General features: G+C 44.2%; 4 protein-coding genes, 1 long non-coding RNA gene, 2 other non-coding genes and 1 pseudogene across 23 annotated transcripts; 4 read left to right on the top strand and 4 right to left on the bottom strand.

Annotated features, from left to right (window-relative positions):
- Positions 1-544: 544 nt before the first annotated feature.
- PHOSPHO1 (phosphoethanolamine/phosphocholine phosphatase 1) lies at positions 545-10,055 on the top strand. Of its 10 annotated transcripts, none has more exons than XM_064495967.1 (4): positions 3,736-4,095; positions 4,239-5,288; positions 7,305-7,414; positions 9,216-10,055. In XM_064495967.1, the coding sequence occupies exons 3-4, from the start codon at positions 7,370-7,372 to the stop codon at positions 9,972-9,974; spliced, it is 804 nt and encodes a 267-aa protein (XP_064352037.1). In that variant the 5' UTR covers positions 3,736-4,095; positions 4,239-5,288; positions 7,305-7,369; the 3' UTR covers positions 9,975-10,055. The 10 variants fall into 10 exon arrangements, with proteins under 10 accessions (XP_064352038.1, XP_064352029.1, XP_064352037.1 ...); XM_064495966.1 differs by having other exon boundaries at positions 3,737-4,095; positions 8,254-10,055; XM_064495962.1 differs by having other exon boundaries at positions 3,737-4,095; positions 4,239-4,620; positions 5,192-5,288; positions 7,305-10,055.
- Positions 10,056-11,154: 1,099 nt separating this feature from the next.
- ABI3 (ABI family member 3) lies at positions 11,155-20,354 on the bottom strand. Of its 2 annotated transcripts, none has more exons than XM_010987950.3 (8): positions 20,091-20,354; positions 15,890-16,057; positions 14,695-14,871; positions 13,257-13,342; positions 12,989-13,075; positions 12,645-12,778; positions 11,975-12,112; positions 11,155-11,674 (listed from the first exon to the last, which is right to left on the bottom strand). In XM_010987950.3, the coding sequence occupies exons 1-8, from the start codon at positions 20,205-20,207 to the stop codon at positions 11,511-11,513; spliced, it is 1,071 nt and encodes a 356-aa protein (XP_010986252.1). In that variant the 5' UTR covers positions 20,208-20,354; the 3' UTR covers positions 11,155-11,510. The 2 variants fall into 2 exon arrangements, with proteins under 2 accessions (XP_010986252.1, XP_064352027.1); XM_064495957.1 differs by lacking the exon at positions 11,155-11,674 and adding an exon at positions 11,691-11,842.
- Positions 13,458-23,961, top strand: GNGT2 (G protein subunit gamma transducin 2). Of its 7 annotated transcripts, none has more exons than XM_064495969.1 (4): positions 13,461-14,420; positions 21,935-22,024; positions 22,745-22,850; positions 23,296-23,961. In XM_064495969.1, the coding sequence occupies exons 1-4, from the start codon at positions 14,314-14,316 to the stop codon at positions 23,419-23,421; spliced, it is 429 nt and encodes a 142-aa protein (XP_064352039.1). In that variant the 5' UTR covers positions 13,461-14,313; the 3' UTR covers positions 23,422-23,961. The 7 variants fall into 7 exon arrangements, with proteins under 7 accessions (XP_064352042.1, XP_064352039.1, XP_064352043.1 ...); XM_064495974.1 differs by lacking the exon at positions 13,461-14,420 and adding an exon at positions 20,524-21,340; XM_031469693.2 differs by lacking the exon at positions 13,461-14,420 and adding an exon at positions 20,524-21,052.
- A 7,631-nt stretch (positions 23,962-31,592) lies between these two features.
- TRNAA-UGC (transfer RNA alanine (anticodon UGC)) lies at positions 31,593-31,669 on the bottom strand. The gene has a single exon. It is a non-coding gene; the product is annotated as a tRNA-Ala (tRNA).
- Positions 31,670-33,917: 2,248 nt separating this feature from the next.
- On the top strand, positions 33,918-54,036 carry LOC116157917 (uncharacterized). The gene is made up of 5 exons (XR_010384658.1): positions 33,918-34,528; positions 46,832-46,925; positions 47,536-49,910; positions 50,389-51,048; positions 53,828-54,036. It is a non-coding gene; the product is annotated as an uncharacterized LOC116157917 (long non-coding RNA).
- Positions 34,184-34,255, bottom strand: TRNAQ-UUG (transfer RNA glutamine (anticodon UUG)). The gene has a single exon. It is a non-coding gene; the product is annotated as a tRNA-Gln (tRNA).
- Positions 47,194-96,265, bottom strand: B4GALNT2 (beta-1,4-N-acetyl-galactosaminyltransferase 2 (SID blood group)). Its single transcript, XM_010987951.3, has 11 exons — positions 96,161-96,265; positions 77,245-77,445; positions 76,414-76,551; positions 63,615-63,721; positions 62,401-62,438; positions 60,304-60,484; positions 59,221-59,307; positions 52,364-52,551; positions 51,470-51,610; positions 49,437-49,656; positions 47,194-48,871 (listed from the first exon to the last, which is right to left on the bottom strand). The coding sequence occupies exons 1-11, from the start codon at positions 96,172-96,174 to the stop codon at positions 48,666-48,668; spliced, it is 1,521 nt and encodes a 506-aa protein (XP_010986253.2). The 5' UTR covers positions 96,175-96,265; the 3' UTR covers positions 47,194-48,665.
- Positions 65,056-65,392, top strand: LOC116157908 (small ubiquitin-related modifier 2-like; annotated as a pseudogene).
- Positions 96,266-131,932: the final 35,667 nt, after the last annotated feature.

A 131,932-nucleotide genomic window follows, 5' to 3' on the forward strand; every position in this document is an offset into this window, starting at 1 on the left:
CTGTGTGACATACCACTCTGTGCCTCATTTTTCTCATCTGTAAAATGGGGGAACAAATGGATCATAGGCTTGATGTGGGAATGAAGAAAGCTGACAACAGTGCTTGGCACACAGTAAGTGCTCCATCAATGTTAGTGATTGTTGTCCAGGATGGAGATGAGAGACATGGAAAGGGATTTATTCCTTCCCCCAGGACAACACCTTAGACCCAAAGCGCCTACCACGGATCTGGCAGAGCTGCCTGAATAGGGTCACCCCTGGTGGCCTCTTCTGCTCAGTCCACCTGCATCAGTCGCCAGATCACCAAGGGCCCTCTGCCTTCTGCAGACGGAGAAGTGCCGACTGTACAACTGGGCTGACCGCCACTTGCTCCACGGCGTCATTGGGCAAGGCGCTTTCCTAATGTCCGCAAGCTTCTGCTTTCTTATTCGTTTTTTTTCCCTTTAATGGATGCACTGGAGATTGAACCTTGTGCATGCCAAGCACTCGCTCTACCACTGAGCTGTACCCTCCACCCTTGCTTTCATATGTGTAAAAATGGAAATACTAAAACCATCTGCCAGGGTTGCTGTGGGGATTAGGTGCCCTGCACCCAGAAGGGCCGGAATGCAATTGCCTCTCCAGTTATCTGCCCCTCCCTCTGGCCCAGGCCCCTCCCAGGCTCTACCACTGAGACCTGGGGCAGGAGTTACATCCTCTCTGTGAAGATCAGCTGGAGAGTTCCATCCCTGGCAGCCTGCATCAGGCTTCACCAGGGACTCCTGTCCCTGTCACCTCAGATGACTCCTGTCCCCGCAAGCTCTCTGCCAGATGGATTGACCTGAGTCCTAAGGCGAACCCCATAGGAGCGGAGTAAGTCCTGCGGTCCGAGCATACCGGGTGGAGGCCTCAAACTGCTAGGGATGGGGATGGGGCAAGGTGGGACGTGGGATTCCCATTCCATTTCTGTCCTTATCTTTAGACACAAGCTCATCATCCTACTTGCTTACTCACAGGCACAAAAAGGGGGAAAGTTGAAAGGGAGATAGGTTGGTATCCTGAAAATTTTAGTGCAGGGAGAACCAGGAGTTTCCACATTTATTCCACGAAGGTGCTTTGCATGGAATCCCCGTGAGCTGTGGGGTTCTCAGCACTGGAAGGCAGAGTCTGCAGGAGGAACTCACTGGTCGGGTGGGGGGAGGCTACAGAAAGTTCTCTGTCCATCCCACCCCGAGCCCCAGCAGTGAATCTGGAAACAAGGTTAAAAGGGCTGCTAACCACATCAAAGGGATTTAAATCTGGTGCCTCCTGAGAGCTTGTGACCCTGGACAAATCATTTGATCTCAATTTCCCTGTTGTAAAATGGTAATAATACTGCACTGACCAGTTGGTGTGAAAATTTAATGAGGGAACATAAATGGAGCACTACTGTTGAGTGAGGTGAACACAGCAGGGAACTTGTTTTATCCAACAACCAACATCTAAGGCCAACTGTGTGCCAGGGTCTATAGGCTAGGGACAAGGGGGACACTGATAAAGAAGACAAGCATGATCTCCGCCCTCACATTGCCCACGGAAGTGGGATGGCAGACACTGAATGAAAGGGATGGTGTGGGGTGATGATTAAGGCAAACAGCTTGGAAGCCCAGCTCTACCATTCACCGGTGGGGTGACTCTGCACTAGCTCAGCTCTTTGCTTTGATTTCCCAAAAGTAAACTAAGCCATGCACCCACTTCATAGAGTGGTGAGGATTACGCGAATTGACACATGGAAAAATGTTACCTGGCAACTGGGTTTCCCTCTTGGTGAGTGTCAAACGGCACAACCAAGCCCAAAGAGTGGGAGAAGAAAGGATTTGTTACTCGTAGCAGCAAAGGAGAACACCAGGCATCTTTCCCAAAGCAGTGTAGTGTCTCTCCCATCAGCAAATCTGGGGAAGTTTTAAGGTAAGGGTGCATGCATTCTCTTGAAAAGGCTTGGGCTGGTGTATGCATATTCATAAAGGGGCTTGAGCAGAGGAGGATTCAACATAGAATTGGCGCAAAGGTCCACAGAGTTCAAGCTTTAGTCCATTGAAGTCAGAAAAGATCATCCTCATCATCATTCCGTCCTCCACCTGGGTGGGGGGACTTAATTCCTGCAGAACTCAGATTCGAGACAGATTGCTATGTATATCCCTTGAGGAGGAACTAGGGCTCTGTTATATCGCTGAACTATTTTTTCTTGACTGCTTTTCCTTGGTTCCTGCATTCCCTCGCTTTCCTTGAGATCATTAATTATAACTGAGACCTGTTCAGGGACAGCATTGTGGCACGGCTTAGACCACAAAATGGTTTAGGCCAAAAATGGCCTCTCTTATGTCAAGAAAGTCATTCCTGATTCTTTTTCTCTGGGGACCCCCCTATCCTATCTGCTTACATTTACAGCCCCTACAGCTGTAAGCACACAGGTGATCAGTATAGTAAAAGGAGCGGCAGGATGTGTAACAGGGCAAGAGATGATGTTCAGGCTGAGCCTGCCCAGCAGTTGGGGTGGACATGGTCCCAAGGAGGAAAGGGCCTGGTGCAGGAGAGCAGAAAGAAAGAGTGAGGAGTGAAGAGAGGGGTGTGACTGAAGCAGAACCAGCAAACCAGTTTAAGAAGTTAGGGCATAGGGAGTTACTGGCAAGGATTTTTAAGGATCAGGTTTGCAACTTTAAAACATTCATTCCCCTTTGTATCTATGGAAACATGGCACACGTTTGTCCATTCATTAATATACCCCTTGCCCCTGGCACAGAGATTAGGGTACTCCCTGGCAGACCCTCGCTCCCTCTCTGTTTTCCAGCCCCACTGGCTTCCAGATCTCTTAGGGCCTTTGCGTTTGGTGGCTCTCTTCCAGGAGTGAAGCCAGGGGAGATTAGGGAGCACTGAAGTTAGACCCAGGCCTGGGGGTGCCCACCTCCTCCCCATCCACACAGCCCCTCTGTGACCCCAGAGTCAAGTGTGCCTCTTTTGATTTCGGCAAATAATTTCTCCTGCTGTAAACACTCAACTGTAAATGCGGCGATCTAGTACAGTGCCTGGTTGGTAGTATGTTCTCAGTCAATACAAGTTTCTTTCCTCTTAAAACAATCTTCTTACCATCGGGGTGGGAGGACATTAAGAGTGGGGTGGGTGTGGCTAGGAACGATTCAGGGAGGAGAAAGTAGGCTTTTAATTTTCTTGCAAAGGGGCAAAGAGTTTGGTCCCCAACTCAGTGTTTACGGGGTAGGCGCGTGAGAGGGTGCCTTTCCCGGCAATCCCCTGTACTCTGTAACCCGGGTAAGGGTTCCAAGTAGATGGACGCAATGACTCCGCCTGGAGGGCAGAGGGCACCTAGCTACGCGCACGTGGGAGAGGAACTGCTTTTCTTGGGCTGGATCGACTGATGCCTACCTCCGGGCTTAGGAACGCAGAACGGAATGAGGTGGGGAAGTGGGGGATACATTTCTGCAAATCTCAGGGATCAGAGCTCCCGAGGCTGCGGTGGAGAAAGTCCACAGCCCGGGCACCTCTAGGTGTATGGGCGGGACTTACGTAGAGTCCCGCAGCCGCGCTCATGAGGGTCCCCCCCACCTAAGCGCATCTGAAGGGATGCACTCCGTCTCCACCCTCCTAACCTTTCCTCCTGTGCCGAATCCCACCTTCGCTGGCTTTCGGGGATCCTCCGGGGCAGCCGAGAGGCGTGGCCCGCCGGCGGCCCGCCCCTTTGATGTCCTCCGGCACCGCTGTGATTGGACAGCCGCTTATGACGTGCGGGGACTGCGGTGGGCCCGGGTGCTGCGGCAGCCGCAGCGCCGGCCGCTGCTCCGGCTCTGGCTCCCGGGTATTTAAAGGGGACGCAGCGGCGGCCTGGGGGGATGGGGGGCAGGTGGAGAGGACGGCCCAGACGCACATCATCCAGGGCCCCTTGGGACTGGAGTGACTCGTGAGCAGGAGCCCAGAAAGCCGGGGGTGGATAAGACATCGCGTCCCCTCCAATCCTCGTAAGCACCCCTTGCTCCATCCCGCTTCCAAATACTCAGCCAGCCCCTTTCCCCACTCTTTACACATCAAACTCTGCCGGGACAGACCTTTGCCGCCGCCGTTCCCCACGTGAGTCCTGGGATCCCCGAGGTAGGGGAGGTCTGGGGTCCTAGTGTGGGGTGGGGGCTGCATGGAGTCTGAGAGTGCTCCTTCATGCGTCTATCAGTGCGGGAGTCCCTGTAGCGGAGTAATTTGTCCCCCTTTTACGCCAGGAATCGGGTGTCCGGGTATCGCTCCGTCCCCGACTTGGTCAAGGCGAAGGAATCTGGGCTCACTTGCTCCCTGCCACCCACGAGTCCCCCCTGGCTCCCGAGCTGCGCGCCCCACCTTCCCTCCGCCCCGCACTGGAGCGAAGCACCCGCCAGCTGGGGGTGTGCCAGAGTGCCTGCTTTCCAGCCACCTCTAAAAATATCTCTCCCCCCCACTCCACCAGCAGCTGCCACCTCTTTGCCCATTGAGGATCCCCTCGCAGTTTGTCCACCCAGGCAGGACAAGCCCAGAGGTGGCTCCCGGTCCCAGCTTCCTCACTGGCACCAGGGCTTCACTGGCACCAGGGCTTCAGTCAGGGCCCAAGGGATTCCCCAGGGCAATAGGGTAAGTTCTGGCTGCAGTTTTCCCAAGAGGCAGCAGAGACCCCTGTGCTCCTGATTCTGATGCTGTGTGACCTCCCAGGATATTAGTTTGACCTCTCTGAGCCTCTGTATTACCTATTTACTGCTGGTGGTGGTGAGGAAGGAAGAGACCATGGTAAAGTTGGGAGTGCTGTCTGGAGAGGGAGAGAATTTCAGTCTAGTGGTGGAATCTGATTTCTAGTGATTGATACAAAGAAACCTGGTCTTGGGCAGAGGACTTGTTACTGTAGGTCTTTGCTCCCCTGCCCCTCATCCCTAACTCGCACATTTTCTGGGGAAAACTGTCCTCAAACTGTCCTGTGGACTCCACCCATCAAGAGGGGAATTTCAAACTTAGGGCCTATGCAAAAGACAGGACTGTTTCCCTTCCCTATCCCCAGGGGCCCTCCCACTCCATCCCCATAGATGTAATACAACAGCATTGTGTAAAAGGTGCCGGGTGTGGGGCTGGGAGAGGCAGTCACTGCTTAGGTGGCACTGAAATCTGGGCCCCCTGCCCACACGATGAAACCCTTCTCTCCTCTCTGCTCTAGCCTGGGAGAAGCTCAGAGGTCTTGTCCCCTTTTCCTCTGAGGGACTCTTTCTGGTGTCCACAAAAGGATTTGATCACTCAGGACAAAGCTGCCAGAGGTGAGTAATGTCACAGAAGCCAGACTCCAGTGGAACCTAGGGTCTCTCTGACTACTGTGGGGTAGTGTCAAAGTCTGGCTTTCTCAGTTTCGAAGAGAAACCCAGAATGCCTGGTTTTCAGCTCTGGGGATTAAAAGAAACAAGGACAACTCACCAAACAATAAATGTTTAACTGATTTCCCTAAATACTGTTACTAGATGCAAAAAATAAAAAAATCACTGTGTTTTGCTATGAGAAGTTTCATGATTAAAAACCAGTAGACTATTCTACCAAATTTTTAAAAAGAAAAGAGAAAGAACCAAGGGTGAAGCAGTGAAAGTTGACCTCTGGATGGTTCCTGGAGACCCTTTTTTATCTTTGTATCTGCCCTGCACGTGTCTATCCATATTTGCTTTTACAAGGGGAGTGGCATCCCCTGACCTTTTCTCTTTGGACTCACCTGGCCCTGAGGGGACAGTGTGGTAACAGCCAGGATTATGGAAGGCTGAAACTCCTTCCAGATGGGGCCTGGGGACAGCCCTCCCACCTCTCTTCTCCCAAATATGCCCTTCCTTCACCTCATTCACTTCCTTCCTCTTCCCTCCCATCTTCTTGACCTGTGTCTCCCCTCCCTCCCTCCGTCTTTTTGTCCACTGCCCCATTCAGCTTTGACCACTGCTCTCAATTCCTAGATTACAAGTTCTTAAGAAAAAGGCTGAGACCCACATCCCATCTCTAGTGAAAGGGTTTAATGCATGTGTGGTTAGGGAGTGGGGAGGGATGGGGTACCTCAAAACAGAGGGTGGCAGAGCCCCTCCCTCTGACTGCTGCCCTGCTCCTGGGATGTCCTAGTCTCTGGTTGAGGGCAACAGCTTCTTGCTGTCCTGGGATGGTATAGGGAAAGTGTCACCTTGGTAAAGTCAGAAGGGTACCCAGTGTCACCCACTGTCACCACCAGGGGGCAGCAGACAGACAGACCTTTGCTCCTTTCCCTGTCTCGGTCTCCAGGCTCTCAAGTAACTTTCCAGGTCTGTCCCAGATGCAACTAGTTGCTCATTTAACCCCACGGTGGAGGGGAGGCACTGGGAGTTGTCGGTCTGTAGCTGCACTGGTGAAGCCACCACAAAGCCAAACCCTGTCCCCAAAGCCACACAGCAAAGTCCCACAGAAATGTCAACCTGTTCCTGACTGACTGCCAGCCTCTGAAAGCACCAGGGAGGCTGTCCCAGACCAGCTGTGGTGCCCACGGGTCCCTGCTGCCCACTTGCTTTGGACTCTGGCAGAAACCCCAGTGCCGTACGCCTTGTCATCTGCCCCTTCCCTTTTGAGGGCAGAGGGCAAGCAAGGCTGTGGCCAGGTGTTCACACCAGGCTCTGCCCCATGGAAACAGCATGGCCTTGGGCAAGTTATTTAAGCTCTGAGCTCTTCTCATCTGCTGGATTCATGAGACTGTTATGAACTGTGAGAGAATGAATGAGTGAAGGTGATTTGTAAACTATGATGTACCATTCACAAGAAAGGGGCAATGACCATACTGGAGTAAAAAGTATTGGTCTCAGACTCAGAGATCTGGTTTTGAGATCTGTCTCTGCCACATACAGTGGGTGACCTTTGGGCAAGTTGGTTAACCTTTCTGGGTCTCCAATAATATCATCTGTAACCTCTAGCATCATGGGGGATTGCTTTTATTTTTTATTCCCTTTGTTTTTATTTATTTATTTTTATGAGTTTTTTTGGGGGGGTGGGTGGGCGATTAGGTTTATTGATTGACTGATTGATGGAGGTACTGAGGATTGAACCCAGGACCTTGTGCATGCTAAGCACATGCTCTACCACTGAGCTACACCCCCGCCTCCCATGGGGGATTTTTAAGAGGATGCTTAACAAGGGCTTTGTGATCCCTAAGTGCTACGCCTATTTGAGGCACTGTTTTTACTGAGTCCTGGGAGAGGATCTTGGATAGGACCAAGTGGGCATTAGTGGTGGAAACAATCAGCTGACTGGGCACCCTCAAATGGACCTTTTGTGGTTGTCAGGAGCTCTGGAGGACGGCTGAAGGCCAACAGTCCCTACAGGTGGTGCCCAGGGTGATGTACTGACAATGAGCGGGTGTTTTCCAGTTGCTGGCCTCCGATGCCTGTCTAGGGTAAGTGGGTCCCTCCAGGGGTCTCTTAGGATGAGGCCTCAACCCCCATGTTCCCATCATGGGGTGGGAGGAGCCCTATCCGGCCCCTTTTAGGCCTGCCTCACCTCTCCTGGGCCTCCACTAATCCCTGGAAGCTTCCATCCCAGGGGTAGGGCCCTGCTGCTTTATATCCTCAACTCCAGGGATCCTGGGCCACTGAGACTCCCAGATAGATGTTGGTAAGACCAGAGGGTGACTCTAGGGATGATGCTGAAGGGACAGTTCTATTAGAGAGACAGACAGCCAGGTTCAAATCTCAGCTTTGAAATTAGGAAAGGAGCTCAGACTTGTTTCACAGGGTGTGCCAGGCCATAAACATCACAGGAGAGGGGGTTAGGAAGAAACTAGAAAGAGGAGTGGTTCCAGCACAACTAATTGGGGTGGGAGGCTGGGAGGGAGAAAGGCGGTGCAGTGGCTACTCTGCAGCTATACATAATCTGCTCACCGCCGCTCTGTCACATAAAGCTGCTGGCAAGCAAAGGTGGCAGGGACCGGCTGCAGAGGGCCTCTGCTCTTCTCATTTGCTTGCCTTTGTGCTGCACACTTCTCCTGTTGTCCCCCATCCTCTTCCTTGTCAACAGGACTAGCCCGGGGTCTCCACTTCCTGGGGCTCCCCACCCCCACTCCCCACCCTACTCTTCCTGTCCCATCCAGCTCCATGCTCCCTCCCCCAGCGTGACTTCCTCCTAGTTCCCTTCCTCCCCACTCCTGCCTCCGTACCCCCAGCCATGTCCCCACTACCTGCTCCCTCCTCTGCCTTTTCAGCCACTGCTGCTCTCTTTCCCTTACCTGTCTCCCAGGTATGTCGCGGCCTGGCTCGGGAGGCTCCTCCTTCCCCAAGCCCCACCGCTTCTGCTGCTGCCCACTTGCTTCGGACGCTGGCAGAAACCCCACCCGCTGACAAGTTCCTCCCAGGGAATTGGCAAGTGATTAGTGATGAGTTGTTAGCACAGGGCCCTAAAACTCCCTGCAGAAGCTGTGTCCCCTGCCTAGGGCCATCTGGCTGGAAGCAGCTCCCAGAGAGCCTGCCCGGGTCTTGTGTGGTCATTCCGCCTACCTGGTTCTTCCAGGAGCTAAAATCCAGTTCTCTGATCAGCGCAGAAGCCCAGGCACTTAACTCTCTAGACCTGGCCCTTAGCTTCTATCCAGGCCTGAGGACCTGGCACTGATTGTCCACATGCCTGGGATGGTGCCAACAAGTCCTCCTGGGAGCCTGGCTCCTATATTGCCCACCATGGTCCCACAAACTCTCGGCTCTGCATGGCCGAGAAAGGGGAATGAGGAGGCTGCTCCAGTTGGGTAAATGGGTGGTTTCCCTTGACTGTTAGGGAAGAAGGGAGTAGAGAGTCCCCTCCGTTTATCCATAAGAACAAGTGGAGTCACTGGAAGAGCCCGGAATGGTCTAGGGACCCCCAAAGGAGTTACCCCTTGGAAGCTGTTCTTCCCTCTCTCAAGTTGTTAAGCCCCCATGGCCCCGATGAGAGTAGCAGAAATAACTGGGCTCAGGAGGGGGAAGGTCCCCTGAGGGTAAATCCCAGGGCAGTTAACCAAGAGGTGCCAAGCGGGTGGGCAGGGAAGGCTGGGAGTGGGGACGGCGACGTTGCTTACCCAGCTTAACCAGCTTCGGGTCCTCCTCAGGTCTTGGATGTGCCAGCGCCTCTGGCTGTGGCCCGCTAACCAGCCTCTCCCGGGCCGGCTCCCGCCGCGCCCCCTCTCGCTTGCTCCCTCCTCCTCCTCCTGCTCCTCTCTCCCCCGCTCCCAGGACAGCGGGATGGCCGCGCAGAGCGCGCCGCGCTTCCTGCTGACCTTCGACTTTGACGAGACCATTGTGGACGAGAACAGCGACGACTCGATCGTGCGCGCTGCGCCAGGCCAGCGGCTGCCGGAGAGCCTGCGAGCCACCTACCGCGAGGGCTTCTACAACGAGTACATGCAGCGCGTCTTCCAGTACCTGGGCGAGCAGGGCGTGCGGCCGCGGGACCTGCGCGCCATCTACGAGGCCATCCCCCTGTCGCCGGGCATGGGCGAGCTGCTGCAGTTTGTGGCCAAGCAGGGCGCCTGCTTCGAGGTTATTCTTATCTCAGACGCCAACACCTTCGGCGTGGAGAGCGCGCTGCGCGCCGCCGGCCACCACGGCCTGTTTCGCCGCATCTTCAGCAACCCGTCGGGGCCCGATGCGCGGGGGCTGCTGACGCTGCGGCCCTTCCACACGCACAGCTGTGCGCGCTGCCCCGCCAACATGTGCAAGCACAAGGTGCTCAGCGACTACCTGCGCGATCGGGCCCGCGACGGCGTGCACTTCGAGCGCCTGTTCTATGTGGGCGACGGCGCCAACGACTTCTGCCCCACGGGGCTGCTGGCGGGCGGAGATGTGGCCTTCCCGCGCCGCGGCTACCCCATGCACCGCCTTATCCAGGAGGCGCAGAAGGCCGAGCCCAGCTCCTTCCGCGCCGCCGTGGTGCCCTGGGAAACGGCCATCGACGTGCGCCTCCATCTGCAACAGGTGCTGAAGACGTGCTGAGGACGCGGCCTGCAGGGGCTCCCGGGCGGGGAAGGGGGGCGAGGGGGCTGGGGATCCGGAAAGACAAACCTAGTTTTATTATTCCCTTTCCCTTTCGCTTTGGTATGTCCCTCCGGGAATTTCCGGAATTCCGGGCTCGTCCCTTTGGGGGCTGGGGGAGGGAGTCCAGAGCCGTCCCCATCTATGCAGTTAACCCAGCTCAGCTTCCTCCCCTACTTCCACTGCAATAACGTTCTGGAGTCTGGCGCCACTGGGGTGGTGAGCATACCTGGGCAGGCAGCAGTGTTTCCAAAACCCCTGTCCTCCGAAATGGGAGGAAGGGGGTCCGCTGGCAGATGAGAGAAGGAACATCTCCCACTGCCTTAACTGCTGCCTTAGGTTGCATGACCTCCTTCCCCCAGTTTTCTGTCAAGCGGATCCAGGTCCCAAAATTCCCGCAGTTGCACCGGACTTCCGCAGAGAGAGACGGCTTTCTCAGACAACGATCCCAGGCCTAGATCTTGCTTCACCTACCACGACCCCACACTACACACCTTTTCTTCTTGCCTCCCTTCTCCTGACCATCCCGCCAGCATCCCCACAGGAAAAAAAGCCAGAGGGAACAGTCGCCTCCTCGTGGTGGGACGAGGTAGCACACTGTCCTGCTCGGGTCCAGCCAGCCAGGGACCTCGCAGCTCGCGCAACAGTGTCTCCTCGCACCCCAGCCTCGTCTATGCAGCAAGAGACCAGGGACTTAACCAAAGTCGCCCCGTCGGCTGGGCCCTCTGAGCCCCTCTCCTCCCGTATGGAACAGAAAGCCATGATGTTTTAAAGCAGAGCCAGCGAAACCCAAGCCCCTCCTCCCTCTCTGGTATTTCAGAGCTATAAAGGAGGCGAAGGGGAAGAGGTGCCTGAGATATCTCGCGCCGCAGTCTGAGGGATGAAAGATGAGAGTGAAGTGCTCTCTGCTCTCAGAGCCCCATGTAAGTGAGCGAGTTAGAGTCTCCACTCTTGGAGTAGTGCCCAGCTTGGAGAACCAAGACAACACAACACAAGCAACAGGCAAAAGAACAGTGCAGCCCATGGTCGTAGGGCAGGGGTCTAGGGTAGAGGGCTCAAAAAGCACCAAGGAGAAGGGAGAGATACGGCCGCGGGGGCCAAGCAGAGGGGACTCAATAATTAGCGGGAGCCTTAGCCAAGCTAAGGGTGTCTTTCATTCCCTCTGACTCCCAGCCCTGCCGGGCAATCATAAGGTCAGAGTTTTATTCAAAGTTGGCACTTGCAGCTGGAAACCCTATCCTGCATGGTGCAGGGCTCCTCTGGATAAGATCACCAAGCTTCTTGGCTTCTGGTTCTTTCCTGTCTGCAGCAGGCCCTGGGTATCTCCTCTCTCCTCAGGACCCCTTCCCACTGCAATGGAGGGGGCAGGGGCAGACACAGCTCATAGCCTAGGAGGTGCTCAGGCCTACTCCAGCCTTGGCCGTGGAGCTGGCTTTGGTGTGGGGCTCAGGAGGCTCAAGGGAGTGCCTGGGTCAGCATCCCAGAGCACTCAGGCCGTCAGCAGCTGGGCGCCACATAGTTCCCAGGGAAGAATCCAGACCCCTCTGAGCTGACGCCCTCACACCAGCCATCAGAGTAGCGGCGGGTGATGCAGATAATGGTGCCTTCAGAGAAAGAGAGTTGGTTGTCCTTCTGGCGGGTGTATGGGTATAGTGTCACCACTGCAGGGCGGGAGGAGAGGGTGCCATGAGATGTGCTGCCTGCCCCATCATGGGGATGCAGGGGCCCACACTAGGGAGTAACTAGGAGGGTGGGGCAGGAGATACCTTCTCCAAAGTCCCCGGGACTCCTCCCCAGCTGAGGTGTTCAGTATCAGGCCAGCTGCTTCTCTTTGTTGGGGGAAATAATAAATTCACTTTTGCAGATGGAGGGGAAGCTGTTTCTGGGCTAGCAGACTGGGGTGGGGGCGGTGGGACACTGACCCCAGGATCGGGTGCCCTTCAGCCCCAGGAGTCAAGTACCTTTCTCCAAGTATGTATCAGGGACCCAGCTTGGCTCCTCGGGCCCAAAGCCTGGTGGGGGCGGAGGTGGCAGACCCAAGTCATCTACATCCAGGGGCGGCGGAGGGGGCAGATCCAGGGGCAGAGGCAGTTCCGGGTCTGGGAGGGGAAGCAGAAGGGCTGCAAGCATGACACAGGCAACCCCCTCCACTCACCCCAAGAACCTTCACTGTTCAAAGGCAGGGCCCCAGGATCTACCCATTCTACGTAACCTGCCTCCTGCCCTCATTCATCGTGGTCCTCCCACAACACCTCTAGCAAGTAGTAGGTGCTCAGTAAATACTGAGCAACATAAACAGTGTAGGGTGGTCATACAGCTTGGTGAGCCTTGGGCAAGTCACTTAATTTAACCTCTCAGCCTCAGCTTCTTCTGTTAAATGGGAGCGTGAAATTCCTCTTAGGGTTAAGTTTAAGTGAGAAAATGGATGCTAAACTTCACCCCGGCGCCTGCTGTAAAGCAGGCGCTAAATTATGTTCGTTCGCTTCCTCCACGGCTTTCTCATGACTTCTACCTGGGACAAAGCATTCACTGAGGTAGGCTCGACTGGACCCAGGTGAGGTGGGGAGGAGTTTCAAGAGGGGAGAAAACGACCCCAAAGTTGAGCTAGGAGGAGAGGGAGGGGCTGCTTACCTGGCGGAGGCAGGGACAGTTCCTCCAGCGGAGGGGGCGGCAGGAAGACCTCGGCGGCAGCAGGTGGAGGCAGTGGAGGTGGGGGTCCTGCCTGCCCCTTGGTCGTGGAGACCCCACTGACACCTTCGGCGCTGCTGCAGACCAGAGAAAAGGGGGCTCGGCTAGGTTGGGGGTCACCTTCCCTGGCTCAGCGCCCCAACTGGCTCCGCCCGTTCAATCCCAAGCCCCGCCCCTGTGATCTTGAGTCCTCTCTACCTCGGTAGTCACGGTGAAAACCGGCAGGAGGCCCCTCTACAACCCTACCCACCCCCCCACCGCCCCCCAGCTTGGACCTGGGGGCTCACCCAGCCGAGGCCAGGGAGGAGATAGAGGACGCGGCGGAGAGTTTGTCGTCGGGCACCACCGGGAGCTCTGGGATCCGGGGTGCTCTCCTGGGGGTGGAGAGGAGGGATGTAGTCAAGGGGGAAGGAAGGCTTCCGGCGAGCTGGGGCTGGCACCGAGGGGAGGTGGCAGCTGGCGGAGGAGGAAGTTTGGCGCTCGGCTTGAAGCGAGGATGGGGGCGTAGAGTTTTGGGATGGAGCGGGGCAGATTACGATAGCGGTGAGGCCTCACCCCAGGGTGGCCGAGGAAGGTGTGGCAGGCGCCTTGATGCTCTTTCGAGACAGGGTCCCGGTCCGCGACAGCTGGGTGCTCAGATCCTGCCAGAGAAACAGGGGGTGGGGCTGACATCCATGGGGCCCCCGGTAGCCCCCCTTATCCCGGAGAGCAAGTGGGGGCAGGGCGAACTAGAACTCGAAGGGAGAGGGCGGACGGGCACAGCAAGTTCTCACTTCCACTTCCCAGGCCCCCTCTCCCACCCCACCCCCTCTTGCTTTCCTGCGCCCTGGGCCTCAAGTCTGCCCCAGGCCCAGACAGACACGGTCTGATGGCCACTTCCTCTGCTTTGGCTCAGCGACTGAGCCTCACCTCCTGCCAAAGCACACTCAGCTCCCAGCTCGGTGGTCCCTAACTGAGAAACCTCAACCCCAGCGCAGGACTGAGGAGGTAGAGGTGGACTTAGAAACGTCCCACCTGTCATCTTCACAGGCCTGTGGAACTAGTTTTGGGGGAGCTGCGGCCAGAGAGAAGCAGAACACGTAGCGTGTGCAAGGACCATGTGCAAACCCCCGCGAGCGAGAGAGCACCTCTGTTACCGACAGGGTTTCCCCAGGAGTGGGTGGCGGGGAGTGATGTCCTCTGCTGTACTTCACTAGGGACAGGACAGAAGGGACTTGAGCTGAAGCATAAAGAATATAATTTGGACAATAGGAAGAACTCACTGATGAGGAGGGCTGGTGACTGAAGGAGGGAGTGCACTTCCTCTCTCTGGGGGGGATGGTACATTAGGATATGAAAGGGTCATTTAGATACAGGGGAGCTTCTAATCTAATCTGGAACGATGGGGTGTGGGGACCAGGGATGGACAAAATGGGATTAGGGGTATGTGCACTGTCTCTTCTCTCAGAAGGCTGTGAAGGAAATGCCAGTCATCCACCATGTCTCCCTTTGAGTGGCTGCATCCTCACCCCTTCCCACCCAACAGCAGCTCTGGGGTGACTGTTCAGTGCAGTGACCTCAAACCTCCAGACAGAGGAAGTTGCTGTTCTCATGCAGCTGCGGAGCCATTCTCATGCACACCCTGACACCCTCCCTCCCCTTCTCCCCCTCACGCCCTCACAGCTGGCACCCACAGTGGGGAGGGGTGGGTGTGCCCACATGTCACTCTCAGCAGATCATGTGAGTACAGAGTAAAGATCGGTTATGAAGCAGGGTGGGTCATGAAGAATTTTTAAGGAAGAGCGGGGTCAGGGAGGGGAGGCCCCTTCCTGGAAGGAGGCCTTGGGGAAGAGGGGAGCCTCTTAGGGTGATGGCTTCAGGGAGTGAGGAAGGAAAGGGGCTGCAGGTTGGGATAAGAACATGGCTGTGGACGAGAATTGGGTGCCTAGAGAAAAGGGAGCCACAAGGCAGAAGCTGGGGGCTGTGGAGAAAGAGGAGGGGCTGCTGTCTTTACCTTGATCCCATGGCCGATGTCATCCAGGCAGCCAAAGTTGAGGGGTCTCCGGTAGTAGGGTGTGAGCGGAGGGAGGCTCGTGGGGGCGATAATTTTCTGGCTGGGGGGCAGCCGCTTGACAGTGGCTAAGGTGCCAATCTCCCTTCGGGCCACCTTCTCCATATGCATGTTCACCATCTGCATGACAGGGTTAGAGGTGACAGTGGGGCAGCCTCTGCACAGCGCAGCCCCTTAAGACCTTGGGGTGAGGAGAGGGACCGGGGGAGGCAGTGAAGTCCAGAGAAGGAGTGAGGGGAGTTTTGTCCCCAAGGCCACACAGGGGAGGATGGAGCCACTTTGGAGCAACTTCCTGGTGGAAGAGAACAGGGGTTATTATTAGCTGAGCAGGAACCAGAGGAAAAGAGAAAACTCAGCATCCCTGGGGATGCTGGGAGGAGACTGGGCTGGCTCAAGAGCAGAGGGGAATAACGTAGAGGTGGCTGAGAATTGTGGCTGGATCGGCTCTCCCTTTGGGGGCACAATATATAGGGCACAATATATGAGTGAATTAACTTCCTCTTGGAATGTACTGTGCAGAAACTTACAAGCGCTGAGAGCGTGGGAACTCCAGTCTGCTGGGGTGAAAGGAAAAGACACACCCACAATGAACATGTGGGTGATGCACAAGCCAGGCCGACGCGTAACTGAATCTGTGCGTGTGGTTTGTGGGGTAATTCCTTGGCCAAGGATCCAGGAAGGAAGGAGGAGGGTGTGTACGCTAGATGGGTGGGGGGCGCTGTGCTGTAGTGGCAATGCTCCCAGGGCTGAGGATGACCTTGCCGAGCAAGCACTCTGGGTCTGGGATACTTACTAGGTCACTGCCTGTGTTTACATGGGAACAGGGTCCCTTTGCCTCCTTGCTGTCCTATGTAGCCGCTGTGATGAGCAGAGCCTACTGTGTTGGGTAGAATTCAGAGAAAGAAGAGTTCTGCCCTCCAAGGGTTCCTCGTCCGATGGGGCAGCCAGGCCCACCACGGAGACATAACCACAGAGACAAGGAGGCTCCAAAAGCTTGGGGAGTGCCAACTTTCTGTGATAGAGCTTGAGCATACTGACGTGGAGGAAGGTGGGAAAGGACTTTTGCTGGAGAAGATGTCCTGGGTGGGGCTGAATGCGAATTGGGGGCTGATGGAAGCAGCCTTCCCACAGCTCTTACCTGGCCCAGCGTGCTCACCCGTGCTTCCACCTGCCGCAGGGCGGCCGCCTGAAGGTCCAACATGCGCAGAGTGTGTCCAGCCAGGTTGCCCACCTGGTAGGCCACGCTGGCTAGGGCCTGGGTGGTGAAGGCCATGGTCTCCTCCAGTGCCTTCCGCTTGTCTGTGGCCTGAAATACACAGAGCCCAGGCCTGAGGCCAGCATGTCCCACTGTCTGGATGGGATGGGCTAGGGTATGGAGAAGTTGGGGACCAAATTAGCAGAAAGCAGCAACCCTTAGATGTTTGAGGTGGTTTCTGTAAGGATGAGGTTGTAGAAAGAGGGACCCAGGGGGCATCAGGAAAGTGAATCTGCAGCCCTGGGGACTGGGTGCAAGGGGAGGAAAAGATACACGTCTCAAATAGTCAAGCTGACAATTTAGCTCTACCATGGTCCTGAGGAGTTTCTGCGGGGGTAAAAAGTGACCAGTAGAAAGGAATGAGGAAGTCAGTGCTGGCTGGAGAAAATATTCTCAGACTTGAAAATCAAACATCCCAGACCTTCTAAGCAGAATCTCCCGGGAGCGAGGCCAAAGAATCTGTGCCTCTAAAAGCTCCCCAGGTGACTCCTGTGCTCCTTGCTTAGCTCCAGGCTACAAGTCGGTGTTTGGGAACCAACAATCTGGTCCATTTTATAGATAAGAAACTGAGGCCCAGGAGGAGTGACTTCATTCATTCCTTCCCTCCAATAGCTTCCCAACACACTAAGAATAAACTAAACTTCCAACCATGGCCTATCTAGAGCCCCACGAGGCTGGCTCCAGCTTTCCTCACCACCTTCCTCCCCTCCCACTCTCCCTCTCACTCGCGCCCCTCAAGCCACATTGGCCATTGTGTCTCTATTCCTGATCAAGCTAAGATTGTTTCTACCTCAGGGCCTTTGCACTTGCTGTACTTCTTTCTAGACTCCTTAAATCTCAGCTCTTCTCAACCGTTGCTCACCACCCTAAGATTTCCCCCAGTCTACTGTATTGACCCACTATCAGATTTACTCTGTTCTTTTTTCTTCATAGCACTTAACACTATCAGAAATTGTTTATCTATGTACTTTATTACCTATTTCCCCACCCACACACACGCACTCATGCGGACATGAAAATGTAAATGCTGTGAGGGCAATGAGCTTGTCTGTTATCCTGTATCCTAGCCTGGGGTAGTGCCCAACACACAGGCAGTACTTAATAAATATGCCTTCATGAGTTAATTAGCGGATTGAATGCAAGCAAACCCAAACACTTGCTGGGTATCTTCCTACCGCATGCCAGGCACTGTGCCAGGCACTGGTCAGGGCCACACTTCCAGTCAGTGGTAGCGGGGTGGGCAGGGAGTGGCTGAAGACAGAGAGGCTTTTTTTTTTTTTTTTTTTCAGTCCCAAATCAGACCTTGGGGGCTGGCACAAAACTTCTCCGGTCATTTGGTTCCCCAGGCTGCTTCCTCCTCTCAGGGTGGGACATGGAGTTGCTGTGCTCTGGTCTGTGCTTTCTCCAGGGGAAGGAGGCCAATCCACAGGGCAAGGCTGGGGAGAGGCCAGTGGACTGACTGACAAGGCTGCACACTGGGGTCTCCTTACTAAGGATCCTGAGGGGATCCTCAGGGCCTGTAGCCTGAGCCAGGCTGGAGCCAATGGGCAGATGGAGAACCTCGTGGCAGCCCCTCCAGTACTTCTCCCCTGGGGTACTCCTCCCAGCCTTTCTGTTCCAACAGTTGGAAAGAGCTGCTCATTTACATCCAATTTACATCAGCATATGTAACCAAGTGCCTTGAAAAGTTAAAGAAACCAACCCAGGAGGTTAAAACCAGAAAGGATAGCAGGTCTTATACTAGTTTAAGACCTTCCTTTCATAGGTGAGGCCCAGAAGGGAGCAGCGACTACTCTTTTGGTCTCCACCCAGATTTCTGAACTGGCCTCTTCTGTACTGTCCCCTCCCTGGACTGGCATGTGGAATTCATCATTGGGTTTTTCCTGTCAGTCCAAACAGGAAAAATGTCTGCTTGGGCCCAGCTCTGGGAGGCCAGAGCCTGGATGCCTGCTGACCCCTGGCTTTGGTCTTGACCTGAAGTCAGGTCTGGCGGGACAACGGTCAGGCATCCATCTTCATGGCTGACTGCTTATTCATCATGCAAATTACCCTGTCTGTAAACTCGATGGACCCTGACCGAGAACACTGCCGTTGACCCCAGCCTGCCCTCCCCCATTCCCCATAGGTTTCCTGACACCTGGTTGAGGGGGGGAGGGAGGTCGTGGGAACTAGGCCTTGTTTAATGCCAGTTCTGAGAAGTCATCCAAACCCTTCCTAGGCATTTGCTCCCCAGACAAAGATCCTCAGAGAAGCCAGGAAAGGTAACTGGTTGTGTGGTCTGGTAGTTGGTGTGCTCCATGAAGGAAGCAGACGTCTGGGGATTTCGACTTGGATCAGGGCTTCAGATGCTCTGGGTGTTTTTGCAAGGGCTGCTAGAACTGACTTTTAATATCTATATGTGTCTTTCAACCTTCTGATGAATGATGATGATGATGGTGGTGGTGGTAACAGCTGCCGTTTGTCCTGCCCTAAGGCACAGGCACCAGGCTAAATGTTTTAATACATCATTACCTTCAACCCCTGTGACCACTGTAAAGGAAGGGATAAAAATCAGAGGGACAACTTGCCACAGGTCCAGGAGTTGTCAATCGGACTCAGGTCTTTGTCACCCCCCAAATCCTGTGTGCACACTGCGTGTGTGTAAATGAGAACCCATCAGGAAGTGCTTCGAGATATGCAGAAGTTACTGAAGGCATGGGAAGGGTGACCTCCATCCTAGCCCATGAGAGCGTGCCTTTCAGCGCTTGGAGAATGGAGCTGGTTTACCAGCTCATCTGCAAATATCTCGCATTAATCACTCAGCATCTACACCCCGAGTAGCATTTTCAACTAGAGGTGTCGGGGTGAGCTCTGGAGTCAGAGTTAACTTTCATGCCCCACTAACTTGGAGACTTCGGGAAAGTGAGTTAACCTTTCTGAACTCAGCCTCCTGGTTGTGAAGAGGGAGTGGTTCTCACCTCACAGACCGGGCTGAGGACTGAAGGAGGCAGTGAGGGCAAGTAAAGGTGCAGAGCATCTGGCTTTTTTTTTTTTTTTTTTTTTACTTAAAAAAATGTTTAATACAGTTTTTAAAGTTTACTTTCCATTTACAGGGTGCAGAGCGTCTTAACTGTTGTTACCATTGACTCTCTTTAATCTGCCATTTTCCCATAAGCCCTTGCTCCTTTTATTTATTTATTTATTTTTCAACACTTCTGCTGAGCTGGGAGGTCCCAGTGCAAATAAACTCTCTTAAAATCATGCAGCATGTCAGGGAGGGGAAGGCAGAGAGGAGAGGGCTTTGCTTCAGAAGTCAGGAGGCCTGGGCTGATGTCACCTCTACCGTAGCTGACCTGTGTGACCTTGACAAGTTGACAAGTCACTTTGCCTCCCTGAATTGCTGTTTTTTCATCTATAAAATAGGAATAATGATACTCTTCTCACAAGGTGGTTATGAGGGTTCATGAAGTAACAGAGGTGCTCGATCATTGTCAAGTTTCCTTTGCCCCTTTTCCATTCATCCAGGCATCTACTTGTGGCCCTGGGACACCCCCACAATTTAGAGAACTGTTCTAAAATGCCACCATGCTTGTCTTTTGCTGGTAGCCTGCTCCCAGCAGTCATATTGTCCATGCCTCTGCCTCTGTCTCTGCCTCTGAGTCAGACCCCGTCTCATTAACCCAGCCTAGTCTGACATCTCCCTGCTCTCCTCAGATACCAGGGAAAGAACTTTCCCTGTGCATCTGAAGTTCACTGCAATGTTTGGGAAGTTCCTCTGAAGTCTCACCTAGTGCCAGCCTGAACGTGGAATGATGGTACCAACCTGTGTATGAGGATAATTCTTTGGGCCTCTGGACTGAACAAGAGAAGGGAGATGAACCAAGGGTGAGGCCTGTAGCAGGATGCCTGCCTGGGCATCTCTGAGGCTCTGGGAGAGAGACGGGGTACCTTGGGGGCTTGGGGAGCCTTAAAGTTTGGGGGACCTGGATGAAGCCAACCTGGGGTGGGAGGATATCTCAACCAAGGCCCAGACCAAGCACCTGTCAGGATGGGCTCCGGGCCCCTGGAGCGGCCGGGGTGCCGGGGACGCGCCCGCTGCGCCTACCTGCACGTAGTTGTCCTCGCAGTAGTCGGCCACTCGCAGCAGGGCGCTGTGGTTGCCCCGCAGAGCCTCCCGGCCCGTGGGGATCTCAAACTCCTGCAGCTGCTGCAGCTCCGCCATCGCCCCCCAGCCTCTGACTGGCTCCCCGGGGAGCCTGCTGGTTTGGTGCCTCACCCTGCCCTTGATTGGTCGCTCCGCTTCCCTCCCTCTCACTGCTTTTGGTTTCCTCTGCGTGAGAGTCCCAAGCCCGCTTGCGAGGGGCAGGCATGCTCTATCCGGGACAAGAGGAAGTTAGCCCCCACTCTCTGGGCCTGTGCCTGTCTGCCCCCTGCCCAGACGAAGGGGGAAGCCAGGGGCCCCTTTTGGGGGCCCAGCCCCCCAATCCCTCCCAGCAGAGGAAGCCAAGGTCGGGGCGGCTGTGATGGCTCCCTGGGCCTGGAGAGGAAACCGTGGTGGGGGCTGGGATGGGAGACTGAGGAGGAAGGGGGCTGGCCTGCTCTGGGGGGTGGAGATGGATTTTCCACTCATGGAAGGGGAGGAAAGGGCAGAGGGTGGGGGCTTCCTTGGGAAGCTTGGGGATGAGTCACCAAGAGACAGGGGACTGGAGAGTGGAGAGGATATGGAGACCGGTCATGTCGGGAGGCTGGAGGGTGGCAGTGCAGCAACAATGGCAAACAGCTGATGTGGCAGCGAGGGGAATCAGGCTGGACATCGGGACGATACAACCAGAGGTCCCCTGAGAAGTGTTATCAATTCTCTGAAGGGTTACCTGTGATGAAGATCTGGCACACACGCTCTGTGCCTGCTGGAGGCAGGACAGGATGAAATTGACCAAGTGTAGCGTGAGGGACTCAGATTAGACAACAGGAAGGACGTGGCTTTCAGAAGCAACGGGTTTAAATTCCAGATTAACTGGTCGGTCTTAGGAGGCAGTGGTGGACAGAGCGCTGAGTCAGCCTCGGGAGGTATGTTCTCCATTTCCTACATTCACGGGGGAATTGGACTCGATGACCTCCAGGGTCCTGTCCTGATCTTAAATTCTTAGAGCTCACAGTGAGTGGGACTTGGATCCTGGAGAAGCACTTAGGATGGGCTCTGGGCTTCCCCCCCGCTCCCACTGTGGTGTCTGTCATTGTAGAGGCAGAAAAAAAGGAGGCTCCCTTGCTGACCACAAGTGGTCCCTTAATATCTGCTCCTCGAGGGTGTCCCTTGTCATTGGACAGGCGTCAGTCTGAGCAGGAGCTCAGTGACTGGTAAATGGCATAGCCTTTGGGTGGACCTGGGAGGAGAACGAGAGAGAGATCAGGATATGGGCTCAGGGATGGCTGAGAGAGACCCACAAGCAGGGCTTAGAGGAAGTAATGGAAGCAAAAGAGCCTGGACACAGGTGTTAGAGATGGCCCTGGCCCCATGTGCTGGCTGGCAGAGCAGCCCAAGTGAGTCCATTTTTATTGAATAAGTGAGTGAGGATTGAGCTGGGAGAACCTGCTGAGGGGTTCCAATGGGGGTCACAAAGGCTTCTCAGGTGAGGGAAATGCGGAGCTGGTCTAGGACTTGCCTCATGGGGAAGAAGAGCCTCAGAGCAGACTCAGGGGTAGAGGAGGAGAGGGCCTGGCTGAGAAGATGGAAGAGGGAGGGGAGCACATAGGTCTGGAGGGTGAGAACTGGGGAAATGGGCTCTAGGCCAGAGAGGTCACTGAGGAAGTGGGGCTGGGACCAGGGGCAGGGTGCCTGCAGTGGCTAGCAATCTTGGAGGCTCAGGCCACTGGATGAGCTTAGAACCTTGAGCCTATGATCAGCTTAAGCATCAGAGATTTGGGCTTCCAGACCATCTGCTTTATCCAAAGATTTTCAGCTCATGAGGAGCTAGGAGGCTCAAACTCCATCTTGTGTGCGTCGGGGACAAGTGACTTGAAGTGCACGCTCTTCCTTGGCAGGTGAGAGGGGCTGAAGTTGCACTGGGCTGGGATCTAGTATTAGCATTATTGAGGTTAGGCACCAGGGAGGCCTTCCTGATAACCCTGTAGTGATGGTGATGATGATGATGATGATGATAAATGTATTAAGTGCTCATTATGTGCCAGGCAGTGTATGAAAATACTTTATATGTATTATTTTCTTAGTCCTCACTTAATCACATAAGGTAGGGACCATTATTAAACCCATTTTGCAGATGGGGAAACTAAGGCTTAAGTAGGATGAGCGGCTTGCCTAAGGAAACAGCAGAATGGGGATCAGAGTTGGAGTCTGGCAGACTCTTCTCTTAACCACTAGGGTATTCTCTACCCTGACAGGACCTGGAGTTTCCTGAAAACTTGTATCTGTATCATTAGATGGAATAATAACTTTGCTTCCCAAATCTTCCTCCCGTCTCTCCCTTCTCCAGGCTCTGATTCCTGTTTCCTCCATAGACAGGTCCTTATCCAAGGGCAAAGATTGTGCCTCCCCCATCAGACTGGGAATGTCCTCTCCTCCTGAGCCTAGATTCATGATGGGGAGTGGGTGGGGAGGATGCAGTGAATATATGGTGAGCGATGAGGGGCCTGAACTGAGGGGCACAGCAGGGAAGGGGGTAGAAGTTGAGGTGTGGAGAGGGCAGAGGAGGGAGCCGGAGGAGCCCAGGGGATTTGCCATCCTGGCTATGGAATCCTTTCCAGGACCAGGTCTCTCCAGGGCAGGATGGCCCAGGAGCTCAGTGAGAAGGAGATCTTGAAGATGGAGGTGGAGCAGCTGAAGAAGGAAGTGAAGAATCCTCGAGCTCTGGTGAGCCTCCTCTTCCCTTCCCTGCTCCCTCTTCTGCATCCCTTCCTGGTCCTCATGGAGCCGGGATGCGAAGGAGGAAGTGATGGACCGCAGGGTGGTGGGACTTCTCCAGGGCAGTAGAAAGAGCAGGAGGTGCCTCTGGAACAAGCTGAGTGTGGAAGGAGGCTGAGCTGACCCTACGGAGGTGTGAAGGAGAGAGCCTCGGAGCCGGGAGGGCTCAATGTGTCCAGCCCTGTCTCTTGGCTGGGCCTGGCCAAACAGGTCAGAGTTAGGCTTTGTGGTTCTGGTCAAGGAACTCACATCAGTCTCACATTGCCCGTCCCTTTCATCTTTCTCCCACCGTCCTCCATCCCCACCCAGCCCAGAAGTTGGTTTTCTTAGGACTGACCCAATCACGAACCCTGAGCAACAGACAAGGGCTAGAACCATATCTGCTTTCTTGCAGATTTCCAAAACGGGAAAGGAAATCAAGGATTACGTGGAGGCGGAAGCAGGAAACGACCCTCTTCTCAAAGGCATCCCTGAGGACAAGAATCCCTTCAAGGAGAAAGGCGGTTGTATGATTAGCTGATGACGCTGACGCCTCTCATCCCGAATGCTTGCCCCTCTCAGCCCCGTTCCTCACCCAGGCCCCAGGACCCTGGGATGCCCAGGGAACCAGTGGATGTTCACCTTCTTAGTCCCAGAATGAGTAAAGATGCCTGGCTGCAGACATTGTGAATCCATTCCCTGGTCCCGCTTTGAACTCTTTCCTCCCATTACCTCCGCCATCCACTGGGTCACAGCTGACCCCACTTGGAAACACTCCAGGAGAGCTTCTCTGGTTCAGTGTTGGCATCGTGTAGGGTCTGAAAAGACTGCAATTCCCTGAGAACCTAGAGGCCAGTCCTTTGGAAAGAGTTGCTCCTCCCTAGAACCCCTCCCTCTCCTCCCTCCACTCTCTTCCCAGGAATTAGCATTCCCATTCTGAGTAGTTGGGTTGAGGACTGGAGTTGGGGAGTCCTCTTTCCCCACCTCATGTGAGAGTCCTCCTGGTCATTTAGATCACCCCAGATGGCCTGATGACAAAAAGAATTTGTAAAGTCATGATGTCATGATTTCTTTAATATTACTGAGTGTCTGTTGCATGCTAGGCTGGGATAGAAGAGTGAGCAGAACTCACGTGGCTCCTATTTTCATGGAATTTGGCAGAGAAACATGAGGCAGAGTTTGCAATTAAATCAGGAAGTGCCACTGTGGGGAAAGGGACATCCAGGGTGGTGGAGGAACACATGGCAGCCAGACATTCACTGCAATGAACAAGGTCAAAGTGAACTATTGCAGGCCACTGCTGGGGGCAGAGCGGGGAGCAGGGACAGACCCCGTAAAACCTGGGACTGGAGAGGAAGGTGGGGTCAAGTCTTAAAGGACCTTGCTATGAGCTCAGGTAAGAACTTCCTCTTTCACCCTCATTACACTAGGAAGCTTGTGAAGGTATTTTAGCAGCAGAAGGTCAGGCTTTGATGAACACAAGGGAGGCTGGATCCTGCTAAGGGAACAATGATGGAAAAGACTAACTCTTGGGAATTTTTAGCAAGATTACTGTCTAAAGGAGCCACAAACGGACCTGCTGATAGAGAGGCGGGGTTGGAGATGATCAGAAGGGTCTTGTTGGCAATATCAAACAACCTGATCTGCTGGGAATGAGCTGGTAATGTTTGCGTTTGAATTGGTTTTTGACAAGAATGAAAGGGGAAAGTGTGGAGGCAGAGAGACAGTGAAGGAGGTGATTGTGAGATCCAAGGAGAGGGAGATTAGGGCAGTGGCTGTAAGTCTACAGGGGGAGGTGGGGTGAAGAGTTCTTTGGGAAATCAAGTTTTCAGATCTTGACATCTCATTGAGTGATGGGGAGGGTCAGGGAGTGTTCGAGGATGGAGGCCAAGTTTCTGGCTTGGTTCGGGGAAGAGAGAGGATTGAAAGCAAGTATCTGAAAACAAACCTAATAACCAAATACACTGATCTGACCCGGAGCTGCAAACTCAGCCCCTCTCCAGTGGGTCCCAGTCCCAGGGCATGGCCTGGGCCACTGGTCAGAACCCAGGATCTCCCAGAGACTGTCCACTCCTTTCCCAATTCCACTGTAACCCCACTTCACCATTCTGCAGTGTCAAATAAACTCAGCCACCCCAATACATTCCGCTCAAGAGAAGGGAAAGAAGAGGAATGAGGAGAAAACATTTAAATATGATACTTCTGATTATTTTAAATGGGGAGGTGTAAATACTCCATATGTTTCCAGCAGTAAGAAAGGAAAAACAGATGGGCGGGGGCAGGCTATAGTCATATGGGTGTAGGTCATGGGCTGTGGCTTCCCTCTTGGTTGGCATTCTTGGTCCAGGGGGCTGAGTCCAACCTGTATCCCTGATGACTCTGAACACTTATTAGGTCTCCAGGTAGAGCAGTAAGTAGTTTCTTCTGTTTACCTTTGCTACCAGAAACACGGGGTTCACCTCTTAGTGGGTCTCAAGCCAAAAGACACAACCAAGTCAAAGAGCCAGAGAAGAAAGGACTTATTACTTGGCAGCAAGAAAGGAGAAAACTGGGGATCTTTCCCAAAGCAGTGTCTCTCCAAACACCAAAACTGGGGAAGTTTTAAGCTAAGGGCACACGCATATTCATGAAAGGGCTTAGGCTGTATTTATATATATATTCATGAAGGGGTTGAGCAGAAGAGAATTCGGCATAGAATTGAGGTTGACACAGTCCAAGCTTTAGTTGATTAAAGTCACGAGAGTCAGAAAAGATCCACACCATCATCCCTTAGATTACAGTTGATCCTGTGGTTGAGTTAGTGCTTCAGGCTAATCTTTACCACTGAAAAGAACTGGGAGTGTTCACAGCTGAGTTACTTCTCTTGCTGATAACAGTCCTTTGCTTTTGCATTCTTTTGTTCCCTTAAGATCATTAATTACCGAAACCTACAAAGACGCACTGTGGCCAGGCTTAGATCACAAAATGGCTTAGGCAAAAAGTGGCTTCCTTATGTCAAGAAAGCCATGACTGTTTTTTTCCTCCAGGGACCCCCCCTACCTTATCTGCTTACACCTTTACTCAGGGCATGGTGCCCAGGGGTTCTCTTGGCTCCACCCATACCTTCCTGGAACCCCCAAGATACGGTAACACTCATAGGATCCTGAGCCTCAGGGTCAGTGATCGGCCCAACACTCCGGCCCCCTTTTCTGTCTGTTTTCCTAGTTCCAAAAGGAGGCCTCCAACCGCTGAGGGCAATCTCAGCTTCCACTTCCAGAAATTAGCATTTTGGGCACCGGCGATAGCATTTCTTCCCTCACATTAGCAAGTTCAAAGGATGAGAATGATTTTTTGTTTGTTTGTGTAATATTTTTCCTTTTTTTTTTTAAAAAAAGTTCTTCTGTTTCCTTTTTTCTTAGTTTTTTTTTTTTTTTTTTGGTGGGGGCTGGTAATTAGTTTATTTCTATATATTTAGAGGAGGTACTGGGGATTGAACCCAGGACCTCGTGCATGTTAAGCATGTGCTCTACCACTTTAGCTATACACTCCTCTGAGAATTATACATATTTTAAAATTTTTTATTGACATGTAGTTGATTAACAATGTTAGTTTTGGGTGTACAGCAAAGTGATTCAGCTATACATATACACACATATATACATATATTTTACTTTCAGATTCTTTTCTATGTTATTACAAGAAATGGAATATAGTTCTCGATGCTATGCAGTAAGTCCTTGTTGAGGACGAAAATGCTATTGTGAGAGTGGGTCACTGAAGTCATCTGAGCCACCCACCTTCACCTCTCCCCTAGACCCCTGAACCTTTTAACCACAAAAGGAGAGCACCAGATGTTGTTACTGGTTCGGCTCAGAGCACGTCCAGCAGCCTCTTGACGGCATTTCATCTTTGCACCATGGTATCTCCTCGCTGACACCAGGCCAGTCCTCACTCTGTAAGGCCACCAGCTCCCAGATGATGGGCACTGGACGAGATCGGCAAACCCCTAGGGACATTAGCCCTTTCTTTACTGGGATGGAGGAAAAGCCCTTGGAAAGGGCCAAGAAGGGAGGGTGAGAGGTGTGAGGACGCCAAGCAGAGACAGGATCGTTGAAATTCTGATGATCCTGACTGGGGAAATGATGCCAAAGCAGGAAAAGGGAGGGAGAGAGGGAAGAATGCTCTGAACACCTGATTTCCTAGTCCACTAACATCCCTCTGAATAATTCCCAAGTTTCAAATTCTAGATCACCTTCCTAACACGCTACATGTTCACCAGAGCCCGCCAGGATGGAATCCCCAGGCCTCAGAAAGAGAGGGGAAGAGGGGGCACCGCTGATTGGCTAATTTGAGGCTCAGCTCCTAGGACTGGCAGCAGCCTGAAATCCTTCCTAGTGGATCCGGCGACACCCCCACCCCCGCCCCCCGCCCCCGCTTTCCGGACGGACGTCACCCCTGCAGCCCATAGGGAGTGGGATAGAGACCTGCTCTTATCTGCTTGACATTTTGGTGCCTCAGGCAGAGGACAATTACCCAATCCTGACCTCATGGCCTCTAGGAAAGTTAGTCATAGTCCCCTCCCTCCTGCCACCAGTTCCCTACCTGAGTCTGAGGCCTGGGGACAGACCAACTTTGTGGGTATATTTTATGTGGGGGTATTTGTGGCTGTCACGCAGGGCATCCTGCTTAGAAGGGCCCTGTGCTTGGTTTAACATTCTGCTGTCACCATCCTGACATTCATAATTTGTGAATTAGGGCCCCATATTTTCTTTTCGCACTGGGCCCACAGGTTATGTTTCCTGTGTAGGGAGACAGACAGAGGCCCTGGCCTGTTGGAGAAGGCAGGATGCTTCACCAGGAGCAGAGTTAAAAGTGGGGTTAAAAATAGCACAGAAACTAATTTAGTATTAATTTTAATATTAAAATTAACAAAAGAAAAGCAACAAATAGCATACAAGGGAACTCCCATAAGGTTATCAGCTGATTTTTCAGCAGAAAGTCTACAGGCCAGAAGGCAGTGGCACGATATATTTAAAGTAATGAAAGGGGGAAACTTACAACCAAGAATACTCTATCCAGCAAGGGTCTCGTTCAGACTTGATGGAGAAATCAAAAGCTTCACAGATTAAAAAAAGCTAAAAGATTTCAGCACAACGAAAACAGCTTTAAAACTAGATGTTGAAGAACCTTCTCTAGTCATCAAACCATAAGAAAAGAGAACAAAAAGAAGAAAGAGAAAAAAAGAAGAGACCTACAAAAGATTGTTTTGGCTGTTCAGGGTCTTATGTGGTTCCTTGTAAATTTTGGAATTGTTTCTTCTAGTTCTGTGAGGAGTGTTAGGAGTATTTTGATGGGGGTCCCTCTGGGTAGAGTGGCCATCTTGATAGTGTTGATTCTTCCAATCCAAGAGCACAAGAAATCTTTCCATTTCGGTTTTCAGACTATAGGTAATCTCCTTGGTTAGGTTTATTTCTAGGTATTTTTTTTTTGATGTAATGGAAATGTCTCTGCCAATTACAAAATTCTGGCTTTTGAAGTGAACAAAATAGCACAGAAATGATTATACTCCTTGTCCTCCACCATCTCTGAGAGTTAGAAACTGGGGTAGGGGGGTAACTGCAGTAGTTTCTCAACATCCCCTTGGCGCCTCTGACTTTTCTATCCTCTACCAGAACACGGAAATGGGTAAAGTGAGTGACTCATCATCTGCAGCAGCAGAGCTGAGGAAACCAACTAGAGGGGCCAGGAGAGGAGGCAGAGGAGTCATAGACTCCCCCTTCCCCCAACCTCCCCTCAACCTCCCCTCCCCCTCCCCTCCCCCTCCCCCTCCCCCTCCCCTCCCCTCCCCTCCCCTCCCCCTCCCCTCCCCTCCCCTCCCCTCTAATCAGATTTGAATTCCTAGAGTCTGCCTTCTAGTCCCTCACACATTTATCTGTTTTTTTGTGAGTTTTTTTTTGTTTTGTTTTAATGGAGGTACTGGGGATTGAACCTAGGACCTTGTGCTAAGCATGTGCTCTACCACTGAACTATTCCCGCTCCTCCCCCTGCCGCCTCACCCTTCCCCTTCCACATTCATCTGTTTATCCCTTTGCTCCAACAGCCTCCCACTGAACCCTCCCTCACCTGCAGCCCCCACCCCTGACGGCTGCAGTGTTTCTCTGTGGCTCCCTTGCTTACCTCCTCCTGTAAGACCAAGTCAAGACTTGTGGACTTAGCACCAGCGCCCTTCTCATGCCATCCGGGCCCTATTTACTTCTGAGGCCCCAGCTCTCCCCACTGGTCACCCCATCCTCCCTCAGGGCTCCATCAGTGGAGTTCTGTTTAATTCCTCCATCAGCTCATGCTGATGAAGACACCTTATCATTCTGCCCCTTTCGAATCTAGCTACTTCATGGAGAGTCACAGCTAGGTTTAAGCATCCCTTCTGCGAAAGCTTTCCCAGATTCTCTCCTTTATGATGAATGAATAGGGTATTTAAAATGAGGTGGTTCAGGATTCAGCAGGTGTAAAAGGGCATCCAATGAAATCTCACCCTCCTTTTCTCCTGGTTTCCTCCCTGGAGAAACCAATGTTACTAGCTTCTCATGTAAGCTTCAGAGTTTTTTGTTTTGTTTTGTTTTGTTTGTTTGGTGGGGTTCAGTAATTAAGTTTTATTTACTTATTATTTTATTTAATAAAGGTACTGGGAATTGAGCCCAGGACTTCATGCATGCTAAGTACACTCTCTACCACTGAGCTGTGCCCCCTCCCCCAGAGATGTTTTATGCATAAACAAGCCAACACACATAAACATTCTTCCCCTTTCTACACAAATGGTAGCACCTTCGTGCTATTCTGGGCTTCGGTCTGGTATTTTTTTACCCTTATCTAGTTGGATTTCACTTAGCTTTGTGTCCACATGTGCTCCTGAGCTGATTACTTTTCTTTTTACGTTCTACTTGTCTTCCATTTATTAGTCGAGTTTCAGGCTCCTTGAGGGCAGGGGTCCAGTCTTTGCTTTTTGTTTTTCCAGCACCTAGAGCTTGGTACATGCTCAACAAATGGGTGTTGAGTGACTGTGTGATTCTAATTTACAGGCTCACTCTCCACCAGGCATTGCGGTAAGTGTTGAATACACACTATGTCGTGTGCACATGAATAAACAAAGAAGAGAATGAATGGACAACTCTGGGAATCTAGCATAAGGGAGAGGCCCAGCTAGCCACAGACCTGGCTTCCCTGGAGGTCCCAGTGCTCTGCCCTCTGCTGGTCACTCTGGTCAGAGACAGCATCCCACTGGCACCACCTTCCCAAAGATGCTGTCCTTGGGGTCCTTCACAGGAATAAAATGATAGGGAGGGGTTCCTCAGACTATTGGCAAGGAGGAGAGAGAGGTTCTCCCCTGAGCTCCTGGGGATGGAAAGGGAAGAATATGTGGAGGTGGGGGGAGTCTCAGAGAAGCTGAGCTAAGAAGGGAAGGATGGTGGTGAGCTCCTAAGGGTTTTACAAACTGGGTTCAGAACATTTGTGAGTTATGAAATCAATTTAGTAGTGACCAGCTTTTTAAAAAAAATTTTTAATGGGTGGTGGGGGTAAAAATAAATTAAAATAAATAAAAACCATGGACAATATCAGAGTTCACTTTTACATGGAGTAAAGGTGAGTATTGTTTTCTTAAACTTTTTTTTCAGTTCTGTGTATGTGTGAACTGGTTTGTGATAAAAAACAAACAAAACAATGAAAACCACTAGAGAAATGATGGGAAAGGTCCTGATGAGTTAGTCCTGAGTGGGCACGAGGATTCACAGCAGACTCAAACCTCAGAGTGGAAGGCAAGGCAGCCTCTGTGGAGCCCAACCTCTATCTTGGTGCAGAAATCTTCCCACATCCCAAGTGACAAAGACCTCTGAGCCTCCTGACTCCACACTTTCAGGCACCAGAAGCTCATAATTTCTCAAGCCTGTCACATTGATGGACAAGCTCAGCTTGGTGGAAGGTCTTTCTATTTGCCCCTCTAAATTCTCATTCTCTGCCTCTGCTGCAACCAAGACTAGGAAAAACTAGGCAGATAAATTGACAGCTAACATGTGCCCTCTAAGCTTGGTTTTCCTTCTCATATAAGCATTTGTTTTTTTCTAAAGAATCTGAGTTTCCGTAGTCTTTATTATTCTGGTTATCTTTCTAGCAGTTACCACTATCAAGCCTATATGGATAGGAGTCAGAGAAAAGGACTATATGCTTACTGTTGTACTAATTCTCACAACACTGCTATGCAAAAGGCATCATTGCTGTCATTTTACAGATGAGGCCCAGAATTTTTTTCCAGCTTTATTGAGATACAATTGACTTTTAATATTGTATAAGTTTTAGATGTTCAACATAATAATTTGATATACGTGTATATGGCTAAATGATTCCCGCAATAAGTTTAGTTAACAGATCCACCACCTCACATAGTTACAATTTTAAAACATTTAAATTGCTTACCCAAATGCACCCAACCAATTAGGGGCAGGGTGAAGTTGATTAGTATCTTCGTGTGATGCCAAAAGTTGAATCCCATCCTCCGAATGTGGTTCGCATGGCTCAGAGTAGAGAGAGGATCTTCATCCTGACTCCCTCTCTGTGGACAAACTTTTGAACTCAGATTCCTCATCTATGACCAGGGCAGAGACATGTCTCTAGAGAGGTACTTTTTGCCTTAAAAAATTTTTTTTAAATCTTTTATTTTTCTTTCTTTCTTATTATTTTTAATGGAGGTACTGGGGATTAAACCCAGGATCTTATGCATGCAAGGCATGCGCTCTACCACTGAGCTATACACCGACCCCCCCCCCCAGGCTTTTTAAATTGAGAAATATAACACACATTCAGAACAGTGCATGCAACATAATGTGCATTTTAACAAAATTTTGTAAAGTGAACAATCTATGTAACCTCCACCCAGAACAAGAAATAGAATAGTCCCTCTTTCCAATCATGGCCGTCTCTACTTCCCAAGGTATTCCGTAGCCTCACTTGTGAATTATTTCTTTGCTTTGCTTGATAATTTTACCATCTAAGTTTGCAGCTCTAGACGGTATACAGTAGTTCATTTCGCCTGTTTAGAAACTTTATATAAATGAAACCATATATTATTTATCTTTTTGTGTCTACCTTCTTCTGCTGAATAGTTTTTTTTTTAAGATGCATCCATTTTGTTGCATGTAGTTGGTCATTTGTTTTATTGCTGTGTCATATTCCATTGCGTGGCCTTACTGCAAATTGTTTATCCATTCTATCCATAGATGGACATTTGTGTTCCTTCCTGGTTTTGCCTACTATGTTGCCAAAACCACTCTTATACATGTCACTTCATGCACAAATGCCCACATTTCTGTGGTTACATATACAAGAGTGAAATTACTAGATCAGAGGGCAAGATATCGTCAACGTTGGTCATAAACGTCAGACTGCTTTCCACCAATTTATGCTCCTTTGAGAATTCACACTATTCCAGATTCTTGATAACATTCAGCATTGTCACTCTGGTGAGTGTGTGATGAGATCTCATTGAGCTTTTAATTTGCATCTTCCTGATGACTAATGATGCTTTGCATCTTTTCATGTGTATTGGTTATTTTGGGTTTCCTTTTTTGTATGCAGTGTCAGTTCAAGTCTTTTGCTATTTTCTGTTAGGTTCTTTGTGTTTCTTCTTATTGATTTTTAAGAGTTTTTAATATAATTTAGATACAAGTTGTCCGTCATGCATCACAAATCTCTTTTCCTATTCTATGGCTTATTTTTTCCTTGTTGGGGTCTTTTGATAAGAAGAACATAGACTATCATATTAATATGGTGACATATATCAAACTTTTAAAGCCTATGTGTCTTTAAAAAAGAAGCTTTTGAATCTTGCTTAAAAAGACGTTCCCTACCTTGAGGTCATGAAGTTTTTTCCTATGTTGTCTTCCAAAGCTTTGTTGCTTTTCCTTTTACATTAAGGTCTATAATTCACATGGAATGTATTCCTGTTTAATGTAAATCAGGAAGAATTTGATTTCGTATTTTTTTATATGGACACTCAGTTGTCCCAGAATAATTTATTGAAAAATGGACCCTTTTCCCTACTGCTCTGTTGTGCTTATTTGTCATAAATCATGCATTTGAGTAGGTGTGGGGCTGTATCTGGGCTCTGTACTCTGTTCCACTGGTATGCACACTATCCTAATTCCTATGGTTTAGAGTTGATAATAAGCTTTAATATCTGACAGTGCAAGTCCTCCCACGTCTTATGCATAGGTGTGTTTGAAGCTGGGATCGCGCATACACACAAATCCATTCAAACGTTTAAGGAGTGTGTAGGGCGCTGTGGGGAGGAGTGCTCCGAAGAGAGACGGGGAGAGCAGTACGAGGATCCTGTTTCCATGGCATCCACCCAAGGCGCGGGGCCGCATAACCACAGTGCCAATCACCCTGAGGGAGATCACAAATGCGTCAGTGGGCTCCCTTGTCACTTATCCCAGAGGGACAGACAGCTCTCAAAACCCAGACACCAATCCGAAGAAGACAACACTCCGTGCACGTCTCTCCCCCGCTATCCCAGAGGTACACCGTTTCCTGCAAATCCCGTGCGCTGGGTCCCGACCCTGGACAAATTCGCCAACAGAGATTCGCTCAACCCTGTGCGTAAACCCCTTAGAGATTCCTGTCGTCTGTTCGGGGGAAATGGCGCATCGATAGGGAGAAAAACCGCCGGCAGAGATACCCTGACCGGCTGAAAACAGACTGAAGAACGGATTCCCTAACTAAGGGTTTTGTTTGTTTTCCAACGAAAGACACGGGCAACCGCACAGGCTACTACCTGAGTACCGGACCGCTAGACAGACACGTCAGTATCTGGCCGACTCCCGGGAGCGCTGACCCGCAAACACACGCGGCGGGTTATTACTTCCCGCGTCCCTCGGCTCTATCGGGCCATTTGGTTCCCGGATTCCAGAGCAGAAATGTTTGGCACTCTGCACATTAGCAAACTGTTAGAAGGATTCCTGGCAGATTTCGGGGAGGGGAAGTCTCCTAGACCCGAAGACTGCCATTGTTCCCCTCGCGCAGCAAGATCCTCGAGCTCCCTTGGGGGTCCCCTCCAGGGTGAAAACTTCCAACTCTCAGACACACAGGGCTGTCTCGACTCTCGCGCACGCGCACTGCGACCCGCAGGTCGGCCGCGAACTGAAAGCATCTTGAAAGAAGGGGAGGGACCCTAAACCGCGGTCTGGTAGGTCACCGGGGCAACTGATCAACCCGAGGTAGCCGCTGCCGCCAGGGACAACCCCAAAACAGGGATTGTAGAACCAAAAGGTTGGGAGAGGTCCCACCGAGATTTGAACTCGGATCGCTGGATTCAAAGTCCAGAGTGCTAACCATTACACCATGGGACCGGCTGGCTGCTCTATGCGGCCAGGAGCCTTCTCAAGCCACATAGCGGAAGCGCCGCGCTGCCTTTCGAAGACGGTGGTGGATGCCGGATCTATTGGGCCCGGACCCTGGGCTCTCGGCCGCGGGCTGCCCGGGCGAGCGGGAGCGGAGCAGCGAGAGCTTCTGCGTCCCCGGAGTTCCAGACGATCCTGGCCCCGGGGTATCATCTTCGCTGCCTCTTTTCCTACTCTCCTCACCGTGTCTGGGAGAAGCCCGGAGGGCTGCCGGCAGGCACGGTGGGTCTCAGCGGGGCGCGGCCAGAGATACTGGGCGGGAGAAGTCCGGCTCCGATCCCCCAGCCCTCGAGCAGGAGGCTGGGCGCTTCGTACTTGCTTATTTATTTATCTACACAGTGTCTTCCAGAAAGGTGGTTCTGGCCGAGCGGAGAGGGAAGTAAACCTGTGAGTGGAAAGACAGTGGTTCAAGGCTCAGGGACCCCAGGTGCGAATCCCCTCTGGGGCATGGGCCCCACCCGATTCTGGTGTTCCACGTGGTTTAAGCCATCCGCGCGAAACGTTTCGCTTCCATTTCTGTGTTCTACTTCGAAATCTACCTGGTGGATGATTGCTTTTTAACTATCTAGGTTAGAATCAGATCAGCGAAAGGGACAGTCCCTTACAATCCCTTTAGGACTTTCTCATAAGATTTAGTGAGCGTGTAAATGTCTAATGTTTATTCTGGTCGGTCCGGCGACAGATAAAATTTTATGTGCCGTTTGCTCAGGAATTTCATTCTTGGAACTTTATCCAAAAGGGACAACTAGGACGAGTGCCAAGGTTCAAGAATGTTCTCAGCTGTGTGGTTTATAAGAATAAAGAATAGAAATTAATGTCCATCAGTGAAAATCGATTAAATAAGTATTGACAATATCTATATAATAAATACTGTGCAGGAATTTAGGGGATAAATTGTTGTATTGACATGAGAAGATACACTGGCCTAAACAAAATAAACCAAAACCGAAACAAAAACCTACTTACCAATTGGTAGGTATAATAAAATCTCACTTATATACGAACAGAAAAGTTGAATACACATGTAATAGATATTTACCATTTATTTACCCTGGGCCATCTGATTGACTCCTTTTCTTGAAGGATTCAACATTGTATAGGTCTGGGTGACAGCAGAGCTATGCTCCAAGACAGACAACTGGCAGCCAGTGTGAACGTGGATGTCCTTAGCTTGGCTAATTGGACTTAGAATCTAGAAGCAGGAACATTTTGTTTGTTTGTTTGTTTGCTTGTTTCTTCTTCTTTTTTTTAGTTTGCATTTTCCTCTAGTGAGGCTGAGCTTTTCTTTTTTTAAATATATTTTTATTGAAGTATAGTCAATTTACAATATTGTGTCAGCTTCTGGTGTACAGCGCAATACTTCAGTAGTATAGGAACATACTCATTTCCCCCCATAAACGTATAGATCCACAGACACTGTTAAAAGAACACAGATTTGAACACAATTAATAAGCTTGTTGGCTTATTAGAGAATACATGTTATTTTAAAGTCACTTGGACTAGGTACCAGGTCCTAAAAGGAAGTTCAATAAATAAGAATTAGCATCAGGCTGAAACTATCTTCTCTGTCTATAATATAATACAAATAGAAATCAAAGGAGACTAACAACAGAAAGTATTATATGCTTTTTTGCTAAGTGCTTACACACATATACATATTTATTGAAGTATAGTCAGTTTACAATGTTGTGTGGATTTCTGGTGTACAGCACAATGCTTCAGTCATATAGGGACATACATGTATTTGTTTTCATATTCTTTTTAACCATAAGTTACTACAAGATATTGAATATAGTTCCCTGTGCTGTACAGTATAAACTTGTTGTGTATCTATTTTATATATAGTAGTTAGTATCTGCAAATCTCAAATTCCCAGTTTATCCCTTCCCACCCTCTACTTCCCCGGTAACCATAAGTTTGTTTTCTGTCTGTGAGACTGTCTCTGTTTTGTAAATAAGTTCATTTGTCTTTTTTTTTTAGATTCCACATATAAGTGATACCATACGGTATTTTTCTGGCTTACTTCACTTAGAATGACATTCTCCAGGGATATCCATGTTTCTGCAAATGGCATTATTTTATTATTTTTTATGGCTGAGTAATATTCCATTGTATAAATATACCACATCTTCTTTATCCAGTCATCTGTCAATGGACATTTAGGTTGTTTCCATGTCTTGGTTATTGTAAATAGTGCTGCTATGAACATTGGGGTGCATGTATTTTTTGAATTAAGGTTCCCTCTGGATATATGCCCAGGAGTGGGATTGCTGGGTCATAAGGTAAGTCTATTTTTAGTCTTTTGAGGAATCTCCATACTGTTTTCCATAAAGGCTGCACCAGACTACATTACCATCTATAGTGTAGAAGGGTTCCCTTTTCTCCAAACCCTCTCCAGCATTTATTATTTGTGGACTTTTGAATGATGGCCTTTCTGACTGGTGTAAGGTGATACCTCATTGTAGTTTTGATTTACATTTCTCTGATAATTAACAATACTGAGCATTTTTCCTTGTGCCTATTGGCCATTTGTATGTCTTCCTTGGAGAATTGCTTGTTTAGGTCTTCTGCCCATTTTTGGATTGGGTTGTTTGTTTTTTCTTATTAAGTTGTATGAGCTGTTTATATATTCTGGAAATTAAGTCCTAGTCAGTCTTATCTTTTGCAAATATTTTCTCCCATTCCATAGGTTGTCTTTTTGTTTTGCTTATGGTTTTCTTTGCTGTGCAAAAGCTTATAAGTTTAATTAGGTCTCATTTGTTTATTTTTGCATTTATTTCTATTGCTTGGGTAGATTGCCCAAGGAGAACATTACTGATATTTATGTCGGGTAGTGTTTTGCCTATGTGTTCTTCTAAGAGGTTTACTGTGTCTTGTCTTGTGTTTAAGTCTTTAATCCATTTTGAGTTTATTTTTGTGTATGGTGTGAAGGAGTATTTTACCTTCATTGATTTACATGCAGCTGTCCGGTCTTCCCAACACCAGTTGCTGAAGAGACTGTCTTTACTCCATTGTATGTTCTTGCCTCCTTTGTCAAAGATTAATTGACCAAAAGTTTGTGGTTATTTATTTCTGGTCTCTCTATTCTGTTCCATTGATCCATATGTCTGTTTTTGTACCCTTCCCATGCTGTTTTGATTACTGTAGCTCTGTAGTATTGTTTGAAGTCTGGGAGGGTTATTCCTCCAGCTTCATCCTTTTCCTTCAGTAATGCTGTGGCAATTCTAGGTCTTTTGTGATCCCATATAAATTTTAGGATTATTTGTTCTAATTCTGTGGAAAATGTCCTGGTAATTTGATAGGGATGACATTAAATCTGGAGATTGCTTTGAGTCATATGGCCATTTTAACAATATTAATTCTTCCAATCCAAGAACATGGGATATCCTTCCATTTCTTTAAGTCATCTTTAATTTCCTTAGTCAATGTTTTGTAGTTCTCTGCATATAAGTCTTTCCCTTCCTTGGTCAGATTTATTCCTAAGTATTTTACTTTTTTGGATGCAATTTTAAAAGGGATAGTTTCTTTACTTTCTTTTCCTGTTGATTTATTGTTAGTGTAAACTGCCACTGATTTCTGTATGTTAATCTTGTACCCTGCTACCTTGCCGAATTCTTTTATTAGCTCTAGTAGTTTTTGTGTGGAGTCTTTAGCATTTTCCATATAGAGTATCATGTCATCCACATATAATGGCAATTTTACCTCTTCTCTTCCAATTTGGATTCCTTTTATTTATTTTTCTTGTCTAATTGCTATGGCTAGGACTTCCAATACTATATTGAGTGGAAATGGTTACAGTAGGCATCCTTGTCTGGCATGCCCCAGATTTTAGGGGGAAGGCTTTCAGCTTTTCACCATTGAGTATTATGCTGGCTGTAGGTTTGTCATAAATAGCTGTTATTATGTTGAGGTATGTTCCCTCTATACCCACTTTGGTAAGAGTTTTTATCCTAAATGGATATTGAACTTAATCAAATGCTTTTTCTGCATCTATTGAGATGATCATGTGATTTTTGGTCTTTCTCTTGTTGATGTGGTGTATCACCTTGATTGATTATGTTGAACCATCCTTGTTTCCCTGGGATGAATTCAACTTGATCACAGTGTATGATCTTTTTTATGTGTTGTTGGATTCTGTTTGCTAATATTTTGTTGAGATTTTTGCATCTGTGTTTATCAATGATATTGGCCTATAGCTTTCTTTTTTGGCAGTGTCTTTGGCTTTGGTATCAGAGTGATGGTGGCTTCATAGAATGAGTTTGGGAGTGTTCCCTCCTCTTCAATCTTCTGGAAGAATTTGAGAAGGATTGGTATGAGCTCTTCTTTGTATGTTTGATAGAACTCACAGTGAAGCATCTGATCCTGGACTTTTGTTTGCAGGGAGGTTTTTTATTGCTGATTCTATTGCACTTCTAGTGATTGGCCTGTTCAAATGATCCATTTCTTGATTCAGTTTTGGTGGACTTTATGTTTCTAGAAACTTGTCCAATTTATTGCCATATAGTTGTTCATAGTATTCTCTTATGATTTTTTTGTATTTATTTGGTGTTGGTTGTAATCTCTCTATTTTCATTTCTTATGTTGTTTATATGTGTGCTGTCTCTTTTCCTCTCGGTAAGCCTGGCCAGAGTTTTGTCAATTTTGTCTACTTTTTTAAAAAAACAGCTCTTGGTTTGATTGATTTTTTCTATTATTTTTTAAAATCTCTATTTTATTTCTTTCCTCCCTGATCTTTATTATTTCTTTCCTTCTGCTGACTTTAGGTTTTGTTTATTCTTCTTTTTCTAATTCTTTCAGGTGGTAGGTTAGGTTGTTTATTTGAGATTGTTTTTCTTTTTTGAGGAAGGCTTGTCTCACTATGAAATTCCCTCTTTGGACTGAAGCGGGAACATTTTAGAACTCAGTCTGCTGCTGGTGGTGGCTGTGACATCCGAAGTCTCAGAGAGCAGTGATGGCAGCCATGCCATGTCCATAGGCAGCAGAAGTGACATCCTAACCAGACTATCCAGGATCCTGACTTTGGCTGGGTTGCCTAGTTTCCTTTCATTCTTGCTGGTCTTTCTGAGTTTGCTTTCCCTCTGGTGCTGTGAGCCATATGCCACCCTTCCAATATGTCCCTTTCTTACATAAGGTACCCAGAGTCCATTTCTGTTGCATATAATCAAGAACCTGCTTAGCTGAAACCCAAAAAGGTCTGTTGATGACAGTTACCTCCCAGGAGTAAACTTAGGAAGGCGTGTTTTTGTATTGCTTGGAAAAATCGTTTACAACTCTTGTATATTGTCAAAAGAAACACTAACAATTTTCCATTTTGAGGAATGAACCAAACTCCCCTTCACCTTCTGTGGTGAGATAAGTGTGTCCCTTAAGGCTGGAGTGACTTAATATCAAGTTGACACAGCATCGAATGACTTTAGCATCTCTGGACCTCAGCTTTCCCATTTCCTTCTTACAAGACTCTGTATCAGCTAGAGTGTATTGAAATTAATTTTACAAAAGCTACTGTAGAAATCCTAAAGGGTGATGATTATATCCTTTGAATGTGTGTGAGACATAGCTCCCCCGTGCAGTGTGAGGGAGAAGGCATGACTACCTTCCTACCCCCATTCTCCCTACTCCCACTCCCTAGTTCTTCCTTTGCAGGTCCCTCCACCTTCCTTCTCGGCTTGAAAATAATCTCACCAGCCCAAATGAAATCCCCCATGCGTGCATTCCTCAAGGATCGTAAAAGGATCATCTCCCTTACAGCTTTCGTCATTACTCACTGGAATCATAAGAAATTGAATTCTGGGGCTCAGTCTCCCATCTTCCCTCCCTTTCTGCCTTGGTTGGGCTGTGAATTCCTTGGGGGTCAGGGCCTGGGACTTGCTTATCTTTGAATGGTGCCTTTCCAAGCGTGTTCACTGAACCCCCCAAGAGGACACAGGAGAACTTAGGAGGAAGAAACAATATTCCAGTTTTGTGTTGAGACCCTTTAATGTCACATTCATTTTTTTTTTTAATGGAGGTACTGGGAATTGAACCCAGGACCTCATGCATGCTAAGCATGTGCTTTACGACTGAGCTATACCCTTCCCCCCACCTTTTCTTTGTTTTTTCTTCTTCTTTTTTTTTTTTATTTCTTAAAATGATAACAGAGATGATGGAGACAATATGTAATCTCCTTGCCCCAGCATAACTAGTTTCTTTTAAAATAAATCCACCGCTCATGATATCCCAAAGACGGCATCCTATGATGTCTTTGAGAACAGACTCTCCAGCCTCTGCAAGGTGGATCCTGAGGCATGCGGGGTATCCAGGTCTCTGCCGGAGGTGGGGTTAGTGTGGCTTCAGCTGTGCGACCCGTGACTGAGGGCTGAACTGGGGCAGGGGGAAAGTACAATGAGGCCAGGGGTTAAGAAAAGAGAGTTGAAGTCTGGGATTAGGGACTTTAAAGATACTCTCCCAAGTTCCTTGTGAGCCTGTAAACGAATAGACAGTGGAGTAGGGACAATAATGCTTTCAGTAGTCAACATGGAAAGTAGTCATATTCACTCTCAGGGCTATGTCAGTGAGTTTCTTGGATCCATGCTGGGCTGCTCACACTTGGCCGGGACACAATCAGCCTTGCTCTCTGTCCTCATCACCCAGGATAGGTGATATCTGCCACAAATCCCTACTTTGCCCTGGGAGCCCTGGTTATGTCAGACAAGCCACCAGTGCCTACTTGTGCAGGGTGACAAGTGATACCCTGAGTCTCCAGCTCGCCCCACCCAACTCCTATGCCCAGCCCCCTGCTCTGGGCCTGGCATTCCCCAGGCTCTAAAGGGAAAATCTGGCCACTTACTTTTTTTGAACAAGGCAACATCCACATTTTATCCTTTTCTTGAATGTTTTCACTTTCTCTTTTTAAGAAAATAAGGGTATCTTTTTATCTTTTCAGAAAATAAGGGTAAAATATTTATGGAAAATGTAGAAAATGCAGTAACGTAGAAGGGAGATTTTAAAGTAACTGCAATTCCAACAAGCACTTTTAACACTGCATGTATTTCAGCTCCTTTTTTACAATGCGTTTTTACATAGTCAGTCTCACTATATATATGATTTTATGTTCTGCTTTTGCAGTTAACATAATAAAAATGTTAAAAATATTTAAATGGATAATACATGAGCATAATACAAAATTCAAAAGGTATAAAAGGAAAACAATGATAAAAAACTTTCTGACTATAATTTTTTTCTGTTCTCAGAGGCAACTTCTGATACTGACCTCCTAGAGATATTTCATCCTTATATAGATGTACGTACATATGCAGAATCCTTTTTTATTAAAAAAAATCAAAACGTTGTCCTGCAGCTGATTTTATTTACTTAGCACCATGTATAGATTATGGTTCCATAACAGTACATATAAAACATACCTCATTGTTTTTCAAAGGCATTTCATTGAGATATTATTATTTATTGAGATATTAAGATGCACACATCTTAGCTGAAGAAATCAATTATTTTTTACAAATGTATACAGCTGTGTGATTACCACCTAGATTAAGATATAAGGCATTTCCATCACCCCAGAAAGTTCCCTGGTGCCTTTTTCCAGTCTTTACCTAAATCACTACTCTGGTTTCTATCACCGTAAGTTAGTTCTGCTTATTATTAAAGTATAGCGTTTTGCAATATCTTTTGTGTCTGGCTTTTGCTAAACATAATGTTTTTGAGATTCATCTGTGTCACTTTATGTATGCTTTTCATTGCTGAGAAGTACTCCATTGTATGAACATACCACAATTTGTTGGTCCATTGTCCAGTTGATGGGTTGTTTCCAGTTTGGGCTTAATATAAGTAAAGCTACTATGACCATTCCTGCACAAATCTTTTTTAGTCTGAGGTCTACACTTAGGAAGGGAATTGCTGGGTCATAGGATAAGTGTACATTTAAGTTTGTGAAGAACTGCCAAACACCTTTCCAAAGTGGTTGTACAATTTTACAGTCCCACCAGCAACGTACGAGAGCGTTCCAGTTGCTTCACATCTTAGCTAATAGGTGCTATTGTTAGTCATTTAAGTGCAACCATTCTGGGAGGTACATAATGATCTCTCCTTGTGCTTTTAAAAAAAAAATTCTTAATGTTATATTATTTTGAAAATATTCCCCTCATAGTTTAACATAATTTATTGGAATTTTATCAAATGAAAATGACATCCTAGGGGAAGGGTATAGCTCAAGTGGTAGAGCGCATGCACAGCATACACAAGGTCCTGGGTTCAATCCCCAGTACCTCCTCTAAAAATAAATAAGTAAACCTAACTATCTCCATCCAAAAAAAGAGAATGACATCCTATACTTATTTTAATCCTATGCTTATTTTAATCACTAGACACTAATATCAAGCAAGTTCTAAGTCTTATGTGGTATTCTATGGCAAAAGGAGAAAGAGATTCTCTTTTAATGGCATATGATCGTGGCTATCGCATCATCACTGTTTTGGGGACAGGCATAATTTTAAATATTTTGTCCTATCATCACTACAAATGAACATTTTCTCATTAGACTGATAGTTCAACACAGGCTGAGACAACATGATAAAATGTTTAATCTAAAGAAGCCAAATAACCCTAACTCTGATGTTCTCATTGGAATATCACCAGAGAGCTCAAACTTATTCTCCTCCCCCCGCCTCTCCTGTGCTTTTAATTTGCATTTCCCTGATGGTTAATGCTGTTGAACGTATCTTTTACGTGCTCACTAGCCATTTGATATCTTCTTTTCTAAGTACTTCAAGCATTTTGCCCATTTAAAAACAAACTGTCAATCTTACTGATTTATAAGAATGGTGTATATATTAATATATATGGATTCTTTGTCAAATATTTGTACTGGAGGTATTTTCTTTCAGTCTGTGGCTTGTGTTTTCACTTTCCTAATAGTAGTGTCTTTTGATTAGCAGAGAGTTTTAACTTTAATCACGTCAAATATATCCGTTTCTTTTCCTTTTAGGATTAGTGCCTCTGTGTCTTTGCATGCAGGGATCTGGGATATTTCCAAGCACGTGGGATAGGAGAGGAGTTTGTGCAGTTATACAGATTACTCAATTACATAATTTAAAAACGTGGTAAAATTTAAAGATGGATGAGGGAATGTAGGTTTTATTTGGGAGACACGTCTGAAGTCAGATCAAGGAGGCTGATGGGAAGAAAGTTGGCTGGAGCATCCAGGCAAAGGACTGAATAAAGGAGCCAAATATAGACACGAATCTTCTGTGCAGGTCATTAGATGTAGGTTTGGGTGGAAAAAATGGGGTAGAGAGCAGTGGCTTCCTGGGAAGCTGGTGATCCTGAAATTGTTGCTGGTGTGGGCCTATCAAGACTAGAAGATCAAGAATAGGAAATGGTAGCAAAACCTCAGGATCTCGGCATGTGTTAGTGACTTCATACAGTCACCGTGAAAAGTTTTAGGCTGAGGCAGCCTGTTTTAAAGCAGGTGTACTATAGTTTTGCTCAGACTGGCTTGCAATCTAAGTTTACTGGAAGTCCTGTAATTTGAAGCCTTGCGGGACTTGAAAAACTGAATTGTCTACCCCACGAGAAAGCACCAACCGGAACAGAAGACTTAGAAGGAGCCCAATCTGAGCAAAAGACCAGCCTACTGCACTGCAATGCTTTAAACATTTTTCTGCCCATGAAGAGGAAAAACCTGGAGGGGAAGAGCAGATTAAAGGTGGACTCCCTGTACCTAGATGACTGTTTTGAATAGCATCAAGGCAGAGGCCACTTAACTGAGTGCCGGCGGGGAGGCCAGGTGCAGAGACCTGTGGTTCCAGAATGGATTTCTCAGTCTATGTCTAGACAAGATGTCCAGAGTTGTCTGAAAGGACAGAAAACCTGTACATTTCAAGGAGTTGCCAATAAGATCTCACTGGAAATTCAGTTTCCTTAAAAATCTGACTGATGACAGCAAGTGAGTTTTATCTCCTAAGGCCATTCCAGGCTTGCGAACACCACTAACAGGAAGTTGGCAGTCATAGATGCATAGGCCTCAGAAAGGTCACTCTGCCTAATGCCCACGCAGTTAAGGATTGAGAAGTTAAGGGCCAAGGGGGCTCCTCTTGAAGAGAACCTGAATGGTTCTGGATGGTGCCAGATGTTCTAAGCAAGCCCCCATCTCTGCCAGGGCTTAGAATCCTGTCGGTCATGGGACACCTGTGGCCTGTCCCGCCTCTGGGCTTCAAGCTATATATGAAACAGTTTAAGACAGTTTGGGTCAAGTTTCTGGTACTTTTAGGCAAATGCACTCTAACTGATACACTTTTTTTGTAGTGGCTTCATATATAAATTGTTGGTCTATCAAAAATCAAAAATAGTTGGGGAGGGACCTTCCTAAGAGAGGGAGAGAATGTCCAGAAGGAAGCGGACCCCAGTCCCATTTTCACTTCAGCTACATGAAATGGACACACCTCTGCATGCAAGAAAAAGGCCACTAGCCCAGCAGCCAGTGAGATTCTTCCTTTCTGAAAGTCATGGCAATTGTCTTTTCCTGAGCCTGGTCATGGGGCGTAAGGAGAGGAAAAACTTGAGAATGGACTTGAGCGCCCCCTGGAGGCCCACACAATTATTTGCACCAAGTTGTCCCAGAATTTGTAGTTAGCAGGGTGTGAGTATCAGAGGGCTGCCACTGTCCTAGAGGGATAACTTCGCCTTTGGTTTGGTCCAGGCTTTTTAGATGTGTCTGAAATTCAAGGCTGGCAGGAGGCCTGTGTGGCAGTTATTGTCTATGACCTAATTTTTGCTTCTAAACCACCCAAAGAGAAAACCTTTCATTTATGCCTTTCTGTTTTGAAAACACACAGACATACAGAATAGTTGTATTATTTAGGGCACTTTGCTTATAAGTCACAGGAACCAACTCAAATTAGGTTAAGTGAAAAAGGAGAATGATAAGGGTATAGTGTTTCACAAAACCCTAGGGCAGGACTGTAGCCAGACCTCAGGAAAGAACCAGAAGGCTGTCAGGAGTCTCTCATTTCAGCTCCTCTTTGTGCTTACATCGAATCCTTGTCTTGCTGCAGACCGGCGGAAAGGGGCTGCTCCACTGCTCCTGAGCATGAGGTCTGAGGTCCAGACACCCACAGAGCCCCGCTTGATGATCGAAGGCCCAGTTCCAATTCCAAGAGAGACAGTCCACTTGGCTATTGGTTCAGGAGCCTGCTTCTCTTGGTCCAATATATTTTGACCAGGGCGTGGGGTCCTCCACTCTCTGGGTGGTGGATCTATTTCTGGAGAAGAATTCCTGGAAAATTGGCTCACGTTTTAGGCAGACATCCTACAAGAGCTCCATTTTAACTACTCCTCCCTGCTGGAGGAAAAGGTTCCAGATTGTGGGACAGAGAAGGGGATGTTCCTGGAACCTACCGATGATAACTACAGCACATCAGGACTCCCTGCTGGGGGGTCGTTGGAGAATGCTGAGTAGCATGAAAGCATACATATCTCCCTGTAGCGGGAATGTCAGCAACAGGGGAGCGGGGTATAGCTCAGTGTAGAGTGTCTGCCTAGCATGCACGAGGTCCTATGTTCAATCCATTGGGTACTTCCATTAAATAAAAAAATAAATAAACCTAATCACCCCCCACAATAAAAGTGAAAAAACCAAATAAGTTTTTAAAAAAAAATTTTTTAAAGAATGTGAGTAATTCATTGGGAGACAGGCATTTCTTTTTTGGAACAAATTAAATATTTTTCTAAACATTTAAATATTTTATTTGTATTTTAACTATTTTTATATATTTAAATATTTAAAAGCTATAATAACTGAAGCCAGCAAACTATTAAAATAAATATTCTATTCTCTTACTTTGACAAATATATCTTTATAAAAGCAAAATTAAAAAATGTTGTAAAGCTATGTTGTATGCTATGTAAAGCAAACTAAAAAATGTTTTGTACTTAATTTAAACAAGTCTTTGAAAATTTAAGTCATCAAATATTTTTATAAAAAATAAAATTATTACCATTTTAGCATTCAATAGCCACTTTATACCCAATGTAAAGAATTGATATCGCACTTCAAGCATGATAAATCCAGAACTACGTGTGTGAAAAATTAAAGAGCGATAAAAATTGTTTATTATTTTTAAATATGCAATTCTTGTGAACACCACATTAATTTTCTAGTACTTTTAGAACCATGAATTGAAAGGCAAGAAAATAGACACTGGGTAATAGGCAAGACTCTGTTGCTATTTATGTTATCTGAGAGGAAGAATTTGACCAAGTTTAAAATGTGTCTTTTTCTTTTCCCTAAGCATTTTGCAGCTCAAATCTTACTGGCATCCCAAAACACTGTCCACAAAGGTTCAGTGCATTTATATGCAATTGTCTTTCGAGAACGTAAGGCAAGAGGTATGGAGAAGCATTTCCCTAGGGTCTGAGCAGCGTTTCGTCCCCAAAGTGGGTATTTAGGGAAACAGGTTATATCCTAGTGCTGAGTGACAGAGATGCCCAAATGTTCATCAGTAAATACTTGTGTTTATTTTTTCCCTCCAGTTTTATTGAGATATAATTGACCTGCAGCACTGTAGAAGTTTAAGATGGAGACCAGAATGATTTGACTTATATACATCATAAAATGATTATCATAGTAAGTTCTGTGAACATCTATCATCTCATATAGACACAAAATTAAAGAAATAGACAAAAACTATTTCCTTGTGATGAGAACTCTTAGGATTTACTCCCGTAACCACTTTCATATATAACACATAGCAGTGTTAATTACATTTATCATGTTGTACATTACATCCCCAGTACTTATTTATCTGATAACTAGAAGTTTGTAACTATTTACCACTGTCATCCAATTTCCCTTTCCCCTACCCACCACCTCTGGTAATCACAAATCTGATCTCTTCTGTGATTTGTTTATTTTTGAAGTATATACATATGTCTGTGATATGCAGAGTTCTCTAAAGCACAGGACCCAGGTAGGGGCTCTTTGCCTGCATCTACTGAATGGAGCAATCCAACATCATCCTCCTATATAGCTGTGGTTATTGTACATAAAATGCATGAACTATTGCATGAAATGATTTTGCATATCAGTTAAAGATGTAAAAGCTTTTGCAATAGAATCTTTATGACATACACAATGGAATGAGGCATGTGCTCAGTTCTGGTTTGGGAGAATAGAAAATGATTGTCAGTCTCTAGCCAAATCTGAAAAATGCTGAATTAACCCAATTTCTTTACAGCAAGACTTCTCAGAGCCTTTAATATACTAATGTGAATTGCGACTTTCCAAGAGGAAGATACAGCATGCAGTATTTTTCCAAATTCTCTGACCACCTAAACATATGTCACGAAGTCTCCTTAATATGTCACAGACACATTTTCAGAGACCCAGAACTACCCTGGGCCATCTTCAGTAGGAAGGAGTAGAAACCAAAAGGCAGAGCTAGTGCCGCAGCTGAGGAATCTGCCAACTCCCAAGATAACGGAGAGCGCCACTCTGCAGATGACATGGCTCTTGAGTGGTCAGCAACTGGTTTCAAGGCCCTGGAACTTAGTGGCTTTGCCACTGCACTTACCCTGTTTATTGTAGCACCTCAGCACATTGTCCAAGTTCAATCCTGGGCACTCTGGAATGTGTCTTTGTGATAGGGAGTCTGATGCCAGGGAAACCTTTGTTCTGACAGACAGTGGACCACCTCAGTGGTCTCCTCCCTCCAACTGCCTGCAGCCCAGCCATCTGCCAGGCTCCGGTGAGCTGACTCCACAGAGCCTTCCTCAGCTGCTCAGGCCCTTGTGACTTATTCCCTCCTCCGAGCCTCTGACCTGGGCCGCCCAATTCTACTAGTGGACCTACCTGAACCAGGCTGCCACTTCCTCGAGGCAAGGACCTTGGGATATTCACATTATTTGAGCTCACAAGGTAGGACTAAATAAAAATTCGTGAATGACAGTGATGTTGGAGATGATCTGTGATACCATTTCCACCAAATAACCCACAAGGACTCAGCAGCCATCTTTTTAACCAAGGATACCAACCCATCATATACTTTCCTATGACATGAAATGAGATGATGTGACATACTGCATTTACAGATGCTTCATAAATGGCGAAGCATCATACAAAAGCAGGCAATAATTGGTAATAATCCAGTCTCCATTGCCCTGATCAGTGATTGGTCCGTTTCTAATGACCTTAGCTTTTGATTGGTATTTCCAGTAATTGAGCCAGACCCACCTCCCCGACCCACTAGCTGAGTATTGCAATGTTCATCTTATCTGGAGTTTAAATTTGGATAGCCTAACCACCGATTCCTCTCTTTTAGATACCCACAACCAGTCACCCTAGTGCTTTTCTGATGACCAGACACCTTTATGTAGAGCAGTGCAGATGGTTCTTGAAGTAGTGGAGAGCCAGCTTGAACTGGACCTGGCCTTTGGTGTTGGCCCGGTATGTGCTGTAGGTCTTCTCCAGGGTTGCCAGCTCTGGGTCCACCACTGAAGAACGGGACTGGTGACCTATAATCACGTTTGAGCATGACCCCACAAGCAGGCTCCCGAGCCCATCAATGAAGAACTCTGCCAGGAGAGAGAGTGCGGGAAGGAAATGTGAGCTTCCACCAGAGACCCAGGGTCCTACTGCAGGTCTGGGAGAAGGGTTAAAGGGAGGGGACACCGATTATACCCCTGGGGATATGGGGAGGTTCAGCCCCATGAGAAGCCACCTGCCCAGGCTAATGAGTTGGAAGGACATACAGAGAGATGGGCAGAGAGACACAGATGGGCTTCTAACTGGACGGAACCGTGGATTCCAGGACTGAAGGGAAGGAGAGGGGAAAGAGGGGCAGCTCTGCGGCTATAGCTAAACAGGAAAAGATGTCTGGAAAAGGAGGAGCAGTGACAAGGTGTGAAAAGAGGGAGGGGACAGCTATAGGGAGAGGAAGGGGAAGGGTGTCTCAGAGAAGCAGGAACAGCCTCTGGGAGACAAGGAGTCAGAGAGGGTGAAGAGCTCGCGAGCTCCCTGGTTTGCGGAGAAAGGACAAGTTCCCGAGAGCAGCGGCACACGGCTTTCCCTCGGAAAGAACAGACCCCTGAGGTCAGTCCACAGCCCACGTGCCCGTCCTCACTCATCCAGCCGCCCCACCTGAGTGAGCCACCCGCTGCAGGCGGGGGTCGAAGCCGACCCTTTGGAGTCGCTCTGTGTGGGCCAGGAAGAAGTTGACGACGCCACTGGTCACCACGCAGCTGGGGAAGCCGTCCAGGGGCCGGAAGAATCCTGACCTCCGGTGGAGACAGTCCCCATTCTCACCGCGCTCCAGCAACAGCTTAAACTGGAACACGTTTCCAAGCACGCTGCCGCCTACCTGGCCGGTGGGCAGAGAAATCTATGTTAGAGAAAGAAGACTCAACATCCACAGAGCCTCTGCCAGGAAGTCTTACCGGACTGAACCTCAGCTACAACAAGAATCATGCCCTTTCTCTATCTACCCGTCATATTACACTTATACCCAGCCCAGACTGCAAACAACTTCTCTGCTCCGCGGACCCTACAGCAAGCTCACTCCTTTCAGAAGGCAATTCATTCCCTTCCGTCAGGAGGAGGGGTATTTGGATGCAGGTGAGAGGCAGCCTGCGCGTGCAGTGGTCCCTATGTGGACTCCCTGTAGCGAGCCATTTGTCTCATGCTGTCTTCCTCCACCCTCTGCTCCTGGCTCACTTCGATGCGCTGCCCGTCCGCACACTCAGGGGAGATGTGTGCATCTGTGTGTTCAAGCCCTGGCAGAACAGGCCGAACAAGTACCTCTATTCCTGAACCGTCATAATCATCTAGCCTGGCACAGCAGAGTCTGATCATTGTCCCCCATCACCTGTTCTTTCCTTCCTCCTCTTAGTAAATGAACCCTCTGAATTTTAAGGAGACTAAATTAAGGTATAGCCAACTAAAGATGAAATTTCCCCACTTCTCTCACAAGGTTTGACCATGTGTCTAAGTCTTGGTTGAAAGGATGTAATTTAGGATAGAAGTCTGCAGCTTCTAAAAGGATTACATTCTTAAAAGAAAACTGCTTGTCCTCCACTCTCTTCCATCCATACAGCTGAGGACCACAAAGCTGCATGAACAGCGGGGAAGGAATCTGGTCCAGGACGACCCTGCAAGCAGAGTCTAGTGCCAGCCTGGATTCTTACACAGGCGGGAAGTACACCTTCTATGTTGTTTATGCTATACTGATTGAGTAGCTAAGAGACATCTTAGTTAATCCAGATGCTTTGGGAACTGTCCACCTGGAGTGAGAGGACTGGTCACGATGCTACTTTTTATCCATTTTCTTTTTTTTATTATTAACCATTTTATTGAGATATCTTTGACATATTAAAATTATATATATATTTTAATTTATACAGCCTGATGTTTTGATATCAGTATACACTGTGAAAAGATCACCTCACCCAAGCTTATTAACAAATCCATCCCCTCTGTGTAGTATAGCTATCTTCAGAAATTTCGAGAACACAATGCAGTATTATTAACTCTTGTCACCGTTTTCTTCCCTTTTCTATATGTAGATTGACTTTTGATGTTTTGCTATTTTTTTTAATGTTATTAAGGCCATGTGTGCTTTTACACCTTTGCACCACTGACATTTTTTTAATGGTGTGTGGCAGAACCAGAGCACCACTCGCTTTTGTCCCATCCCAGTCCAGGGAGGAAGTTAGAACTGACGCATAAACACACCATTTTAAAGACAAGAATGTTGGTGAGTTTTGTGGGGGTGGGGTGTGTGTGATTTGCTTAAAGAAAAGTAAGAATGGAGGCAGAAGGAGAATCACACGTTTGGAGGGGTGGGTATAGCTCAGTGGTAGAGTGTGTGCTTAGCATGCATGAGGTCCCTGGTTCAGTCTCCAGTATCTCCCTTAAATAAATGAACAAGCCTAACTACCCTCTCCGGCAAAAAATAAATAAATAAACTGCCACTTAAAAAAAAAAAAGGAATTGCATGTTTGATATCTGATTCCTGTGTGATGGGCTCAACCCTGGGGCTGCACTGCCTCGTCTCCTGCATCAGCCTCCCCACTCACCTCCTCATCTCTGTCCTCGCACACTTTCCTCTCTTCTCCTCCCCTTCCCTCTCTTACTCGTCAGATTGCAGTAGGGTAGACCCGGCAACTCTCCCTTACCACGTCCAGTTCGGTTTTCTCCAGGACATCCACCAGCACCTCAATCTTGGTCTTGTTGTTGAAGATAAAGTCATCGTCCACCCAGAGAACGTATTTGGTGGTGACCTGAGATATGGCCAGGTTCCTACCAGCAAACCAACCCTGTGAGTGGAATGAGGTTAGATCCGTGGTTGCCGGCCCTGCCACAGATTAGCATCACCTGGGAGCTTTCTCAGTTCCCAAAAGCCAGGCTGCACCCCAAACAGTGGCTGAGGACCTCTGGGTTAAAGGGAGTTCATGTCTCAGAGACACTGGAAGGAGGACAGTGACTGTCTGGATCAAAGATTGAGACAAAGAAAGGCTAGAAAGCCCTTCCTTGGCCTCTGGCCAAAATAGTCTGATAGAAGTCCTTGTGCACGTGACAGTCTTTGTGGTTTTCCTTCCATTTCCCCTCCTGTTGCCTGGAAGATGTGGGGGGATGGGACACTCTGGAATGTATAATATCCATTTCCTTCTGTGTGGGCTTTAAGGAAGGTGTGTGGGGAAGAGAGAGACACACGCCAGCGAGTGTGGAATCATAGGGATGAGAGGTTCCTCTGCTACTGGATCTGCACATCAGGAAACCTGAGAATGTCAGACACCTCAAGTCACTTAGGAAGACCTCAGTCAATTTCTACATCAAGTGTGAGGAAAGGTGGGTTACCTACCCCGTTAACACGGGAAAAGGGAGAGTGACCCGATTTCTCTGTGAATTGGGAGTGAGCAAGGGGACTCAGAGGAGGGTCCTACCCCTAACCACGCCCAGATCCTGCTGCCTTGGGAAGGCCACTGAAGCAGCCCCATCCAGGATAGAATGGGACTCTGGGGCCCTCTTGTCCCAGGACCCAGGTGTCTCCCCATCTGGGAGGGACGTACCTTTCCAAAGGGCATGGTGTAATACTCCACGTGGTTGTCATTAATTTTCAGGGGCTCCTTGCTGTCATCAGCCACGATCACGGTCAAGTCTGGGTAATACTGGCGAATGCTCTGGATCATGGTCTTGAGCTTGTGGGGACGGAGGAAAGTTTTGGTGGCAACAGTCACCAGGTCTCTGAGCTTCCTCTCTGGGCAAGAAAGGGTGGAGGTTAGAGCTCTGTCTTTGGGAAGCCTCACTATCTTGAGTTGCATCATTCTGGGGGTTTCTTTTTATGCCACGACCTCTCAAGTGTTTGTGGACCTCATCCCTCTTGTACACAGTTGGTGTTTGTTAGTTGGATTAGAAAATAAATATGTTTAAAACATACCCAATTTGTTTAAATGTTATGTCTTCTATTCTAGAGCCTCTTTCCTGGTTCTGTTGGCTCCACACTGCTGTTTCTTACTGTCTACCTGGATGCTTTATTTTATGCTTGCCTGTCTGCACTTGGTTTGCACCCTGCCTTCATGTTGGTACTAGGCTTTGAGATGCACAGAGCTTTGCCCCTCAAGGGGTTTAATAGGGAGGGTCACGGAGCCCAGGAAGAGGAGACAAGTTCTAAAGGACTCAACATGCCTTATCATCAGCCACACTCCTACAGAGGGAGGCTGCCTGGTCTTTATCCTTGGGGAGATGCCAGTGGAAACAGGTCCACCTGGAGATCAGAAGGGCTAGACCAGATTGTGGGTCTTAAGGTGTGTGATTTACAGAAAAGGTTGGAGAAAGGACAGCTTTTCTATGGAAAAGACCCTAGGCTGAAACAATTGTAGCAGCTGGTGTGTTTGGGGGTTCAAGCCAGGGAATGGTGCCACAGCAGCTGATGGGGCACATGGGACGTGGGGTGCGGTGGGGTCAGCTGGGGTTAGTGCACACTGAAGCCACAACTCCACCTATTGTTTGTGGGTGAGTGCTCCGGAACCCCATGGCAGAGCCACTCTCTTAGAAAGACAGAAATCAGAAGTCATTCCAGAACCTCTTTTTTTTTTTTTTTTTTTAAATAGAGGTACTGGGGATTGAACCCAGGACCTTGAGCATGCTAAGCACACACTCTACCTCTGAGGTATGCCCTCCCCTCCCTGAATCTCTTTTTTAATAAATGTTGCACCATTACCCAGCACCTCCTAGGTCTGAGAGCGAGGGGAGAGATATTAGTAGAAATGAGACAGGAAGACAAGAGTACAGCTATTTTGGAAAAGGACCTGGGGAAGGCCTTGGCAAAACAGGCCTTTCAAGCTAAAGTAGAAAGACCCTGGGGGCCTGAGTCCCAGAGATAAAAAGCCAGGCTCACAAGAATGAAAGATTAACTTCACCTCTCACACGAATGAGTATACCTAGTTGTCACAAGACAAGAAGCTCAACTATCAATTTTACCTGTTCCTGTGCTTTCTCGCAGAGAATTCTCATGCCTTTCTTTCCCTCCACAGAAGCACTGCCTATTCCTGAGAGCCAACAATGGAGCCACCTGCAGCTGATCAAAAAAGTTTGAGGATTTCTGGAAATTATCAGTGATCATGAGACAAACCCTCCTTTTTGTTACAAAAGCAATTCGCCCTTTCTACTCTGGGAGCTGGCCCTTTTTTCCTGTCTTCTCCCTTGTGCACAAGCCATCTATTTGAATAAAAAGTTTTGCTTGCCTAAGAGTCTCATGGAAGTGGAATTCAGTTCTGTAGTACTGGCTGTCCAAGAATCTGGAAAGGGCCTGGTAACAGAATCAAGTAAATCATGTTCAAGAGCATGTCCAGTGAATCCTCTCTTCCCCTTTCTCTTCTTAGGCCACATGACAAGTTTGGTTCTTTTGTTATAGTAAAGAGGGGTGGGGGGTGGGTATAGCTCGGTGGCAGTTCGCATGCTTAGCAGGCAGGAGGTCCTGGGTTCAAAACCCAGTACCTCGATTAAAAAAATTTTAAAAGAACAATAAAAATTATATATAAAAAAAGAGAATCAGGGGTACGAATCATCATAGGAGATGGTCAAGGTAGGGGACTCCCAGCCTACTTAGCATTGTGCTTTGAGATTCCTTATTGTTCCAAACACATAGCAATGATAAAGAAAAATGCAAAGATATAGCAATGTTCAAAAATAGACAACATTTCTTCCAAGGAACAGATATCAAAAGCAGTGAGCAGAACCGGAGCTGGGCCTGCTGCAGTCTGGGGTCAGAACAGCAGAGGAGGCTGGGAGGCTGAGCCTGAGGGTTAATGGGATAAAAGTGTCTCATAGGGTGTGTGGGTCCACAGCCAGGCTTGTTGCTAGAAGCCATGGACTGGGTCAGTTGCACTCCCTCTGTTTCTCACCACATACTACCTGCTGGGCAAGGAACCGAAAACAGCTATCACTCCTGCACACACCTCTGGATGCAGAGATGATACCACTTCACAGCCAAGTTCTGTGCCAAGACACCCTCAGGCCCAGAAACTGGCTCTTCAGTGATGCCAATATCATTATAGGACAGGGACCCCAAGACTCCAGTATAAAATGATGGACTAGGAATCTGGGGCTACTGAGAGTAGAAGCAACTGTAAAGCTGTGAGGTGGGAAGGAGTCAGGAGAGAGACAGAAAGGGGAAGAAAGAGGGAGGGAGGGAGGGAAAAACAAAAATAAACTAGCAAATGAAAGCGCCCCCTACTCAAGATGAGCTCACAAGCAAAAATTCCAAGACACTCCAACAAAACTAGTATGAAGGACAATAGCCAGCAAATCTACCCTGTGCAGATGAGTCCACTCTAGGTAGACAAAATAACAGAGAAGTCTGAAAAGGACATTAAATGAGAATGTTCAAAATCTCTCAAGTGATAAATGACAGAATCACACATGTGAAAAAGAAAATATGAAACAAAAACAGGCATAAATGAAATGAGAGTATTTGGATATGAAACCAACTTAAAATTGTTGAAGATAAAGGTAAAGTAAACCAAAAGGGAGACATGACTTGAGATGTTTTTTAAATGTTTTAACAAGCATAAGATAGAACTATGAACAACTTTATGATAAAAAAAAATAGGTAATTTACATCAAATTTACGAGAATTCTATAGAAATATTTTGACTTTGAATATAAAATTGATTCAATGGACATACAGATCAATAACCACTAAAGACATGGAATTGATATTTTAAAATTTCTCCCCTTTATCTCACTCCTTCCCATTCACATTCCCACCCCAACCACCTCCCCAGTAACTTAGACCAAAAAAAAAAAAAAAAAAAAGACACAAGGACCAGATAAATTTTAATGAAACTTCAAGAAACATATTATCCCTATTTTATTTCAATTCACTTCAGAAAATAGTGAAAAAAGAGGAAAGCTACCCAATTCATCTTATGAGACTTGTATAATACTGAAAACAAAACTGGGCAAGGACATTACAGGAAAAAGATAGTGTCAGCTTTGAATACAGATGCAAGACTCCTAAATAAGACAGCAACAAATTTAATTCAGCATTTAATCACATAATGCATTGCAATCAAGATGGGTTTGTTCCAGAAATGCAAGAACAACTTCAACGGCAGAAAATCAATCAATGTAAACCACTCCATGAACCCAATTAAAGGAGAAAAATTATTCCAGTAGGTGCAGACAAATTACCTGATAAAATTCAATATTCATTCATAATAAAAATTCTCAGCAAGGGAACAGAAAATAGAAATTAGAAACGGAAAACTTTTTAGCAACAGAAATGGAAGGAAAGAAGGAAACTTTCTCACCCTGATACACCTATACATTCCTATATAGCAAACATAAATGGTGTAACATTAGAATATTCTTCTTAAAGTTAGGACGAGTCAGAAGTGCCGGCTCCCACTGCTACTATCTAACACTGTATCAGAGACTTTAGCAAAACGCAATAAGACAAGAAAAAGAAACAAATTCTAAGAATTGGAAAGGAAGAGACAAAAATCATTATTTGTTCAAAAGACTCTATACATTAAAAAGAAATCACTAGAATAAGTGCAGAAAGGATGCTGTTTGTAAGCTCGACATTCAAAAGTCACTACTGTCCTACATACTAACAACAACCAATTAAACTGTAGAAGAAAAAGATCCAATTTATAAAAACAATGAGAAGTACAAGGTACCTAAGACTAAATCCAAAAAAATGTGCAATTCCTTTACAAATAAAATTAAAAAATAAATTATTGGAGAACCTATGAGGAGACCATGGCATGGAGACTATAACATGGAGACATATACTGGATTCATGGCTGGGAATATTCAACTTCATAAAGTTGTCAGTTCATTTCTAATTAATCTACAAATCATATGAAATGCTCATCAATCATGAGCTGACGTTTAAATTTTCTAAGGAAACAGAAAAGACCAAGAAGTGCTAAGAAAATTTTGCTAAATGAAAATTTTGCTAATCATCCTGAAGTATGGAATTTCTCCCCATTGGCTATAGAACCTGTTATAAATTGTATTGAAATGTTGTGGACCAAGCCCAAGATAACAGATCAAGGCAACCATAAAAAGCCTGAGTTCAGAACCCCTGCATGCATGAAACAGGGTGTGTGAGGGGCTGGCAGTACCAGTCAGAGAGGTTGGACCACTTGGTATGTGCTTGTGGGATAGGATGCTCTCTGTATACAAAAAATTAGGTCCCCATCACATGTCACACAGAAGCATAACTTCTAGGTGGCTTAAATACCTAAATATGAGAACCAAGCATGTACAGCTTTTGAAAAAAAATACAAGAGAATATCTTTATGGCTCCAACGTAGGGAAAATTTTCTTGAACAAGGAACAAAAAGCAAAAGCTAGAAAAACAACAATGAATCAATTCTGTTAAAGGATAAAGCCTTTAAAAATTGTTTTTGTATCTATTCTTTTTCAGATTCTTTTCCATTATAGGTTATTACAAGATAGTGACTCTAGTTCCCAAAGGATAAAGTTTGGTAACAACAAAAGATCCCAGAAACAAATCAAAAGACAAGCCATGGACTGACAAAAGGTCAGAAACTAGAACTTCATGCTGTAGTGTGATAACTTTTCATGAAAAGTTCAAAGGTTTGTTAAACCACACTGTGTGCACGCAGTGTAGGAACCGAAATCTACACTGTAAATGTATGAAAATAGGGAAAAGAAAGATCGTGGCTTCTGGAAGAAGAGAGGAGAATTAGATCGTGGAGATTTCCACTGTATCTATAACACTGTATCTTCAGAACAAATCTGAGGCCGAAAGGAGGTTTTTGTGAATTTCTTGTACTTATCTTTCATTTTTGAGATAGTTATGATGTTAAGCAAATACTTTAAATATCCTCCTCAAATATCCTTCTCCATAGATATTTAATGCTATTACTTTTAAATGACAATTTATATTTTGAATAGAATCTATTTGAATAGATTACATTTTTAATGTATATTAAATCTGATATTCCACAGAATGTCAACTGGTTCAAAATTCTAATATATTGAAAGTAATGCCATGAAAATCTCCCCATCCTTGTCCCCAGCTACTTGGTTCTTCCCTAGGGGGTTACCAATGTTACCAAATTCTTGTTTATTTTTCCATAATCAAGCAATTATGTACATATGCTTTTCTTCCCCCACTCTTTCTTTTTACAGAAACTATAGCTTACTCTTCACTCTTTTCTGTACCTTGCTTACATCCTGGAAAGCATTCTGTATCAGGATAAAAAAATCTTCCTCCTCCTCTCTCCTTCTGAATGCCACTGTGATTATACGGATTTAACCAGTGCCTCCCACTTTTAAGGTTTTTGTCATTGCAAACAATGCTGCAATAAATATCCTCAAACAAAAGTCATTTCACACAGATATAAGCATCTGAAGGATAATTTCTAGAAGTGGGATTGCTGGCCCAAAGGGCACACATATTTAAAATGTTGACAGATATTGCTAACTTGCTCCAGAAAGGTGATGCCAATTTACATTCCCATCGGCAGTTTGTAAGAATGTTGCCCGACTCCTTGTCCAATGCTTTTTGATTTGAATGTAGTTTTCATTTGTACTTTTCTTAGTGTGAAATTGAGCATACATTTTACTGGCTAAAAGCACTGTTGAATTTAACTTTTTGTGAATTGGCTTATTCTTTTCTTATTGACGTTCTTATTGACTCACACGTGCTCCTAAGTTAGACCGTTGGCTTTAACGTATGTTGAAGACATTTTTTCCCCATTTTGTCTTTTGTCATTTTACTTTGCATATGGCAGGTTTCTGTCATAAAAACATTAAATCTTGTTATGTATTTTATGTCTTTAGTCTTTTTCTTGTAGCCTCTGGGTTGTGTGTCATATTTAGAAAAGTCTCATACTGTAAAGTTATTTTTAAACTCCATATGTTCTTCTAGTACTTAAAAAAATTAGATATTTGCTCTATTTGGAATTTATCTTGGTATGAGCTGTGAGATAGATTCAACTTGTTATCTGCCACGCAGCTACACAGTTATCCCATGTGATTTCTTGAATAATCCACCATTTCCCCCTTTAATTTGAAAAGCTACCTTTATCACATGGTAAAATTCTAATATGTATATTTCTAGACTTCTAATTTTAGTCCATTGATATAGCTATTCATGTACCAGTACCACTGTTTTCATAATTATTACTTACTAAAATGTTATAATCCATCAGGGTTTTTTTTCCCCAAAATAAGCACAGCCATACAATGAATTAAACATGACTAAGCAGTATTAGGAGAGTATATTCTAGCATTTTTTCCCTCAAAACAAAGCTTGGTAACAGGAATCCTATCAGAGCTTTCTTTTCATCGATTCCTGTCCCCCATCTCAAAGAGGATCCCCTCTGAATCTCACCAATCGCCCACAGGACCCATCCTGGAGCCCCAGGGACAAGGGCCTTACCTGGTCCAGGGTCATATAACTTTGGTATGACAGGATGGCGGATGGTCACCGGAAACTTGGCCACTGAGGACTGGGACTCCAGACTCACTAGAGGGAGAAACAAGGAAAGGGTGGGCATACTGCGTCTGGGTCACTCTCCACGCTGCCCTGGAAGTCGACATGATGGGGGAATGAAGGATTGATGGTACGAGACTAAGGACCACATAGAGTCCTAACCTGCTGTGTGTCCCTGGGGCAACCTGCTGATTGCCTCTGAAACTCACATCTCTTCCCCATGAGAATCTTGGGGGTGAAGTGGGCTTGCAACAGAGGGGTGGATTAAGTTTGACTTTGCCATTTATTAACTGAAATACCTTGGGTAGATCATTCTGTCTCCTTCTCTGTCTATAAAACCAGGATAATACTACCTGCCCTATTTTACCTCATGGGGTCATTTTGTGATAAGAGATGTTTGCAAATCTGAAGGTGGAGAGAATTCTCTCTCTAGTTTGTGTTCCTAGGTAATCTGTCCCACATGTCATCTTTTCTGCTTTATCTCCTGGAAATGCATCCTGTGTAGCTGATCAAAATGGAAAAGGGTGACTTTAATTCATCTAGAAAGGAACTGGGGCTGCCCTGAGGGTGGCAGGAATTGTTCTCCCAGGCATTCTGGGGGTGGGAGTGGGGACTGGGATGGGAGGAGGAAGACAAAGCCACTGGCCTTGGGACTGACAGTTCCCCTACATCCTTCTTCCCTGTTAGTGTCCAGGACAAGATACTGATGCACAGACTGTGCCCTCCCTCCGCTTCCACAGCTGAAGTCTTCAGCTTTGATTGGCAGAGAATTGGGGAAGAGAACTCGATGGTTTCTAGGTGCACAGCATGAATGATCTGTCCTCATAGAGAGACAAGCAGGCACTTCACCCCTCGAGTCTCTATGGGGTCATGGGGATAATATTGGGAAGTTAGGTGTCTAGGGTTAGAAACAGGAGCCCAGGAGGGATCTTAAATGCAGGCAGGCTTCCTGGAAGATGAAGACTTTGATAGCCCGGTGTTGTTTTTCTGGGTCCCTAAGCATTTTACCAACCAAGGACAGGCTCTCACCCACATCCACCCTGTGGTGCTGGTACTCCGTGCTGGTGTATGTCATATGCTGGAGGATGAAATTCAAGAGCTTCCGGTTACTGGTTGAAATGGTCAGCTGCTTCTGACCTCTGCCCTGCACCACACTGTCTGGGATGTCAGCGAGGGTGTTCAGTGTCCCCAGAGAAGCTGTCAGGGTGACCTAGGGCGGATGCAGTAGAAAGACTAAATGCAAAGAAAGGCACATACCCAGGATGACCAGCAGTGGGCAGAGCGCATAAGGATGAGAGAAGACCCATGGGTGACCCTGAAAGCTAGGGTCTGGCTCTGCCAGAGTTGCTGCCCTAGCCCCACAAAGGAGAATCAAGCCCTCAGATCTGGTCTGTTCAAGGGCCATTTCTTGAAATATTCTTAACTCTTGGCTTGCAGGATAGCATTCATAAAGATTCCTTCTTACCCCTGCTGGCTGCTCCTTCTGACTTCCATCTGCCAACTCCACCTCCTCTTCTATCTAACCTCCAAAGAGAGCTTTTCAGGGTGTGGTTCTGCATCCTTTTCCCTTACTCTACACCTTTTCATTAGAGGAGGCAGCTCTAAATACCATTCATAAGCTGGTGGTTTTAAAATGAAACTCTCCAGAGGGATAGATTAGGAGTTTGGGATTAACAGATACACATTACTAAATATAAAATAGATAAACAAGGACCTACTGTACAGCACAGGGAACTATATTCAATTTCTTGTAATGAGCTGTAATGGAAAAGAATCTGAAAAAAATATATATGCATGTATGTATATGTATAACTGAATTGCTTTGCTGTACACCTGAAACTAACATTGGAAATCGACTACATGTCAATAAAAAATAAGAAATATAAATAAGTAAATAGATAGATAGATAGATAGATAGATAGATAGATAGATAGATAGATAGATAAAATCTAACTCTCCAGCTCCTATCTTTCCGAGATCCAGCTGCCTGGCTGGCTGCTCTGCTAGGAAGTTTCACAAGCAACTCAAATTGCTATCTTCAAAAGTGAATGATTGATTTTTTTTCTCTATAAATCTGTTTTCCACCCCATGCCTGGCTCTTCCTGCCTTGGGAATGGCGCCCTCACCCACTTAGCCGTTCAAGTCCCCAGCGGAAGTCATTCCTGCTCTGCTCTTCCCCCGACACCCACAGCCAATCCACGACGAGTCCTGGCGGCTCCACCTTCCACAGGGAGCTAGAATCGTCTGCTTCTCTCCCGCCCCCTGGCCTCTCCCTAATGCCACTCTCTTCCCTTGCTTTCTTGTCTTCTGCAACAGCCAGTTATCTTTAGGAAACGTAAACTGGATCATGTCATTCCAATTAGTCAGTTGACAGCTAGTTTTTGAGATCTAAATTACAAGCACTGGGAACAGAGCAGTGAATAAGACAGACTCCCTGCCTTCAGGAAGCTTATATTGTAGTGAGGAAGCTCAGTGCTAAGCAGATCATGATACATCTAAAGTAATTCAGGTACCATAGGGCCGTGAAGAAGGTAACACAGAATAGAAAGAAAGTGACAGGGGCTGGGGGCCATGGTTCAGGGGACAGAGGCAGCCTCTGGAGGACAGAGCAGCTTTGCAGGTTTGCTCACTCACCACCCACTCCAACGGCAGCTGGCACGCAGAAGTGGGAAAACCAAAATGACAGTTCCCAGACTCCTTTTTAGTTGGGGTTCTGGATGTGATTTAAACCCTGCCCACCAGATACACTTGCATGAGACACTGATTTGGAGCTATGTTAGGCGGGGACAGAAGGGCAGGGCACAGAGTATCTGCCTTGCTGGTGCTGACCTGATGGAGCCATCGCAGCCTGGCTGGGCAGTAGCGTCCTCTTGCAGCAGAAGTGGCAGGACCCATGGTGCCCCAGATCTTTGAAAGTCCTACCTGGAACTCTAGCCATGCCGTGGCTGGAAAAATTATGCCTTCTATAGGCACCCTTCCCCCCTCCCCGCCTTGGACTCATGTCTAATATTTAATCAGGATAGGGGTTAGTCAAAATCTGAGGCCAGCCACCACTGATCGGGGGAAGAGAGCATGGACAGCGAGCCCAGGACAAGATGCAAAAGGGTCTGGGAAGGGAACTCTTGCCTCATAGGTGGGAGCATCTGGTCCTTCAAACTGGAGACCTGGAAAAAGGACAAAAACACCATGTGAGAGGATGTCCAGGGCTCCCTGATGCCCACACCTTCATGGTAGACTCCTACACAACCCTCCAGAGTCCCTTCAAGTGTCACCTCCTATCCAGGGTGTTTGCTGACCACTCCTCTCTGCCCAGGGCTCTGTTAGATGGTATCCCATGGTCCTTCTCAAACTCCAGTGGTTCTAAGGCCTCTGATGCCCGCCCTCAGTTTTGTATAGGTGCTGTAAATCAATACAGTCCCTTCCAGGTAGCTCTGTTACTGAAGGGAAGGAAGCAATAGATAAATAATGAATCAGCCTTATATGAGTTTCCTAGAATAGGAAAATTCTACTCAAATTCATAGAGACAGAAAGTAGAATGGTGGTTGCCAGGGGCTGGGTGGGAAAGAGAGTTCATGTTAAATGGGTACAGAGTTTCAGTTGGGAGGATGAAAAAGTTCTAGGACGGATGCTGGTGATGGTTGCAGAACAATGTGAACGTACATAATGCACCAAACTATATACACTTAAAAATGGTGAAAATGGTAAAATTATGTTATGTATATTTGATCACATTAAAAAGAGAATTATCCAAAATGGCAAATCATTTTCTAAATGACTGTTCAAAAACACTAGCAAGTCATCCAAAATGTTCTTACTTTAGAATCTATCTCTGTTGTTATGACTAATTCAAGTTCTAATTCATACAGATCTTCCCATATGGCCTTAGAGAACTTACTACACTCCTCTGTGAAAAGAATATTTACCTCACAGGGATGTGATGCTGACCTAGAGGAGTGTGTAAAATTCCCTTGTGGAGGTGAATTTTAACTGACATAAATACTCTTTTCAATAATGCACTCCCTGGAGTTGGACTCATGCTTTACCTGCTCCCATGATGCTGGAAGACACCAAAAAGCCAATTAGGTCCTAAGATTCCTTGAGGCAGACAGATTTCTGTCCTCTTCTATGTTATCTTGGATGCCCAGGGAGGTCACAGCTACTAAGGATGATTCCCAGTGGTGGAAACAGTGAAACTAACATTGAAATCACATCAAGCTTCATGCATTGTGCTGGGTACACAGCAGGTACTGAGTGAATGACTGTTCCCTTCTCCTCCCACCTTTTGCTTAAGAGGGAATAGGAAGGTTGCCTGGGTGCTCTCCAGATGCAAATGTGCCTACCTGGGATGGGAACCGTGTGCAGGGGCATCACTTCCACCCCGTGGACCGGGTACCCAAAGGGGAGGTTGGGCTGAGCCAGCAGGGGTGGTGGGCGAGGAAGCCCTTCTCTGCAGGGAAACAAAACCATTAGCAGCTGCCTTGACGCTTGTCCCTGGTTAGTTCTTAAAGTGATGTCTGTGCGCAGAGCTTTGTGCTGCCAATGGGGAGAAATCAAAAGGAGGTTGACCTAATCTGACCTCCATTTTCTCCCCGTCCTTTATTCTAGCCCCTCCATCCAATCAAGGCAGATTATAGCAAAACACATTAAAAATTAAAATCACAACTGGCAAAAAAGAAGAAACAAAATAATCAGATTGTGTGGGCCAAACCAGCTGCAGCAGCTAAACGCCAAAGTGACATCTGAACTTCCCGGTAGCCAGGGTATAAAGTGATTGATTATCAGCACGCTGGTCTTATTATCACAGGGACAAAGCAGACCCACTCTTGAAGGCAGGTAAAACTTTTCCTGGCACTGGACTTAAAAAAAAAAAGTAGGAGCGGATGTTGCCTCAGTATTTTTAGAGCAAACACAAGTGATGATTTTCAGACGGTTTTGTCGCTGAAACCACCTTCAGTCACAGGCATAACACAATCCCCTGAGACTGATTCTTTGAGGGACTAAGATAACGTGGTTGACACGAAGGCTTCAGGGACCCAGCTTAACCAAGGAAATCATTTTGATTACTTGGGAGAAAGATTAAACTACCGAAGTATTTATGTGAACATGAAAACGACAAAATTTAAAAATGGAAAGGGACATAGACAATTAACAGAAGAGGAAACACAAATGGCTAATAAATATATGAAACATGCTCAGCTTCAATATTAAGCAGGGAAGTGTAACTTTAAAAAACAATGAAAAAAAACCTGATAACTTCCCCTTAAAGTTTTAAAATTTGATGACAGCGAGTGCTGATTAGGTAGGGGTAATACGTGAGGTACTATACTTACCCACTCTTCATGAAAGCCTGAATTAACACAGGCTCTCTTGAGGGCAATGTGGCAATATTTATTAAAAGCAGAAATAAACATATCCTGACAGCAATTCAGGTGCTAGGCAAGGGGAGAAACACTTGGCGTGTGTCAACAGTAAGCCATGTGTAAGGAGGTTTGTTTCAGTGTTGTTTGAAATGAACATCCTTACACATATCTCAATGAAATATGGAAAGAATGTAAGTAATAATGTAATATTATTATGATAAATTATGTGAATGTAATAATGAAAAAGTTACAAAGATCTGAGTATCTTTCAATAAGGGAATGGCTTTAAAAAATTCAGTGTATTCATATTCATAGCTGTATAGCAATTAAAAGGAATGAACTAGATGTATAGATCACTCTTAAAAACCTATCACTGAGGCTTCTGATGCCACCTATGTGCTCGTTCGGTGCAGACCTGGTACCTCTTTTGCGAAGCAGCAGCTGAGGAGACTCCAACGCTTGCATGACTTGCGTGATGGACAAAAAGCCCAAGGAAGGAGTCAATTCTGAGAACAGTGATCATGTGGATGTGAAGCGGGTGGGTGGAATGGTTCTGCCATGCAATTTAAGATGAAGAGGTGCACACCACTTAGCAAACAGGTGGAAGTTTATGTGAACAGGGGCAGTTGTCTATGAGGCAGGGCCAATTCAGATTTGACGGGCAGCCAATCAGGGAGACAGACACACCTGCACAGGTGGAAATGGAGGATGGAGATACCACTCATGTGTCCCAGTGGCAGACAGGAAGTGTCCACTAGAAAATGAAACCTGCTACTTTGTTCCCCCAGACCAAGGAGACATTCTCAGTCAGAAAACCGCAATTTGGTTCTAACCACATCCTGACTAACTACAGTATAATTTTCTTAATTCTTTCATTTCCCCCTTCCCCTTTGTTATGCATAAAGTGACTGATGTATGTGCACACGCACAGAGCATTTTCTAAACTAAACGGTCAATAGTATGTTTCGCTCGACATCAAATGGAGATGGGATGGGGAAAATGCCGATTCTGTGAAAATGCCCCCTTCTCTGTTCACTCACCTCTTGTTCTTATATTCATTAAGTAATTTTACTTCCACTGTTCAACAACAACAAAAAAAGAACAAGATAAAAAACCGTGCATACTTTGTTCTACTGGAGAACTTTAATGTTGTCCATTTATCACTATAAAACCAAGGACATTTTTGTAACTTTTTTGTACATAGCTGTTACAATGTAGGGCGATCTGTATTTAGGTAGGGATAAATTACTCGAAAAGAAGTCAATCTGGGATAGTTTTTCCTTCAAGTTAAGCGTCTTGTTTTTTTTTTTTTTAACATTATGTTGTTTAAATAAACTTTGTTTAAAATGAAAAACAAAGCCCATATCTTTGAATGAAAAAAGCAAATTTCAGAATGATTTGTTCTTTTGGTACCAACTACATTAAAAATATACACACAAAACCCCAGTAGTATATGTTTATATGAATATATACACCCACATAAACGTATGAGTGATTATGTGTGTTCACCTGAGTGTGTAACAGTATAAAGAACAGTATAGAATAAAATCTCCCTGCTATTTAGTACCCCTCATCATCTCCCGCAGAAGAATCACTGCTTGCTGTTACCAAGAAGTTGGAGAGTTGTCTTATTTCCCTAGGTGAGCTGGGACAGGAAAACTCTGGGGAACCACTGACCTCAGCCAAATCTGTACTCACTGAGCTGAGAGAAGTGGGTTTCTAGCCTGAAGATGCCAAATGAAACTCAGAGGAAAAGAGCATGTGAAACAGTGAATGAGGAAACAATCCCTGATGACTGGTGTGCTTTCCAAAGAGCAGGGCTAGGAAGATCCGGGGTAGGGTCATGCTTAGGCCAGGGGAGGGTTGGTGTCCAGACTTCTGGCCTGAGGGCCGGCCAGTCCCTCTCAGCTGATACCTCTGGGATGTGGTACCCAACCTGTGATAGTCTGGCTTACACCTACCTGTACTGCCAGGTTAAAAACCCAGGTCTAAGTCCTGTCCATCCCACAAGTTCAGACCTGCCCCATCCCAGCAAGAAGCCACTCGACTGTCAACAGTTTGCAAAGGAACAGAGTGAGCTGGCAGATGGAGTGTGTGCATCTGAGTGTAGTTTATCCAGAATGTAATTACAACAGAGCTGGGTGGGGGGGTTCCCTTAGACTGGAGGGGGAAATGTGAACATCTGGAGCCCCTGACGGACTGGGTGAGGAGAAGGATCGTCCTTCCTGAGAGCATGGGGAGCTGAGTAGCAAAAAACTTTCCCCAGAGCTGGGCCTCTTGGATACCCCTAAATTGGTAGCTAGCACGTCAGCCATTGAATGTGGGTGTCTCAGTGACTCGCCCAGCCCACTGTCCACTGGACAGTTTGGACACTTTGTGTGAAAGGGGCTTGCAAGGCAAAATCTTGCTCACTCACTTGCCCCCCCCCCCCCAATAAGGGACACACAGCCACTGGTATTCATGTGTAATAGTGGGTGCAGGAGCTATCTTGTACTAAATTGTTGGATCTATAGGAAATTTGCAAGCCACCTATTACCTATAGCCATTAACAAAAATTAAATCATAATACACTTAAAATTAAATATAATGAGAACAAAGGTAGTAAACACTCAAAACTCACCACTTCCTAATTATTTTACTACCTCTTCCTATGATCTCTGCTTCTGAGGTAATTTTCATCTATTGCATCTGTATGGTGGAGATACTACGTAACTGGAATTCAGTTGTCACTACGTCAGTAGGCTGAAATCAGCCACAGTGTGATTATTAAAAAAAGTCATAGAAATTGGCAAACACTCCAAGCCATTATCAAAAGCCCATTGTTTTGTTTTGTTTTAACTGAAGTATAGTCAGTTACATTGCATCAATTTCTGGTGTACAGCATAATGTCACAGTCACGCATATATATACATATATTCATTTTCATATACTTTTTCATTAAAGGTTATTACAAGATGTTGAATATAGTTCTTTGTGCTATACAGAAGAAATTTGTTTTTTATTTTATTTATTTATTTATTTCATTGAGTTATAGTCAGCTTACAATGTTGTGTCAGTTTCTGGTGTACAGCACAATTTTTCAGTCACAATGAACACACGTATACTCATTTTCATATTCTTTTTCATCATGAGCTACTACAAGATCTTGACTATATTTCCCTGTGCTATACAGTATAAACTTGTTTATCTTTTCTATATGTACCTTTCAGTATCTACAAATCTCGGACTCCCAATCTGTCCCTTCCCACCCGGCTCCCTCCTGGCAACCAAAAGTTTGTATTCTATGTCTGTGAGTCTGTTTCTGTTTTATATTTAAGTCCATTTTGTCTTCTTTTTCTTTTTTAGATTCCACATATGAGCGATATCATATGGTATTTTTCTTTCTCTTTCTGGCTTACCTCACTTAGAATGACATTTTCCAGGTCCATCCATGTTGCTGCAAATGGCATTACATTGTCATTTTTAAGGCTGAATAGTATTCCATTGTATAAATATACCACATCTTCTTTATCCAGTCACCTGTCGATGGACATTTAGGTTTTTTCCATGTCTTGGCTATTGTAAATAGTGCTGCTATGAACATTGGGGTGCAGGTGTCTTTTTGAATTAGGGTTCCTTCTGGATATATGCCCAGGAGTGGAATTGCTGGGTCACATGGTAAGTCTATTTTTAGTTTTTTCAGGAATCTCCATACTGTTTCCCACCACGGCTGCACCAAACTACATTCACACCAACAGTGTAGGAGGGTTCCCTTTTCTCCACATCCTCTCCAGCATTTATTGTTTGTGGACTTTTGAATGATGGCCATTCTGACTGTTGTGAGGTGATACCTCACTATAGTTTTGATTTGCATTTCTCTGATAATTAGTGATATTGGGCATTTTTTCATGTGCCTATTGGTCATTCATATGTCTTCATTGGAGAATTGCTTGTTTAGGTTTTCTGCCTAGTTTTGGATTGGGTTGTTTGGGTTTTTTCTTATTATGTTGTATGAGCTGTTTATCTATCCTGGAGATCAAGCCTTTGTCAGTTTCATCTTTTGCAAATATTTTCTCCCATTCTGTAGGTTGTTGTTTTGTTTCGCTTATGGTTTCCTTTGCTGTGCAAAAGCTTGTAAGTTTAATTAGGTCCCATTTGTTTACTTTTGCTTTTATTTCTATTTCTTGGGTAGACTGCCCCAGGAGAATATTCCTGAGATGTATGTGATATAATGTTTTGCCCTATGTTTTCTTCTAGGAGGTTCACTGTGTCTTGTCTTATGTTTAAGTCTTTAAGCCATTTTGAGTTTATTTTTCTGTACGGTGTGAGGGAGTATTCTAACTTCATTGATTTACATGCTACTGTCCAGTTTTCCCAGCACCATTTACTGAAGAGACTGTCTTTATTTCATTGTATGTTCTTGCCTCCTTTGTCAAAGAGTAATTGACCAAAAGTTTGTGGTTTCATTTCTGGGCTCTCTATTCTGTTCCATTGATCCATATGTCTGTTTTTGAACAATACCATGCTGTTTTGATTACTGTAACTCTGTAGTATCGTCTGAAGTCTGGGAGGGTTATTCCTCCAGCCTCATCCTTTTTCTTCAGTAATGCTTTGGCAATTCTGGGTATTTTGTGATTCCATATAAGTTTTATTATGATTTGCTCTAGTTCTGTGAAATATGTCCTGGGTAATTTGATAGGGATTGTATTAAATCTGTAGATTGCCTTGGGTTGTATGACCATTTTAACAATATTGATTCTTCCAGTTCAGAAGCATGGGATATCTTTCAATTTTTTAAAATCTTCTTTAATTTCCTTAATCAATGTTTTGTAGTTCTCTGTGTATAAGTCTTTGACCTCCTTGGTTAGATTTGTTCCTAGGTATTTTATCACTTTGGGTGCTAATTTAAAAGGGATTGTTTCTTTACTTTCTTTTCCTGTTGATTCATCATTAGTGTAAAGAAATGCAACTGATTTTTTTACATTAATCTTGTATCCTGCTACCTTGCTGAATTATTTTATTAGTTCTAGTAGTTTTTGTGTGGCTTTCAGGGTTTCTTATATAGTATCATGTCATCTGCATATAGTGACAATTTTACCTCTTCTTTTCCAATTTAGATCCCTTTTATTTCTTTTTCTTGCCTGACTGCTGTGGCTAAGACTTCCAAGACTATGTTGAATAGGAGTGATGAGAGTGGGCAACCTTGTCTTGTCCCAGATTTTAGTGGGAAGGTTTTCAGTTTTTCGCCATTGAGTACTATGCTGGCTGTAGGTTTGTCATAAATAACTTTTATTATGTTCAGATATGTTCCCTCTACACCCACTTTGGTGAGAGTTTTTTTTTTTTTTATCATAAATGGGTGTTGAATTTTATCAAATGCTTTTTCTGCATCTATTGAGATGATCATGTGGTTTTTGCCCTTTCTGTTGTTGATGTGATGTATTACATTGATTGATTGGCATATGTTGAACCATTGTTGTGTCCCTGGGATGAACCCCACTTGATCATGATGTATGATCTTTTTTATGTGCTGTTGGATTCGGTTTGCTAATATTTTGTTGTGGATTTTGCACCTATGTTCATCAGTAATATAGGTCTTTAATTTTCTTTTTTGGTAGTGTCTTTGTCTGGTTTTGGTATCAGGGTGATGGAGGCTTCAAAGAATGAGTTTGGGAGTACTCCCTCCTTTTCAATCTTCTGGAAGAGTTTGAGAAGGATCAGTATGAGTTTTTCTTTGTATCTTTGGTAGAATTCCCCAGTGAAGCCATCCCGTCCTGGACTTTTATTTGTAGGGATTTTTTTTATTGCTAATTCAATTTCATTTCTAGTGATTGATTTGCTCAAGTGGTCAGTTTCTTCTTGATTCAGTCTTGGTGGATTGTATGTTTCCAGAAGCATGTCCATTTCTTCTAGGTTATCCATTTTGTTTCCATATAGTTGTTCATAGTATTCTCATATGATATTTTGTATTTCTGTGGTATTGATTGTAATTTCTCCATTTTCCTTTCTTATTTTGTTTATTTGCACTCTCTCTTTTCTCGTCTTCATGAGCTTGGCCAGAGGTTTGTCAATTTTGTTTACTCTTTCAAAAAACCAGCTCTTGGTTTGATTGATTTTTTTCTGTTGTTTTTTTAATCTCTATTTTATTTATTTCCTCCCTCATCTTTATTATTTCCTTCCCTCTGCTGACTTTTAGTTTTTTTGTTGTTCTTCTTCTTTTCAAATTCTTTTAGCTGGGATGTTAGATTGTTTATGTGAGATTGTTCTTTTTTGAGGAAGGCCTGTATCACTATTAACTTCCCTCTTATCACTGCCTTTGCTGCATCCCACAGATTCTGTGTAGTTGTGTTTTCATTGTTATTTGTCTCAAAGTATTTTTTAACTTCTTCTTTGATTTCATTATTGACCCATTGGTTTTTTGAGTGGCATGTTGTTTAATCTCCATGCAGTAATTTTTTTCTCCTTTGTTTTTCTGTAGTTGATTTCTAATTTCATGGCATTGTAGAAAAGATGCTTGAAATAATTCTCTCCTCTTAAAATTGTTGAGGCTTCTTTTTTGCCCCAATACATGGATCTATCCTAGAAAATGTTCCATGTGCACTTGAAAAGAATGGATATTCTATTTTGGGGAGGATGTAAAGTTCTGAAAATATCAACCAAGTGTAGTTGTTCTATTGTATCATTTAATTTCTCTGTTGCCTTGTTTATTTTCTGTCTGGAAGATCTGTCCAATAATGTTAATGGGGTGTTAAAATCTCCTACAATGATTGTATTCCCATCAATTTCTCCGTTTATATCTGTTAGTATTTGCTTTATGTATTTAGGTTCTCCTATATTGGCTGCATATATGTTAATGAGTGTAATATCCTCATCTTGTATTACTCCTTTAATCATTACAAAATGTCCTTCTTTATCTTTCTTTATGAGCTTTGTTTTAAAGTCTATTTTGTCTGAAATTAGTATTGCTACACCTGCTTTCTTGTCATTTCCACTTGTGTGGAATATCTTTTACCATCCTGTCACTCTCAATCTATGTATGTCCTTCTCCCTAGAGTGGGTCTCTTATATGCAGCATAGAGTAGGTTCTTGTTTTATTATCCAGTCTGCTGCTCTATGTCTTTTGATTGGAGAATTTAGTCTATTGACATTTAGTTTGCAGTTCATTTAGTATTTTCTCTTTGTTCCTTCCTTTTTCTTTTTGTGGTTTGATAATTTTCCTTTTTATTATCTTGGGGATTTTTTGGTTTTGTTTTTTTTTTTTTAGTTTTTGTGACTCTGTAGTAAGTTTTTGGCTTGTGGTTATGCTGATTTGTACATATATTAATCCATTACTATAACTGTTTGTTTTAAACAGATAGTAATATAAGCTCAAACCCATCCTACCAAGCACAAAAAATTTTTGAAAGAAAAAACTCTATATTTTCTTGCTCCCCTCTCCCACCCTTAATGATTTAGATATCCTCTTTTACAATTTCATGTTTATTCTGTTGTAATTCATGGTATTTATTGCCTTTCCAATTATGGCTTTCTCCTTTCTGTAGCATCCTGCTTCTTTTCTATTTAGAGTAGACCTTTCAATATTTCTTTCAGCATAGGTTTAGTGTTGCTAAATTCTTTTAGTTTTTGCTTGTCTGTGAAGTTCTTTAACTCTCCTTCTATTCTAAAGGATAGCCTTCCTGGATAAATTATCCTAGGTTGCATCTTTTTTTTCATTCAGGACTTTGAATATATCTTGCCACTCCCTCAGAAGAAATTTGTTTTTTAAAAGCCCATTGTTAAGCATTTACCACCACTGTTCAACACTTCTCCCCTCAACATATATAAATCCACAGGTAATAGGGAGGGGATAGCTCAGTGGTAGAGGGCCTGCCTAGCATGTGTGAGGTCCTGGGTTCAATCCCCAGTGCCTCCACCAAAATAAATGAATAAGCTTAATTACCTACCCCCCCAAAATAAATAAATAAAATAAATACAGACACACTCATACTCACAAACATCCACTCCTCTTTTAAAAACACAAACATAATACACTGTACAAACTTTCTGCACCTTGCTTTTTTTGACTCAATAAATAATAGAGCTCTTTCCCCATCAGTGTGTCTAGAGCTACTTCATTCTTTTTAGTGCCTGAAGTGTCCTCCAAATTGCTTCTCTTCCCTCAGGAAGTGAGCCACATCCAGAGCTCTGCTCAGAGTCACACATCACCCCATGCCTCTTATTCATTCATTTCTTGACTGCCCAGCTCTGTGCTAAACTGAGGATGAAGAGATCAATTAAGTTCCTTTCCTGGAAGGGAAGGCGGAGAACCCATAGCCAGATCCCAACAACTAGAACACAAGGTCATCTGTTCAGGAACAGAGGTGAGATCAGCTCTGAATGACACCTTTTTTTTTTTTAAATTACTGAAGTATAGTTAGTTTACAATGTTGTGTCAATTTCTGGAGTACAGCATAATAGTTTAGTCACAAATGTACATACATATATTCGTTTTCATATTCTTTTTCATTATAGATTACTACAAGATATTGAGTATAGTTCCCTGTGCTCTGCAGTATAAACTTGTTTATCACCACCTTCTTCTTAAATGTTCCTTTTTCAGTTCTCAGAGCTGGAAGCTGCTTTCCTTCCCAGGGCCTGCCACATCACTGCCTCTGACTGCCATATTATGGCATTGACCTTGAAACTGAACTCTTGAGGTCCACACAATTTTATGAAAACACTCCAGAGGCCAGACTGCCCATGTTCACTCAACACTGGGTCCCACAATCAGATGCTGGAGGGACATGGATGAGGGGCGTGGACAATTGACCCAAGGACTGGACCCCCTCGATTACACCGTAAGCTCCCTGAGAGAGGGTCTCAATCAAAGTCATCTTTGTACCTAACTCAGTGCCTTGCTCAAAGCAGATGTTTGGTGTTTCATCATCTTAACTGAGAAAGATTTGAGCTAAGAGTCTCCTCCTCCAGCTACTTACTTCCTTACTGACCTGAGACCCAGTTCACATCAGTTATTAGTACTGGGCTCTGTTTTTGCGATATCCATATTGCTGGGTCTAATCCCAAGAGACCTGGGCATTTCCACGGGTGAAGGAGGGGCAGGTGAGAACACAGCCAGTTCCTCTGCCTTCCTTGTTTGGAGTCAGTTCCTTCTTGTAATTCCCTCTGCCCAGCTCCCTCCACACCAGTTCCCCCTCCCAACTTAGCCCTCCCTGCCCCCAACTCACCCACCCGCATCTCTTCAAAGCTCCTTCCCTCCTCCCCCTCCTCCACCAGGCACCTCTTTCCATGGATGCACCTGAGGTGGTTCCTGCTGGGACTTCCTCTCTGCCATCCTACGACACCAGGATGGAGGCAGAGTCATATTTCCACATAAACGTGCTCCTGTGTTTCCCCTCACATCGTCCACTTATTTCACAGATGCCTGTTGATTCCTACTCTGTGCCAAGTGCCTCAAATCCCCAACCTTACAGACAGTAGCAAAGGGAGATGGGCAGACAAACAGCAGAGACCATCCTGGCAGGAAGCAGACAGAGGGTGTTACAGGGGCACAGGGCCAGGGCGCAGGTTCTGCTTGGTGTAGGAGCTTATCATATCATATGTTTGCTTATATACCTTTCCTGTCTATCTCCTCTAATTGCCTACAACCTCACTGAGGCTGTAAAGCCCTTTCGTGGATCAACACATTAATTGTCATAACCACCCTGGTCCTATTATTATCCCCATTATACTGAGGTGGTTAGGCAGCTTGCCCGAGATCACCCAGCTGAGACGTGGAGGATGCCACCCATCTGTTACCCTTGGCAGCACTGTTACCTACTGAGCCCTGCGCGCCTCGCACAGCCACGTGGGGCAAGGACCACCTGCATATTACACTGGCTTCCTGACCTCCAACACTCCCTCCTGCTGGGGTTCCCTCTCCTGGGGGGGTCTTCCATTTGGATGGAGTCTGGGGGAGTGGCTGATTCCCACAGTCAAACCTGGAGGGGTCCGACTCTCGTTCCCTTCCTTGATTCACGACTTAGGCTCAGTCAACTGAATAGTTAGGCAGTGACCTGGGGACGATTCATCAAAGAGGCGCAGACAGCAGAAGGAAGGTTTCCCTTCACCTGGCTACGCAGCAGGGCTCCCTGCCTCCCCGATACCTTCCCTCCAGTTTAACGTCCACAGAAAAGCCAGAGGAATATTTTATATTATATGAAATCTAAGATATTATGCAAAAGTATCTCAGAAAATAACTTGCCATCTTAAAAATCTGTTCCATTCTTTGCAATATCCAGAAAGCAAAATGCACACACCTCCTGCCAGATTAGCATGGCCAAAACCACTGGTCACCACCCTGTCCCCTCAACGCGCCAGGCTCCCATAGCCTTGGCTGGCTTTCTTGTCAGGCAGCCACCAGGAAAGGCCCACCCTGGCGCCGGGCCCTGTGTTAACTCTTCTGCTGGGATGCCCTTTTACAGGGGATTATGATAGACTCCTGCTTGAGACACAAATCAGAGTTCAAGGTCACCTTCTTTCATGGTCCCATTAAATTTGATGCCATCGGTTATCTTTCTACCACAATATTTTAATTTACCTCTCTGCATAGCACTCATAGCCATCTACTATTTAGGTGATTTATGTAGTTCTTAATGTATTATGCCTTGCCTATGAAGAACTGTAAGTATGATCATAATAAACCTCAACAATAACAGCAGGTAATATTTTTTGCCACGCTCCCGTATGTCAGGCCCTTTATGAGTTACTAGCTCTTTGTATATTAACACAACGCTCCTTACAACGAGCCTGTGAAGGAGGCATCTCTATGACGGTTTTCCATATGAAAATACTGAAGTACCATGAGGTTAAGTAACTTGCCATCCAGCCTGTTCCAGAGTTCAAGCCCTTAATCACAATGCTATGATTTATTATAGCATGCTTTTCACTGTGACTCATAAATGATTGCTGGGGGAGAAAAAGAGGGGAGAAGTTCTGCCCAACCATTCTGTGCTCCCTTGGTCCTTGATTTCCCAGCCTGGTCACCCTAGCCCTATAGATGTGGGGAGGTCCCAACATCCTTCCCACAAATTCCCTCTTGTATTGTTTATTAGGGGGAGGTAATTAGGCTTATTCTTGATTTCCGCTTGGAGGAGACACTGGGGGTTGAACCCAGGACCTCGGGTGCTGAGCATGCGCTCTACCACTTGAGCTATACCCTTCCCCCCATTTACTTACATGTCATTGGGTTTATTTATTTGTTTATTTTTTAATGGAGGTACTGGGGAGGTACTGGGGATTGAACCCAGGACCTCATGTGTGCTCAGCGAGTGCTCTACCACTGAGCTATAACCTCCCCCTCTTCCCAAAATTTCCCTCTTGATATAACCAGCCAGAATCAATTTCTGCTCTCTTCAACCAACAATCCTGATCAACATACCCCAAAGGCTTAACTCTGGGCTTTGCCCAGAACAGAGGGACAGTACGTCTTCAACATGTAAATTAATGAGAGAGTTCAAAGCTACATGCTTTGACTAGCAGGGGGCATCACCAACACCACACTGATGTCTCAAACTTCATTCCCTTGCTCTTTCTTTCTGAGGAAATGCTTTCGATATGCCAAGTTTTAGAAATCTGAACCCAACATTGTAAAATGACTATAACTCAATAAAAAAAATGTTTAAAAATTAAATAAATTAATTTAAAAAAAAAAAGAAATCTGCAGGTAGGGACTATTTCCTCAGTTGTCTTTACCTGGTATATTCCTAAGAGTTCCTTCCAGGGAGCCCTGCAAGAGAGGAAGAACCCTCACCAGCTGCATTACCTCCTCTGAAAGTGTTCAAACTCCGCCTGTCTCCTCATTTTCACGGCAGGGAGGTCCTTCTGGCTGTAAGCATCCTCAAAGACATAGTGTTCCTGCTGTCTGGAGGCTTCACAGTGGCACTGGTTTTTCGGGAACAGCCTAAAACAAGATGAGGACTATGAACACGGACTGAGGGGGCTGGTGGGTGGGGGGAGCCTGAAGCCTAATCCATTGTGTCATTCCCCCATCTGGGTTGGGCTGAGACCCTGAAATCCCAGCAGGGCTGCCCCCGAAGCCAGAGGGAGAGGGAGGAAGGGAAAAGGGCAAGAAGGCTCCCCACTCTTGAATCATCCCCTGCACCAAGCTTCTTTAATAAACTTGAATCACAAATGTCAGTGGCATCTCACTCTCACTCACCACAAGAGGCCAGAGGGACAGGAAGGCAATATCTTTCCTGTAGTTTTTTTTTGTTTGGGGGTAGGGGGAGGAGGTAATTAGGTTTGTCTATTTTTTAAAAAGTCTTTAATGGAGGTGCTGGGAGTTGAACCCAGGACCTCAGGCATGGTAAGTACTCACTCTACCGCTGAGCTATGCCCTCCCCGCTTTCCCGTAGCTTTGGTTAAACAGGCCCTCCACAGGTGCAGGGACCCTGCTGGGTGCTGTATGGAACAGCAGCATTTGCACTCTGCAGACTGAGCCCTTTTCTGGCCCCACAGCTTGGAATCGCTTTCGCAATCAGCACAGGTGCAGGGAGGTCGGGAACTGACTGTAAAGTCCGTACACCTGGACATTGTAAACCATGGGAGGAGCAAGGGAGGTGTCAGACCAAGGTGCAATAACTTGCTGTCTCACCAGATTCCATTGTAGGTGAAGAGGCTCTTGACACGTTCCTCGGGTAGAAGCTTCGGCATCTGGACAGCCGGAGCAGGGTGAGGGAGCTCGGGTTTGAGGTTACTGATCTCTGGATAAAGGTTCGTACTTTTGAGTACGAACACCACCATGCCCAGGGCCAAGAGTAAGACCGACATCTTGAGCAACCACAGGCATCTAGGGCTGTTGGGACACAAAAAAGCAAATTCCACTGACATCTCTTTGTTGATTACGTAAAAAAAAAAAAGACTTGATCATGTAATATACACAGGAAGAGTAACTTGAGGAAAAATGTAAGTAAAACCTGTATCTTATACAACTTATGGAAATTGATTTCTGATAAACAGAGGAGTAAAGAATTAAGTTGCAACAAAGAGACTCAGAAAAATCACAAGTAAAAGAATGGGCCAAAACACCCCAAGGTGGGGCGGGGGGAGAGTAAGTCTTGCAATATTAATGTCAGCATTGTTGAATTCAAGGCAAAAAAAAAAAAATGATTAAATGGGACCAAAAAGATCACTTACAAGGATCAGATGCATGATCCACAAAACAGATGTAGTGGTCATGAACTTTATCCACTAAATAGCATTAAGGTACACAAAGCAAGGAATGGCAGGACAAGGAATGAGAAGGAGTTTAACATTCTCACATCTAACATTCTAACGTCTCAGTCCTTCACAGGTCAAGTCTCAAAAATATATAAAGCAGTATGTTTGCAACTAAATTACAGAACTCCTATTCTGTTAAAGAGCTTTTAGAATAGTCACGAAAATTGACCACATATTTGAACACAAAGGAAACTATAACAGAGTGGAAATTGTTCAGATCATACACTCTGACAGTGCAATCAAAATGTAACCTCATAATAAGCCCCCTCTCCCAACAACGTGGAAAACTTTTTTTTTTAACTTTCCAAAGCAACTCTTTGAATCAAGGACAACATCAGAACAAGAACATAAAAATAATGAAGACACTGTAGCCCCAAATTGTGAAACACACTACAGCTCTACTGAGTGGAAAATTTGAAGCTTTAAATATAAATTTCTGATCATAAGATATAAGGTGAATTAAGCCATAAAATAAAAGGTTTGAAAGCAGACAGCAAAAGGAACCTAAGAAAAACAGAAACACAAGAACTTAATGCAGGGGAGGGTATAGCTCAAGCAGTAGAGCACCTGCTTAGCATGCTCGAGGTCCTGGGTTCAATCCCCAGCATCTCCATTATAAGTAAATAAATAAACCTAATTACCTCCCTCCCCACCCCACCCCACCCTCCAAAAAGAACTTAATAAAAATAGAAAGTGGTGAATGAGGGAAAAACCTAAAACGGAACAATTGTGAAATCTAAGCACTACTTGAGTAGATAACTTTTGAGATATCTGACCAGTTCATCCCCTCCTGCCTCTAAGACTTGTCTTCTGACCCACAGAGGTGACATCTACCTGTCTAGCTGCATCACATGATGCTCCTCTGGGCATGGCTGATTGGACCATGATTGGCCCAGCTCAGTCGAGGTGTCTGCCCTTGGTCCAACCAGACACCTCGTCTGAGCTGGGCCAATCAACCAGAACTTCTTCCCCAGGAATCAAGGAGCAGAGATATTGATCAGCTTATTCTGGTCCCCTGAACTAAGAAGAGAAGGGAGGAAAGAAGTGGGAGAAGACAGAAGAAGGTGAGAGAGACAAAGAAAATCCTAGATCTTGAACACCTAGATGAAAGGGATGACTTTCTAGAAAAACACAAGGGACCCAAACAGACTTGTAAAAGTGAAAAAAAAATTAAGGACGTTGTCAAGGCCTATGTATGCAACAAAGTCCCAAATCTATGTTGCACAAGTAAACAATTTCAGCCTGGTTTATAAAAACAGCTAAACACTGATGCAAATATAAGAACTGTAATGCAGATAAATATAGAACTGAGGAATAAAGATGTAAATATGCTAAACAAATATTAGCAACTAGAATACAGTGGTATTCTAAATGAATGACTGACCCTTAACAAATGGAGTTCTTCCTAAAAGTGCAAGGACGACTCAATATTATTGTGCAGCTGAACCATACTGACTCCATTTTTTTCAGCTCATCTTAGGCCCACAGTCCTACCTGCTCCCTTTTCTGTGCAACGGAGCTTCAGCCTACTCACGAGGAATGTGACCAAACCACATAGGTTACCTATCAACTCTCACCCTGCCTTCACCTCATGTGAAAACTGGAAGAATGTCTTTCACTGACACAGATGGTTAATGGTCATGAGACCCCCCAAGGGGAGGGCAAAAAACCTGGTTCCTATAGGTATGGACATGCTTCAGTTTCTATTTTGTAGCTTTGGCCCCTTTAAACCGCCCCAGCCAACCTCTTTCAGCGCCACCGGGTACAGCTGCAATCGCCTCTTGATCACTGTCTGCCGGACCCTGCCAGTATGTAAGTTACCCACAATAAACTTCGTAATTGCACTTCATGGAGTTGCCCACTCCGTTTTTCAGCCTCAAGTTTCCTTCTCTGTTGGGAGGACATTATTCAGTGTCTCCACCTCCCAACAATTATGCAATTTATTAATAAATTTCACCAAGTGAAAATTCAGGTCAGGAGAAAACCCAATATGATTATATTGACAGATGATTTTAAAAGCATTTAATAAAATTCTTAATTTGTTAAACAGCCTTCATTTAAGAAAGATCCCCTTGAGTTGGGGGAGGGATAGATTAGGAGTTCGGGATTAACAGATACACATTACTGTATATAAAATAGATAAGCAACAAGGACCTGCTGTATAGCACAGGGAACTATGTTCAATTTCTTGTAATGAGCTGCAATGGAAAAGAAACTGAAATATATATGTATATGTATGTATATGTATAACTGAATCACTTTGCTCTATACCTGAAACTAACATTGTTAATTGACTACACTTCAATAAAAAATAAGAATTAAAAAAAAGGAAGGACCCCTTGAACAATGTGGGTTTGAACTGCTTGGGTCCATTTAGATGTGAATATTTTTTCAATAAATTATTGGAAAAAAAATTTTTTAAAAGAAAGAACCTAGAAGAAATGACATCACACTAACGATTATGAGCACACCTAACAGCTAGAGCTTGGTTTCCAAACAATATTCCCCTCTAAAGAAAATCCAAGCCCGTTGGAGAAATGGCTGGTTCTGGGTTTGGGGTAAGGAAAATTCAAAGTGACTCTGGAATATCCTGTAATGCCAGAGAGGAAGGAAGCTATCTAAGAAGACCACACTTATGTCCAAAGAAAGAAGAGCTAGTTTAAAGGGTCTTCCACCACCCATATTTGGGACAATTGAAGCTTCAGTAAGAACAGTGGTGGGGGGAGGGTACAGCTCAGTGGCAGAGTGCTTGCTTAGCATGCATGAGGTCCTGGGTTCAATCCCCAGCACCTCCATTAAAAATAAATACATAAATAAATTTTTTAAAGAAAAGAACAATGGCTATATTTAACCAAAACACACTGAATAAAACAGGATCCATGAATCTAATGATATTCCAAGGGAAAAACTGTAAGTGGTGAGCAGAGTACTTTAAAAAAAAAACAAAACTATTTAAGTATAGAAAAATTTCAAGCACATGTACAAAAAATAAAGGAAACATTAAAATGAACTTTATTGTACCCATTCCCCACCCTCTACTCCTGGACAAAATGCATTTATCTGTTTCTTCACCTATTTCTCTCACTTCCCAAATCACTTTGAAGAATCATTTTGACATCATACCATTTCATCAGTACATAGTCTCTCTGAAGGGTAATGTGGTAGTTCTGTTTTTACTCAATTTAACTGAGCTGGAACCACGTTTCCTGGGATTCCCTTCCCTGTGTAATGCCAGGTTAGGGATGTCCACAAGAGAAACCTGCAGGAGATCTGGAGGCAGAAGTAAAACAGCAGCCATCGTGCTCTGAAGGTCATTAGAGGCAGTGCGGGACTGCAGAGATATTGGTTCCATCTACTTGGTCCTCTTTCCACGGACCCTATGTCCAGACCTCCTTCCCGACTACTGGCCCTGCTGACCAGTCACCCCAGGTTCCCTACCAGAACTTGCTCTGAGAACTCACAGTCGTGGTAACCAGGGGGAACTAGCAACATTTCTTATACTGCACCAACTCTCTTGGTGGTTGTACTCTAGAAAATGGATGCTTCTGGATTTTTGCAAGTTCCAGCTCATTCACTCATGACAAGGCTGGTTGCTGACTTTTCCGTGATTTTTTTTTTTGACCTTTACTTCCCCAGTGCGTCCGGCAATTATGTTAATTCCTATAATAAGTTTCCTTTTCTGTAATATTTATAGTAGTTCTGCTTCCTTGACCGAGGCTCGAGGGATTCAGATGAAGGTTGTTACACACACACACATGCACATGCACAAGCACAATAGCATTATCAGCTAGAAATTTAACAATCATTCTTTAATATTATCAAATGTCCACAGTGTTTAAATTCCTCTGTGTCTTTTTTTTTTTTTAAGGATCAAAGCAGAATCCAAATAAGGTCCACACATTGGTTCATAAGTCACCTAAGTTCCTTTTAATATGTAGATTCCCCTGTATCTCTATTTTTCCTTGCAACTTATTTGTTGAAGGAACCGTGTTGTTGATCTTATACTATCTGGATTTTTCACATCTAGATTATACCAATTTCAGGGGTCATGTTCCTTTATCCCCTGTATTTTCTCTAAATTTGTAGTTAGATCAAGAGGCTCAGTCAGATTCAGTTCTGATTTTCACAGAAGACTCCTTCATAGGTGAGGGTGTGTGCCCCTCCATCAGGGAGACAGGGCACAGAACAGCTCATCGTGTCTCTTTTATCAATTATTAGCAGCCATTTGGTGATTGCACAACTCACTGGTTCTCAACATTTTTGGTCTCAGGACCCTATTATAGTCTTAAAAGTGATTGAGGACCCCAAAGAGCTTTGTTTTGGTTAGTTAAACCTATCCATTTTGGAAATTAAGTTTGAGGAAGTTTAAAAGTACTTATTAATTTGGGGGAAGGGTATAGCTCAAGTGGCCCAGTGCATGCTTAGCACACACAAGGTCTTGGGTTCAATCCCCAGTACCATCTCTAAAAATAAATAAGTAAATAAACCTAATTACCTCCTCCCAAAATGTAATTTAAAAAAAATTTTAAGTACTTATTAATTTAGAAATAAGATAACAAATCCATTATATGTTAACACAAATAATGTATTTTTATGAAAACTACCTACATTTTTCAAAATAAAAAAATAGTGAGAAAAGTGGAATCATTTTACATTTTTCAAAATAAAAAAATAGTGAGAAAAGTGGAATCATTTTACATTTTTTTACCCATCTCTTTAATGTTTAGTTTAATAGCTAAAACGCAGTCTCATACTTATTGCTGCATTCAGTATCTTATGATATGTTGTTTGGTTGCAGTATATGAAGAAAATATGGCCCCACACAGATATGTAACTTGAAAAGAGAAAAATATTTTAATTGCCTGTTCAGATAAATTGTCCATATTCATCTTTGATATGACACCCAAAATCAAGAAGTGGTAGTTTCTTAAAAGGTTGTAGTAGCAATGTGGAATCTGAAATTATATCAATGAATTTTTTTGTATTCTGTTAATTAAAATCCACTGGTATTATAATGGAAAAGAATCTGGAAAAGACTATGTATGTATGTATATGTATAACTGAATCACTTTGCTGTATACCTGAAACTAACACAATATTGTAAATCAATTATACTTCAGTTTTTAAAAAAAAAAAAGTCCACCAGTTTATCTTACAGTTTGAATGGATCTCTTACCTATGCATGATTTTAGAACACCATGCATCTGTCATACGGAAAATATTGGTCCACTGAATTACGCTAATCTCCCAAATGTTGATGCATTTTATCATGCAATATCGAGAATTCACTTTCATTAATATCAACACCAGTCTCACCAGAAAAGTCTCTAAATACTAAGAGACTTTCAAATTGATTGCAGTGGAAAGAAGGTTTACAAAGTTCTAATTTTTTTTTTTTTTGAAAGCTTGAATTTCATGATTGGCAACAAATAGGGCCACTTGTTTCCTTCAAGTGGACAGGACCACTTGGTCATCTACCAAATACACAACTCTGAATAACCACAGCTTATTCGTCATCCTTCCCAGTAAAAAAGATTTCCGTTACCTGTCCAGCTCGCCACTCCAATGGCACAAATGCTTTTTCTTGAGACAACAACCGTCACACTTCAGGCAGGAGTGTTTTATGCGTACATCTCTTAAAAATACTTAAAATTGGTATTCTCTAAAAATGAATAGATTTTACTGTCTCATCAAGGATATTCTGAAGTAAACTGGCTTTTTTTTTTTTTTCTGAGTGTGGTGGTGAAATGTACAACCACCAGCAGCTCAAGGTAAGGTACCAGCAGTTTGGCCCATCATTGCCTTTGTGTCATCAGTGTACATGTCAGCTCAGTGGAAAAGGCAAATAGCATCTTAATAACATTATGAAAAAAGTTTTGACTTTGCAGACTCCCTGAGAGGTTCACTAGGCCCCTCAGGAGTCCGTGGCCCACAATTTGAGAACTCCTGCCCCAGCCCATTCTTCCACAGGACTGTCAGTGTTTTTTCTTCTCTATTTTCAGAAGCTCTTGGTATATAGAGATATTCACCTTTTGTCTATGATATAAGTAGCAAAGATTATTCTTTCCAAGTTTGTCACTTGTCTTTTTCCTTTTCTAAAAAAAATTATTAATTATTGTGGTAATAAACATAAAATGTACCGCCTTAACCATTTCTAAGTGTACATACAATTCAGTAACATTAAGTACATGATTCACATTGTTGTACAATGGATCTCCAGAACTTTTCTCTTTTTCCTTTGTTTACATTTTTGTATGCTAATGTTTGAAATAAATTTTTTTTCCAGAATTGAAATTTTAATCTTTTAGCTAATGAAGAAAAAAAAAAAAAACTCCTCTTTATAAAAGAATGAAAACTAATATATGTAGGAGGAAGGATAGAATCAGAAAAAATGACCACTCTGCTACCACCAATGGAATAAATGATTCTGGCCAGGATCGCATGCTAAAACCATCAGATGAAAGGTTGCTGGAGGGCAGAATATTAAATGGGGCCAAAATAGAAATCACTTACTATTTACAAAGAGAAAAAAAAATGCGCCTTTACAATGGAATGATCAGGTGGACACTACCTTAACCAAGTGTTCAAACTTAGCATCACTAATAGTGAGACAGCCTGAAAAAAATGTGCCCCTGATACGATGTGATATGAAGCACACAAATCACTTATGGGGGATTAATGCCAAAAATGTTTAACCAAAATGTGATCAAGACTTGAGACCTCGCTGCCAGTGTATAGGAGATAACAGGATAAAGAAGCAAACTGAGAAACACCATCAAGTCCAATCAGACATATCAGATGCAGGACATTCTGCAAGACAACTGGCCCGGACTCTTCAAAAAGACAATGTTATGAAAAGGAAAAAAAAAAATGGAGGGACGGGATTGCTTTTGATAGTTTAAGGAGCCTAAAGTGATCAAACAACCAAATGCAATGTGTGAACTTTGATCGGATCATTGTTCCAAAAACAGTTATAAAAGGCATTTTGGAGGCAACTGTGAATATTTGAACATGGGCTGAATGTCAGATTATATTAGGGAATTGTTCACTTTTTTAGATGAGACAATTATAGTGTGATTATTTGGGAGAACTGCTGCTATTCTTAGAAGTATGCTCAAGGAGTTAGGGGGGAAGATGCCTGGAATTTTCTTTTAAATGGTTCAGCCATTTGTTTCTGTTTTCTTTCTTTGTTTTTTTAATGGAGGTAGTGGGGATGGAACCCAGGACCTTGTGCATGCTAAGCGTGCTCTCTACCACCTGAGCTAGCTATACTCCCCCTCCCAATGGTTCAGCCATTTGAAAGAGAAGGCGAGAGATAAAGCAAATGCAGTAAAATTGAAACTGCTGGACCTAGATGGAGGGCTTATGATAATTCATGGTAACATTCTTTTCAAGCTTTTTTTAGTTTGACAATTTTAAAAATAAAACTTCGGGATTTATAAATGACTGAATAAAAATTCCTCAGGTAAAATAAGAACAGGTGGATACTTTCATAACATGGCAAACAATTTACAGTCTAAACCCAAAGCCCAGCATCATGTTTAATGGTAAACACTGGAAAAGTCCATTACGGCCGGGAACAAGGTAAGAATGGCCACGGCTGTTATTTAACATTGCCATGAAAGTATTAATCAATGCAGTAAAATGAGCTTATGGACTAAAAAAGATATATAACCAAAAGGGGAATAAAAAGTACAATTATTTACAAGATGTTATAACTGCATATTTGGAAACATTAAAATGTATTAAATGAGAAACTATTAGAAACAGTGAGATTTTTAGTAGGGCAGCTAGTTACAAAGTATATACTAATATATATTATAATACTAATTATAATAGTTATCATCTAATGACCACTTACTCTGTTCTAATCCTCTGCCAAGAGTTGTGCATATATCATCTCATTTAATTTCCACAACGACAGAATAGAGAGTTTCCATTACTCCATCCAATCAACCAATGAGTCAGCTGAAGCTTAAAGGGCAAAAGTAACCCACGCGGTTGGCTGGTGACAGATGCAGGATGCATAACCAGACCACACTTTTAAATGCTACACTGCACAGCTTTCTATAAGCCAACAACCATGAATCAAAACAGAAGAGTAGAGATGTGATTCAAACCGACAACACCGGACAGACTCCCAAGGCAGGCAGAAGCTGGAGAAGAGACAAGTTAGACCGTAGATTCCTGAGGGTCCCAGTGGCCCTTTCATGGAATCTGTAAGGTCAAAACTATTTTCATAAAACATGGAAACAGCCTAAATGTCCATCAACAGGTGACTGGATAAAGAAGATGTGGTATATTTATACAATGGAATACTACTCAGCCATAAAAACCGACAACATAATGCCATTTGCAGCAACATGGATGCTCCTGGAGAATGTCATTCTAAGTGAAGTAAGCCAGAAAGAGAAAGAAAAATACCATATGAAATCGCTCATATGTGGAATCTAAAAAACAAAAACAAAAACAAACAAACAAAAACAAAGCATAAATACAGGACAGAAATAGACTCACAGACAGAGAATACAGACTTGTGGTTACCGGGGGGTGGAGGGTGGGAAGGGATAGCCTGGGATTTCAAAATTGTAGAATAGATAAACAAGATTACACTGTATAGCACAGGGAAATATACACAAAATGTTATGATAACTCACAGAGAAAAAAATGTGCCAATGAGTGTGTATATGTCCATGAATGACTGAAAAATTGTGCTGAACACTGGAATTTGACACATTGTAAAATGATTATAAATCAATAAAAAATGTTTAAAAAAACTATTTTCATAATATTATTAAGATGCTATTTGTCTCTTTCACTATGCTGACATTTACACAAAAGTTTTCCTTTTGCTGAAAAAATTAATCTTGTGATTTCTGTGTGCTTTATTACTAATCCCTTTGTAAACCATGATACTTTGACAGCACAGAAACACCTACAAAGGGAAAGATTTAAATATTTAAAGTTGCATCAGAACCTTAAAAAAATGTCTGCATGGTGGGGGAAAAAACCACTGAAATCAAGATGGTAATATTTTCAATTAAAAAATATACTTTTAAAAAAGACAATAATACTGAACTACTGAAATGGTACCTAACAAACAGGAGAGCAAAAGTATAATCTTAATTCACTTATGAGAATAACACCAAGGCATCAATTAATAAATGGGCACAGAATATGAAGAAATGACTGACTCAAGAATAAATGCATTTAGCAGGTGAACACCCAGGAAACTATTTGCTCTTACTTGTAAGTAAAAAATAACTTTGAAGATTACAACAAATAACATAGAAATACAGAATATCATACAAGAATATTATGAAAAACTATACAGAAGCAAAATGGATAACCTAGAGGAGATGGACAAGTTTCTGGAAACATACAGTCCACCAAGACTGAATCAAGAAGAAACTGACCACTTGAACAAATCGATCACTAGAGATGAAATTGAATTAGCAACAAAAAACCTCCCTACAAATAAAAGTCCAGGACTGGATGACTTCACCAGGGAATTCTACCAAACATACGAAGAAGAACTCATACCAGTCCTTCTCAAACTCTTCCAGAAGATTGAAAAGGAGGGAATATCCTGGGAAACAAGCTGCTGGAATATAAGCCCCTGGAAAACAAGCAACTAGGAAACAAGCCGCACCTGAATTTCCATGAGCTTAAAATATTATCTTCACACTTGCTTAAAATGAACATGCTTGCTTTGCTTTAATGTTTTACGCAGTAGATGACCTATAACATGTATTATGCTAAAGAAAATTTGTGAGGGGCAATCCTGAGATTGACCATAAGGGCATGAAGGAGGGCAGATATTTCCTTAGGGTAAAACAATGGACGGTCTTGGAAAGCCAGATCATCCATTAACAGAACTTTGTTCTTGCATGAAAGCATGCTGTTGAACCCAGGGGAAGTACCTGCTATCTTGAGATGTCCCAGAGGCAATCACAGGATAGACTCAGAAATTTTGCATACCCTGAGGAGGGTGATTGTTCCTAGAAGGGATGGGCCTGAAATTAATCAGTTAACCAGCAAGCAGAACTTGGTGCTTATCACATGGAATATCTAAAGCCCCACTTCTTTGATCGCATTTTTTTCTAAGCTGTATACTCCTAATAAATATGATGTTGACCAGGCTTTCAGCACTTTAGATCCACGAGATCTTGAGTCCCCTGGTCCTGTCTTTGCTCTTTACTTTGTCTCTTTGTTTCTTAAGTCTTGTGTCGCCCATCCTCAGATACGGTCCTGAGCTGCGCTGGACGCAGCAGGAATACTCCCAAACTCATTCTATGATGCCACCATCACCCTGATACCAAAACCAGGCAAAGACAACACCAAAAAAGAGAATTACAGACCAATATCACTGATGAACATAGATGTAAAAATCCTTACCAAAATATTAGCAAATAAAATCCAACAGCACATAAAAAAGATTATACATCATGATCAAGTGGGGTTCATCCCAGTGACACAAGGGTGGTTCAACATATGCAAATCAATCAATGTAATACATCACATCAACAAGAGAAAAGACAGAAACCACATGATCATCTCAATAGATGCAGAAAAAGCATTTGATAAAATTCAACACCCATTTATGATAAAAACTCTCACCAAAGTGGGTATAGAGAGATCATATCTCAGCATAATAAAAGCTATATATGACAAACCTACAGCCAGCATAGTACTCAACAGTGAAAAACTCAAAAGCTTCCCACTAAAATCTGGGACAAGACAAGGATGCCCACTATCACCACTCCTATTCAACACAGTCTTGGAAGTCTTGGAAGTCCTAGCCACAGCAATCAGGCAAGAGAAAGAAATAAAAGGGATCTAAATTGGAAAAGAAGAGGTAAAATTGTCACTATATGCAGATGACATGATACTATATATAGAAAACCCTAAAAGGTCCACACAAAAGCTACTAGAGCTGATTGAAGAATTCAGCAAGGTAGCAGGATACAAGATTAATGTAAAAAAATCAGTTGCATTTCTTTACACTAACAATGTATCAACAGAAAGAGAAAGTAAAGAATCAATCCCCTTTAAAATAGCACCAAAGTAATAAAATACCTAGGAATAAATCTACCAAGGAGGTGAAAGACTTACACATGGAAAACTATAAAATACTGATTAAAGAAATTAAAGAAGACTTTAAAAAATTGAAAGATATCCCATGCTTCTGGACTGGAAGAATCAATATTGTTAAAATGGTCATACTGCCCAAGGCAATCTACAGATTTAATGCAATCCCTATCAAATTACCCAGGACATATTTCACAGAACTAGAACATATCATGATAAAATTTATATGGAACCACAAATGACACAGAATTGCCAAAACATTACTGAAGAAAAATAAAGAGGCTGGAGGAATAACTCTCCCAGACTTCAGACAATCCTATAGAGCTACAGTCATCAAGACAGCATGGTATTGGTACCAAAACAGACATATAGACCAATGGAACAGAATAGAGAGCCCAGAAATGAATCCACAAACTTTTGGTCAACTAATCTTCGACAAAGGAGGCAAGAACATACAATGGAATAAAGACAGTCTCTTCAGCAAATGGTGTTGGGAAAACTGATCAGCAGCATGTATGTCAGTGAAGCTAGAACACTCCCTTACACCATACACAAAAATAAACTCAAAATGGATCAAAGACTTAAACGTAAGACAAGATACAATAAACCTCCTAGAAGAAAATATAGGCAAAACATTATCTGACATACATCTCAAAAATGTTCTCCTAGAAATAGAAATAAAAGCAAGAATAAACAAATGGGACCTAATGAAACTTACAAGCGTCTGCACAGCAAAGGAAACCATAAGTAAAACAAAATGACAACCTACTGAATGGGAGAAAATTTTTGCAAATGAAACTGACAAAGGCTTGATCTCCAGAATATATAAGCAGCTCATATGACTTAATAAGAAAAAAACAAACAACCCAATCCAAAAATGGGCAGAAGACCTAAACAAGCAATTCTCCAAGGAAGAAATACAAATAATCAATAGGCACATGAAAAAATGCTCCATATCACTAATTATCAGAGAAATGCAAATCAAAACTATAAGGAGGTATCACCTCACACCAGTCAGAATGGCCATTATTCAAAAGTCCAAAAATGACAAATTCTGGAGAGGCTGTGGAGAAAAGGGAACCCTCCTACACTGCAGGTGGGAATGCAGTTTGGTGCAGCCATTGTGGAAAACAGTATGGAGACTCCTGAAAAAACTAAAAATAGACTTACCATATGACCCAGCAATCCTGTTCCTGGGCATATATCCAGAAGGAACCCTATTTCAAAAAGACACCTGCACCCCAATGTTTATAGCAGCACTATTTACAATAGCCAAAACATGGAAACAGTCTAAATGTCCATCAACAGATGACTGGATAAAGAAGATGTGGTATATTTATACAACAGAATACTATTCAGCCATAAAAAATGACAACATAATGCCATTTGCAGCAACATGGATGTTCCTGGACAATGTCATTCTAAGTGAAGTAAGCCAGAAAGAGAAAGAAAAACACCATATGGGATCACTCATATGTGGAATCTAAAAAAAAAAGAACATAAATACAAAACAGAAACAGACTCATAGACATAGAATACAAACTTGTAGTTGCCAAGGGGGAGGGGGGTGGGAAGGGACAGACTGGGATTTCAAAATGTAGAATAGATAAACAAGATTATACTGTGTAGCACAGGGAAATATATACAAGATCTTGTGGTAGCTCACAGCAAAAAAAAAGTGACAATGAATGTATGTATGTTCACGTATAACTGAAAAATTGTGCTCTACACTGGAACTTGACACAACATTGTAAAATGACTATAACTCAATAAAGAAATGTTAAAAAAAAGAAACACAGGGCTTCAGATACTGGAGTTATTACACATACTGTAAAATAAATAGACTTACTATAAAAGAAATATGGGTTAATGATTAAGAATTTTAACACAGAATTGAAGACTGTAAAAAGAAAGAGACAGAAAGTTTAGAAATAAAAAAATAAAATAACAGTATTGAAAACTCAGTGGATGAATTTAACAAGAGTGGAAGACAGGTCAGAAGATAACTGTCAAAATGAATGCGGGAGGAACAAAAGATCTTAAATTACTGAAAAGAATTAAGGACAAAGAGGGTACAGTGGGTACTGAAGTACTGGAGGACAGAGAGAGAACGGGGCAGAGTAACATTTGAAGAAAAAAAAAAAGGTTGAAAACTAATGAAAGCGCTTTCAAGAAGCTCTATAAGCCACAGGAAGAAAATTTTAAAATAAATACACATCAAAGAACATTAGAGTGAAAATTAAAATACAAGGAGACAATCTTAAAAGCAGCCAGCAAAGAAAAGATTACCCTTAAAAGAGATCACTAGTTCACTTTCCAACAGAGGCACTGAAATGAAGGTGCAAAAAAGGTGTTTTCAGACAAGCAACTTTTGAGGGAATTTGTCACCAGCATACTTGCCCTGAAGTAACTACTAATGGTAAATAATTCCAGGTCTTAAGGAAAGAACGAAGAGAAATAAAAATAACAAATAAGTGGGTAAATGTTCTAAGGTCTTTGCATTGTCTAGGAAGGAGATTAGAAATATTAAGCAATGTTAGACTTCGATAGGTCAAAGATAGGTTATAATCTGTGGTAAAAATAGTGAATAACTTTCAAGCTCATAGGCAGGAAAATGGGATAATAATCATTTTAAAAAAATCCCCAGTACCTCTGTTTAAATAAATAAATAAACCTAATTATCTCCTCCCCCCCAATTTTTTTTAAATAATAAAAGTTAAAAAATCAATACCAAAAAGTGCAAGAAAGGAGGAAAAGAAGAACATAGATCAGGTGGAACAAATAGAAAGCACTCGTTGAGATGTTAGATTTAAACCAACTATGTCAATAATTACATAAATGTAAATCGATTAAATGCTCCAATTAAAACATAGACTGGATGGAAAAAACAAGCCCAAATATATGCAGTTCGCAACAGACACACCTAAAACACAATGATACAGAAACACTGAGAGTAAAAAGAAAGATAAATACACCAAATGTAACCAATATAAAGTTGCTATCTCTAAGTTAATATCAAATAAAGTAAGACAAAAAAGCCAAAACCACAGTTAAAAAGGAATACTTCGAGTTATAAAATATTCAGTTCACAGGAAGGAACAACAATTCCTTATTCTATTAACATAGCTTCAAAACACAGAAATCAAGATACTGAAAGAATTACAAGAAGAAATAAACATATCCACAATCATGGTGAGATATTCTAACATTCTACCCTCCTTAACCGACAGAGCAAGTAAACCAAAAATTAGCAAGGCTTTGGATGAGTTGAAGCAAATAATCAGCAAGCTTGATATAAATGGACAAATACAGAACAGTGCATGTAATGCCTGCTGAATATACACTTCTTTCAAACATACACAGAAGATCTGTTTTTGGAAATTCAGAAAGGCACTTCTAAATAACCAGGGGTCAAAGAAGAAATCACAATGAGAATTCGACAACAGTTTGGATTAAATGCTAAAGAAAGTACCACATGTCAATGGCTGGGAAGCAACTAAAAAGCAACACTCAGAAATTTCTGGCTTTGAAAACCTCTACTAGAAAAGAAGAAAATCTGAAAAAGCCAAACATCTACCTCAGAAAGATTGGCAAGTTAGGCTCAAATAAAGTAGAAAGAAGGAAATAATAAATAAGAGAGCAAAAAAATATTGAAATAGGAAACAGACACTCTAAAGGATCATCGAAAACAAAATTTGTTTTATCTTCTTAAAAAAACTAAAATATGTAAACTCATTAGAGGGAATCGAAAAAAACAAAAGGAGGCATAAATCACCAAAGTCAGGAATGTTGCAGGCATCACTTGAACCTTAAGGCTATTAAAGAAGTAATAAGAAAATATACGTGAATAATTTTGTGCCACTAAAGTTGAAAATTTAGAGGAAATAAGCAAGTTCTTAGAATGCAACATACAGAAACTGACACAATGAAAAACAGAAAATTCTAAACCATTCTATAATGCCAATTTTTCATTTTCACTTTACTCCCTATTGGGCCAACGAATAGGAAAAGACCCCAACTTATCTTGTGAAACAGCATAAATATTTCCCCCTAACCTGACAATGATATAAGAAAGAAAGAAAAATCACAGCTAGTCTCACTCATGAAAATAAATGCCAGAAAAGTGCAGCCTCCAGGGTGGTGGGCAGTCCCCAGGGTGGCCCTGGAAGATCTCTGCTTCCAAGTAGTCACACCTCTGTGTAGCCCCTTCCATCCTGGCCTGTGTGACCAACAGCACAGAGCAGAAACCCCTTCCCGCATCGGTCTGTGTGGCCAATACGCAAACAGCATTGGTCACTTCTGAGATTGCTAGCAAATACACTGTGGCTATCTTCTTGGTGACACCTTCTCTCTCAGATGACTTGCTCTGGGAAAGCCCACTGCCATGTTGTGAGTGGCGAAGCCATGGAGAGCCGTGTGGGGAGGAACTAAAGCCAACAGGCACATCAGTGAGCTAGGTCAGCCCCAGTCAAGCCTTCCACTCATCACAGTTACTTTTCATTAAATACGTTAATGTTGGGTGGGGTGATGATGCTTATTTTTAACAACTTTATAAATATATATTTTTAGATTTTCTCAGCATTAATTTCTAATATGGTAATAGGAATAGATACAACTCACATAAACAAAAGCTCTTTGGGGTCCTCAATAATTTCTAAGAGTGTAAATGGTCCTGAAACCAAAAAGATCAAGAATATGTTGGTCTAAGTTCTAAGCAGTTGCTGTGGTTGTTAAACTTCCGTAATAGAGATGAGCTCTGACCAGGATACACAATACAACACAGGGAATAGAGCCAGCATTTTATGACTATAAATGAAATACAACCTCTAAAACTTGTGAATCACTATGTTGTACACCTGAAACTTATCTAGTATTGTACATCAACTCTACCTCAATTTAAAAACAATTTTTAATAATAAAATTTTAAAATAATTATATAGATGAGCTTCAAATTAGCACATTTCATTACTCATCCTTTAATAAAAAATCACATTCTAAGTGCAAGTTAATCTGAAAAACTCATGGGCACAGCTGGTTCCCAGCAAATACCTGGCTTAGGACATAGGTTCCTTTCAAGAGTAAGCTTGCAGCCGGAGGTAAGTTTATAACATCCAGAATTGCTCAAGCTGGCTTAGGGAGCAGTTTGTGTCTCAAACCCCGTGGGTTACCTAGTCCTCCACTTAAACAATAGATATGAAATAAACACTAACAGCACCGTGATTTTAAAGATGAAGAAACCAAGTTTCAGTTACTTCAGTTCTGTCGTTAGTGGGACGATTTTTGAGCTTTTCATAGGTATTTTAAATTTAAAACAACAGAACAGTGCAAACTGCCAAGTATATTTTGTTTGGTCAGTGTTGAATTTACCACTTATGGATTAATTCATACATAAAATGTTTTATGCACGTTGAATATCTTTTTAAATTATAGTTTATTTTTAATTGTCTTCAAATGAAAGAAAACAAGAAAATAACTTATTACTGACTATTCCATATAATTACTGAAAATAATTGTCCTATTGAAGGGGGGAAACACTAAAAAATGATCAGCTGATGATGTCAAATACGCTAGAGGCATAACTTCTCCACGAGGTCAGGACAGCTGTATTCTCAGTACCTAGTAAGATGCCTCGCACACAGTAGGATTATCTAACTTTTGTGGAATGAATATTATTGATAAAATGTCCCACACAATCAAAAAAGCATTGGCTTTATCCTCAGTTGGAGCTGGATTCCAACCTGCTCCTTCCAACGTAGCCCTTGGGCAACCTCCATTCTCCTTTTCCGCAACTCTAAGGTGGACATAATTCTTCAAAGAATTGTATGCTGTGAACAGTCAACAATCTAGAACTAGGCCTATACATAATAAGTGCTCCATAGTGGATGAAATGAAATGAATTTACCAACTAGCATTTACTGAGTTTAGTTCATGGGACTATAATGATCATTTCCTGGGTGTGTGAGAGTAAACTAGCCTTATCTTAGAAGGACAAAAGTCAGAAAGACCTATTTCAAAATCAGACACTTTTTTTATTAAAAAAGAAAGAAAGAAAGAAAAGTAAAAGGGCAAACTAAAGTTTAAAAGACGTTTCATCGGAGGAAGAAAAGTTAGTTCCCCAAGATCACAGAGGCCAGCAGCCTTAAGATCTTAAGAGATACAAACATAGCAACAACATCGATTAAAACCCAGACCTTTTGTTCACAATCCCGGCTGGCTATACGTGAAGGGAAAGTCAGGTTTGACGAAGACTTGCCGGGTTTTAATTCGTTGGCACCAGTTCTGAGCCTGGTGCCAGGACTCCTCGTCACTCATTAAGGAATGTGGGGTGAGGGAATGTTAGGGAAGGTGCTGGAATGGAAGCCTTAGCCAGGGACTTTCGGTGGACGCAAGGGCTTCCTCGCTCCCCTAGCTCCGCCGCAACCTCTCCGTGCCATGCGTTTTTATGCTCAGAAACCATCATCTCACCAACATGTTTTCGCATTGTCGGAAGAGGTCTTCTTGCTAGTGTTAAATGATAGTTCTAGTTTTGAAAAATACAAAGAAAGCAAACTTTGGGTATAAAAAGGCACAAAATGTATTTCTGATCCTTCTTCCTGGTTTATAAAAATTAAATGAGCCCTCCAAGTCTACTTTCCCCCCGGTTAATTATTATGCTACTCCGAGGCTCTTCAGCGCCCACAGCCACTTAACGGACGCTCACTCTGCCTCGCGGCTGTGGTCTGGACCTGGAAACCTGCTCTCCAAAATCCCTGACGTCAAAGTTCCGGCTGTTTCCTGAAAGCTGTGCAAGGGACAGAGTGGTGACTTCCCGACTACCCAGAGCCCGCGGCCCCGCGGGGGTTGGGGGGACCCACTTCACTGGGGACCTGCATCCGCAGTCCTGGTCACAGCCTGCGGGTGCCAGGCCGCCCTGCCACGCTCGGCACCACCGCGCTCACACTCCAGGCACGAGAGGCAACCTGCACTTCGAAACTGGAAAACCAGTGTTCGCTGGAGCGCAGCGCTCGGGAACGAGCTGGGGCTCTCAATAGTGTCCCCAGGCGCCGTCTCCTTCCCTCTCCCCACCTACGTAGGGGACCGGTTGGACTTAATTTAGAGGTCGGCGGGCGCCCGCCGCTCCCGCACCCGGCCGCTCCCCGATCGCACGCCTGGCGGGCCAAGTTTCACCTCCCACTTTTCTCTGCTCACGGGACACTTACCCGCACGATGTCATCCCGAACCCCGCCGCTTTGGACGTTCCGGGCTGGTGGAGACGGGCGCAGCCACCCTGCCGACTGCCCAGCTCTGTCACTAACCTAGGCAAATTCTCCAGGATGGAGGAAGCCTCGAGAGCTTGGGTCGGTCCCCGCCCACGTCACCACCTACCCCCGTCCACCTTCTTGCTTTAGTAGGTGTGCCCCATTCGGCGCCAATCGGTCCCAGCATCTTTGTCGTCGTTTGGGGATGACCGAACCTCCCGGCCGAACGGACCTGCAACTGGCCCACGGCCCTAGAGGAGCCGAGAAGGTGACAGTGATGACCACAGCCCCTGCTTATGATACTAGGTACCAGCTTGGGGCTCAGTTTCATTTACGTTGTGCCACTTATTCGTCACAAGAGCCCTAAGAGGTGAGTACTGGGCCCCACTTTTAGGACTGGGAAGCTGAGGCAAATGACATGATCTGCTAGTAAGCGGAAGATCTGGAATCTGAACCGCGTCTGGGTGACTCGGAAGCCCCCGGCGAAGGGAGCATTTTCTGTTCCTCGGGCGTGGAGCCCCCAAGCCGGCCAGACTCCACTGCGTCGGTGGTCCGATGGACAGAAGGGGCTTCTCTGCGGAGGACCGCGTGGACTTGCCGTATCACACGACCGCATCCGCGCTCCCCTTCTCCAGCCCCGGGCGTCAGCCACCCCCCGGCTGCTGAAGCCCGTCCTGGCTCCGCGCTTTAAACGCGGTGCGCCCAGCTCGAGGGCGGCAATCCTGCTCCCGCACTTCTCTCCAGATCTCCCAGCTGCCATGTGGGACCTCTTCTCCTTCTCTTCGGTGGGTAAACGGAGTTTCCCTCTCCACCTTACAGAACAGCAAAATCCCCGCCCCCACCTCTAGCCTCCCTACCACCGCAGCCTCTCGCTTTCTGTTGAAACCGTATCCACCTGTCCACGAGCCTCACCCACTTCCCAACACCTCACTCTTGGGTTCTCCAAGTTCCGTCTTTGCCCCGCCTCCACCCCGTTCTTCACCCCACACCCCACTGGAACTGTTTGGCAAAAGACGCGGGGAGGAAAACTGGAGTGGGTTGAATCCCTCTAAGAGGTCTCTACAGCCACTGAATGACTCTGTGTCTGAACGAGTCTGGTGAGTTTCAGATGAAATGAGCCTTTGCAGGAACCTTTTCATAAGCCAGGTGTGGTGCTGAGCAGCTTCCTGTGGTTCATCGCAAAGTATGATTGTATTGCTTTTACTATGACCCAGCTTAAGTCACAAACATAACATTGTTTTAAACTAGACAAAACATGGCATTCAGAAAGCTTGCAAAATGACCTATGTTTCTATGTGTACAGCACGCACTAAATTACACCTTTCGGTGTTCCAAAAAGGATTTAAGACAGACATATAAAAATAGAATGTAGTGTAAATAAAAGGAAAATGACAATCAATCAAACCAAATAAGGCTGGAAAGAGAGTAGAAAAAATGCCAGAGGGGTCAACAGTTTTGGTGCAGGTGAGTCCCAAATTCAGCTCTGAGCTTCTCAGCCACCAGAACAGAGAAAACCTGCTGGAGGGAGTTCTGAAGTAGCTGTTACAGATAACCAGTTTCTAGGAACAGCTCCAAAAGGGATGTTATGCTTTCCTAGACAAGACTAATCAGCAAAGCGTTGTACTCCTTGCCATGTACATGTAGTAAAAAGACCACATTGCTTACCAATTACCTCCTCAATTCAGCAAAGCTGTGAGCCACTTCACAGATGTGACCACCCAGACTGTGAAAGATTTCATGACTTGTTCAAAGTTCCGCAGCCAGCCATGAGCTAGGACTTGCACCCAGGAGTTGTGCCTCAAGGCCAATGCTGACTCCACTGTACCGCCACCTCCTCCCGCCCAGGTCTGTCTAAATGGGGAACTCTTCTTGTGACTTGGAAATGGGACAGGGTTAATTCAGACATAACTCCTGCCTCACAGAAGTGTTGTGACCCTGTGATTTCGGTTCCAAAGTAAATTCTCTGTGATTGGAAGAAAGGGAAAGTTAGCTAAGTGAGGCTGGTTAGCCAGGAGCTTGCACACCAGTTCTCCACAGCAAAGCCTGGCTCTGGTCCCTGGGTGTTGAGACCTAGAGCCAAGCAGAGTTCGCTGCTTCCCTGAGAGGTAGAAAAGAAATGGCCCCTCCAGCCTACCTGGAGCCCTGACAGGTGGCCACGTCCGTGCACATCTTACTCCAGGTGCTGTCTGGGCCAGCCGGAGGGTCGCCTCTCCTACGATGAAGTACTTCAGGCTTTTTCACTGTGGTTGCTTACTATTTTACCCCCGTGACAAGACCGCCACTTCTCCATGGCTGTGGGCTGATTTCTGGCTATCGCTTTGACAAATCGGTAAGTTCTTCAGTGATTTGAACTTCCTCTGTTCTTGGTTATTCCAGCCACTCCCAGTGCCCAGGGCACCCACCTCTGTCACTAGTGTCACTGGGCCAAAGACTGAAATCTTTATCTTTGACAGTCAGGCTCTTGTCTACCTGTCCTTTGTGAGAGAAGGTTCCAGTGGCCCACAAGGAATTCAGATGTGTGCAGAAGATTCTGGTGCCATATCTAAACCTTCTGATGTTCTGGGAAGACTGATTAAGCCAGCTTTGTGTCCTGGTCCAGTGCTCTCAGCCAAAAGGACGGGTCCTCAGGGAAGAAGTCGAATGATTTCCTTTTTTTCCAATTGAAATATAGTTGATGTACAATATTATGTTAGTTTCAGGTGTACTGCTTATTCATTTTATAACTGGAGGTTTCCCCTACACCTCCTTCACCTCCCAAACCCTTTCCTCTGGCAACCACCCATTTGTTCTCTGTATCTGAGTCTGTTTTTGTTTTGTTTTGTTTTTTAGATTCCACAAATAAGTGGGCTCATATGATATTTGTCTTTGTCTGTCTGACTTATTTCACTGAAGCATAATATCCTCTAGATCCATCCATGTTGTTGCAGATGGCGAGATTTTTTCTGGCTGGGTAATATTCCATTGTGTATATATACCACATCTTTATCCATTTGTCTATGGATGGACACCTAGGAAAGTCAAGTGATTTCTGACACCCTGCCAAGGTGCTCGTGCCTGTTAGCCCCATCTTAGTTTCAGAGGGGTGGGACCATGTCCTATTTATTTTTCTACTCCAGAGCTTGTCCCACCTGTACAGAGTAGACACTATTTATTGACTGACCAAGTGGATGATTGCCTTGAGTAGTGGAATTGTTTTCTCACCCAGATAGTCACTAGCCCTTTCTCCTCCCCAAATCCATTCCTTGCTGGTGCTCAAAAAAAATGTATGTTGAAAGAAAAATGGAGTTGGAAGCCAGCTATTCAGAGGACTGAAGGAGCAGGGACAAAACACCCTGGTGTTGGTTTGCAAACTGGCCCCTGTACAAAGAGGACTGAAGAAAGAGGTAGCCTGTTCCAGATTGGTAGGTGGCTGTTTTAATAAGCAAGGGAACTTAAGAGGCTTGTCTTGATTGCCTGGATCCAGCTTGGGGGTCAACCAGCAGTCGTGTCCTCTTGATTACCTCACCTGGCTTGTCATAACCTCAAGGGAAAAGGAAGTGGTATCATTTGCTTGAAAATAAGAATTAAGCTATAGATGGTGGAGGGTTAGGCCCACAAGGAGGGAAGGTCCTAAACAGACTGTGCTAGGACCTCGGTGAGCCTCAAATGTCATTCAAGCTTCCACATGCTATTCCTTCTCCCCCAAAGACTCCTCCAAACCTCCATGCTTGTTGTGTCTGGCTTTTAATTTTCAGTCTGTAGCTCAATGTCACTTCCTCAAAGAGGCCTTTTCCAGATGGGACTAAGTCAAGTTCCTCTTTTGGTGTCCTTATAGCACCCAGTACTTTGTGGTCACCATCACGTTTGGAGTTTGTAATTTATATTAATATGTGCATGCATGTGTGTGTGCATGTGTGTGTGCGTGTGTGTGTTTGCTGCCTGTTTCCCACGTTCCCTGAAACAAGGAGCAGTACCCCTTCTGTTTCACTCTCCAGTGTATCCCTAGCATACAGCATAGGGGCTGGCTCATATTCAAAATCTATGTGATGGAGAAAGGAATAAATGAATTTTGTTCTACCAACTTGATGCTCAGAACCATCTTGCACCTTCAGTGTTGCATTTGTCTCATTTTCACATGAGGAAAGTGAAACTCAGAGACGTGTGGGAGGACGCCAAGGGGTTGGAGCCAGGTCTGCTGGATCTAAAGCCCTGCCCCTCCCCTGCTGCCTGCCTATAGGGGAGGGGCCAGGTTAGTGAGGATGGGAGAGACGCAGAAGAGACAGAAAGTGAGGAAGGACCAAGTCTGGAACAGTGAGGCAAGGACGGAAGTAGATGGTACTGCCCTGCTGGCTTCAGCTTGCCCCTGGGGTCAAGGAGTGTGTCACTGATGAAGACCAAGGCAAACGGGGACACAGACTTGAAAGGCTGCAGATTCCTTCTCGGTTGTCTTCTGAACTGTCTGGCTGCCTTCAAGAGGCAGTAGAGTGTACTGATTGAAAGGTCAACTCCAGAGCTGGGCTCTGCTCCTGCCCGCTCCCTGCTGTGTGCCCTGGTACCAGTTATTTAACATCTCTGTGCCTCCATGTAGCCTCAGTTGTAAAAATGTAGATGATAATAGCACCCACCTCATGAGATTTCTTTAAGAATTAAGCACATGTAAAGTGCTTCAAACAGTGCCTGGGAAGTGACACGCCATAGTAAGTGTTGGCAAACACGATTTGAAGGGCAGCTTTTGTGCTCTGAAGTCTCTTTGTAATTACCACAAATTAAATTACTTCACAATTTCAATTAGAGTTTAAATTAATATTAAATTTAAGGAAGTCGCGAGAGCAAACTCCCTATTCAATGACAAGATCTTATTATTTGTGGTGAAATTAATTAAAAAAAATTTTTTTCAGGCCTTCGTTTTGGGGTGGGGGCAGCAATTAGATTTATTTAACGGAGGTACTGGGGATTGAACCTAGGACCTTATGCATGCTAAACAGGCACTCTACCACTGAGCTATATGCCCCCAGCCCTACCCTGCAAATAAATTCTTAGTTCCAATACATCACTCCCCGTACTAGAGTTCTGCGTCACTTGACTCGCTTGCCATGGCCCTTACTTTGGCCAAGGGGATGTTGGCAGAGGCTGAAATATGTTTGCGTGGATTGGCTTTTTCTCCTGAGCTCCAGTGATCTGCCGTTAGAAGAACACGGGCCAGGTAACTATTGCCCCTTCAGTCTTGACTCCAGAAGAAAACCCAGAAAGGGGATCCAAATTGGTCTCATGGCCCGGAGCCAAGCCAAGCTGACCAGCAGACAATAGACCACAATCATCTAGCCAAGCCCAGCTTAGGTCTAATGAACCACAGTTGATCTTTGGACCCACAAGCTTGAGAATAACTGCTTGTAAGCATTGCTAGGATGATTTTTTTTTTATACAGCATTATTGTGACAAAAGTCAGCTAAGATGTATTTCTTTTTTTTTTTTAACATTTTTTATTGATTTATAATCATTTTACAATGTTGTGTCAAATTCCAGTGTTCAGCATAATTTTTCAGTCATTCATGGACATATACACACTCATTGTCACATTTTTTTCTCTGTGAGTTATCATAACATTTTGTGTATATTTCCCTGTGCTATACAGTGTAATCTTGTTTATCTATTCTACAATTTTGAAATCCCAGTCTATCCCTTCCCACCCTCCACCCCCCTGGTAACCACAAGTCTGTATTCTCTGTCTATGAGTCTATTTCTGTCCTGTATTTACGCTTTGTTTTTGTTTGTTTGTTTGTTTGTTTTTGTTTTTGTTTTTTTAGATTCCACATATGAGCGATTTCATATGGTATTTTTCTTTCTCTTTCTGGCTTACTTCACTTAGAATGACATTCTCCAGGAGCATCCATGTTGCTGCAAATGGCATTATGTTGTCGGTTTTTATGGCTGAGTAGTATTCCATTGTATAAATATACCACATCTTCTTTATCCAGTCACCTGTTGATGGACATTTAGGCTGTTTCCATGTTTTGGCTATTGTAAATAGTGCTGCTATGAACATTGGGGTGCAGGTGTCATCCTGATGTAGGGTTCCTTCTGGATACAAGCCCAGGAGTGGGATTCCTGGGTCATATGGTAAGTCTATTCCTAGTCTTTTGAGGAATCTCCACACTGTTTTCCATAGTGGCTGCACCAAACTGCATTCCCACCAGCAGTGTAGGAGGGTTCCCCTTTCTCCACAGCCTCTCCAGCATTTGTCATTTGTGGATTTTTGAATGATGGCCATTCTGACTGGTGTGAGGTGATACCTCATTGTAGTTTTGATTTGCATTTCTCTGATAATTAGTGATATTGAGCATTTCTTCATGTGCCTTTTGATCATTTGTATGTCTTCCTTGGAGAATCGCTTGTTTAGGTCTTCTGCCCATTTTTGGATTGGGTTGTTTATTTTTTTCTTATTGAGTCATATAAGCTGCTTATATATTCTGGAGATCAAGCCTTTGTTGGTTTCATTTGCAAAAATTTTCTCCCATTCCGTAGGTTGTCTTTTTGTTTTACTTCTGGTTTCCTTTGCTGTGCAGAAGTTTGTAAGTTTCATTAGGTCCCATTTGTTTATTCTTGCTTTTATTTCTTCTAGGAGAAAATTTTTGAAATGTATGTCAGACAATGTTTTGCCTATGTTTTCCTCTAGGAGGTTTATTGTATCTTGTCTTATGTTTAAGTCTTTGATCCATTTTGAGTTGATTTTTGTATATGGTGTAAGGGAGTGTTCTAGCTTCATTGCTTTACATGCTGCTGTCCAGTTTTCCCAACACCATTTGCTGAAGAGATTGTCTTTATTCCATTGTATATTCTTGCCTCCTTTGTTGAAGATTAGTTGACCAAAAGTTTGTGGGTTCATTTCTGGGCTCTCTATTCTGTTCCATTGGTCTATATGTCTGTTTTTGTACCAGTACCATGCTGTCTTGATGACTGTAGCTCTATAGCATTGTCTGAAGTCTGGGAGAGTTATTCCTCCAGCCTCTTTCTTTCTCTTCAGTAATGCTTTGGCAATTCTAGGTCTTTGATGGTTCCATATAAATTTTATTATGATTTGTTCTAGTTCTGTGAAATATGTCCTGGGTAATTTGATAGGGATTGCATTAAATCTGTAGATCGCCTTGGGCAGTGTGACCATTTTAACAATATTGATTCTTCCAATCCAAGAGCATGGAATATCTCTCCATTTTTTAAAGTCTTCTTTAATTTCCTTCATCAATGGTTTATAGTTTTCTGTGTATAATTCTTTCACCTCCTTTGTTAGATTTATTCCCAGATATTTTATTACTTTGGGTGCTATTTTAAAGGGGATTGTTTCTTTACTTTCTTTTTCTGTTAATTCATCATTAGTGTAAAGAAATGCAACTGATTTTTGAACGTTAATTTTGTAACCTGCTACCGTGCTGAATTCTTCAATCAGCTCTAGTAGCTTTTGTGTGGACCTTTTAGGGTTTTCTATATATAGTAACATGTCGTCAGCATATAGTGACACTTTTACCTCTTCTTTTCCAATTTGGATCCCTTTTATTTCTTTCTCTTGCCTGATTGCTGTGGCTAGGACTTCCAAGACTATGTTGAATAGGAGTGGTGATAGTGGGCATCCTTGTCTTGTCCCAGATTTTAGTGGGAAGCTTTTGAGTTTTTCACTGTTGAGTACTATGCTGGCTGTAGGTTTGTCATATACAGCTTTTATTATGTTGAGATACGTTCCCTCTATGCCCACTTTGGCGAGAGTTTTTATCATAAACGGGTGTTGAATTTTATCAAATGCTTTTTCTGCATCGATTGAGATGATCATGTGGTTTTTGTCCTTTCTCTTATTGATGTGATGTATTACATTGATTGATTTGCATACGTTGAACCACCCTTGTGTCCCTGGGATGAACCCCACTTGGTCAAGCTAAGATGTATTTCTATCAATAAATCCAGTAAATTTTAATCCTAAGTTTCAAGGGAAACTTTGACTAATATTTAAACTTATTTAAACAATCATATACATCAGTCAATGTCAACTTCACAGATGAAAACATGTGGCTCACTCCAAAGGGCTTTACTAGAAGAGTTCAAATAAGGAACTATTTACAGAAGTGTGGGTAGGGTTAAGGAAACCAAGATGGGCTGGTGGAATTCTTGGGCGATTAGCAGCAGCAAGAAGTTGTTACCACCTTAGGCTGAGGGGCAAGGGGTGGGAAGTGGGATATCCTCATGACCTCCCACTCCAAAGACACCTAGTGGCATTGTCCACCTGTAATCTGACTCCCCTGGGAACACCACCTGGTCGCACCTGTCCTGTAGTTAATTCAGAGGCTCCATGGAGACCCAAATAGCCATGTAATGAGTGGGTAGAGCTTGTTTGCGGTTTATTGTGAGCACTTTACAAAGGTGCTTCATTCAACCAGCTGGCACTGCGTAAGCCTCAGAGTTCCTGTCATATCACAGGGTTGAGTTGGGTGCCTGGTGGCAGTCCCAGGCCTGGGAGCAGGAGAAGCATCAAGCAGAGGTGGTGAGCTGGAGTGGAGCTTTGCCTTGGTCTGTCACCTGGTGTATTAGCTACACTTCTTGTCTTTGAATCACCTGCAAAAGTCATAAATATGCAAATTAATATTTATTCTTTCTTATCCTAATTCTGGGTATTGATGGAAGAAGGTGGAGACTTTCAGGGTCTCTCTGGATTATAGGGACAGGGTGGGGCAGCAGGAGAGAGTAGAAACTGACCCAGAGAGGTGATGGGACCTTCTCAAGGATGGACAGAGCAGGGCACAGCCGGAGCTTCAGTCAGAATTGGATCTCTTGCATCTTGGCTTGGGTTCTGTCACCTCCACTCTGCTGATGTTGATAGCCCCAACCGGCCACAGTGGAGTCTCATAAATGCCTCTTTATCCTTTATTCCATGGCTGGTGTGTCACCTATAGATGTGAATCTGAGACTCGACAAACTCCAAGGTCATATCCAGTTTAAGACTCTGGTTTTTTTTCAGCTTCAATTAACCTCTGGCTAAAATGGCTTAAGCCACAAGGCCATTGGTCACCGCTCTGCCAGAAACCAGGAGATCCTGCTCCTCAGAAGTTTTGATGACTCCCCAGGGTCACTGAGGACCCAAGCTCACGCTTCTGCACTGTCCTTGGGTGTGTTCTCTTTGTGGTGGAAAGACTAAGGCCGCTCCTCTGGTTGGGAGAGTGGAGCAGGTGCTCCTCCGCTTATGTGACTCTCTTACCTGAGGCCCCACACCAGCCTCAGGCCAAGCCATATAGAAAAGTCTGGTGCAGACAGAGAAGCACTGTTGGAATCATGGATGTTTCCAATCCCTTTCCTAAGAGTGGATATTCCAAGCTAGCATTCTGTGTTAGATTTCTGCAGAGAAACAGAACCCAAAGACCACTAGGATATCCACATGTCTATTTCTGTCTATAAATAGATAGATAGATTTATTATACAGAATTGGCTTATGTGATCATGGAGGCTGAGAAGTCCCAAAATCCGCAATCAACAAGCTGGAGACCCAGGAGAGCAGTTTGAGTCCATGTCTGAAGACCGTAGAAGAATGATGTCCCAGCGTGGGGACAGTCAGAGAGAGGAAATTCTCTCTCACTTAGCCTTTTTGTTTTAGTCTGGCCTTCAACAGATCAGATGAGGCCCACCAACATTGGGGAGGGCAATCTGTTTTTCTCAGCCTGCTGATTCAGATTTTAATCTTACACAGAAATAACCACACAGACACACATAGAATAAATGTTTAACCAAATATCTGGGCACCCAATGGCCCTGTCAAACTGACACAAAAAAATCAACCAGCACAGCAGGGAGGGTATAGCTCAGTAGAAGAGCCCGTGCTTAGCACACACAAGGTCCTGGGTTCAATCCCCAGTACCTCCATTTTAAAAATAATAAATTAACTAAAAATAAATAAGTGTAATTACCTCCCCCCACACACAAAAATCAACCAGCACAAATTCCAAATAATTCCAGACATTCTGACCCAAAGTTAGAACTGATGGTGCTTGCTTTCAAGGGAAAAATGTGAAGGGAATCTAGTAATGACTGAGCCTGTTCTGGTGAAATTTATGGGAATAAATGTCCAGAGGGGACCCAGATCCAAACCACTGATACTCTGTGGCAGGAATAGGAACCCAGAGCATAACTATACTAGCTGCAAAAAAGATGAGGGGTTGGTGTCTCCTCTGAGTTTATTATGAGTCAAGAGTGGGACCTGATGGAGTCTCCTCTCCTGCCTATGGTAAGTCTCGCCTATTCTTTGGGTCCCTCCATGCCGCCTTCTCTGGGCTTTACTCTGTCAGTCACCCCCTCTATCTCCTATATCTCCAATGTCTCCCTCTTTACTGGACCCTTACAGGCAATATTTAAACATGTTCATGCCTCTTTCTTTAAAAAAGCAAAACCCTGGGGGGAGGGTATATCTCAGTGGTAGAGCACATACTTAACATGTATGAGGTCCTGGGTTCAGTCCCCAGTACCTCCATTAAAAACAAACAAACAAACAAAAAACCTCCTCAGTATTTTCTCCAGCTACTAGTCTTCCTCCCTTTACAGCCAGATTTCTCTGAAGAGTTGTCTGTCCGCATTGCCACCATCCCTCCACCAGCTGCACTCCTCCATCTCCCCATTATGGGTTCCATTCCTGGTATCATAAAAATTGCTTTTGCCAAGATCACCAGTGACTTTCATGTTGCTAAGTCTACTGTACACTTTTCAGCCTTCATCTTTCTCAGTCTCTCAATAGTGTCCTCACAATCCTAAGTCTAGAGAATCGGGTTATATACCTGATTTTTATATAACCGGGTTATATACCTGGTTTTTTACAAAAAAACCTCCTTTTGTTCACATGGTGATGAACATACCATATAGTAGATTGCTTTGTTGTACCCTTCCTTGTATCCATGCCTTTTGTGATGTGACTTTGCATTTCCTCTGTGTTGCTATCACTGCCATGGGGAAAAGCACCCTGGTTCCAGAAGAATGAGAAATACATGAGCAAAGCTTCTCCAGCTGACCCACTGACCTGTGAGCATGAGTGTGATGATTAATACATACTGTTGTGTGCCACTGAGTTTGGGGGCTGTTTGTTACACAGCACTGTTGTAGCAACAGCAGCCTGATAACACTGTGCCTTCCCCAAAAGGCAGTCATGGGCCTCAAAATTGGTCAGTCTAAAAATTATAGCTGTACGGCATTGGCTATCTTGAGATTCATCTTCCATTTCTCCTTTTCCTCTATCTTAATAGTAGAAGAAAAATGGAAGTTTCTAGGGAGAAGAAATGTCAGCTTTTGGAATTTTGTGAGGATCCCACATTGCTACATCAGACTTGGGGATCTGGGATCTGTGGATTTGAACTTCATAGGAGGTGTCTTCAAATATTATCAAAGTTTTTTGGTCCAGGAACCACCACCTAGAACTTAAAGCAACCAAATTTTGTTTCAATTTTGTACCAGTGAGTATCTAATTTTTTTCTTGGTTGGTATTTATGATTGTAGATTTCAGGTGTTCAGTATTTATGGCCATAAATATTAACACTGTTTCCTATACTTAAAACAGTAGGACTCTTATTATTCAATTCTGAAACTTCTTCCAACAATTGCTACTATTTTCTAAGTTATGTATCACTCTGGCACTGGCCCCAAAGTTCCATCATCAACAGTTGTTTTAGCTGTATTTCATGGCTAAATCATCGAAAAAAATTTGTTATCTAAATTATCCATCTTCGTAATGCCAAGCTAGTGTAGTATCTTATGATCTTTCTCTAATCTGTGTGGCACATCTGTGAAAAAAAATATGAGGGAGAATTGAGCTGGCTCCCTAAATAAGTACCCTTTCTATGTATGAACTTGAGTTGTCTGGCTATAAAGGGAAGTGCCTCGGCTAGATGAGATTAAATATCACCCTGTGTCAGAGACCATGAGTTCTCATCAATGTCAGTGTTTTCCTCTTCTTCCTGACAGCTCAATAATATACCCCAGCCTCAGCTGTAGTAAGAAGCCACACAAATTTTATGATGGGGTTACCCTCATGCCCTCTTCCATTTGGGTATTCTCCTTCTAGAACAAATACCGGGAGCATGGTGCTAGGTGAGCCAGTCACAGTTACCCCCAAAGCTTCACAGGGAGTTTCTGTCCATGCCTGGAACCATTCATCCATTTCCCAGTGTACTCCTACAGGCTCCCAACTTCTCCAGAATGCTGTGCAGAGGAGCAGCATGACCTCCATGCCAAAGGACACCTGATGGCATTGTCCACCTGTAATCTGACTCTCCTGAGAATACTATCTGGTTGTATCCATCCTATAGTTAATTTGGAGCCTTCACTGAGCCCCAAATAGCCAGGTGATGAGTGGGTAGAGCTTGTTTTCAGTTTATTGTGAGCACTTTATAAAGGTGCTTCGTTCAACCAGATGGCACTGCATAAGCCTCAGAGTTCCTGTAATATCACAGGGATAGGTTGGGTACCTGGTGGCAATTCTGTGAGGTCCCAAGTCTCTAGCAGCAGAAATACCAAACAGAGATAGTGAGCTGGAGTGGAGCTTTGCCGTGGTCTTCCGATTTCAGCATAGAAATCAAGGAGCTTCTGACCACCTTCCTTTATCTGTAACATTACCAAATCAGGGTTCAGCTGTCCCACTATTCAGTGTTTTATATACATTAGCTTAGCTTATACACATATCCTCAAGACCTTAAGCTCCTGGCATTCAGGCACTTATAAGAAAGCTGCTGGAGTCCAGCCAAGCTGTCCACATACCAAGCAGCAGGAAGGAGATATACTGAGTATCTGTTGGGACTTGATATCTTCTGCAAGAAACAGAGACTCCTGAAAGTGTGGCTTAAACAAATGAAAAGTTTTATTTATCTTGTATAACAAGAAGCCCAGAAAATAATTCAGAACTGAGATGGCAGCTTTAGCCACCAGTGGCCCCAGTTCCCCCAGCATCCCACTCTGCTGTTTCTAGGGTGAGGCTTCATCTTCTTGCTCACACAATAGCTGCTAAGGTTGGAGCCATCAACTCCACATTCTTGGGATTTGGAGAGAAACGACAAGTACACAAAGCTGAGACTGCCCATTGTTTGCCCCTTCTTAATAAGCCAGTGAATTCCACTGACATCCCATTGACCAGAATTGTGCCACAGAATCACTCCTAGCTTTAAGATAGACAGTTCAGTTGAACTTATTAACATCCCGAATAAAACTGAGATTCTGCTATGAAGAAAGGGCGAATGGATATTGGCAAGCACCCCACAGTCCCTGTCACACTCAGAGAAGACTGCCACCCGGACTTGGATATGCACCCAACACCCAAGAAGAGGGACGTGCATTAATTCCCCTAATGGAAGATACCTACTTATAGCCCAAGGCAGGGCTTGAATTTGAACCCTTTAGTGAACCTCACCCTTTTTCTATGAAACCAATTATGTAAATTTTTTTGCTTAACAGCTGTCACAGACTGGGTTTGTACTGCCTACCTGTGGAAGCTCCCAGCTGACTAATGTAAAAAGTGATTCAAAACAGGTGGGTTGGGTATGACTCCAAAAGAGGCAGCTGTAGAAAGGTAGCATAATATGACCTTTTCATAACCCAGGATAGTAATGGGGCTCCTACAAGAAGGAATGCCCAAAAAGACACTCGCCCAAAGATAAACTTATCCATTGTAAAGTGTATAAAGAAACCCAACACAGTAAGAAATAGTTAGAAAATGCAGCAAATAGTGAACTAGAAATAATAAGATAATTTGGAATAGACTTTACAATGAGTGTGTCTGCATTTTTCAAAGAGAATAAAGAAGAAATTGAATCCTTAAAACAAAGCCAAAATATTATGGGAAAAAACAACATGCAGATTTCAAAAAGATTCAAATAGAAAGTCTATAAATGGGATAAAGCAGTAAAATGAAAATTAGTGGACAGTTTATAAACTATTTGGACTTAGGTGAAAAGAGATTCCATGAACTGAAAGATAGATCTGAAGAAATTCCCCAGAATGCTACAGAGAGAGTTAAAGAACTTGGAAAAAAAGAAAAAAAAAAAAAGAAAAATAGATTAAGAAACATGAAGGTTAAATGAGAAAGTCCAGAAGAAATCTAATGGGCTTTCTATTAGAAAAGAATGGCAATCATGGAGAGTCACAATATTCAAAGAGTTAATGGCTAAGAATTAAAGAAATGAGTAGGCATCCACAGTTTGAAAAGCACACACCAACTTCTGAGCAGGATAAATAAAAACAAATCAACAGATTGTGACAAAACTGCAGAAGAACAAGGATTAAAATGGAAAGCTTAAAGCTATCAGAAAAAGAGGCAAATACTAATAGATTTCTAACAAGGAGAGGATACCCAAACTGGCAGCAGCCTGTTTATTAGCAACAATAGACGTCAGAAGACATTGCAATTATATCTTGGAGACCAAGTAGTGCTGTGGGAAAAAACTGTCAATTTAGACTCTTATAGCCAACTTCAAGGGTGAGGCAAAATAGACATTTTCAGACTTACAAAGTATAAACGGGGTTTTTCAACCCCTGGGTTCCCTCTAAAATATCTACTAAAGGATGTGCTTGAGTGAAGGAGATAACCCAGAAGAAAATTAGTGGGATGCAATGAGAAATAGTAAGATTAGAAATCAATAAAAACAAACTGTGTCTAAATAGTCATTGATTATAAATAATGACAATATGTATGTGCCTAAAAACTTAAACCTGAAATATGCAAATATTTGTAAATTTAAGTATTAGAAAACAAGAGCATAAAAAATGGAGAGGGAAAGCTTGGAATTTGGTTTAAAAATAAAGATGCTAAGATTCTTATCTTGCTCAGAAGGAGGAGAAATATTCTGATCAACATTAGATATTTGTGGAAAAAATAAAGATAAGCACATATGTTAAGAAGGTAATAATTTAAAATACCCACATAAAAGCATATCTCCCAAACAAATAAAGAAGGGAGGAGAGGGAAAAGGAAAATTACTTACTCCAACAAAAGCAGGAAAGCAGAAGGAAGGAGGGGAGGTAAAAACATGAGCATCAGAAAATTCTAAATACGATGTTGGATATATACATCCAATCATATTAAAATCATGACAAATATGACTAAAGTCATGTATAAAAGACAGCCTATCAGCTTGGATTATTAAAATGAGCTGTATGATCCTTGTAAGGCACACCCAAAAACAAAACAAAAAGGACACAGGAAATTTAAACATGAAAGGGTGGAAGAATGTTTACTAGGCAAATAGCTAACTAAAACACAGCTGGTAGAACAACACTAAAATCAGACAAAATAAAGTTTTAGACAACGAGTATTAACAGGGATAAAGAGTAATATTTTGTAACAATAAAAGGAACACTCTTACAAGAATAGATAGCAATCAGGAATTCCTCCATCTCCTTATAATAGAAACTTAAAAAACTTGTGGGGAGGGTATAGCTTAAATGGTAGAGCACATGCTTAGCATACACAAGGTCCTGGGTTCGATCCCCAGTACCTCCCTCCTCTAAAAAATAATAAACCTAGTTACCTCCCTCTGCCAAAATAAAAAAAAAATAATACAAAAATAGATAAAAATTACATATATAATTATAAGAAGAAATTAACAAGTGTCCAGTTATAATTGGAGATTTTAACATAAACAGCTCAAGTAGACAAAATTAAATTCTAGTGAGGATTTACTAGAGTTGAACAACCCAGTTCACAGCTTCAATTAAATGTGTGTGTGTGTGTGTGTGTACATACACGGACATATATACACACACAGACATATATGTACCCCAAAGGTAGAGAATATGCATTCTTTTTAAGCATACATACAAACATTTACAAAATGGACCATTTACTATGCCCCCCCTAAAATCTCTAGAAAATCAGTGTCTTAAGACCACATTCTTTTAACCTCAGTGCAGAATTACACACACACCCACACCAGAAGTGCTTATTGATTTGAAAACTGAGACACATACTTCTAAATAACACATGACTTAGAGAGGAAATCTCAATGAAAATTGCTAAATATTTAGAAATGAACCATGATGTGGTTCTGGTTTTTACCAATATGCCGAACAAGCACTAGAGGGAAAACACCATGAAATGAAAAGATTGTGAAGAAACCCAGGGGTGAAGAGGTGGGTAGAGGGAATAGGGTAGTAGCTTTGGCTCGAGGCCAGCTGACTGTGGATCTATAAACTCAAGGAGGAACTATTGGAGTTAAGCCATGACTGCATTTCAATGAGAACATTTTCCTTGTGATACCAAGTCCAAACTCGTTCTGCTCATTGCACAACAGGCCAGTAAATTGAGAGAGGAAGTGTTGGGGCAAGGAATAACGACTTTATTTGGAAAGTCAGCAGACTGAGAAGATGAGGGACTAATGTCCTAGAGAACCGTCTTCTCCAAGTCAGACTTTAGGCTCCTTTAATACTAAAAAGGGGAGGCGTGTGGTTGCCAACCTCTTGGTGTTGGAATCCTTTGTTCTTGCAGCTGTCCACGTGGGTCAGGTCATGTTGTCCCTGTCAACCTCCAACAAGACAAATGTTATTTTCTATTTTGCAACTGTTAATATTTATATGAATGGGGAAGTGTTAATACCCTTAAAGGTCAGAGCCCTGAGAATGGGCTCTCCTGTACCTCTCAGGCTACAGGCAACATTCCTTTACAAACGGTGCAGAACCAGCATGACTCAGCACAGGCAACAGAGCATAGGGTTAGAGCCAAAGGAATAGACCTCATATGGGGTCAGGTTTGTTCTTCCTAGCTACACTTGTGCACTAGGACACCCACATCCACAAACCCAAGGTCATGGGAGATGGGAAGCAAAAATTATTCAAGCAAATTATTACATATAATAGTAAGGGGGGTTCTTCATCTTTCACTCCGTGGTTCCCTGATCTACACTTCCAGGCTAAGGGGAGAAAGATGGCGTGTACTGGCCGTACTTTTAAGGTGTTATGCCCTTTAGACCCAGGTGAAAAAGGCCCCTGACTTGCACCCTCCCCTGCACTTCAGAGATCCTGCTCTGTTTCCTCCTATGGGGGCCTCCAAATGGGATGAGGTGTCTGGGCCAAAGGGATGTACCAGCCTGGAGCCCACACACACCCAGGCCACCCTCTGGGTGCCCAGGACCGTGCAATTCCCTACCCTTTTCCCTAGACCTGTGCCACTGCCAGCAGCATACACATTGTTTGCTCTTTGCAGGGCATGTGGGCGGAGCTTGAGCTGCGAAGGTTTGGGTGTTCATACAAATTTATGGAAGGACAAAGACAATGGTTGGACAGAGAAGGGGCTAGACTGGGGCTGCTGCAGGGGGTTGGCTTGCCTTGCACACCAGAGATCCGAACAAATTCAAATTTGAGTTTCCACTGTTAATTTGTACCTCTTAATCCCCTTCACCAATTTCGTACCCTCCCCATCCCTCTACTCTGTGGTAATCACTAGTTTGTTTTCTGTATGTGAGTCTGTTTCTGTTATATTTGTTTGTTTTGTTTTCTAGATTCCACATATAAGTGAAAACATACAGTATTTGTCTTTTCCTGTCTGACTTATTTCACTTAGCATAATACTCTCAAGATCCATCCATATTGTTGCAAATGGCAAGATTTCATTCTTTTGATGGCTGAGTAATATTCCACTGTATACAGACACCATATCTTCTTTATCCATTCATCTGTCGATGGGAACTTAGGTTACTTCCATACCTTGGCTATTGTAAATAATGCTGCAGTTAACACAGAGATGAATATATCTTTTCAAATTAATGTTTTCATCTCTTTGGGTAAATACTCAGGAGTGGCACTGCTGAATCATATGATAGTCTTATCTTTAGTTTTTTGAAGAATCTCCATACTGTTTTCCACAGTGGCCGTACCAATCTACATTGGTACTAGGGTTGTAATATACAGCTCAGGGAATATAGTCAGTTTTTTATAATAACTTTGTATGGTCTATTATCTACAAAAATACTGAATCACTATGTTGTACATCTAAAACTAATGTAATATTGTAAGTCAACTATACTTCAGTAAAAACGGTAATAATAAGTGCTGAATTGATACACTAAAAACAATTGAGTTTCCAATTCAATATGAAGGTGTATTTGCTAAGGCAAGAAGGCAGAACATATATTTGACTGTTAGCCTAATTTATAACTAAAACTATTTAGACATATGCTGTGTCTGCCTCTACTTGTATTCCTGCCTTAGCCTCACCAATGTTAGGGATGGGCCCGTGTACTGTACACTATAGCACGGAACCCCAAAGGCACTGGAGTTGTCTCCCAGCCAGTGTGTAACTCAATCTACGGTAGACCTTTCTGCTATCAAGCCACTGCCTCTGTGATAGGGCCACTTGTTCAGACCAGGAATTCTGTGAGCATCAGCCCATTATCATACTTGCTTTGCCATAAAATGTGTCTCCTGGTTGGCATTCTGCATTTTGTGGGGGACATCACAGTGATGGATGAAGCTTTCTGCACAGGGGCTGCTGGCAGAAGCACTGATGGTAGGGCAGGCAGCTCTGTACCCAGATGTGTCTTATCCCCATGTGGACAAAGCACTGCCCTTCCATGGTGGGGAAGGGTCCAGTGAAGTCCCCTTGCCTCCAGGCAGCCAGCTGGTTCCTAGGAGATTTGGGGAACTCAGTATTAGTCTCTGCTGTTGGCAGGTTGGGCACTCAGCTGTGGAAGGAGCCAAATCAACCTTGCGAAGGGAAAGACTTATCTCCATTGCAGCCTCTTTGGACCTGGGCCCACTGAGCAAGCAGTAGTGTGGCTGCGAAGGGCCCATGCCTGGTATAAACATTGACCCCAGTTAGGACAAATCACAACCTCCAGCAGAGCAGAAAGGGTCTGATGTAATCAACTTGCCTCTAAGTGGCACATTGGTCTCCTCAAGAGATGGTAGCATTTTGACGGCTTAGCCACTGATTCTGCTGCTGACAGGTCAGACACTCAGGGGTCGCATCAGAAGGTAGATCAGCCTTGGTGACAGAAACCCATGCACAGGCCCATGCCCAGCTGCCACTGTGGCTACTCTGCTGATGTGGACCCATTGGCAAGCTCTGGGGTGGGAAGAGGGGGGAAGGACAGAGGACGGCTGACATCTACTGAGTGAATTAGTGTACCCACCTGGTTGATGAATGCCTCTGAGGTGGATACCCTTTCATGGTTATTGATGGAGAACATAAATACACGCACACTGATGCCCACTGCAATAGGTCCATCCACACACAACTTCTCTAGACTTTCTCTAGTCTTTCAGTCTTGCTCCTCCCAGGCGTCAGACCATCCAGCCAAGCTAGTCTTTATTATCCAGAAGTTCATGTATATCTTGACCTCTGACTACTTTCCCATCCATACTGTGATACCGTCATTAAGATACAGGCTGTATCAATTAGCTTTCTTTACATGACAAACTACTCCAAAATTGAATGGCTTAAAATGATAAGCATTCATTATTTCCCATGAATCTCTAGATTGACTGGGCAGCTCCTCTGGTCTGGACTGGCTCAGCTGGAGCTGGGGCTGAATGGCCTAACACAGCCCCAATGCATGTCTGACAGTTGGCAGGCTGAGTGGTCTAAGGAAACCTCAGAGCTGGAACTGCTCATCTCTGCTCCACCTGGCCTCTGAGTTTCCAGCAGGCTTCTTCACATGAGGCAGAAGGGTTGCTGTGTTCAGCAAGAGGGAAAATCCTTCTCAAGCCTCTGCTTTCATCACTTTTGTTAATGTACTGTGGCACAGAGCAAGCCACCTGGCCCAACCCAGATTAAAAAGGTGAAAAACAGAATCTCTTGATGGACGGATTGTCAGTCACAGTGAAAGAGGTATACATACAGCTAGCGGAGGAATTTGTGGCCATTATTGCAATCTACATGGATTTAGGACAAAGAAAAAATCAAAGGTTTGGTAATCACACCCTTTGAAAAAAATCTCTGAAAGGATTAAGGCAGCGCTTATAAATCCATTCAACTAGACAAAAGTGTTCTTAGAATGATTAACTGTGTAAATCCACAGATATGCCTGTTCTTAAATATCTGGTATTAAGTCTAGAGACAAAAGCATAAAAGAATTGTAAGCATGTAATAACCGAAAACTTCCCCAACTTGAGAAAGGAAACAGTCACCCAAGTCCAGGAAGTGTAGAGTTCCACACAGAATCAACCCAAACAGGAACACACTAAGGCACATAGTAATCAAATTGACAAAAATTAAGGATAAGAAGAAAATATTAAAATTAGCAACAGAAAAGCAACAAATAACATACAAGGGAACTCCCATAAGGTTATCAGCTGATTTTTCAGCAGAAACTCTACAGGCCAGAAGGGAGTGGCACGATATATTTAAAGTGATGAAAGGGAAAAACTTATAACCAAGAATACTCTATCCAGCAAGGCTTTTATTCAGATTTGATGGAGAAATCAAAAGCTTCATAGACAAACAAAAGCTAAAAGACAAACATTCAGCCCCACCAAACCAGCTTTACAACAAATGTTAAAGGAACTTCTCTAGTCATCAAACCATAAGAAAAGAGAACAAAAAGAAGAAAGAGAAAAAAAAAGACCTACAAAAGACTGCTCTGGCAATTCGGGGTCTTTTGTGGTTCCATATCAATTTTAGAATTGTTTGTCTAGTTCTGTGAAAAGCATCGTGAGTGTTTTGACAGGGGTTGCACTGGATCTGTAGATTGCCTTGGGTAGTATGGCCATTTTGATAATGTTGATTTTTCCAATCCAAGAGCACAAGACATCTTTCCATTTCTTTGTAACGTCTTCAATTTCCTCCATCAATGTTTTATAGTTTTCAGAGTATAGGTAACCTTCTTGGTATTTCTTGGTATTTTGTTTGTTTTTGATGCAGTGGAAATATCTATGCGAGTTATAAAATTCTGGCTTTTGAAGTGAAAAAAAAAAGTGAATGAAGAGCCACCAAAAAAAAAAAATTGTGAGCATGGCTTTTGGGCCATGAAGTTGTCTGAAATCAAATATATATGAAATACTCACTTTAAATACTCACTTTAAACAGTTTTGCTGGCAAATTACTCCCAACTTGGACTGAAAGAGAAAGGAGATACAAAAGGACTTTGACGTCCCCAACTTTCTACTGTGAAAGGAAAATCGCAATGGAGTCTGTATTGCTAAGAGAACTCTCTAAAATGGAGCCAGGAGGCCACTAAGAAAGTGTGACTTAGGCACATCTCAGCCTGCATGGAATCTGACCTTTGACCTGATGAAGTCATGAAGAACATCTGTCAGAAACTCAAGATACTATCGGATCCTTACCCTGAAATAACTTATGATAATCCATCTACTTATCAGATACCTACCCTAAAACAACCTGTGATTCCTCAAGGACAAATATTTTTCGATTTGCATCAGTCACTCAATCATAGTTCTCACCAGGCAACTTTTAACAACCTAGTGGTTTTTGTCTTCATAAGCCCCGGACTCTCTCTTCCTTGGAATACTCTTTCGGGGTTACCTGAATCTGTATCTCCCAAACTGCAATTCTTGGGACCCCAAATAAACTCTTTTCTTATTTGCAGCTTCCTGCAATTTTTTAGTTGACACTGAAGATAGGAAAAAAGATACAAAAAACTTCTTTGGTGACACAAAAGGCATATTTTCAATGGTTTCTTCCAAAGTGACCAAAAAGGAGGATGAGAAAGGAAGGACCTTGTGAATATTGAGGTAGATCTAACAAGAAGGATGCCCAGGTGGTAAACACTCCACTGAGAATGTCCTGGTGCCAAATGCAATGGTCCCTTCTCTACACTCATGCTATTTGTCTTCTTAGAAGGTTTTAACACAGTTGACTGCTCTCTCTTTCTAGGAATCCATTCTTCTTTTGGCTTCTACCCCACCAGTCCTTCAGGTTTTCCTCCTACATCCTGGCAGCTACTTTCCAGTCTCCTTTACTGGCTCTTCTATCTGCTCAAACTCAAAATGTCAAAGTGCCCTGGAGTCATTCCTGAGACTCCTTTCTCTGTACAGTAGGAAATTTCATCCATACCATAGCATTAACTACCATCTCCATGCCAATGACTGTCAAATCTGCATCTTCACCATTTCTCTAACTCCAGACTTGCTACAATACTGCAATCCAGTTCTGACACTAACCACCCAGAGTTAGCACGGATGCCACAGGTTTAAGGACACGACCCTCTAAACTACCCTCACTTCACACACCAAGTTCAGGAATGTTCAGACCACCCGCATATCTGACCAACTGGCTACAAATTTAGGGGTCACCACGCTGCCTCAAATTCAATAATTTGCTGGAATGACTCACAGAGCTCAGGAAACTCTATACTTATTATTACAGTTTTATTATAAAGGATATAAATCAGGATCATCCAAATGAAGAGACACATAGGGGAAGATATGGGAATGAAATAGGGTGAGCTATTCTCACTCAGAGGCTGAGCTAGCTTGCCCTGCATTCCCCTGCTTCTGGAACACTGTGGTTGCATGTATTAGTCAGCTGGTGCCACCATAACAAAATTCCACAAACTGGGTGGCTTAACCAAAAGAAAATTCTTTTCTCATCGTTCTGGAGGCTGGAAGCCTGAGATCAGCATGGTCAGGTTCTGGTGAGAGCTCTCTTCCTGCCCTGACAACAGCCACCTTCTCACTGTGTACTCACGTGGTGAAAAGAGCGCAGAAATTCCCTGGTGTATCATCTTATAAGGGCACTAATTCATTCTTCAGCGCCTCATCCTCATGAACTCATCTAAACCTAATTACCTCCCAAAGGTCCCATCTCCTAGTACCATTACACTGGGGGTTAGGGCTTCAGCATATGAATTTGGGGAGGACACAATGTGTCAATAGCATTGCAGTTTTCTGTTATCTTGTTTTTCTGCAAGACCTAGATATCTTACATATATCTTGGTGGTTTGTGATGCCCCCTAAACCATGTTCTAAGTGACTGAGAAAGGACCTGGATGCCTTGGACGCCTATTTGCTTGGGTTTTCTTTCTTCTACTGTATTGTATCCTTTGTCATTATTACAGATTAGATAAGTATACTTTGCTAAGTCTCATGTGTCCCATCAATCATCTGATCCTTTGTAATTGCTGAGCCACCTGCTTGGCTTCTATGGCTTCTGTGAACTCCTCCCCGAAGGTCAGATGCGTCTAAGGGGACAGAGTGAGCGCGAGACGAGGTGGTGTGACTGTTGAGACTGTGCTGCCGTGAGGCCCCACAGCCACCAGAGGGGGTGGCCAGCAATGGCTCCAGCAGCTGGAGGCATCGTGAGGCCAGACCACCCTTCCACCTCCACCTCTGCGTCCAAACTGAGTCCACAGCCTGGAATCTTCAGCCACCTCACGGGCTCCTGTACATCTTTCTGTCCCTCTCAGGTAGGAAACAGCCCACGGGCACCAGAAGGTATCTACTCCAACTGACCACCTCGCTAGGGAGGAGACCTGTGGGTGCCAGGACCCCACCACTGACTAGCACTCTTCCAAGGTCCTGTGATGGCCTGTCTGAAGCCCCCAGAGAGGTCAGATGGAAAACTGAGCCCCTGAGAGTGAGGGATGCAGCTGGTTCTCAGGGGTTCAAGAGCGTTATGCCCTCTGCTTGTGAATCAACCAGTTCACTTCTTTCTCACAGCACCTCCACCACAAAACAGGGAGAGGACGAGAGAGAAGATTTCCAAACCATGATCTTGCAAATTATGGTATTCCCTATGTGTGAGTGCTTCTGGTAAAGAGTTTAAAAGAAGAAGTCAGGGTGAAGGTTTAAAATTCTGATTATGCATGCACCTTCCTTTATGACATAAATAAGAGACCTGGCTGAAATAAATGTCCCTAATGCTAATGCAAACAATGAGAAAAGATCTCAGGGTTTCTTATGCCTAGTCTAGAGCAATTTACCAACTAACTTCATTTTTTTTTTTATTAAAAAAGAAGAAGAAAAGAGGTAAACAGCATTTGTTTTTCTATTAAATTCTACTTGTTTCATTTCTTCCTTACTCCCCTAATGTCTGCTTTTTCTAATATAAGCAGTTCAGAACTTCTACTTAAGACAACATTTTGGTCTCTCTTTCTTCCAGAATCTTTAACACTTTCAGTCCCCAAAATATGCCTGTTTTGTTCTGTCTGCTGTTTCTACTCTTGTTCAAAGTTTGACCCAATCCTAAGAAATGAAAAGTGAAATACAGAATTGGAAAATAAAATTTCTCTCTAGAAGGGCCAACTAAAGGCAGCAAATTTTTCATAAAATCTAATTTTATTTTCTTGCTTCTTAGATACGGTTTCTTGTGGTCAGCCCAAATTTCCCTATCCAGAATGAAAAGAGCTTGGCAGACAATCTGAGCTGTTCTGAGAACAACTTGGGATCCCAGACAGACCGTGTCCTAGAAATAAGGAATCTAGGAACAAAGTCAAAACCGAAGTAGACTCAGGGTAACAAAGCCTAAAACCAAGCGTCAACAAGACAGGGTTACCTATTAGTAATTTAACTGCTTGCCAGAACCAAATGTTCTTTGTGGGAAGATAAAATAATCCAGAACCTCTACAATATTTTATCACAATGTCCAACACACAATAAAAAAAAATCACTGGACATGAGAAGAAGGAAAAAAGTAACTAATAACCTGCAGCTAAAACAGACAATAAAAGCAAATTCTTCAATTTCTTTGTAGCTACCTTAGACAGTTCCTCACTCCATGGTACTCTATACTTCTCTTTTTACACTTTGAGTTACCTCCTTAACAACTTCATACCTAGTTAACAAGTTTTTTCATTATTGAGGTATAATTGACAATTAGTTTCAATGTGCAACATAACGATTTCAGTATTTGTATGTACTGCAAAATGATCACCACAAGAAGTCTAGTTAACATCTGTCACCATACAGTAACAAACATTTTTTTTCTTGTGATGAGAACCTTTAGGATTTACTGTCTTAGCAACCTTCAAATATGCAATACAGTATTATTAACTGTAGTCACTATGCTGTACATTACATCCCCACGACATTTATTTTATAACTGGAAGTTTGTACATTTTGACTCCCTTCACCCATTTTGACTACTCTCCCCCCAGCTCCGGCAACCACCAGTCTTTTCTCTGTATCTATGAATTTGGTTTTTTGGTTCTTGGTTTTGGGGTTTTTTAAAGATTCTACATATAGGTGAGATCATACAGAATTTGTCTTTCTCTGTCTTATTTCACTTGGTGCAGTGACCTCAAGGTCCCATCCATGTTGTCACAAACAGCAAGATTTCGTTCTCTTTTTTTTTTTTTATACCTCAATAATATTACATTGTATGTGGATACACACAAAAAAGAAACAAAGAATTAAGCTATAAAAAAAGAGATAAAGAAAATGTGAGATTTATCTATCTATCTGTCTGTCGTCTGTCTATATCTGTCTCACGTTTTCTTTATCCATTTGTCCATCAGTGGGCACTTAGGTTCTTGGCTATGGCAATAAAGCTGCAATGAACATAGGGGTGCCTGTTAACAATCTTTAATGACGATTTTTTGTATTAACCTTCTATCTTTTCAAATAACTCATATGGTTTCTGTCTCCTCACTGGACCAGCAGCAAAAAGAATAACAACAGCAATGAGTTGAAACACATCAATTACGTTAAAATTCATGAATTTATAATACGTTAAAAAAAATGAAAGTAGGCAGTGATTGTAAGCAGCTGCCAAAAGCATTAGGTGAAAAGCTGCCTATTTTTTCACTCTTATGTGTGCATAATAGCAATATAATTATAAAAGCAAGGTTTAAGTAAGTTTTAAAGGCTCTTTCAAGAAAATAAAATGTCTAAGTGAAAGGAAGCAGCGACAAGATGCTCAGCATCATCAGCCGTCAGAGAAATGCAAACCCAAACCACAGTGACCCACTTCACACCCACTTGGACGGCGACAACCAAAAAGACATGCAAAAATAACAAGTACTAATGAGGAGGTAAAAAAACTAGAACCCTCATACTTTGCTGGTGGGAAAATAGAATAGTGCAGCTGCTTTAGAAAACAGTTGGGCACTTCCTCAAAAAATCAAACATAGAGTTACCATATGACCCAGCAATTCCATTCATAGGTATACAACCAGGGGAAAAAATATATATAGCCACACAAAAACTTGCACAGGAATGTTTATAGCAGCATTATTCATCATAGCCAAAAAGTGGAAATGACCCAAACATCCATCAGCTTATGAATAAACAAAATATGGTGTATCCATACAGTGCAATATTCTTTGATAATAAAAGGAAATGAAATACTAATTAATACACGAATGAACCTTGAAAACGTTAAGTCAAAGAAGCCAGTCATAAAGCCCACATATTGTATGATTCCACTTATATGAAATGTCCAAAATAGTCAAATCTATACAGACAGGAATTAGTGGTTGCCAGGGGCTGGAAGAAGTGATCTCTAATGGTTTCTCTGTTCTAAAATTAAATTATGGTAAAATAGATGCTCAACTCTATGAATAAACAAACACCACAGAATTATACGCTTCAAATGGGTGAATTTTATATTAGAAAATTATATGGAGATATGGAAAAAAACAAACAAACAAAAAGAAGTAAGGATGGCACTTATCTTTTGAGGTGATATAAGGACTAATGCTGCATCTTACAATGGATGTCATTGTGGCATTGATTAAATATGGTTTAATTTTCTTAATTAAATATAGTTTATTTTCTTAATTATCAAAACAATCCTGGAACTTAAGTATTAATAGCCCTATCTTGTAGACGAGTGAGCATGCCTTTTCCTGGATTTGAGGTTAGATCTGCATGGCTCCCACGCTCTGCCTGGAGAGAGTTTGAGTGATTGCAAACCCAAGGTTAGTGCATGGTAGGAAGGAATCTGTGGTCTGAAGGAGTCAAGGCCATGGCTGAGCCTACAGGGTAAGTTGAGCTGCTTTTGGTCCCAGGAGTCCAGGTGGAAGAGAATTAAGCAGGTGCTGATTTCTTCTAGGCTGGTCAAGAAGATAGTTCCTGGCTATAGGACATGAGAAAAATGGGGCTGGCGGCAGAGACAATTATCCTAAGTTCAGTGGTTTCCTCAGGCCCCTGCCCCGGTGCCAACTCCTCTACCGAGTAAACAGTATGAGGTCTGTCCCCAGCACTCAGAGTCAGGGCATCTTAGTTCTTCCCCCGGGTGGGGTGGTGGGGTCGCACACCAGCTCTGACTCTCCCTGGGAACTATTCACTCTTTTGTCACTGCAGCCAGAAGGCATCTTCCCTCGTCCTGGTGCTGGGGCTTGTCCCCCTCGGCAGGGCTGGTTCTGTCCCAGGAGAAGCTTGCAGATGCCCTCACAGGGGCACGGGGCCTGGAAGACAACTGTCTGGATAATTTCTGGACCCTCCTTCCAAATGCTGCCTTGAGACTGGGTTAGAATTTTGGCTTCAAACAATTAGCAAACCAGCCACAAAAGCCATCTGGACCAGGAGGAGAGAAGGAAGATGAGTCTGCATCTGAATGTATGGTTTCACCTCCAGATGTTGTCCAGAAAACAAAGACCCTCTGAGCAAGACTTTATTCCTGGAGAGTGAAAATTATACGTAAACCCATCTCAAGTCCCCTCTCTTCCCTGCCTTCTTCTGATTGAGTTTCCAGCCTCAACTAGTTTTCTTATCTGCCTTGTCCCCCACCTCCAACTCCCCCCAGGTTTTCTGTGTCACCTTGTTTTCCCTTCCTGAGGCTCAGTTTGCCCTCAGTGACATGGGTAGGTTCATCTCTGCCCTGGGAACTGTCACTGCTGGGAATGTGGCCCCTTCCTCCTTCTTCCCAGCCTCCTGCAGGAGCGTCCACTCAAAACTTCCTGCCCCATCTCCCCGATCCTTGCTGAACTGTCAGGACTATGCCCTGGGCTCTCCTCTGCCTGCATTCTCCCTTCAAGGTGGGGCAGAGGTAGGGCTCTCCGCTGCAGCCAGGAAAGGAAAGACAGAGTCAGCAGATTGGAATAAATAATGCAGCACCTGGAATCACATACTTGCATGGGTACCAGGTGGACAGGTGGGTGGTAGAATCTCTGCGCCTAGAGCAGCAAGACCCAGTGGGTGGGGTTAGAAATACTAAGAAAGCCTGCCCAGCCCCACAGATCTGCCCCAGTGCGTGCATCACTCTGCCTTGTCACCTTTCCTGACCGAGCCCCACAGGCCAGCCTCCCAAGGTCTAAGATTCTCTCCTACTGACCCAGGTTCTTCCCTTCCTGCTGCAGCCAAGAGATTGTGTGACCCGTCTCTGCAGCGGTCATTTCACCCCTTGTCCAGTCCTCCCCATGTCTTGCCTGCACCGCAGGCTTCACCCCTAGGCTGTTACTTTCTTATACACCTTGTTTCTATCCTAGACCATATCCCACCCGCTGTGTGAGCTATGCCAGGACCAGCTTAGGAGTTGTCACTGGTATTCCTGATCATTATCATCAACATCCATAATTGCTCAAATCGAGCAAGCGCGGAGAGGGGTCCGCAAAAAAAATCCCCTGGAGGTGTTACCCACCTCCCTTCACAGATCTTAGTCACTCTCAAGTTCCAGTAGCCCAGGCTCTCGGGGGTGGATGTGGAAGGAGAAAGGTGAAGTGAGAAGGGTTAATTATGTGGCTTGGGTCACTTACCAGCCATGCTGGGCCTCTTCCCTCCTCCCCAACCTGATAATTAAGCAATTAATTTAAATGGGAGATACCTCCTAGAAAATTGCCACTTTCAGAGTCCAAATTGCCTGTCTTAAGTGTGCTCTCCTGGAAGCTGAACTTTGGTTATCTGGTTCATTACCTTTTCCAGTTTTTCCTTTTTTTTGAGTCCTTACCAGGTGTCAATGGCACCTGCTGCCTGCGGATGATACAGGGCATGAAAGGTCCAGTGAATGTTCCATGTGCTGCCCACTGCTGGGCGCTTTTTGCTGCAGAGACAATGCCATTGATGACTGCATGAGTTCAGGAAATCCAAAAACATGACCCAGTCTGTCTAAGAGTCCTTGAATAGTGTGGCACCCACGTCTTGTGCAGACAGAGATGGTAGTTCCACCTCAAGAAGATATCTGTGGACCCCCAAAGGTATCCACATCCTAATCCCTGAAACATGCAAACATATGTTACCAGGGAAGGGGAATTAAGATTGTTACCAGTTGCAGCTGAAATTAAGATTGCTGAATTTGAGAGGAGGAGATTACCCTGGATCACCTGGGGCCAATGTGATCAAAACGTCCTTATTAGTGAAAGAGGGAGGTTGGAGGGTCAGCATCAGAATGATGCGCTTGAGAAAGGCCAGATCGGCCACTGCTGGCTTTGCAGATGCGAGGCCAGGAGTCAAGAGTGTGAGTGGCCTCTTGAATTGGAAAAGACCAGAAAGAGGGTCCTACTTCAGAGCCTCCAGAAAGGAATGCAGTCTTGCCAACACCTTGGTGGAGACCTATTTTGGATTTTTGAACTGCAGAACTGTAAGATCATAAATGTATGTTGACTTAAGCTTCTAAGTATGTGGCAATTGATTACAGCAGCAATAGCAAAGGAACCCTAGTCTGCTGCAGCCAGTGCCCATCAGTACCCTCAAGAGGAGAGTCGGCGCCCACCCCGTCTCCTTGCCAGGACCAGCCGGGTCTGGCCCCCTAACTGAACACTCTGAAGTTCCCTTTACTCTTCAGCCATGTAGCTGGCAGTCCGGGCACATCTTCCAGGCTTCCTTGGCCTCATGTGCTGGAATCACTAGGCCTTATTTTAGGGCCCAGTCCTGAACTGTACATGGAGGACCACACCCTGGGAGACAGTGTATCCAGGGAGTCCAGGTCCTCACCGGAGCCGTGCAGACCAGATGCTCACCCTTCAAGGGGCTCTTTCCACATGGGTCATGAGCAGGGGGTGTGGGTTCATCCCCACAGGGCCTGAGACTTGATGATCCAGTCAACTCCGGCTGAGCACCAGACCATACCACCAGTGCCACAAGTTAATAAACACAACACGAGGTACATTTTGGGGGCATTTTCAGGACCAGCACCACAGCCAATGGGCAACTCTGCTCACTGAGCAGAATTCTCTTGCTCATGCACAATTTGACCATTTGCTCGGGCTGCCATAACAAAATACCATACACCAGGTGGCTTAAACAACAGAAATTTAGTTTCTCACAGTAAAAGTCCAAGATCAAGGTGTCAGCAGCTTTGGTTTCTTCTGAGGCCTGCGTCCTTGGCTTGCAGATGGCCATCTCCTCGCTGTGTCCTCATGTGGCCTTTCCTCTGCATCACACATCCCTGGTGTCTCTCAATGGGTCCAGATTTCCTCTTCTTATAAGGACACCAGTCAGATTGGGTTAGGACCCACTCTAACAGCCTCATTTTAACGTAATCACCTCTTTAAAAGCCCCTATCTCCAAATACAATCCAATTATGGGGTCCTGGGGGTTAGGGCTTCAACATATGAATTTGAAGGGGACACAATTCAGACCATAACAGTCCCCAAGAACTTTAGTTGGGTTACCGGTCCCTGATTTATGGTGGACTTAATCTTCCAGCCCTGTTCACTCAGAGACTGAACTAAGGATAATGTCTAAGCTTAGCATTAGCTAAGGATAATGTCTCCATGTAATAGTACCGGGACCCTGCCGGTGAGATTTCAGCCTTTTCTAGGTCTCAACCTAGAAACCTGCCACTGGGGACAAGCTGTGGGAGAGAGTAGATCGCCTCGCGGGTATGTGTAAGGATCTTGAGATGAGATCATCCTGGATGAGGGTGGGCCCTAAATCCAATAATGACTGTCTTTAAAGGAGACAGAAAGAGACAGGGTCACAGAGAAAACCATGTTGACAGAGGCTGGAGTGATTTGTCTTCAAGCCAAGGAGAGGCCAATGATTGCTATTAACCACCAGAAGCTAGGAGAGAGGCAGTGGATGGTTGTCCCTCAGGGTCTCCAGAAGGAACAGACTTGCCAACACCTTGATCTGACTTCTGGCCTCCAGAAATGTTGTGTTTTTTTAGGGGGGGGGGTGTAATTAATTAATTAATTCATTCATTTTTGATGACAGTATTGGGGATTGAACCCAGGACTCATGCATGCTAAGCATGCGCTCTACCACTGAGTTATGCCCTCCCTACCTAGAACTGTTGTTTTAAGCCATCAGTTTTGGGGTAATTTCTTACAGCAGCCCAAGGAAACAAATATGGCCTCTTTTATAGCAAGACGAATAGGCCAACTTTGGCCAACTTTTGCCAAGAGTTTTGAATTAGGAACATGGGTTTTTATTTTGTAAAAAAAAAAATAATAAATAAATAAATAGCAATTTTTCCTTGACTGTCAGAGAAATTCATTGTTTCAAGACACTTTACTTGGCAAGCAGGCCTGAGTCTTGTTGAGGCTTATGGGTTGTGGTCACTCCCACTGGCAGGCATCCAAGGCCACTAAGAATAAGATCTTTAACTTGCCAAACAAGACATCATTATAGAGTGAAAATTTTGGACACCAAAGGAATTTTCTAACACTTCGTGCACATTCGCAATTCAAACAGGTGACAGACTTCAATACCAATTACACATTTATACGACAGCTCATACAATGAATGGACTGGATCTTTCATTTGCAAAGTTGCTTTATCCGGTTTTTTTCCCCTTTCTTCACTGCAAGTTTTTTGCCCAAACTCTATTAGGTGCTTTTTTTACAGAAACACAGATGGAGGAGTTTTAACACAGGCACTGCAGGAGTTACCCAGCAGCTGGAAGTGAGGGAGCAACTTACACCAATAAGCGTAGATTTGCACTTACTTTGGGTTTTAAGTGGCCATTAATTCAGCCTAAAACGCACTTTTAATAGCTGAAGGCACCAATCCTATCTCTAGCTGCTTGACCTCCAAACGTTTATCAAGTGGCATTAGCTCTCAGGTGCCAGGAAGTCTTGTCCCCTATCCTGACCCCTTGATAGGACAAATACATAGGACGCCTCCCTCTTTTGCCCACCACTTTGGGGTGAAGTCTCTGCTACCAGGTTCTGGGGCACATATATTGTTCCCTACCTGGCTCATGAAGCCTCCATTTTTTTAAATTGCCTTTGTTTGTTTGTTTGTTTTGGGGGGGGGGGTAATTAGATTTATTTATTCTTTTAATGGAAGTGCTGAGGACTGAACCCAGGACCTCGTGTAAGCACACCCTCTACCTCTGAGCTATACCCTCCCCCTGCTCCAGTTGTCTCTTGGGCACTTTTTGGACCCCCACACTGAGCACCAAATTTGTCGAGCTCATGCACACATAGACAAAGCAAGGCCAAGACCGAGGTCTGACTGATTTGATCAGGAAAGATACAGATTTACAGTTTATTACTTACATGGATGGTGAAAGAATAAAGTGTTCCAGTAAACCTTTCATCTTGTCTCACACGCACCAATGAAGATTTCTCTTGCAGCGATGCTGGTTGGCCATGTTGTGAAAGGTACAGTTTCTAGAATCAAATGTCTGTGGGACTTTAGTAATACTGGCCACCACTAGGAAAGTAGCCACAGGGTTCCATCCCCATGTTTAACCACCTGAATTATTCCCGAAACAGGTCAGGGAACAAATAGATATTAATCTACCATGTAAAGCTTCCACCAAGACTTAAAAATCAGGTCCCAACATTTATCCAATTATTTGGAAAGGCACAGTAAAAGCAACGCTAAATTTAGCCAAATGACCACATCCTATTCAAAGTCACTTTTAAGCTTTTTCAAACAAGATTGGGCTCAGTAGGGAAAAAAAAAGAGGCAGAGGGAGAGGGTCAGAAGGAGGAAAGACAGAGGCTGGTGTAACCATACTTAGCAAACATTCCCCTCCGTCCCCTGTGGAAGCCAAAGTTTCACTGATCTGCTCCATGTCCAGGGATGCCAAAAAAAAAAAAAAAAAAAAAAAAAAGCAGGAGGAAGAGAGTTCTTAATGTGTCCTTCTACACTGCTTCTATTCACTCGAGATAACCTGGAAGGTTCCTTTAAGCGTGGCGTAGCCCAGTACCATCATGTCATCTTTTAAGGGTGGGTGATAGAGTGGGAGAGGCCGGACCAAGAATCAGGAGCCACGTTAAGAGTCCAGGTTGTATCACGCGAGGGTGTCCCTCCACCAATCTGGGCTTCAAAAAGGAAAAAAAGTAGGAAAGGGCAGGGTCACAGCAGGTGGTGACTGAACTGCCTTCTGGGAAACCCCCCGTAAGAGCCATTCACATAATTTTTCTTAGGGCAGGTGTCAGGAAGAGCAACACTCTCCTCACTTCCAGTGCAACTGCAACTCCTCCACCGTCATTCTGCAACGCCTTCTTTAACAGTGCAAGCCTTATTCCTATATGCAAAGGAAGTTAGGAGCAAAGCACCACTTAGAAGCCACTCCTCAGCTGCTACCCCGTAAACGTAAGAAAAATGCCTACTTTGCACATTTGAGTGGCTCTGGTCCCTGGAAACCAGGGTTCAACCCCCAAAGTTCTGAGCATCTCAGCTACTAGACCCTCAAAACCCACCCCGAGACACAGACACACTCACAGCTTTCAGTACAAGTTTCCTTTTATTTTGAAATTGAAACAGCAGAATGAAGTGATTTGTGGCTGAAACAACCTTTATGGGAAAAGAAAACTGGAGTGCTCATCCAGCAAAAGAACAAACTCCAAAAGTCTGAGCCAGCTGCCCCATCTCCCCAAAGTACAGAGCAGATTGCAGGGTGGGAGTAAGGGTACAATCAAAATCCGGGTGGTGACGGCTGGCAGATTCCCAGCAAAGTACAATTTTCAAAGTGGTCGCGGTTACAGAATAGGGTCACGCAATCACAAGCACAATCCACCCCCCTCCCCAGCCCCCACCACGTTTCGCATTCTAAAAATACATTCTTCACTCTCCCGAGTGACGTCTCAGGACTGGACACCAATTCACTTTGCCTCAGGGGATGGGGCTCTTTTATTCTGGTTTCTGGGACCAGGATCAAGATGCTGGAGAAAGGGGAGAACACAAATGGCGGTAGAGGATGTTTATTACTTATGCTAACTCATTATCTGCTGAAATTCATTTTGAACACCTTTCCAGGGCAGGTTATAGAAAATTTACACAGAAGTGTTACAAGTGCCCCTCCCACCCCCACAGGTTGAAATGGTGAGTCCAGATTTAAGTACCCCAGCACACAGAAAGCCTTTGTTCTTGGTGGGGATGCCTGAAGTCACCTGGCAGGGAAGGTAACAGGGGGAGCACAGGTAAGAGGAACTCACTGGCAGGAATGGGGTGCGGGGGTGGGCAAGCCGGGGGCAGACTGTGAAAGCTGTACCTGTTAGAATAGCACATTATCTTAAACAAGTGGAGAAAATCGCCAAAGAGTGAAACTTATTCATGGGGGAAAAAAAGAGAAAAGTTTGGGGAATTAAAACAATCCAGCAGTCACTGGAAAGTGTCTCCCTCTTTTTTTTTTAATTTTTTTTTTGGTTTTTTTTTTTTAATTTTTTGGAAAATGTTTTTTTTTTTAAGGTAATATTTTTTTCCTTTGGAAAAAGAAATCTTTTTCCCCCCCTAATCTAAGCAAGTGGAGTTGCCACTACCTAATTTATCTCTATTGTCTTGCTAAGAGGTAGATAAAACAAAAGTGAAATGGGGCTTCTATGAGGAGGTCCATTAGAGGGTGGGGAGGGGCTGGGACTGCCCAGTGGACTCCCCGACTACAAAGACTCCTGAGCGACCAGAGGGCTGGGCCCTCTGACTTTCAGGATAAAGGATCCTGCTCCACCTCTTCTCCTTCTAGAGCCAACTGTCCCCGTGAAGACTGGGAAGGGGGTACAGAGGACGTGGAGCATCTCAAAGAAACCCTGCTGAAGAGGTCTTAGCTCTGGCTTCCCCAGGCTTCCTGGCTTTGGGGCTGAGTAATGGGTTCCAGGCCAAGCCCCACATCTCACCTCCAGCCAGCCCCCTCTGGTAGAAGAGAGAAGGCAATTACTCTCCTCACCTTCTGGTCCAAACAAGCCATCGCAGGTGAGAGAGGGGACAAGCTGAAGGGAAGAGGTGAAGCATGGGACCCCAGGGCAAGGAGGGCAGAAAAGGGGACCTGACGGCCAGCCCCGCCCAACCCACCCGATGAGTAGGGGTCCCAGCAGGCAGGCCTGTTCCTCAAGGACAAACCTTTCGCGGCACAAGCCTCAGCTCACTCCTCCTGGCTGGGATCCATACCCTCATGCACGAATCCTAGCTCTTGGTTCCAATCTCACTGTAAGGATTGAGGTAGTTCATCCATTTACTCTCATAGCATCCATCACCTGTGGTTACTAGAAACACATGCCCCCGAGGAGCTTCCTGCTATTTCATTTACAAAAAAAAGTCTTTCTTTTGTCTTGTCCATCCAGATTCAACCATACTAAGACACCAGTCGTGGTGCCGTCAGACTGTGCCCCCGAGGAGGTGCACAGGGCCAAGGGTCAGGGTGGGGGCTCTGGCCCTCCTCTTTTAAATCCACCTTCGGTCACGAGGCCTCCTCCCTGTCCTGTACCCCGATAGAGAAGCCTTATGCATCCCAAGTTTTCAGCTGGTGTTGCCCTAAGTCTGAATACAAGAGAAAAGTTCTGCATCTAAATCCTCAAGAGTTGGAAAGGGAATGGCTTTACGTCCCCTGGCATTGAGAAGCTTTCTTCCATCTTCCTGCAGCTCCTGGGGCAGGCTGTGCTGTTTTCCTTCTACCAGTTTTTCAACAAATAAGCAAAAGTTGGCATGGTTTGCATGTCAAAGCCACTAGGATCTCCCCATGAACACTTCAGGGGAGAGAAGGGTGTCCCCACCCAAGTGGGAGGGAGGAGGAAAGGGCTGAGAGAACCGGGA

The sequence above is a fragment of the Camelus dromedarius genome, chromosome 16 (genome assembly GCF_036321535.1).
Source record: "Camelus dromedarius isolate mCamDro1 chromosome 16, mCamDro1.pat, whole genome shotgun sequence".
In the NCBI taxonomy this organism is placed as follows: Eukaryota; Metazoa; Chordata; class Mammalia; order Artiodactyla; family Camelidae; genus Camelus; species Camelus dromedarius.

Coding starts and splice junctions, on each gene's coding strand:
- PHOSPHO1 (XM_064495959.1), top strand. CDS start 9,099: ATGTGCCAGCGCCTCTGGCTGTGGCCCGCTAACCAGCCTCTCCCGGGC.
- GNGT2 (XM_064495969.1), top strand. CDS start 14,314: ATGCACACCCTGACACCCTCCCTCCCCTTCTCCCCCTCACGCCCTCAC. Junction 22,025..22,744: donor TGCACGCTCTTCCTTGGCAG/GTGAGAGGGGCT, acceptor AATCCTTTCCAG/GACCAGGTCTCTCCAGGGCA. Junction 22,851..23,295: donor TGAAGAATCCTCGAGCTCTG/GTGAGCCTCCTC, acceptor GCTTTCTTGCAG/ATTTCCAAAACGGGAAAGGA.
- ABI3 (XM_010987950.3), bottom strand. CDS start 20,207: ATGGCGGAGCTGCAGCAGCTGCAGGAGTTTGAGATCCCCACGGGCCGG. Junction 14,872..15,889: donor GGGTGAGCACGCTGGGCCAG/GTAAGAGCTGTG, acceptor CCTGTCATGCAG/ATGGTGAACATGCATATGGA. Junction 12,779..12,988: donor TCCTCCCTGGCCTCGGCTGG/GTGAGCCCCCAG, acceptor TCTGGTCTGCAG/CAGCGCCGAAGGTGTCAGTG.
- B4GALNT2 (XM_010987951.3), bottom strand. Junction 51,611..52,363: donor ACACCATGCCCTTTGGAAAG/GTACGTCCCTCC, acceptor TTCCACTCACAG/GGTTGGTTTGCTGGTAGGAA. Junction 49,657..51,469: donor AGAAAACCGAACTGGACGTG/GTAAGGGAGAGT, acceptor CCCACCGGCCAG/GTAGGCGGCAGCGTGCTTGG.